Source organism: Aythya marila, assembly GCF_965140915.1.
Source record: "Aythya marila genome assembly, chromosome: 4".
NCBI classification, from domain to species: domain Eukaryota; kingdom Metazoa; phylum Chordata; class Aves; order Anseriformes; family Anatidae; genus Aythya; species Aythya marila.
Window position 1 is genome coordinate 68,799,431 of NC_139045.1, and position 144,179 is coordinate 68,943,609.

General features: G+C 45.8%; 1 protein-coding gene across 4 annotated transcripts; it reads right to left on the reverse strand.

Annotated features, from left to right (window-relative positions):
* Positions 1 to 23,036: 23,036 nt before the first annotated feature.
* On the reverse strand, positions 23,037 to 78,830 carry FGFR3 (fibroblast growth factor receptor 3). Of its 4 annotated transcripts, none has more exons than XM_082758536.1 (18): positions 78,698 to 78,830; positions 77,594 to 77,829; positions 58,268 to 58,531; positions 53,685 to 53,738; positions 47,723 to 47,892; positions 43,070 to 43,193; positions 42,368 to 42,558; positions 37,309 to 37,453; positions 34,539 to 34,726; positions 33,582 to 33,727; positions 33,374 to 33,495; positions 32,058 to 32,168; positions 31,392 to 31,582; positions 29,921 to 30,043; positions 28,517 to 28,587; positions 26,859 to 26,996; positions 26,148 to 26,253; positions 23,037 to 26,068 (listed from the first exon to the last, which is right to left on the reverse strand). In XM_082758536.1, exons 2-18 carry the CDS (start codon positions 77,778 to 77,780, stop codon positions 25,904 to 25,906), a joined length of 2,496 nt encoding a protein of 831 aa, XP_082614662.1. In that variant the 5' UTR covers positions 77,781 to 77,829; positions 78,698 to 78,830; the 3' UTR covers positions 23,037 to 25,903. The 4 variants fall into 4 exon arrangements, with proteins under 4 accessions (XP_082614662.1, XP_082614661.1, XP_082614660.1 ...); XM_082758535.1 differs by having other exon boundaries at positions 33,582 to 33,730; XM_082758534.1 differs by lacking the exon at positions 37,309 to 37,453 and adding an exon at positions 38,518 to 38,668.
* Between the last annotated feature and the right edge of the window lie 65,349 nt (positions 78,831 to 144,179).

Sequence of the window (144,179 nt, forward strand, 5' to 3'; positions counted from 1 at the left end):
ATCCCAGGAGGCTCGGCAGAAAGTCAAGGGGACAGTTTTTCTTTGGTTTACACCACTCCTGAAACCCCATTTTCTTGTCCTTCCCTCCAGACAGGAGTGTGTATACACTTAACGAAGCTCAGGAGACTGTAGTATGTGGCTGTGGGATAGCTTGTGAAAATGCTTGTCCTGACCAGACTTTGGGACACCATCATCTCTGTGGTTGGTGGGGTGTGCTCCTGGGGACACTTTGGAGAGCTGGGTTACATCTCCTATATCTTCGTGAAATCCTTTGCAAAACCTGTCAGTAATATTCTGACAGTGATGATTTCATGCTAAGGGATGGTCTCATGGCGGCCTGCAGCTCCCTCACGAGGGGAGCGGAGGGGCAGGGGCTGAGCTCTTCTCTCTGGGGACAGTGACAGGACCCAAGGGAATGGCATGGAGCTGGGACAGGGGAGGGTCAGGCTGGGGGTTAGGGAAAGGTTCTGCACCCAGAGGGTGGTCGAGCACTGGGACAGGCTCCACAGGACAGTGGTCACAGCACTGAGCCTGCTGGAGTTCAAGAAGCGTTTGGACAACGCTCTCAGACATAGGGTCTGATTGTTGGGTGGTCCTGTGTGGAGCCAGGAGTTGGACTCCATGATCCTGGTGGGTCTTTTCCAGTTCAGGATACTCTATGATTTTATGATTCTATAACTCGTAACTGGTTATTTATGGCTGTATCGATAACAGGGGCTGGCCCTGGTGCTGTGTCTGGCGGGCCGCGCGTTGTGTTGCCTACAAAGGCCCCCAGACAAAAGCAGAGATATGAATGAGGGCCAAGGATCATTACCTTGGGCAACAAAAGCCATCCGAGAGAACAAAAATATCACAGAAAGAGCCCACAAAAGGCAGAAAATCCTTCCTTCCTGCTGGCTCCTCTCCGGGCCTTGCCTCCAGCTCACAGGAGTGCAAGGGCAGGCGAGACCCTCGGAGCAGGAGCCCAACAAAGAGCACATCAGCACGGCCCCGGCCCGGGGCTACCTTCGCATCCCCGCCGTGCCCTTCCTTGAATGCCGCCCCATTGTGCCGGGACACAATGGCGGAGAACCCCACGGTGACACTGAATGAGTTACAATGCCAACATCTGTGTGACAGTTTCTTTGCCGGGTAATGGAGAAGAGGCAATAAATTCCTGATAGGCTGACTTGGGAGAGCAGTCACCCATGGCAGGGCTGGGGCACGCGGGGAAGAAGTCGCCTATTTAAGGTTGCCGCATGTGTCTCCAGCTCCCTCCCCGCGCCTGGGAACGGGGGTCAAATGCTGCAGCCCCCTCTGACAAGGCACTGGCGAAAGTCAACAGAGAATTAAGGACAGGCAGTGGCCACCGAGCCGCTCAGCTCATCTTCTTGTTTCAGTCAGCTCTTTGTTCAGCTTAATGTGAATTGACCCGGCGATTGTTAGACTGTCTAATTCTTCAAGCCGAAGCATAGATGCCAGCTTTTTGTTGTTTTTGCATTTATTTTTTTTAATGAAATGACTTTTCCAGCTGCCTCATCTCCTCGAAAGGGATGAAGCAGGCTGCAGGGCAGTAGGGTGCAATGACAGTTTGCAGTATGAGGAATGTGAGTTGAAACAAAATTGAATACAACTTTTGTCTGGCCAGTGTAAATGTTCATTCATTTGAATATAGAGCAACAATGGATGGATATTTTCTAATTAAAATCCAGCTATTTGTGATCTTCAAAACTGCTATTTCTCCTCTTAATATAACTTTGCTCTTTATCCAATGCAGGCTGTGTGATATCACCCAGTGCCTCTTGCAGCAAGCCCATCCTACTGGCTGCAGTACTGCAACTGTTTAATGAGAATGCAAAATTTCAGCTTTGGGCTGAGATCTTCTTTTCTTTTCCTGTCAACTGTCTATCTGTTAATTATCAAAAATGCGTTGCCTACGAGAAAGTAATTCCTGGCATTTACATTTACCATTTCCCAAGGATCTCCAAAGAACACAGAAGTGCTGATTAACAATCCTGCCACTGATTAATTATCAGAGTTTTAAGAGGCCATGTCTATCTGCACGGCAGCACGAGCCCATATATGTTTAAACATTCTTTCTGCTGCACTGTGCATCATACTCTTGGAGCTACTCCCCATCTGACTTGGGAAGCGTTACAACTTTCAGCTCTTGTTTTTCCCAAGGGCCAACCTCCTTCTCAGTGGTTGAACCTGTATAAACTTGTGGGTGAGCTAAAGCAAGCTTCCCTTCTAAATTCAAACGTCAGTATTTAGTGATGTGCAAAATTATATTTGGCAAAGTTCCTCTCCAGTCAACGTGCTATCTCAAGTTAATTATTATAATTTGACCTAAAACTGTTACATGTTCTGGAAACTCTCTGAGATTGTAGGGAATTCCTTTGAGTTTTTAATCCCTTAGCATGCCATCTCAAACCAACTAAAAGCTGATGCATTGATCTGTCTTTTGATCTTTTCTCTCTGAGACCATAATAAAACTGCTGATCCATGATACCCTCAATTTGTTAGCAAAAACACTGTGTATTTATTTATTTGTTGTTATATGTATCTTTAATTCAATTTGGTGTCCCTAAATCTCTTATCTCCTAGTGAAGATGTAAAAACAATTTGCATAGGACATGCAAAAAAAAAAAAAAAAAAAAGCGCAAATGACCAAAAAGTCATTCATCATTGAGTTACAGACAGTAGAACCAGAAGGGCCCATTAGATCATCTTGTCTCATCTCCTGAGAAATACAGAGGTCACAGAATTTCACCCATTTACTTTTGTGTTAAGCTCAGTACTTGGTGTTTCACTGAATTGTATCTTTCAGAGAAGTATGCAACCTTAATGTTAACATGTTAAGAGAGAGATAATCCCCTTGGGTAAAATGCTAAGCATGCACAGAAACTAGAGAAGAAAAAGATATAATTCCTCAACTCACTCCTATTACCATAGGATTGTATCTAAGATGTATATTCTCTTCTTTCATCCAGTATGCATAAAAACTTCTGAAATGTAATTTCCTTTGACAAATTATTCTGTTATTAATAGAACTCTGGAAAGCATGATTTTACTCAACCTAAAAGTACTATATTTCACTTATTTTCCTTGGGATGACAATACCTGTTGTTATGATTCTCATTTTGTTACACAATTGCTTGTATTTTACAGTCAAGAGTTGTGGTCTTTTGTACTGTAAAAAGTAAAGAAAAAAAAATGTCCTTGCTTTAAAAAACTCATGCTCCAGCATTTTTTCTCATTCAAACCCCCAGCTTCATTGCTGACCACATCTTCTCACGCCTGCTTTGGCTCTGTCTTGACGAGATAGATGGGGACCAAGCCACACATGGCATCTGAAGGGCTTGTTCAGTTGCACCCTACACAAGGCTCATCCTGCACCTGGGACACCTGGTAGCAGGCTTTGCCCCTCCTCATGTCCCAAGTGGAGGAGGACAAGCTGCTTTGCCTGGATGAACAGCCACAGAGATGATACACTGACTTTGTCTTACCTTGTCTTGCCTCCTCCATGCATCTAAACTTATCCCCAGATGTCTCAGAAGAACTGTTGGCCTTCAGGGAATGAAGATCCTTTCATCTGTTTGAGTCATTGGACTTCTGGAGGTACAGTGATCTCCTGGATGGGATTTGGTGTCTGAGACTGACATAACCTGCGACCATCAACATGCTGTTCAGGCATGAAGCTCACCCTTTATATGGTGCATCTGGGCAATGAATTTCTTAGAGACATACATTATCTCTTACTGAGAATATATTAAATAAATTGGAACTTCTGGAAAGGGTTAAATCCACAGCATAATCACTGCTCTTAGTAAACTCTGTTTCTCCACACCTCACCTTTACACAATATTTCAGTGGATTTCAGAGTCTGAGGCACTTAAAGCACCTGAGTCATTCAAGTAAAACCAATGGAGGTAGAGTTGAGGCTTTCTTACATTTCCTAAAGGGCTGATTTTGAAATGATTTTGATCTTCCATTTCTTCACAGCTGTGTGCTGCAGCCAGGAGGCTAAAGGCAGATTGCTTCTTGCCTGCTCTCATTTCTGACTGTCACTTAGGGCTTCCTGCCTGCAAAGGGGCCCCAGCTGCTGTGCTGGAGGTTTCTCTTGGGCTTTTCCTCAGCCTGGTGGTCCAGGCAGCCTCGTGGGAGCAGGGAACTGGAGACCCCTCACCCTGAGGGAGGTGCTGGATCCAAGTTTGCTGTTTCTTGGCCCCGTGCTGTTGCTGCCATGGTGCTGAGAGCTTCCACCTCCCCCTCGGGATGTGTTTTGGGTGAAGGTGCCAGTGGCTGCTGTGCTTTATTCTGGTACAACTCGTTCAATTCTCCTTGACAATATGTGGTGATGGAAGTGCCTGTTCAGGGGTACCTACTTTTTGTGTTTTCCAAGCAGAACTGGGCAGGAAATTGTTTTTTCTTGTTTTATCCAAGGGGGAGTCAGCTCAGGTCATGCGCAATAACAGAACTTTGATTGCTCCCTTGAATTGGGCGATGAAAATGCAGTTTTCAGCACCTACATCAAGTAGGAAATAAGAAACGTGATGTACCTTCAGAATCTCCACGTTGTTAATCCAATATTGTGGCAACACAATTACATTACAATTACAGCTGAGACAGCTGTAATTGGCACAGGGGTCGGCACAGGATCCAGACACCTGGGGCGCAGAGCACGGAGAGGAGGGCTGGGAGACCTGACAAGGCTCTGCAGCAAGGAAGGCCATGCCTTCACTCAGGAAGCTCTGAGCTAATCTACAGGCCCAGAGAAACAGGCTGGGCTGAAAGCTCAGGTGATAGTAATTAGTGCTAATGTTAATAGCCAGAGAACTCTCAGGATTAATGTTCTCAAAGTTCTGTTCTCTCTGTACATGGGTTAAGTGTTTCTTCTTCCAACTTGCAGTTGGGATACAGCTCTAGAAATCTGTTCTGGATACTGAGGCATTGGCACTGACGACCATTTATTTTCTGTAACTCCATTCAAGCCTCATGAACATTCTTAATAACCCTTCAGAGCCATTCAAGAGGAAAACTCCACTTGAAGTGTCATACTGGATTTGTTAGGATGGGAGCATGGTGTGCCCGGGAAGCAGGATGGAAATCTGAGCATCACCATTCACATTGTCTTTGCTGCTGTTGGATACCTCTGTGGTTTGGGTTTATACCGATTTCTTTGTGCCAACCGCAGATATGGCTCAAAATACGAAATGTGGTGGCAAATAGCAGATTGGGAGCTGGCTTCAAAACTGGTCATTTGGGCATGTCTGCACAGAGGGAGTTTGGATCCAAGGGATGAGAGCTGTTCTTGTCTCGGAATAGGAGCCTTGACAACACTGTCATGAACTTAAATATTTTTGTGCTCCTCGGGGATCAGATTAACTGGTCCCTCATTCCACATTAAATTGAATTTGTACATTCCCCCAGCCTTTTTATTGTGTCTCTTCGGGGCTGTATCAGCAGCTGCTTGGGGAAGTGCCAAGCGAATGGGACTGTGCAGCCACTCTGTGTGGAGAAAGACAAGCCAGGCAAAGCCTGCACTTGGAGCTCTGTTAGGGATGTTGATAGAGGGATGTGAAGATGTCTAGGCTGGGTTTTGCTGTGGATGTGCAGGATCCAGAAAACCATATTGCATGCCAAAGCACCTACAGCAGCAGCGACTAGCACAAAAAGAGCTTGAGCTCTTGAGAGATCACCCCTTTCCCTGCTGGATCCATCCTGCTGGATCTGCCTCCTGCAGTGGTCCCACCACTGCTGAACCTGGTTTAGCTCCCACAAAAGCACCGGCCTTGGGAATCCTAGTGCAGAAAAGGCTCTATATGGTCACAGCTGCCTCAAACACAATCCTCGGACATTGCTTGGAGCAGGTGTAAAATGCTGGCAGAAGCGGACTACTTTCCTAAACTCCTTGGCTTTAAAATATTCCCTGTTGGAGGAGAGCTGCTTTCTCTCCCCTACCCAAAGCACTGCAGCACCGGCCTGCCCACGGAGCAACTTCCCACTCTCTCTCCATGCTGTTCAGCCCTTCTCCTCCTCCAGGGCTTGTCCAGGCTCGGCGTGAAGGTGCTAACACACTTGTACTGACACATTTCTAAATGAAAGATGACATATTTTCAACCGAGCAGCTTTATCTTTTCCTGCTAACACCTGCTAAAAAGCAGCTCCTTCTGTCCACACTAGGATTTGAAAACCTGCTTGTGCAAATATTTCGGCTGACAAGTTTCAGAAATGTTCTTTTCACTGGAGTCGGGACAGGCAGGACACGTAGGGGTCTGTGTTCACTCCCCACCTGTGAACTTGGGACTAGTGACAAAGCCTGGCTGATCTGAATGGAGCAGGATCAGGTTCAAAACAAAAGAAAAGCCCTGTTTGTGCTCACTCAGCATCTGGGTTGGGGTGGGAGAGGAAAGGCTCGCAGGCTGTCAGCAGCAAACACAGCATCCTGCAATTTAACACCTCTTTTCAGCACGGCTCCCAAATGAGAACAATTTGCCCTCACACTTATTGTTCCTCTTCCATTCCTTTTTGACAGTGTCTTCAGCTTTGACTTATTTCTCCTAGGAGTATCTAAACTTAATCAGAAAGATGATTAATTCCACATTTTCAAAGGAACTGGCACAAGGTATCTCTGGCAAGATGAACTACCTCTGGAGCCAGCTGGAGCGAGTTCCTTCCTCCCCCCTCCTGAGTCAGGTCAGGTCAGGATTACCTGAGGTCTCATCCCCCAGATCCTCCAACCTCATCCACACGTGGAGCTGCTCGTGTAAGCTAAGGAAGAGTTGTGGGAGTGGTGATTGCAGGGCTGGGCTCATGGGCCTCTTGGGGAAGGCATTGTTCATGGTTTTCTTTATTCCATATGCGGGAGCAAAGCAGCAGAATGGCTCTGCTAATATAAGGGACAAGTTAAGGCTCAGTAATGATGTCCTGGGCCAAATCCTGTTCTCTGTGTGACGCCTTGCAATGCCTTGATCCTTAGGTACTTGTGTTGAATGCACCGGGATCCCTCTTGGGAATAAGAAATTGTTCAGTATGCACTTACCCTTAGTGAATGAATAAGACACCCACTACTTCTCCTAGTGCATAAAGGATGTAAGATGTAAAGCTGGTCCTTGGGGCTTATCAAAGCACAAAAAAAGTACTTTAAGCGGGGAAAAAAAAAAAAAAAAAAAACAACTTAGGGAGGAATAAGTAAAAATTTATTTCAGAGCAAAACCCAGGAGAACCTCAGTGAGCCCCCCATCCTGTGACCTCACCCGTTGAGCCTTGTGCAATCCCTGTGATTGAGCAACTCTGGCTCTCACCTCTTCCTCTTCCATGCCATGCCCCAACCTGCATCTGCCCAGGCTCTGCCTCCCCAGCCTGGAGCAACCTAGTACCTTGCTTCAGTGGGACCCCTGCTAAAGATGGGGGGCTGTGCTGGGAGGGGAGGACACAGGAAGCCCATGGGGATTTTCCTCCATCTCAGTGGGGTGATGGAAAGGCACTTTGGATGACAGAAACCTGGTGAATGTCCTTTAGGCCACCCCTAGGCTCCTGTATTGACTCATCCAGCATGACGTAGGATTGCACATGAAATCTGACTAACCTCAGTGGTGGCAAGAAAGACTTCATTGAGTATAACCTAGACGGTGGATTTTGCTTTTCAATGCATTTCCTTGAAGTTACTAAAGTTCAGTAACATTAATAAGGAAAGGAATGGGGAAAAACTATTTACAGCTAGAGTGAGACCTAACTTCCATTAACTGGGTTCGTTGTTCTAGGATGGGTTTTCTTAGGCCAAACACTGTCCACTACGGCTATTGGTGTAAACAGATAATTCTGTTTGTGGCAGCTTTCATAGCTGCCAAAATAGTTTTCATTTTCCATAGGAACAAGACAGATATTTTTTAGCATGGTTTCCTAAAATATAATTTGTTAATATTATCAGTTTGGGGTCAAAAAGCTCATTTAAAAGAAAATTCCACTCTATAACAAGATGTTTCTTTTGGTTAGGGATTCCTTTGACTTCCACTATCAAACCCAAATGCCTTCACAGGATAGCTGTGCTTTGATGTGATGACATGACTTGACAAAATGAAAATGTTCAGGTGCTTCCCTTGCTGCCGTGAAGGACCTTCTGTACATAATATTTCAAATCTCACTTCACAAATCTCTATGCCTCACAAACTTATCTGTGGTTCGGTTTTTCCAGTAAAGGTCCTTGGGTGCATCCCCTCACTGCCTTCAAACTGATTTCCTTGCTAAGGAACTGAACCTATTCCCCTAAATGTATCTGGAAGGCTGTAAATCCAGTTCAGGCATTAAAAGTGGTTCTAATTACAGAATATGAGCATTTTCCAAGCAGACAAATCTTAGGGGGCTGATTGTGCTCTAGTCAATGGAGCTAAGCCAGTTTGCCCCAGTTGTCCCTCTATTTTTATTTATTTATTTATTTATTTAATGAAGTGATGAAAATGGGTCACACAAACGGTAATTGCCTGATGATTTTCATTGCCCTGAGCTCTCCAGTTGCTCTGTGTGTTTTATGATCAAAGCATGGAGTGGATGGGAATGGTCCACTCTTCCTCAGGTACGTTCCTCTTCCAGTTGCATTGGCTGGTTCATTACAGATGCGTCTTTGACTATTCACACCTCATTTCAGATGCGGATATAACTAGCAGTTTTTATTTGATGTGAAAAAGAGAAGTAATCACGGCGCTTGGAAGCAAAAGGCGCAGTTTGTTTTCCAATGCACACAGGGATTCCTGTTTTGCAGCTATGATGTGCATATTTCATAGTGTTGCAGACAGCTTCTGTCAATTAACATGAATTATGGCTCCAGAAGCATTCGTTTACCATAAACCTGCAGCACATTAACTCCTGAGTTTCAGCCCCTGCCAGTGGCATATTCATTGCAATGCAAATAGAAATAATTTTGAAGCTTGTGACTGGAAAGATATTTCTCTCGCAGTGCTGCTGTTTCTGATGATGCGGGGGAACTGTCTTGGTATAGCTCATGTTGGGGACACTTTGCATATCATATCCAGGCTGCAAACCCCTGGAGCGTGGGGCTTCTTTCTCCCTTTCTGTCCTCAACTAGAGAGGCAAAACCCTTGCCCCTGGCATGGGGCTAGCAGCATGGGATGGTAAACCTGTCCCGTCCATTTGCATGGAGAACACCTGGAGGACAAAATGAGTCCTTCTGGGGAAAAAACAAGAGTCCTTATGAGGACAACACAAGATTCCCTCCTTGGGCAACCCAAAAGCCTCTCTAAGGACAACCCAAGAGTTCACCTACGACAAAACCCTCACTCGTTCTTCTCATTTCTCCCACCTCTGCCCCAGGCTGTCTGGTCCCATGGCCCTCTGGTGTAGCCAGCCTGCTCTCTGAGCTGCTCAATCCTAGCCCAGAAGTGAACAGCACCTTCTTTAAGAGGTAGAACAATCTTCTAATGGTTGAACACATAGAATTGACCCATGGAGATGTCCCTTAATAGGGAATAGAGCAAAGGTGTGTGGCCAGGAGAGGAGAGGGAGGGTAAGAGGTTGTTGTAGAGGAAAGGGCTTGCAGGTATAAGAAGGGTTAATTTTAGAGAGCAAAAGGAGATAATTGCCTGCAGGGGCTGTATCCATACAGCCAAGTCTTGTCTTTTAATAGCAAGGAATGCAGAGGTTACCTATTTTTATAGGCAGAAAGATTTGTAGAGGACTTTCTTTCTTTTTGGGTCCACAGATGGGATGTTGGTGCATGGGGAGGGCACAGAGGAGGAGTACACATGAGACAGCAGCAGCACCCCCTGCGTGTAGGTATTTAGACAGTGTACTCAGTCACTCCACTGTAGAGGAAAGATGGATTTGGGGTGATGGTCCTGAAGTGATGCTCAGCTGAGCTCCCATCTTCACTCCCGCATCTACAGGCCCTTTTAGAGTCCATGGTCCTCTATTTGGCTTAGCCTATGCTTTAATTTGCCATCTTTTCAATGAGGGCAAGAGAAAGCATTACACAGGGCTTCTGGTGAAGGGACCCATGCAAACACCTGGGGTGGCAGATAAGGCAAAGTTTGAAATCTCTTCTGACTGTGAGGGAAAGGTAACTTCTGCTCTGCGGACTTCTAAGGCTGCTGGCCAAGGCTCTCTGCCAGGGCAAATCTTTCTGAAACACTGAATTTCACGTCTGCTCCCATGGTAGAGTTTTCCTAGGAAGCTGGGTGGGAGTCAGTCGGTCAGAGCAGCCATACCAGCTGCTCTGCTCCACCATGGCTATGCAAAGCAAACCAGAAAAACTGGCTGAGCTGCCAAGAGAAAGAGTTCCCATGCACTGGGGAATCCTCTGGCAGGGCAGAGTCGGTGCAGGACAATTCCCACTGCCAACTCCGGGACTGGATTACAGCTGGGGAAAGTGTCAGCAGTGCCTGTGTCCTGAGTCTACATTGATCTAGCTCAGAGCAGCCTTCAGAGGCCTCTGAAGGTGGCCTGTGCATTGGTGGAGTTGGCTTTGCACATCTTATAGCTCACTGAGTGATGCCAAGAAGCTGTGATGCTCATCGGTTGGGTCTCCAATGCTGTGCTGATTGACCTATGCTGATCTCTGCCATGGCTGAAGATTTATTTTTTTTTTTTTAATTTATATTTTTTCTCTGTCATAATGCTCTTTTATCAGCTTTTACCCCTCTTTACATCTCCTGAATGGGTTACAGTGTATGTATGTGGGTATTTTTGACCTAGCAGACACTTTTCGCTTTTTTATGTGTAGAGCATTAACAGCAGTTGGAGGAAGCATCCTACAGGCACAGCAAGGTTTTCTAGCTTCATCAGACCAAGAAGCTGTTCCTGAGTATGTAAGATATTCAGCTAGAGCATTTACACCTCATCTACCACGTCCTTACATAGATAGAGTGCCAAGTAACCACTGGAGAGGGAGCATGTGAAAATAAGAAAGCATTCTAAGTGAATAATGTAAGACAACATTTTCAACTGAAACCTTCACAACATCAGCTCTGAGGAAGCATGACAGGAGTGGAAGGAGCGCAGTCTGATGGAAAGTGGGGTGCAGACAGCATCCCTGGGTCTGGGGAAGTCCACGGAGCAGAGGGACAGGTCCATGTCGGTCATGCTTGTGAGCATGGCTGTGGCCAGTGCACAAACACAGACTGATCTGGTGTCCTGTTGTAGTGGGTGTGAGTTGGTAGTTCAGCAGGAAACCAGCCTCCAAGAGCCCCCAAGACAGCTGAGAGCTCCCAGCACTGCCCAGTTCCTTATTCCAGACTTTTCTGGGAGGGTGCAGAGCTCCTGCTGGTGTGGGCGGTGTGGTGCTCCAGGGCTAGTTCCCGTGAGCTGCCATTTCACAGGACTGCCCCTGCTGTCAGAGGCTGCTGCTGGGGTGGGTGTTGACCCATCCCGTGTGTCTAACCTCAGAAAGACTTTCTTTCATTCGGTGACCACTGAAACTGGTTCCTTTGCTATGGCTTGTCTGTTGTGGGAGACTGCCTCGTGTTGGAAACTGTATTATCTGACATGCCTTAACTAGCACGATGTTAAACGCTGTTTTGCCCAGATGTCCTTGCTGCTGCCAAAGGCAAAGTAATATTGAATATTGTGGTGGTGTTGATCTAATCATGCTAACGAATATATACTCTAAGACGAACTTTTCCACCGTAGACATAATATGGGGTTCCAGACAAGTAAAAGGTACATAACTGATTCATCTCTGGTTGGTGTCTGTTCGTTACAGTTGTAATTACCATCCACTTTTATGAAGATTTTTGTTAGAGAGGAGAGCATTAACCCATTTATTACAACAATGTTTTTAATGGGAACACTGGGGAACCCAAAGAAAAACTTACTGATCCCTCTATTATTCCTCCAACATCAGTGCAGGTTGGATGCAGATGGCGAGAAGGTGGCAAAGGCCATCCTGAGCATCTCTTGTGAAGAGCTGGGAATTGCTGGCCCTCTTACTTTTGTTGACCTGACTCTGCAATTCATAGATATCTAAAGGACTAGGTAAATCTTCTATCTGGAGTCAGGAGAGTGGGCTTTGAAGGCTGTTCTGACAAACTCTTTCCCTATACAAAGCCAACAGGGTGTGATAGCCCCTAGATGCATCTACAGCCTGTACCTGGATAGCATTTATCAGTCGGTTAGCCCAGTTCATGGCTGAGATCCCAGTCTTACCACTGATAACAGGGAAGCCAGAGAGCACTGTGCATAACCATCTATTTAATCTTATAGAGGAATTAAGCAATTTATGGAGGCTATTAAATGTGGCAGAGAAGGAGCTGGAACCCAGTTCAAACAACTCGATAGCAGTTGTTCAGCCTTAATTTTCTCCTGCAGGCCAAGATCAGCACACGGCTTCCTACGGGAGTCACTTCTAGGAGTCACAGGGGAAAAGGATGGCTGATAAGGCACATGGATGATTTAACAGCGTTCGCCTGCATGTGGAGACGTTTCAGGGCAGTAGCCGTGTGATCGCAAAGGGCTTTTCACAAGCTGGTCTGGAATTTGAAGGAAAAAATGCTCAGCTTCTGGCAGCCACCCAAAGCATTTTAGGAGCTGAAGATGGTGAAACAAGTGAGCAAGGCAGTCTGGTGAGATCTGAGGCACTGCCATCACTTATGCATGGATGTGCTAATTGGTGGAAGACTGGAGGCAAATTTGAATAAAAACGCACTGCACAATTATGAAAGATTAAATCAAACCGGATTAATTGAAACTTCAGGAGCAGAGGGAAGAAACACAGTGCTGCAATTTGAACAGGTTTTTCAGAAACTTTGTCCACCAACTTCCCTGGCACCGAGCATCCAACCAGAGGCAGCTCTTGAGTAACCAGCTCTTTGAAGGTAGCTCCTACAAATGGCCCATTTTGCTTAACATTCAAACCAGCCAAGTAACTCTCTGAAGTACTAAGTAGAGGGATATTTCTTTTGGATTGGGTTTGCGGAGACCATACTGGAGGGTTCTGGAGTCAGAGCTGGGCTTTTTGGGTGCTGGAGGACCTGTACTTTTCTCCTGCCTTGTCTACAGCCTGGCTTTCTAGCTCAGCTCCCTGCCAGAGCAGTCATTTGGAGGGCAGGGGTTGGGTGCCAGGCTTTTGTGCAATGCTCAGTGCCATATCTCAGTCTTGTGAAACTTTACTGAAGTAGCGAGACTGAAAACAAGAAGCTCAGGAAAGGCTTTCTGCCTGTGTCTAGTCAGACAGAGAGTGTTGTTTGCATTCTGATGAGAAAAACACACAGACACTGCAAGCCCAAAATGAAGCTCCAAAGAAGAGCGCTGGGTCATCGGGGAGAAGATGTTTTAGCAACAAATCCAGCACAACTAGCCACAAAATATTAAAGTATTACTCACTTGCTTTCATATGGCTGAAGATCAAGTGTGAAGCACAGGAAAGACTGCAATATGAGCTTTCACAGAGGGTTTTAAAGGCCAGCCACCACCACGCGTTTAAAAGGTCATTCTACTCCCAGTAACACCAGCATCATCAGAGTGGAGGAAAGGGGGGACAAGTGCAGTCAGAACTGAACCATTATCTAGATTTTCAAAATTTACCAAGTATGGATTTAATTCAAATGGGAGGTATGGTTCCTGGGGTGTTGTACAGCCCCCCATGATGCTTAACCCAGTAGTGACCAGCGTTCAATATAGGACTTGGGTGCCTTGTCATAAATGCTTTTTGAAGTTATTATGGAGAGGAAATGGCAGGTATTTCACCTTAACTGACTCAGTCAGGATCCTTTCCTTTTGCAAACAGGTTTCCTAAAGTACAGGGCTGTTAGCTTGTGACTCTTCATCCTGCAGCGAGAATAATTTATGAGGAACGCATCCTCCCACCCACCCCCCATTAAATATTTTTTCTTAGCATGTCAAGTGTGTGTATTGCTGCTGGCAAGAAGCAACCAGATCTATAGAAAGAGAAATTTCTGAAGAATGTGTGGGGTGTTTGGGTGGAGCACAAACGAGCAGATGTTCCCACAGAACAACAGGGTTTTATGGTGAATGAGTACAGGTAAAGCCCTGGCTCCAGGGCAGCTGAATGTGTTCGGTGTGCTCCAGAGTAAGAGTCACAGAAGCAGCAGGACTGCAGAAAAAATAACTGCTGGGATGTGCCCAGAGCCTTGAGATGCTGTGTTTGGGGGTTTCCTGCTGCAGGAGCTGATGGGGATGGTTGTGCATGGGATAAATGGGATAATCTATGTCCAGATTTTAGCCTCCCTCAAACAATAGTGCTTGGCTTTCTGGGAAAAATGCTGAATAATGGGTTGTTTAATAAAAATCCTGAGCATCTGAAGATGAGGCAGCTAAAACCACATGTTAGTTGGCAATAGTCAAATGTCAAATGACAATTTTTTGTTTTGTTTTGTTTTTTCTTGTCTTATATTTTTTAAGGGAGAGGTGAGAGAAATTAAATACCTCTGCTGTCTGATCCAGGCAAGGGTAAGGCCGAGGATCCCAGAAGTTAATCCTCCTCCGGATGCCAGTGGTCCTCAGCTCCCAGGGTTACTGCTGCAATGTGTTAGATGACCTAATAGTTAATGAAGCTATTGCTTTAATTCACACCATACTGCGGAGCTGAGCTCTAGGCCCTTCTGAAAATGCCCACCTTTATTTCAGTGTCTGTAAACTACGTTAATTAGCTGTAGAAGCTCAGCTGTCAAGCTTGGCAGCTTTGGCACCAGTCTAAAAGAATTTGCAGAGATCTGAAAAGCCTTTTTTTTTTTTTTTTTTTTTAATCCCCCTTGTCACTTGACCCTCTCTATCTCTGCCTACCTGGGGGACATGCCACCAACTCACCCAGTTTCTCAGGCTTGCATTGCTCTTGTCGAATGGCTTTTCAAAAATCTTTCTCACTTCAGCAGCTTGGGGTGTTAAGATGTGAAAACAGAGAGGTTGATCTTTAATGCTTTATTTTACTACTTCTGTGCATTAGGTTTCTCACCCCAAATCTGCTTCATTGGTGCCTGAACTTCAAGGTATCTAAGACAAATGGAGCAGGTTATGCTCCTTGAGTGTCACTGAGAGGTTGGTGATATCTGATTTCCTGTGCCTTGGCTATATCTTGCTCATGCTTGAATTCTGCAGAGAAATCAGACAAATGCATAAATAGCCAGACCAAACTGAGATGTTTTGCCTTATCTGATATTTAGTGTGAGCCATTGGCTTCTTTGAGGCTGGAATTAAGCACTCTAATTAACAGTTGCTTGAAATGATAGTGAAATCCATTTTTGGAGCCAAATGAATCACTAAGACATTGAGGAAAGAAAAATAAACAAAGGTCAGATCAGCAGTAGATAGGATCACTTGAAACAATGCACAAAATGCACTGGGAAATTTGGAAGGCACCTGGATGTGGAAGACCTTTCTCTTTGTAGCCATGCATTCTCTTTCAATTGCTCAAAAAGCTCTCACTGTAAGCAATGGTGCTGTGCTTGCCTTGGCTGTATTGCACAGCCAAATCCTAAAAGATGATGTGGGCTTTGTAAGGGACTCCCTGCAAGCCAGTTGGCTTGGTATGTGTCAACCATGAGAAGCATTCTAGATCAAGAGCCAGAAATCAGCTAATTACTGGGAATAATGAAGAAATAAGTACTGCAATGTGAGGCACAGCTTCCAGAAGAGATGCTGCATGGGAAGGGTTCATCCCATAACCTGCTGTGTGCAGGGCTGTGTGTGCAGGGGCTGCCCATACTGTGGCATCTCAGAGCCCCCATCCAGGACACCCAGCTCCCCAACATACATCTGCAGGAGCTAAAATCTATGGTGATGGTTTCAGAGTCTTACTGGGCTGCTGGGCATCCAGACTGAGATGCTTTGTGGTCAGCTAAGTGATAGTCTTATTTCAGATACAATTCTCTGCTGCAGAGAGTGTGAAGTGACCCCTCCACCAAGGAACAGCTCGCAGGGATTGAGCTCAAAGTGTGGGGCCGTGATGGTGGTGAGGTCTCATTTTAAAACCTTGTGTTTTATTTTTATTTTTTGGCAGGATAATCAAAGGTTGTCTTGTCACTGAACAACCCTGGCATCTTTCACAGATCCTGCCCTGCCACGGGAAGCCTGCCTGTTGCATTTATCCGTAATGATGTACGAGCACCGCTGCTTAGCCCTTTGTACTGGGAGGCAACATTACAGCTGAGCATTCAGGCCTAACGCTGCATTTCTTGACTGCTTCATTTCTCAATTTTAATGTTGCATAAACAACTGTTTTTCTGCCCTCTTCTACATGCTCATGCATGCACAGAGGCCCTGCTTCTCAGGTCCCTCCCACACAAGCAAACCTCCTTTGGCTTTGCTGGAAATTTTGCCTAATAATTAAAATGTCACCTTTTACATGGTTTCTTCAGATTGACTTTGATGAGGAGGATGAGTGTACCCGTTTTGGAGAGCTGCCTGCTCTCCTTGGGCTCGTACTGCACTTAAATTCTTCCCCGTTAACAAAATCTATGCAATGTACTGATCCAGGGAAAGCAAATTTGAGCTGGTACCACCTACATGAGGACTGCGTCGCATTCAGGAAAATTAACCAGCTTTGGCCCAGCCAACCAAAATTACTTTGGATTCTGTAACCTCAAAACCTTTTGCCAATAATTTTTTGCCCTTCCTCAACCTTGTAAAAATTTCTTAAATTCTATATTTAAGCACAAGTCTGATGGAAAAGTCAAGAGCATTTCTCTGCCAACATAACATTGTAGTGCTGTAATGAATACAGCGCTTACCTTTCTGTTTTCTGGATATCCAATAACAGCCTTGCTTTTGGAAACCTAATTCCTGAAAATGTCATTAAAATCACTCTCAAAGACTGAAAGTCGATAGCGGGGCATCGTGTGAAGTGGCTATCATCAGTGGTATCAGAGGGCTGCCACTGGCTCAGGTTACTTACCTCCTGTTTATTTTTCAAAAAGAGAAAAAACAAACATGAACCTCACAAATAAATAGTAATTCCTAATAAAAGTAAGATGTGGTGCGAATGTGCACGTATCTCCTGTGCTCTGAGACCTTTGTGAGAAAAAAATCTTATCATAATTTAATTAGAAGAGGCTTAAATGGAGGTGGAAGAGGTGTATCTAGCACATTTCAGCCCACCTGAGACTTCCCTCAGTTTAAGGCAGAGTTCTGACCTTAGTAGTGAAAGTCAGTAAAAGTGGTAGGCAGTTTTAAAAACCTCCATTTTACCAGCAAAACTCTTCATGTGCTGAAATTGTAAATTGCAAGCATATGGTTATAATGGTATATTAATAATAAAAAGGGAGGGATGCCCACCTGGCATAGCTCCAGGTACATTGGCCTCTCCACAGGCTTTGATCTTAGCTGAAAAACCATTTTTTGCCATTCTTGGACTGGAGGAAGTCCAGAGCTTGGTCAGCTCTGCTCACACCATGAACATCTCTGCTCAGCCCGTACAAAAAGCTGGGAGCTCTTTCTCATCCCTTGCTTACAGCCAGGGACCTGCACCCCTGTCTGGATCTCTGTGCTCACCGTCAGCCTCACAACCTGTGTTGTGTTTATCTGCACTTTTTATCTAGCAGTCACCGTGCTGTTCAGGAGCCAAGTCTGATGGTTTCAGACCTCGGTGTTTGCTTTGCCAGACAAAATTCCCCGGTCATTAAGGGTGTATAGCATGGCCTCTCCTTTTCTCTCCTGGGCTATTTGGAAGGCGATAACGCTTGCAAAAGCATGATCTAAATTTTCAGGAGTTTCTGCCACTTCTCCAATCGGGGCAGAAACATTTCATTGGGTAGTTTGAAGGGCTGTTTGACAGATGACTTTTATTAGTTGGGTGTTTATACACCCCAGGCTGAAGCAGTGAGGGCTGTTCTGAATGGGACGGTCTTTTTGAAGAGGGAGACTGCAGGGTCTCATTAAGACGGTCCAATTCTGGATTTTCCAGGTGTTTGCCGAGATTTTGACCATAAATGCCTTTGGGAGGTATTCGCAGAAGTTTTTCATGTGCAAGCCATAAACCTCCAACAGAAGCATTAGATAGGAATGTACATACCGACAAGGGTGCTTCCACAAATGCATTTTATAATGCCCAGATCAATCAGCCCTAAAATCCTCCTCCATCTCCTTTGTGGGGTAGAGTTGGCTGCATGGTTTCTGTCCAAGGGAGAATAAACACCAGAGATCTGCATTTCTTATATAACAAGAATGCTGAGACTCAGACTGCCACAATTTTGGACACTTCACATGCATGTTATATACGATTTCCCCTTTCTGACAGTAGGATCATAGCAGCAGAGAATATCCTGAGTTGGAAGGGACCCAGTAGCACATTCCCAGTGTGTGAACTTGTAAGCACCTGGAAAGGGATTGTATCCGCCTTGGTAAACCACCTGGTCCTTTCCCTCCCTGTAAGAAAGTGACTCAGCTTTCACCATACTTGTGCCCATCTCCCCTCTTCTCCTTTGGTTTCTTACTGCCCTCACCAGCCAAACATCTCCGTGCCTTTCTTGTGGTGCATGGTCACATTCAATTCTCTGCTCTGCTTCCCTTCAAAGTGTGTAACAGAGGCCAGATTGCTGTCTGAAAAGACAAGGCAAACTCCTCACTGACCTCAAATGAGAGAAAACGTCCCTAAAAGACAGTATTAGGCAAAAAAAGAGTAAAAGAGAACTGGCAATCCTCTGAAGCCACTGGCCACAGTGAGCTACCTACACACTTCAAGAGCTGGTCCTGTCCAGCTGCCCAGCCCTCCCAGTGAAGATGTGAGCATCTTCCCCATGACATCAGTACCTGAGAGTGTCTTCCCGTGGGGAAGATGCATACAGGTTGCACTGGGACAGGAAGGCAAAAGGTTGTTTTTGGACCCTGTAACGAAGGTGTGCAACAAACAGGAGTGACTGCCTACCACAGCTTGTTGAGTCTGCTCCTCCTCAAGGGCCTCAAACACCAAAATGTGTGGTTCTGTGATCTTCTCCAGGACAGAAATGGCTGAAGGAGCCAAATGTTGTAGGGAGGCATAAGAGAATAACAGGTCTCTCTCTCCTCTGATGATTAAAAACAAGGGATTACATGCTGGTACAACTACAGCAGATTTAATACCAGGGGCTGCTTGAAAACAACTTCCACAAAGATTAGCCATATTTTGCTTTTGGAGAATATTGCATTTTCCTGCCTCCTCCATATTGATGGTGTGGAAGGGGGAAAATTGACATTGACTGATTGGAACCAATAAGTAGATTTTCTGCTTTACTGAACAGACTAGCTAAGTGCCTTATGGAAGGTCAGCACAAAGAATCATTTCCTGAACAGTTATTGTCTATATTAGGAAAAAAATATACACATACCCATGGTGCTACCCAGGAAAGACATGGAGTGATTTCTCTTGGATTGGGTTCAGGATCTTTTGGTAGGACCAGAACTATCTGATAGAGCAAATGTTGGCTCCCAGGAAAGCACAAGCTGCTGGCTATCAGGGCAGCCTTTCTGGATGTGCCCAAATGTACCGCTTGGGGCACGATTGTGATTCTCCACAGAGCTTCATGCTCAGATCTGAGCAGGCTGTGATCACTGGGGCTGTTACTCTCAGATCTGGATGCTTCCCTGAGGCAGCCTCAGTGAGGGCTCATAGGAAGACATTTGTTATTTTTGCCCAGCTCCACAAGTCTGGAAGAGGCTTCAGGGCATGTGCTATGTTTTATATTGCCTTTCTCAGCCTGGATTTTCTCTCATCGGCACGTCCAGTTCTTCTCCTCTCATATTAAGGAGAATGAGTCAAAAGCTAACGCTCACCACCCCTGCTTGCAACCTGTAATCCCCCTCTGCTGTCTGGAAGGCTCTGATTAGCATCCACACTGACTTTAGCAGGGCAGACTGAGCCCAAACACAGTGCCTGCCTGAGCTGGGTTTGATGTCAGGCAGTGCTGCCATGCCCCAGGGGGATGCAGAGGGTGGTGAGGGAGCACCAGGGGCAAATGTGCATGGCATTTGGCTAAATGTCTGTAATAACAACTAGTCAGGGTGTGTTACCACCAGAGGGTTTATCCATGGCATATCTTGTGATGCTCAGCATCAGTTTTAGTTTGTGCTACCTGCTTTTCTGACCTGACACATAGGGCCATAGGACGCACGCATCCATCTGCTGCTGCCAAACTTCCCCCTGCTTTCACTGCTTGACTCTGGTGCCCAGTGCCTGCTTGAATGAAGCCCTTGGTTGGAAATGTGAAGCTGCACGTAAGCCCAGCCCCATCTGAAAGCAGCAATCTCCCTTCTTCTGGTGTTTTCATTTTCCTTGGGGCAGATGCACTTGCTTATATTCCCTCATTGGTGGGGCAGGAGCTGGACCACCCTCACCCAAGGGGCTTCTTCCAGCTCTTGGCATTGCTGCCAGAGCTGGGGATGGGCTCAGCAGAAAGCAGAGTGTCAGTGGCTCTGCCAGCCTGGTGGTTCTCCATCTTCAGAGCAATGGCATTTGATTCTTCTGCCTTGTGTTGGGCTTGTATTTAGGAAGGGACACCGAAAAAACGTAATTTCATGTTATTCAGTTCCCTAGCCATGCCCAAACCAGAGGCCAAGCAGTGGCACTTCTCACAGGCAGAGAACTGCCGCAGAGACTGCCAAATTATCTGATTTTCTTGCCTGCTTTGCCTATGCCAAGGTGGGGGAAGAAGGCAGATTGTGGCCTTTAGCAAAATCATTCCTGGACCAGTTCCACTCACACATTCAGTAAGATATCTTTCTTCTCCTTGCATGCCTTCTTTTCCCATCCCATGCTCCTGTGTGATGCTGGCCTCAAAAAAAGACCTGGGACAGGCACAGTGATTATGGTCTGCTCCTCGGTGGGCACCAGAAAGTTGAGCTGATCCCACACTGAGCAGTGTGTGTGGGTACGAATATTCCTACAGGGCCTCAGAGCTGATGGGATTGCTGTCTGCTGGACACAGACTTCTCTCCTGGTTTTAGATAGCGATCTTGGGGCAGGGCATGGTGCTGCTTCTGCTTGATGTGTTGGCCTACACCCAAGATGCTGCTTGTGAAAACCAACATGATGGTGATGAAACAGAGAAATGAAATCAGAGGTATGAGAAGGTGAAACTGTGATCAGAAAGGTACAGGCAAATGTGACAAATCCCTTCCCTCTCTTCATGGTCCTGGGTCCAGATCCAGCACTCACCTTTTCTATTCCCTTTTCATATCAACACAACCCATGTCTCCATCTTCCCTTTCTGCGGGTTGGGTACCCTCTGGGAGGAACTAACTTGGAGTCCACCAGCAGGAGACACCACCTGCAAGGGTTTTAGGTGGCTCCAGGAAACTTTGCTATTTCAGTTCTAGCTGCCTCCATCTCCTACTGACACCTGCAGGGCTTCGGACTTTTTCGTCCTTTTGCCAAACCCTTCCTGGCTCACCATGGAACCGTGACCAACAAGAACACATAAAATATGACAATATTAGTCATTTGTTTGAACGTTGCTATGAAACAGGTCACAGGGGCCAGCGTGAGGCCCTATTTGTGTAGTCACCCACAGGGGGAAAAAAAAGACATTTGTTCTGTTTTGAAAAATACCTCTTTCATGTGGAAGGGGAGTATGGCTTGGGTGGAAAGCTGTGGCCACCGACGGGGAGGATGAGCCGTGATGGCTCAGCCATGCAGCTGGGGCAGCTTCACAAATGGTCCTTCAGCTTGTTTTGCCCATGGCTAACTTCACCTCGCCCGCTGAAGCCAGCCAAAAATTCATCCTCGTCTAAGGGCTGGCTGCATCGCAGGGCAGTTGAAGTAAAATATTACCCCCCTCCCTAACCCACAAGCAAATAGCGCTGCGCACAGAGGCCGGCAGAGGAAGAATGACATCATGAAACCCAAGAGGGAAAGCAAACATCCCGCCAGCTCCATGCACAGGGCAGTCACAGACGGACTTTGTCTCTGCTGTGTGCTCCGAGGACTTTTCTCGGCAGCTATAAAGCATGGGTGTGCTGCACACCGCAGCCTGCCCCGATCCTGCTTCTCCCATCCTGGTGGCCAGGGGTGCACAATACACTCAGCACCGTGCCATGATGAATGAGCAGAGAGCATCCCTCAGCCCGTGGTGCTCCTGCAGGGCTCGGGGCTGACCATCATCAGCGTGTGTCCGGGAAGCATGGAAACGATCCATGGCAAGGAGCAAGGCTTCTCCTCCCACAGCGCAGTGCTAAAAAAAAAAAGTTTTTTCCTACAACAGCAAGGAAATGACCTAAATGCCATACAATCTATCTTCAGTAAATAAATAAATAAATAAAATGTAAATTCTAGGAAGCAACAGGAGTAACAATGCTTCCAGTGCTGCAGATGTAACCTGCAGAGATGCATGAATCCCCCCACACCACTTTCTTAAAATTAGGCAGGCTACACACAGTTGGATAAACTTGCATCCAAAAATTGAGGTTTCTGGGAAGCAGTTCAACAGGATCACTCGTAGGAGTATGTTAATTTTATATGGCCATGCTGGTAGGATTGGCCTAGTGCTCCCCAAGTTGCAACACCCCATCTGCTGCTGGCAAAGCAAGGATTTACGGAGCTTCCTTACATGTTCCTCCAGAGCCAAAGGAACCGAATGTGGGTCTGCTCCTTGGATGCTGGGCAGGATGAGGTCCCTTGTACCCATCCTGCGAGGCTCTGGCTGCCTGCTCTGGATAAATCCCCATTCTCTCTCCTATCAGGGGCTCCCCTTGCGCACAGCAGGATTGAACACAGTGTTTGCACCACACCATGCTGGGAGACTTCCAGGTCTGAACAAAATCCAGGGCTGAGGTTTCATCAGAAAATCCTGCCCTTGTGCTAGGGGCATATACTTGGTCCTGTATGGGAGAAGGAGCAAAACATCCCTGATCCTGCATGCACACAATGGCCTGTGTGGACATAAATACACCCACTACTAAAGAAATAATCCTGCCTTGCTAATCCATGACTGCTTACAAATATAAAACCTGTGCTGGCCAGGATTTGTGAAGCACTGTAAAATATACCCTCCTGGCGCAGGTTTGGTCACTACAGACCCCACAGACTTTTTTTTTTTTTTTTTTAAAGGACCCTCACAACTAGGAATAAACCCCCAAATTTAACAACTTGTTTATCTTTATTATTATTATTTTTCTGTTGGTAAAAGTAAGTTTGCCATGTTAACAAAAGCAGAATAGTTTTATTTAGTGTTCATCTCACACCTTCGACAGCTGCAGCTGTCAGGCACAGAAATACAGTATTAAAATAAACTGAACAGAGTTGCTCATTGAAAAATCATGCTATGCAAACCTGTGGATTGTAACATCAACAGTATAAAATGTAACAAAATTGGAATTTTTTAATTTTTTAAGCTTTTAAAGATAATAGTCCAGGCTATAAAACTATATAAGCATTGAATAAGAAATGTTAAGTCAACAAGTCTACAACAGATACATCTTGTAAAAACTCAATAAATTATATATATATTTATAATATCTAGTAACATTTGAAATCATGCACAGTTTTGTACATTTTCTTTTTTCAGTACATGAAACTCAACGCTTCGAGTACTTGGAATGTACACAATTAGCAGACATTTGTAAGAAAATACCAAAAAATTCTTTTTTTTTTTTTTATTCCAACAAAACAAAACAAAAATCTATAGAAATCTACCTTCTCAAACTTCCATCGAAGTAACCTCCAACTATAAATTATTTATTTTAGGATAAGGATTTTGTGGCTCTAAGAAGGAAACAAACAAACAAACAAAAAACTTAAAATGAGATGCTGCCATCCTGCTATTCTGAAACATTGATATGTAATATGCACCAGAGAAAAATGTAAAGAAAATTCAGGATGCAATTACCCTTGCCTCTTTGTGGTGGTAGATAAAGTCTTCTGGACAAAAACAAACAAACAAACAACAAAAAAGCCAACCCAAACCTCCCCCTTTGTCACCTTGAGCCACAGTAAGATTCTCTAGTTCACTTGCGTGCTTTTAAACTGCAATCTGACGTACAGGAACAAAATAGCACAGCACTCTGAACACAGAAAATTAGGCATCACTGGCATTTTTCAGTGTGTTAGATGCAAAAGAAATATGCAGTCATTGCATCTCCCCTGCAAACAGTGTCACTTCTCTTGCTGTTTTGCCCACATGGGTATTTCTTAAGCCCAAAATACAACGGTACTGGCAAAGGGGGGAAAAAAAAATTAACGCGCGTCATCCAAAGTCAACATTTCGCTTTGCTGCGTACTTGTTATTAACTCAACCACAAAGAATACCTTCATTCGAAAATAGAAAAATAAACACCCACACCCCCCTTAATGCACAGTGGTTAAACTGATGGAAGAATTCTTGGCCCTGTTTTTCTGAAATATGTAAAAATCATCTCTCTGCTGCTATTTGTTTGGTTTTAACCACTGGTGATGTATTGAAAAATAAACTTACCTTTGCTCACTGCAATCCAGGATAAACTAATATTTTTTTAACGAATACATATATATATATATATTTATAACATTAAATGTAATTTGTTAAAGGACTGTACATCTATACATTCTTTCAATATTTCCCATAAACACAAAAGAAAAACTTGATTAATATATTTTTTCTCCATTTTTAATAAGTTAAAAAAACACCCTTAAACTCAGTGAAATTTAAAGTTTACAGTAACGCTACGCTATTTAAACCGATGAACAGATATGTTAATGTCTATAAATAACTTTACAAATATACATGTTAAGGTACAATTTTTAAAACAAAACTGTGAAGATATAAAACAAACAAAAAAATCTTCTCTTTCACCCAGATCAGTATATCCTAGATTGCAATGCTCATATTTTGAGACTCTCTCTCAGTACTGCTTTATGTTGCATTAGTATTATACATTCTTTTTTTTTCCATATATTTATTTATATATATACAGGATATATTTATAGATATATACACAGATTCTCTGGAATAAACCTTTTTGATATAAGTTAAAGGCTCTTGCCTACAGGTACCCGTAACTTCTTTCTCCAAGTCACTGCACGTAGATGGAGCCAAACCGCTGGCGCCAAGGGCCGGAGGAGCAGCTCCCCTCCAACTCGCCCTTTGCAAGAAAAAGTATGCAAACCCCCATCTCCAGAAAGTGAGGTTTTCCCCAAAACGGCTGCTCCCGCAGGTTGGGACAGGGCTTGAGAAGCAGCATGGGTGCTCGGTCCCTGTGGGACCTGGCCAGCGGCAGGGTGATGCTCTCCTCCAATTAGGATGACTTGACTGTCTCTTTTTTTTTTTTTTTCTTTTCCTTTCTCCATGACGATTTGCATTTTACTTTTTTTTTTCTTCTTCGTCTTCCAGAAAAGATTCCTTCTATGTAGCTGGGTAATAAGATCATGAAGCTATAAAAACGACGACAACAAAAATATAGATATTTTTATAAATATATGAATCCCTGCAGGCAACGTGGCTTTTCAGCTCCACCAAAAAGGTTCATGTACAGATTGCATAAGCAAAGAATTTCTACATTCTTTACACTTTTTTTTTTCCCGTTAGCTTTTTTTTTTTTAATTAAAAAAAAAGGAAGATTTTTTTTTTTTCTCTTCTTCGTATTGCAGGCACAGATCGGCTACTCTGGCACTCGGCACGTGACCGTGGAGGCTGGAGGTCAGCACCCCCACGTTTAACATTCTACTTAGGAAAAAATAAAATAAAAAATACCAAAAAAAATATCATACAAGATAGATCATCTTGGCAAGAGATTAGTTCCTTCAGGCCAAACAGTGCTTCTTGACTTTTTATACAGCAAATGGGAAAATAAAAAATAAAGATTTTTCTTTCTCTCTCTCTCTTTTTTTTTTTTTTTTTTTTTTTACCCTGAACAGCTCAACAACACAAATCCTCCAGCGTCGCCGAGCAGTTTCACGGAAACATCCTTCACTACGGGTTTGTCCTCGGCACCCCACGCTCACGCCGGGGTGGGCGCGCTGCCTGTCCGTCCGTCCATCCGTATGTCCGTCCGTCTGACCGGGGGGGGGGGGCCGTCACGTCCGGATGACACCGTTACAGGGCGGGTGCTTGGGCAGGCAGGGCTCATCGGGCAGCAGGTCATGTGCAAAAACCGAGTCGTCCCCCGAGGAGCAGGTGCTGTGGGTGTCCTGGCCAGCTGGCGAGTACTGCTCGAAGGGCACCGAGAGGTCCAGGTACTCCTGAGGGGGTGACAGACCCGTCAGCACCCTTGGGGATGAACCAGCCCTCCCCATGTCCCCCCACCAACACCAAACTCACGTCAGTGGACGTCACGGTGAGGACCCTGTCCAGGTCTTCCACCAGCTGCTTGAAGGTGGGTCGCTGCGAGGGGACGGCATGCCAGCATTCACGCATGATCATGTACCTGTGGGGTATGACAGGGAAAGGGAGATCATCACCTGTGGTAAAGCTCGCCCCAAAACCATGTATGCCTGAGAGAAAAGCTACAGGAGAGGGAAGCAGCATGGCTCAGCCCCAGCCACCATGTCAGGAAGCAGCGGGGACAAAGCCCAGTGCTGAGGGGACGGCAGCAGGTCCCTGCTGAGCATGGGTAGGAGAAGCCTCTTCTGCTCACATTGGCTTGGGGAGTCACTGGAGATGAAGTAATGAGGAGGAACTGAATGTAATTGCATCATTTTCTGGGAGGCAAAGCAGGCTGCGGCCCCAGCTTCTAGGACAGTATCCCTTAGGTGCGGGGTGAGGAGGGTGGTGTTGCCTCGGGGAGGGGAAGAGGAGGGTTTTGTGGGGCCAAGCCCTCATTACTGATCACCTCACACCTATACGCACTCTCAAAGCCAGGTGAGGACCTGTGCTAAAGACGAGCTGTGTCCCGAATTGCCACCCATCGAACGAGGCAGGTACGTGATGCCCCAGCAGCCCGAAGCAGGCCATTTGTGGTTGTGGCCACAGAGGGAATGGGGAACGGGAGAGGAGAGGTGAAAGCTGCTGGGTCACCCTCCTTCTACTCACAGGTCATGGGTGCAGTTGGCAGGTTTATCCATCCGATGGCCTTCTTTCAAGAGTTTGAAGAGTTCCTCGACAGGAATTCCCGGGTACGGAGACCCTCCCAAAGTGAAGATCTCCCATAGTAGCACTCCAAAGGACCAGCTGGAAACCAAAGAAAGATCTTTAAAATTCAATGAGTTTGTTTTTTTTTTTTCCACCCCCCATATCCCCTCCCCCCTGCTCTGCTTTATTTCTGTGCAGCCATGCATAGCTAACAAAGTCATCAATAGCATGACTAATTGCCTAGGCCATTTTTACTAGTTACTTGGAGATCTCTGCTGATCCAACTCAATAGCAAAGAAATCCCAGGCACCAAGTCTGAAATTGAAATGAGCATTTAATCAGATAGGTGACAGCCCATCTATTACCCCCAGCTCTTTGTTAGGTCTTCCACCAGCTCCACTGAATGGAACAAATCAAATTATTCATGCACAGCTTCACTGAATTGCAGGCTTGGAACCACAGGCCACTAATTGTGCAAGCTGATACCAAAACTTGCTTGTTACAACACTCATTTCACTGGCCAAGCTGGGAGAAAAATACCCCAACAAAAATCAGCAGAGCACTAATGTTACACACTCCAGTCCTGCAGCTGTGCTCTGGTTAAAAGTCCTCTTTTCAAAAATATCTTTTGCCTTCTTCATTTTCTTTTTAAAAACAGGGATTATCTGTCTCTGTTTCTCTTTCATGCATGCTCTCTCTCCTGTTCTCTAGCTTTGATTTATCTGTCATGCCCAATGCAGCATTACCTAAGCATGGAAACTATGATTTAAGATCAATAAAGCCAAAGTATGTGAAATTTACAGAAATAGAAATGATTCATTTGTCCAACTGCAAGCAGCGAGCCTTGGGGAGCCGGCAGCCTGTCTGCTAAATTACTGTAAAAAGCTATTATCATCCAAATATTGAAATAAAAAAGCCGGTGTGCATATTGAGCTACTTCAGTCCTTGCAAAGTTTAGATGTGATCTGAAACTGCTTCCCAGACTGCTCTACTTTCCATTCAAGTCAGGAATAAAGAAAGAGCAACCTTTAAGGCAGCACCCTGATAGATTTACATTTTACATAGGCTCTGCTGTTTGCTTACAGTACACCGAGACTAAAACCGACAAGATGGGATAAGGAAAAATAAAGGTAAATAAATGAAGCAGCAAAATTAATCTGAGAATGTATCTGTTGAATATTCTCCAATCACCTCTACTAATGCTGGGCAGAATATTTCAAGCTCATCCCATGTACTCAACTGAAGTCTGCCTGGGTCAAAGTCTGGAAGAAGTCAAGGGTAACTTTTTAATGGTTTTTCTCTTCATGATTTTTTTTGACTGCAGGATGAATCTCCTCATCTAAAAACTGCACAAGAAATACCTGCCTGCCTCCCAGTAATTCTTCAGCAGCCTACTGGAGATTTATCCTTAGTTAAAAGCAACTAGATAACAGAAAAGCAAAACCACGTGTGCAAAGCTGCAGCTTAGAATTGAATCATTTGTGTTTTCATCCCCAGGCGCCCCAGCACTGAGCAAGCCCTGCTTGAGTTTAGCAGTACATATGTTTTGGGGATAGTATGGGTGTTTATTTTACTGTTATTTTATTTTATTTTTTAAAAAAAGTGTGGGTAATGCTTACACATCACTCTGGTGAGTATAGACCCGGTCAAACAATGCTTCTGGAGCCATCCATTTCACAGGCAGCCGACCCTGTAATTAGGAAGACAATGGGAACATCCCATCAGCATATTCCCCCAGCCACAACGGCACCATCTGAATCTTCTTTTCTAATCCAGTTTGAAACATTTTCATTAACAACCACATCTGCCTTCCCGGTCACTGGGCAAAGCAGTAGTGGACACATATAAACAGATTACAGCATTTGATCCCTGGATCTTCGCTAACAATCTTTGCAGTAAATGCTCTCTGTGAACTGTGTTTCTCTGCCAAGGCAGGTTTAACATATCAGAGCATCTAAATCTTTGTGTGGGAACAGTTTCTATTGCTCATAAATGCAGCTAGCTTTGAGGCAGAGAACATAGGACAACAGTTCCATCTCTTTGGTTGGAAGAATCAGTTTGATGCTCAGACCAAATCCTGCTTAGGCTGAACCAGAGGGGAAATTTCCTAGAGTGAAATCAAGGGCCAGATCCTCTGAGAATCAAACCCTAATCCCACTGAAGTCTGAAGGAGGCCTGAACCCAGGTTTCCAGGGGGCTATTCTACATCAGGGTCATAAACATGCACAAATGGGATTAGGTTGTCAGCTGTCCAACGCAGCTCAAATGGGAAATCCATCTGAGCTGTAATTGAAATTCACAATATATTTTTTAAAATATATTCTTTTCATATTGCATGGGATCATCATGGGCTTTGTAGGACTGCCTGAGCACTGAAACCCCTTGCAGTTGCAAAGCGGTTGAGCTCTGCAATACACTCAGCTCTTCCACTGCTGTCCTCTGCACCACGTTGTAGTTGTGGCTTTTTCTCTTCTGCTGCAGAGCACTGGGAAGTGCTGTGTGCCCTGCAGCATGGCAGAAATCTGAACTGCTTTGGGACTCAGCCCTTGGCTAGGGCTGTTTTCTCACCCTTGGTAGCAGACACACGGAGTTCAGTTGTAAAAAAGAGAGAAAAGTGCATGAAAGCCAGGTAGCTCCAGGTATATAAAAGGTGATATTCCTCGCTCAAGAGCTCTGGTAGGGCCAGAGGTTGGCTCCTTGGGACCTTTATGAACAGTAGTGCAACAGGCTCAGAAAGGCTCCTTTGGTAAAAGCCTTAGTTTCTTAGTCTAGAGCCTTCTTGGCAGAGCTGAGACCTCTCAACCAGCTGCTAGCACCAGCAGCATCTGTCAGAAAGAAAATGGATGGTGGGTGGACTCCTGGGATCAGCCTATCTATGGTCCATCACCAGGTGAGGCCAACAGCAGATCTCTTCCTCCTAAGCCCCTCTAAAAAGGGAGATGTGGAGCGAGGGCCTCTTGTTGCAGGGAGAGCAGTTCCCTGCCAGAAAGAAAGCTGCAAGTTCTTGGCAGTTCTGTACTTACATTGGTGGTTTTCTTGTAATAGTCGATGTTGTGAACGTCTCTTGCAAGGCCAAAATCAGCTATTTTCATCACATTGTCTTCAGTGACTAACACGTTCCTGGCTGCCAAGTCGCGATGAATGCACTGTGAAAGGTGAGCAAGTCAATAAATAAGGGCTTGTTAGCTGCTTGCGCCTGCAACTAACAGCAACGTGTGGTTTACGAGCTGCTGTTTCATTGACTCCCAAGCTCATAAAGCTGTGAGCACCGCTTAATTCCTCGCTCTCTGTGTCATTGCTGCATCATGCATGCTCAGTGGGAGCCACCTCTTAGCAACACCTAATCGGCAGACCCAGCGCTGACACGGCCGTGCAGCTTTTCCTTCTCCAAAGTGGATGCATGGATGGGTGAGAAGTCAAACTTTCCTATTCTATGGGTGCCTACTGGGACATGAAACTGTTCTTATCCCCCTTCCTCCACAAAGAGGAGTGAAAGTTGATGTCCGGAGTAAAAAAAATTCTCAAATTAAGACTTTGCCAACACACCCAAATATCTAATAGCTGTCAGCAGAGGAACAAGCTAAACTAGCCTGCACTGTGCAGAGAGGGAGTTGAAAGCCACCACGAAGCATCCACTCTGAACTGCACTCACAGGGCCAACACACCTGAAATCAGAAGCTGAATTTGTTCTTGACTTCATGTGCCCTACCCCCAGAAAGAGGTCACACCAGCTGGTGCACAGCTTAGCTAACTCAAAGGCCTGATCGTCCACTTGCTGGTGTCAGGGTAAATCAGGACTAATCCCCGGGGTGTGATGTAAGCAAGCACAGCAGCCGGCTCAACGCCAACAAAGTACTCCCCAGGGAGCATCCTGGGCATGGCCATGCCAAATCCACTGCCAGCTCTGCTCCAAACGAGCCTCCACGTGCTGGTGACAGCTGCAAACACGTGCACTGCAAAAGCAGGATCTCAGCTTCCTTTTAGCTGCCTCTATCTTCAGCAATCTCAAAAGAGAGATGGGGGAAAAGACAGGGGCACACAGAGCTCCTGACTCTGTCGTTTAAGGTAATGCCTCCCAGGGTGGAAGCTCACAACTTTGTGTGATGTCCACCCAGACCACTGCAGGACAAGCCCCAGGATCATACATCTGGAAACCAATTACTTCTGCAAGTGGTAGAGGCTGAACAGCTGAGGACACACACCAGGGTCTGGGCTGCTTGTGCTTTTGCATGCCCTTTGGAGATGCTAACAGGCCTGCAGGGGACAGCCAGGGCTGTTCAGCTGCACAGCTCACGAACACAGCCTGCACGTGGGTAACAGGCTTCTACAGCTTCAGCCTTCTGCAAAAATACTAAGGTCCTTTGTACTGAAAAATCTGGTCTCTAAAGGGAGAAACCTGCATAGGCAAATTTGCCTGAATTTGCTTACACACACACACGTCTCTGAACACTGCACTGACCAGCATTTTTACCAAACGAGACTTCTCAAACTCACTTTCTGAGATGCCAAGTACTCCATGCCCCGAGCCACCTGGTAGGCGCAGGAAACCAGGTCTTTAAATGTCAGCTGCTCCTCAGGCAGCTTGCAGGTGTCGAAGGAATAGTCCATGCCAGGTGGGCGACGTGCCCTGAGGTATTCCCGCAAGTTCCCCTTCGATGCATATTCCACCAGCACGTAGAGTGGTCCTGCAAGCAAGAACACCGTCAGCATACAGAAGAAAAAGAGAAGCGTGTGCAGGCTGACCCCTGAAATCTTATTTTTTGAGACATTTTGGACAGTTAGTTAATAAAGAGGCCAGTCACAAACCTTGCCTCTGTCCAGGACATGGTTTTATACTGATGAGAAAAGGAGAAAGACGTACAGGAAGACCTCAGGGAAAGGTGCAACCCAAGCCAAACCACATCAGACACAGGCAGGAGTCTGCTACTGATGCCAGCTATATGGCTGTCAGCAGGGCCTGGCCAGGTCTCACACAGTCAATGTGTGAGTGAGCCAGAGGAAGGAGGAAAAATGCCTTGGTACTGATCAAATACATCAGGCAGGTCCTATGTGGGGTGAGATTAGCTCCACAAACCCTTGCTGAGCACTAAAAGCAATGCTGTGGATGCAGGAGTGTGAAACACACCACCCTGAGCCTCCCGTCACCCTGCGAGCTCGTACCATCCTGCGTGCAGGCACCAAGGAGGTTAATGATGTTTTTGTGTTTCCCAATCATCTTCATCATTTCCATCTCAGAGACCAGGTCTGAAAGGTCCTTGTCTGTGGCATCATCTGGAGAAAGCAAGGGAGGAAGAGAAAGAAAATGTCAGGATGAAAATAAGTGTTTTGTAAAATATTGCTGCACAACGATGCGGGGTTTTAATGGGGAAAAAGTATGCAAAAACTGTCAGTATTTGTTTTTCTTCTACTGTGGGAAGAAGAATCAAAATAAAAACAAAAGCTATTATCCAAAAAAGAGAGTATTTGTTCAAAAATAAAAATTGAATAAATGGAAATAAATATTCCTATGAAAATCAGTAATACCTTTCATCTTCTCTTTCACCCTGATGAACATTAAAGTAAAAAAAGACAGTTTGGGTACTTGGCATCATTTTCCTGTACTGATTGTTTCTCTCTCTTATCTCCCGGGGAAAAGGGTAAAGTTAAGGAAGGGGAAAGGTTAGATATGGGATACTGGACAGAAGAAGGAATGTAGTTTTTGCATGGAAACCTGTAATTTTTCTACAACAGTAGAAAAATGAGGGAAGAGCTCCCCAGACGAATGCTTTGGTTTGGAGAGATGAGAATGTTCCTGCTTCCAAAAATAACCCCAGACAGACTGAAGGAAATCTAAAGAATCCTTTTCTGATAAGAAATAGTTTTGTTTAAAAAATGTCACCCCGTGTAACCTCAGACCTGGGCTGCTCACTGACAGAGCATCTGCCCTGCCTGTTCCAGCTGAACTCTGCAGGGGGATTTCACTTGTGGTTACCAGAAGATTGCATGGGAGCAGGATGGGAAACAGGGACTCCTCCAGAGGTGCCCCGTGCATCCCCCATTTTGGCTTCCCTTCCATCTCTCATCAGTTTTGGATTGATTTTTTTAAGTGAAAGGTCAGGAGTTTGGCAGATGAATTTCTGCAAACTTCACCTGAATTTGTTGCACAAGCTTTTGGTAAAACAGCCACCATTGGTTATGGGGGGAGTACAGAGCAGACTGCTTCACTGGGCTGGCTAGAAGTGAAGGTGTTTTCCCTTCTCCTCAGTGATCATATTACCCCTTGGCAGAGAACCGGGTTGCCTGTTCTTGATGGGACTTACACCTTAACATCCTCTCCAAGGAGACAGCCCTCACCCCCAGGCTATGTGGGTGAAGCGGAAGAAAGGCCCCTGTTGCTTTCTTCTATTGGATCTGTTTGTACAAAAGACTTAAAAGAGAAGGAAAGAGAGGAAACCCCAGCACAAGATGCTGCTCCGCCCTCTGTGGGCTCCCCATACCTTTCAGCATCTTGACAGCCACCGTGATGGCCTTGTTTGGCTTGTCCTTATCAATCCCGATTGCTTCTGCCATCACCACTTGGCCAAAACACCCCTCACCGAGCGGCTTCCCCAAGGTCAGGCTGGAGGGAGGAATAACAGGCGTGTTAGTGGGTATCAGGATGGTGATCTGGGAAATGTGGGGACCCTGCCTGTGGGTTTGACTGACCGAGAGCGTGCCAATTCCCACTTGGGATCTGGAGGCAGTTCCAGCTCGGAGACGTTGGCCAGCATCGGCCCGTCGCTGGAGGAGAGACGCGTGATCCGGACCAGGGGTGTGTTGGAATTCATGGAAGAGTTGGACTCCAACGACACCTGCTTGGGTAGAGCAAATGAAGTGTTATTGCCAACTGTATTCCCAGCGGGAAAGCGGGTGGGAACGTGCCCTAGGTGGGTCACTGAGGGGTTTTGAGCTATCTCTGACATCTCACTGGTAATTTTGAAATGGGAAATCCCTCCTACCCCCCATCTCTTATCCGCCCCATCCTTGCAGAAATGAGCTGATTTAGGCACACGTGGTCACCATCTTCGCTGGTGGGAAGGAGGAATGGGTCAGCCAGTGCTCTCCAGGAGGAAAGAGTCCTGGCAGCAGTGATACAAGCCCTTCCTTTGCTCTGTGTGCTTCTGCACACGTGTACATGTGCACGTACAAGCTGTGGTTCCATCCTGGCACTGTAACTGCCCACCACGAGCTCTGAAATCCACGTACTTTACCATGTGGCTCTATGTGGTGCCTTTTGCCCCTCTGCAATGGCAGAGCATCTCTAACTGCATGGAGAAAGATGACTCCCTTACATCTCCATGAGAACGCAAGGAAGAGGCACATTTACTGTGCTCTTGCTCCCCAAATTACCCCTCTGCCAGGTTTATACTGCTCCCCGGCAAGACCTGCTTTCTGTGCAAGCACTGGGAGCTTGAACCCAAGGCAGATGCCACCAGCTACTGCTCCACTGGAACAGAAACAGATGAATAAAAGGGCGTTAGACTTTTAGACTGCAGACAACTTATGTCTTGGGCAACATCTTTCTGGTAGTTTTGCACCTAGAAAGGAAATTTTGAGGGGAAAAAAAAAAAAAAAGGAATGACCATAGGGGGGAATAGGAATCTTGTATCTACTTTCTGTTACCTGTCTCTTAAGTGGAAATTTGGAGACTTTCTGTACAGTGGTGGTGTTCATGGCCTTTTTGTTTGGCATCTTCATCCTGCAGATAATCACAATGACCAGCACCAGGATGAAGAGAACTAAGCCAGTGCCGTAACTGAGAATGCCAGCATACACCGAGCCTGAATCGTCCATTTCCATTAGCTCCTCTGCTGCAGGGTGACAAGAGACAGCAGTCAGGATGGGGCCAGCGGCTGCCCGCACGCAACCGCACACACGCAGCATGAAGGATTTGGGGAGGACCTGCTCATCCACACCAATTTTCTGACTGACTTCAGCGAGGGGACCCTCCTAGGCCAGTTGTTTTCCACCTGTGGCTGTAGCTAAAATGTTTGCTTGGTTTGCTTTTTTTTTGGGGGGGATGATTTTACTGCCCTTCGATGTGATGCTGGAGGGCCTTCAGCCACAGGTTGAAAACCACTGCTCTAGACTGAAGGCATCTCCACGTGTCTGTGCTGTTCCTCTGAACCACATCGTGCTCTCTCTGCACATCCAAACCACGGAACTGGGTGTGCCCAGAGCTCCAGTGAAGATCTCCACCGGACCAGTGCCTGCCCTGACGGACAAAGGGGCTTGAAGGGCTCCCAGGGGTAAGGCATCACAACGGGAAAATGTCTCACGATAGAGATCTACATAATTATTTTGTGAAAACTTAAGTTTTATTGGGAGCAGGCTGGAAGGTCTGGCCTGGAGAGGTGGCTGAGCCAGGAAGGCAATGGCATGAGCCCAGCAGCAGTGGCCACCTGAGAGCAAGGTGTTTTTGGGGCCAACAAGGCTCAGTTGCAATTCTCCCCTTGTTCCCTTCAGGACAGGCACTTGGACCAGAGGAAGGAGCCATGGTGGGACTGGTTTTCTGTCCCCCAGAGGTGAACCAGCATCAGAGGAACAGTCAGCAGCAGGAAACTTTACAGTGAAGTCATGCCAGTGTGGGCAGCTTGCTAACATCCCATGTCCATCAGCGGCTTTGGCAGGCAGCAGGAGCCTTTCTGCTGGCAGCAGCAGGCTCCAAATCAGGTCTTTGGTGGCTGTTTCCAGGATGCACATGGAGAAATGGTCATGGGTGACTACGGGGGCTGATCCAGAGCATGTGAGCCTATGTACCAGCTGTGCCGGGCCTGATCCTGCCAGGGGGTGATCTTTTCCTGCAGGGAAAGGTTACCAGATCTTTTGGGATCAGGCACTAGGTCGGTGCCAAAGCTCACAGCACGTCGTTCTCTGCTCCACAAGGACAGGTTCACAAAGTGAGGTTCCCCATCAGGGTTGGATCCCGCACCTCCCTCCCTTTGGGCAGCACTTTGGAGCCTGCTGCTGCACTGCCAGCTGTCCTCTGCTGCATCTGACTTCAATATAAAGTTCCACTTCAGGTGGTTTTCTTTTTTCCCGTTTGTTCTTTGCTTAAATTGGAGGTGTGAGTTCATACATGATGAAAACAGCGTAATGGTTGAATGAGACAGGATCAGGAGATTCTTAAATAACAGGGATATTAGTGCTCTAACCAAAGGAAGTGATTTGTCATCCAGTGGATGGCAGAAGCAGAAACAGGATAGGATCAGCTATTTTAGAGCTGGCAAATAAACAGAGAAAAGACCAGCAGATCCCACCGGCAGCAGGGTCAGGCATGGAGGAAACCCTCTTGAGCCCCAGGAGAAGTGTTTATGACCAAATCACCCACACAGATAAAGTCAAGCTTAGAAATGCCAAAGTTCCTGGTTCCTAAACATATCCCAAGACGTTTGTGAGATAGAAACAAATGTGGTCTATGACTCGGTGAGCCAAAGCTGTGGGTATGGGATGCTTACAAGGGCCTATTGAACACACTGCAGGTCTGTTCCTGCACCCTCTACAAGGCACAACACCCACTTAGATTTCATGTAAGACATTGCTGGTACTTTTCTGGGCTGTGCTCATGCTGCCTCCATAGCTGGAGGCAGAATTTGCAGGTGAAGGCACAGCACAGCCTCGGCCCCTTCTTTTGGAGGGCAGACCCCTCCTGTTGCATATTCTGTGCTGGCTTCATTGTCAGTGAGAGCTTTGCACATGAAAGGACCACAAAATTGAGGTCACTCTGGCCTTGGGTTTGAAACCCGTGGCAGCTTTCATCGGTTTCAGCTGGAGCAAGCAGCATTCAGTGCCCCTGGGAGCCAGCACTCCTGGGCTCTGTCCACAGATGACTCCAGTCGACCTCCCGTCCGAGATCGCTCTCTCCGCCTGTTCATCCATGAAGCGGAAATAATGCTACAGGCAGGGACGGGGGTACTCACACCGACTACGTGTGCATCTCATTTTTGGTTGAGATATGAGGTTGGACAGAAAGGTTTCTCCTTGATGATCCGCTGTACACGACCAGTATAGGTGTCCTGGATCATCTGATGGGGAGTTTCTTTCTCCCACTAGGTACGCTTGCAGCATAAGGAGACAAAGCGACTAATTTTGGCACCTAGAGACAGTCTCCTAATGCAGAGGCTGTGAGCACCTCTGAGTTATCCATGTTTAAAAGGATCCTGGGCAATTTGTATCATTGCTGCAATAGTAATTTAAATCCCGAGACGAAATGCAAAATCTGCCAGCTGTGAATATGCAACAGGGGTCTTCTGCTGCACTGGTTCGTCACTGGCATGGCAAATCCCAGAGGGGAGCCCTCCCTGGGGAACGTGTCAGCAGGAACCTGACATTTCTACAGCAAACATCAAAGCACCCTGGAGAAGGAAGGAGAGGCCAGCACAGAAGGAAATACCTGGTAGCACCGTCAGCCAAGCAGAGTGATGTGAGAAACCAATAGAATTCCCTGCGAGACAAGTATATTCCCCAGCATCCTCAAAAGTAACATTTCTCAAGTACAGAATCTCTAGCTCCTTATCCGTTGTGTTAACACCTGCCGTCTACGGGGAAAAAAAACACACACATATAGAAAGAGGGAAAACAGAGAATAAGCCACATTCCCAGCAAGTGTGAGGACACCACAGGCAAATTTCAAAAGCAGATTAAAGTTTTTCTTTTTTTTTTTTTTTTTTTTTTCCAATGGCCCATCTTCCACATTTATTCATTCATTCCCCTCTGCAACCTGTAGTCAAAAGCAAAAAAGTTCCCTTCACCAGGTTCTTACTCTGTCCCACTAAAGAAGCATGCAAGCAAAAGCATCCAAACGAAAAATTGCCCCCACAATATGACTGACCTTCAGTTAGTAGGGTGAGTACAGGGGGGAAGAGAGAGAAAGTGAAAGGAAAAAGGAAAGAAGGAAAGAAACGAGAAAGGAGGTGAGAGGTAGTGGGGAAAGACTCAAGTGCTGACCAGATGAACATAAAAATATTGAGTTCATTGAAGAATATTCAGAATTGTCAAATTTTTTAGACTTATTTTCAGAATGGCCATTTCTAAGCCAAATATTTATCATACAGCCCTTGATACTGCAGCGTGACTCTGGCTGATCCCAAGAAGGTGCTGAACCCTCCAGGAGTGAAACAGCTGGAGTCACACCAGAGAGCTCACAACTTTGCACTGCTCTCTGCTTAACGTGCTTGCTCATACAAGTCAACGTTGATATTTATTTCCCAATTACGCATCAAACGGACAGAAGTCAGTCCGTAACGACTGTATCAGTTTTAGGGGCAAAAATCTTGGTTTTCCATAGCACCGAACGTCACAGGTCATTAGCATGCAATTCTGTTATCAGCACTCAATTGTAAGGAAGGGAAAGGAATAAAAGCGTGAAGAGTTGATAGCAAAATTTGACAGTCATTTTATTGTGGGAATTTTTCCATGGCAATTGCTGTATAGGCGTTACATTCTTGTAAAAAAAAATTAGCAAGAAAATAAGATAAAGCCATTCAGTGTCAGTTGACAGGGTGTAATACAAAATGAATAGTAATTTTAATCACTAGCTTCTTAAAATGTTATAGCTCATTCTTGCAGTTGCCAGGGCCTTGGGACAGAGTCTGTGGTTTACCTGGTTTTGGTTTGCGAATGTGGAGCCAAAATGGTTTTTCGGCTATGCCTACGAAATTGTTGGCTCTACACAGATATTCTCCTTCATCTTGTTCTGTCACATTGAACAGATTTAGGTTAGCATCGGCTTCAGCGTTTTTACTGATCCAAGACTGCAGGAATAGACAGAAACCTGAACTTCAGTAAACCAAACAATACCTCCATCGAACCTATATCAGCTAGGATTGACTGTTCATGCCTATTTTCTTTCCGGCTGTAGCACCATCCCCAGCTCGCCCTGTGGTGAGAGACCTACCCATGACCTGGGCGAAGAAGAGGAGTCCCCAAACCACACATAGGTGACCTCCCACCCCTTCGATGGTGTTCCTGCTGCTGGAGGCACGTGTGCCATTTCTTTCTTAGAACAATTTCCCACTTCTCCATCTGACAGCAGTCAATGGCCCTACAGTTCCCTAATAACTCTGCAGACAGGAGCACCAGAGAAAGGGCTTAAGCAGAGATTTGTGTTTGCAACCCGGCTCGGCAAATACTGTTTCAATTATCAGATTCCAAAATAGAATTTGGAAACAAAATATAAGCAGCGGCGGTCTGAAACGTGCTGCTGACTTTGCCTTTCAGAAATTAGCTGTAATTTTTTCCACTGCTTATAGGAGCCTCTTCTTTACTAAATAAATCAAACAAACTTCAGGCTGTTAAGCAGGGGTTTATTTCTCTTCTTCCAAGCTGCCACAACTGCGTATCAGTTTGTTCCTAAACAGTTGTTTTTATTTTGGTTGAAAATGCACGCACACAAAAAAAAGCACAACTGTTTTGGGTGGCCTCAGAAGTAGCCTAGGGAAGGCCCATAAAAATATCAGCTTCAGTCCTGGAAATGAAAATAAAATGATCGCATTTCTCAGTTTTGTTCTTATGTCCTCCAGCTCCATCTCAATGCTTTTGATTTCAGGGCCTGAGCCTGCCAATGTGACTCTCAGCCCATGAAAATCAGCAGGGCTGCCAGATCTCATAGGTTATTGGAAGTCAAACCCAGAGGTGGCATCAGCAAGGAGCCCTGGTGTCCACATCTGATGGCAAACGCTGCTGGCTTTGACCTGATCTCGTCTCTGAGGCTCACACGCTGCAAGGTCTGTCTGTCCTGACCAGGGGGGAAATGTGCCTGCCTGCTGCTGCTGCCTTGTTTATAATTAAAGCGGGCATGTTTCAATGCCGAACGTACAATTTAGCCTTTGACAAAGCTCGGGCACCGTGCTGCCAGCCCCCCTCCAAAACTGGAATGCATTTAGTGCTCCTCTGCAAAGAACAAGGACTTTCCTTTGATCACAAATGAGCCCGGCTTTCAGGAGCTGACGCAGGTGATGGCTTGGTTTTGTCAGGCTGCTTAAAAAATAGGTTGAAAGTACAGCATTCAGTTTATCCATCTGGCCTGGGGTGGGTTTTGTCCCTGTGATTTAGATGTGAGGGGGAATTTCACATGCTGGGCTCCTCTCCTTCCCCCTTGCTCTGATGGAGACTGGTCTGCTCCCCATATACAAACTGCCCCGCAGCAGGTCCTAGGCTCCACAAAATCTCCTGAAGGCAGGAGGGAAGGACAGGCTGATAAAAAAGCCTTATCTCCCTGCAGACACCAAAGTACTAGGCAGTGGGGAGCCCCTTCTAAAGCAGCAGAGGTCAAAAGGGCTGCTAGCAGGACCCTGCTCCAGCAACATGGCCAGAATCCTGGCTCAAAGCAACAGCACCGCATGGCACAAGAGCAACGAGTCCATACAGCCAAACGACTGGCCCTGAGATGACAGCGAGATCATCTTTATTTTTGAAAAAGCAAACAAGCACGTACACCCAAAAAAAAAAAAAAAAAAAAATCCCTGCAAAGCTGGGCCTGATACAGCTCTGCGGAGGCCCAGTACTGGTGCACAAAAGATGCATCCCAAAATGGAAATGCTCCGTGCCCCAGTGCTGATGCCGGCATTAATACAATTCAAAGCATTCCTGATTAACCAGAAGTAGTAAATAGACGTGTGCTGGTCCTATTCAGCAAAAATAAAACCAAACAAAACTTCTGCTTTCAAACGCCTGCCTGTGCTCCCCTTCGAGGAATGCAGAGCCTTTGCCGTCCACAGAAGAGAAGGTATTTGGCAATTCTAATTACCTAGCCACCCCGGTGCCGCTCAAACGTAATTTTAAAACACTATTTATACGGACTATTTATATGTTCTTTGCCACAGCAAAATGGGAGCTTGTGCTTGTGACACAAGCCACTGTTCGCAGCGGCTCTGCAAACTTCCCAAAGGTAGCACTTTATCCCATGGGGACCACACACGGAGCTCGGAGACTATACGAGATGGCATGTGACACAGCCAGCTATTCAGAGCGTGGTACTGGGCTGTGAAACCAGGGGGAAATTCAAATATGCATAATTCAAACATATTTGGAGACACAGACAGAAAATAAAAGTTTTATCAACTCGCAAGAAGCGCCTGCTGCCAATCCTGGAGAACTGTCTCCAGCCATTTCTTCCAACTGATCTGTTATTTCAATCTATGTAATTATTTCCAGGGTCTCTGGCTTTTATTATCATGTATCTGGCTGAGTTACAGTTTTGTAGATGCTGTCTGATAAGTTTGGTGTTTTTTTTTTAATTTCATACAAAGAGATAAAAGGGTGTGTGCAGCAGGATGTGCACAGCGAATGCCCATGCAGAGGACAACCTCTGCTCAAAACTGCAGGGACAAAATCTGGTTTCAGAGACAGAAAAACTGGATTTGGCACTACATATTTTAATGAATACAATACAAACACAGGATGCCTTTAATTATTTAAAAAAGGGGGGGGGGGGGGGGGGGGGCGGTGCTTAAAAGTTCAATTTGTTTTTCATTCTCTGTTCCTAACTTTTATTATCTGCACTAGTTCAGGAGAAACCAGACCTGCTGGCTCTGCTCTGTCTGCAAGCTGGAAGATCCCTTTCTAGAAAGCATTTTAACCAAGTGAAGTTTTACTAAGTGAGCTTTTGCTCAATAAAAAATAAGCTTTCCTGAGCATGGATAATAGCAATGCTCACAAATGTTAGTGGCTGGAACAACAAGACTGTCTTGGCTCTCAGGTGCTGGTCGTTGAGCATTATTTAGCACATGTGTGCTGCAGTATGTTTACTTGGAAAGGGAAAGAATGTGTTTTAGTTGGGAGCCTTTTATTTTAGTAAGCCCTGAAAATACCTCTTTTGAAGCTGTAAAAGAGAGTTATTTTTACAATTTTAGGTCAAATTCAATCTGACAGCTTCTCTTTTATTATGCTGCTTTTCTCACAGTTGCCTCAGCCCTTACAACTACTTTGCTTATCTATGCCACTACAGTAGTTGTGTTATCTCTGGCAAGCAGAAGAGTCTGGAACATCAACTTCAGGACATTTTTGCTGTACCCCCTCCAAAAGTAGAATATTCTACTGCGCAGGCTTTAAAGGAAAGAACAACCCCAACAGGGGCTTACTCTCAATGTTTTTTTTTCTTATAGACGTGAAACAATTACATAAAATGAAACCTGGAGCTCCCAAAAATCTGATTTAAATAATAACCACCCTTCCAGGAGCTGGAAGCACCCTTCCAGGGCATTTAGCATATTTTGATGGGAGTTTCTGGTTTGCATGGCAGGGCTAGTCTAGGGCTCATTAACAAACATCAAAATAAAAGTTTATGGCTTCCATTGACGGCGAGCACCTCTATACAGTGCTGATCTCTTTTGCCACAAGACAGTGGGTTTCTTTGAGAAGCATCCCCACAATGTAGCTGCTGTCTCTGTAACACTGAGACCAAGGCAGAGGAAAGACTGCCCTGAGGGTGAAAAGAAGGAGCGAGTACCAACCTTCAGCACCGTGACATAGGGTGTCCCATCGGGCCCATATTTGCTGCCGTTGACTTCCACATGTTTCAGCCACTGAATGTGAGGCTGGGCATCGCTGTAGACCTTGCAGTGAAACTCCACATTGCTCCCAACCACCACAGTCTGGTTGGCAGGGAGCCCTGCTTGCAGGATCGGTCGGTGGGGTGACCGTTCTGAAACACAGAGGAGAAGGAAATCTTAATTTACCCGTCCTTCTTCCAGCAAGGTCTCCCCTCTGCACCCTTCAGCGCTCTTGATGGGAAGGGACAACACTGCTCAGTGGTGTCAGCTCACGGCGATCTGGCAGGAGCTGTTTCAGATGGGGAATCTCCTTGCTTTTCAGCAGAAAGGGTACAAACTGGGATTGTCATCCCTTCCAGGTGTCCCAGCCACCTCGCCAGACAATGCTTCTCAAGCCAAAAGAGGGAGAACCACCCGAGATCAGAGGATCTCAGCCCCACTCATGCCATTCCTTCTCTGGCTCCTCTCTAGACCAGCTAGGTAATTTATTGATCGCAGATCCGAGGCTGAAGTGCTGGTCAAAAGGAGGCTTCCTGTTGGCTTCAGAAGATGCATGATTCAGCCATTTGGGAAAGAAACCAAGTTCCTGCTTCCTTTATCCCGTCATGTGCCTGTTCAACATCACCACAGATTAGTTGTTGAGGGAAAACAGGGAAATCTCACCTAATACATCAAGCTGGTACGTGTGCCTAATATTGCCGTATTTGTTCTCCACAACGCAAGTGTAGTTTCCTCTATCTGACGGCACAACACTCTCCATCACCAAGCTCCACTGCTGGTGTCGCAACTAGAAGAAGAAATCAAACCATCAGGCCCATGGTCAAGCACGGTCATCACCAGAGCCTTCAAATCAGTGAACAGTCAGGGACCTTCTACACACACAGCCAGCATGAACGGATCCCCGAGCTGGCCTGAACATCACAAGCACCCATTTCAAGGGTCATTAAAGGCTTAATTTGAAGATGAATTAAGACCAGTGCATAAACAGTGCCATGCTGAGATTGTAACGGGGACCTGTAGATGCTTCCACAATAATAACACGAATAAAATCAGCTGACAGTTGCACTGATTATGGCACCTCTCATTAGAATAACGAGTTTAGAAGACATCAGCTAAGGTAGCCCCAATCCACTTGTCCTCTTTGTGAGACCACTCTGGTCCACAGACTGTCAGCCCAAAATATTGGACTCTTGTCTGCAGATCTTTACCAACTGCTACATATAACACGTAAAGATAACTAGAAACAATAAAGATAATACTTCTTACCCTATCTATAAGGTATTTTGAACAACTATGCTATGGGGACAACATGGCATGGCATCTGTCTGAACAGAAATGGTTATCTACAACTGAGTGAACCCCCTAAATTGTCTGTCAAGAACAGAGGAGAAAATATGCCCAGCCTCAAGTCCGGTCCCTAGGATGCTTGGTCAGCCCTTCTCTTTCTGCACTAAGCCTCATGCTACTTATTTTTCTGGATAGGGCTTATATCTAGAGGTATCCAGCCTGACCCACTGCCCTGCGCTCCCCGCTGGAACGTTTACTTCTAATGAGTGCAGAGGAAATAACGGATATGGGAAGTAAATCTTGAATTAATACAGAAAGCAACCAACCCAAACAAAGATGACTTCAGGATGCATAGAGTACAAAAGCTCTGCAGATCTCTGGATATTCGTTTGATGCCTTCTGCTGCCCAGAGCAGCACATTTAACTTTATTAAACATGGTGAAGGTGACTCCAAGGACACAGAAGCAGGAGATTACAATAATGCTGTGCTACGGAATGTCAAGGGCTGATGGAAAAAAACAAGGGTGTAATTGCTCCTGGAGGTTTCTTGCTGCAGCAGGTGAACTCCAATATGAAGTCATTTAACCTCTTTTGCTACACATAAATTGCATCCACATGCTTCCCTTTAAAGGGCCAAGTCGCAATTAAAGCCAGAATTTTGGAAAGAGAAGGTTTGAAGTCATAGGACCAGACAGCTTAAACAACTTGCTTAGTTTCAACCCAAGCAAGCAAAAGCCATCTGACAAAGCCCCCTGCTTTGTACATCCCTGGGAGAGCAGTGCTGAGTACCCCACTTTTCCTTTCATTTCAGGAGGCCATGGCTGTTTTAAACAGCCTGCAAAGCAGTCCCCGTTGCTGCAGGTGTCTGGCCGGGTCTGACTGTGCTCATTGCCCACTCAGGGCACAGATGGAGCTCTGTGCATAGCCAACATTTCACCTTTTGTAATGCAACATCCCACTTGGTGCAGCTCTTCAACAGTGCTGCAATTACAGGGTAACAGAAGCAGTGAGAGCTGAGGGCCTGAACCCCTGGGTTCACATCTGAACATACCAGACTGTCAAGGAAGTTTGAATGCAAATTTGTGGCTGCTCAGTGGCTCATTTCCATACTGGCTTGTCTCGTAGTTTTGTTTAAAGACTTCTTTTAATTCATTCTTCAGCATTGCAAAGCATTTTCCTGTGGAACCCCAAGGAGCTATTCCAAGGAAATGGGACTCCAGACACCCGATCAACTCCCTAGTCTGAACTGTATTATAAAATCAGCTCCAAATTAGGTATTTTACTTAGCATGTCTTGTATTTACTTTCAAGTAATGTCTCATCATTGGGCTTGTGACAGGGACTTTGGACCCTGAACAAAGACATGATACTGCGGAACCACGGGCATAAACTTGGGGAAAACTTGTTTGGGAACTTTTCTAGCAGGAACAGGGCTCTTTTTTTAGGTTGACACTGGGTCTAGACTTAAAGGATAATAAAAAGGGATGTTCCCAAGTTCGGATAATTGCTGTACTTGATAAAACACTAGAAAAAAGAGGTGACTTAGTGCAGACATTAATCAAGTTGGTGAGATACTGGAAGTCCCTCTGGTTTATTTGGTGTTGTCATTCTTGGCTTCTTGTGAAACAAACATTTGCAGACACACTTGGAAACTCAGTCGGTGTTTGCCAGACTGGTATGTGCAATGGTCTGGGGAAGGGATAATCCCCTATCTCCCCTCCCCCTCGATCTTCCCTTCTAGGGTCATTTAACACACACAGGCTTACGATATTAGGGATTCCAACACGGATTTAACCATTAATGCTCTTTGGGAAATTTCATATGATAAGTCATATGAATTTCTTCTCTCTACCAGTTAAGGATGAACTGTAAGAAGATCAGTTTAGCCCGGGCCTTCTCTTTAGCCTGCCCTTCTCTCTTGCAGACTTTACAAAGGGCTCTGACAATCACACAGGATCTAAATGCCATTTGCGAGAGGCAGAAGTGGAACAGTGGTCAGCTTTCATCTGCTGACCACACTCCTTTCACAATCAATGTTTAAACTCTTCCGCACACTGAGAACAAATGAGAAAATTCCCAGCTCAAGGATTTCTGGGTTAAGACCAGATCTTGAGATGAAGAAAGCCAACCAAACTCTGCCAGATCTGGATCTTGCCCATTCTTTTCAAGCTACCTAATCCTGTTATGAAGCTAAGTTGTAACTGGGAATTTAAATCTTAAATACATGAAATACTGAAGAGGTTTTCACTTTCTTTTTCTGGTTCAAATCTTGGTTGATATCTATCAGTATTATTTATATTGGATGAGATTTACATTAGACTACTTATATCTAACCGTGGCTCAAGAGCAAAAACAAGCAAATAAGAGAAGGAAAATTACAGAGCGAGAAAGATGTCTTTATATCAGGAAAGGGACAAAGAACTATACCTAGACAGATAGAGAGTTTAAACCAATCTTGCTGTAATTGGCCTGACGTTGCCTTCAACAGCACTTTAAGCATTGGCTTGTTGCTGGAAGGTGCCCCTAGAGAAACAAAGCACAGCGATGCCAAAGACTCACTACCGTGTTGCAGAGGATGAAATGTGTCAATTTAAACTCAAGGATAGATTAAAACCACCGGGAAGTGGGTAGGAGAATTGCTTTCAGCTTTAGATTTTATTCTGCAAGCATAATTTAGTGCAGCTGATGTCACACAGTCTTGTAAAAAGCAGTTCAAACAGCGCACGCAAGCCTGAAAACACTTCATGATGATCCTTACAGCGTGCAATTAGTAAAAGATGCTTGTGCTTTGTAACTGTTATCTGCTGTAAGACTGTTTACAGACAGGAGTCTTTTCTCTCCTTAAATTTTCAGATCTAAAAGCAAGTGTGTCCTCAGCCTCATCCAGGCTGGAACGGGGACAGGGCTGAGGAGGGACCTTCAAAGGCTTCTCTGAAACAACCACAATAGGCTCTTTCAGGAACGGGCCTGAGCTAACAGGAAAGCAACAGCCCAAAAGCAGTGTGGGGAGGGAAGACTTTTTCGAATCCTTTTCTGGTTTCTGGAGCCCTGCACACTCCGCATGCCTAGCCCCCTTTCACGGCGTTACAGATGTGGTAGGCATCAGCACAGAGCTATTTAAGGTACTGATGAAGGTGCCTTTTGAAAAACCACCTTCCTTCCTCACCAGCAGCCCAGGGAGACGCCAGGCCTGGCAGGGTATAGGCTGAAAATGTCTGCTCAGGAGTCCTTCCTTCTGCTCTGGTATTGTCCTAACCAGCTACTGCCAGCTTTATGCTCCCCAGATATGTTTGATCGTGACCTCAAGGGGACAAAGGAACAACAACAACAAAATCAGAGCAGCAGATTTTCTTTAGTTACAAGTCCTCTCATTTGTTATGTACAGTAGCACAGAAACTTCTAGATAATTTGGTCATTTGAGTGCACTTTTGGTGTCCACTTGAGCGAGAACATTTTCCAGAACACCTTATGGTAGAAAGGGAAGAAGGAGAAGGAAGAAGCCAAGGAGCAGATGCTATTACTCTGAAATAGGGTAATCTAACACTTGACCGAGGGTCAATGATTTATACCACAAGAATGTTAATGACCACCAACACAGCAGTCCAGCTCTTTGGTGAGGACCTTCCCACACCTTCAAACAACACAGAGTCATTTTTCCTTAAAAGCTATGAGTAGCTATGGCTTGGTCATGCACATCTGAATGCACTGGGCTGATCTCCAGAAATTAGGAGTATTATTACCTTCTCATTGCTGTCTACAACGCACCCATAAACTCAGCCTCATTTCTACCTAAACCCTGAATGGCCAGTATAGACAAACTCAGAGGGGATTAAGCCTTGAATCCTGATGGACAGCAGCCCTATCTAACACTTTGGTGTCAAACAATTGCTAGGACTGCCAGAAACATCCCCATTCCTGTGCAGTTGGGACCATGCTCTTACATGTACCGACATTAATTACAGTGAAACACAATTTCTTACAGTCGGTAGAAAAATTTTGACAAAACCAGAGATCCAAACCGAGGCCTTACCTTGATGCCCCCAATTCTATGCTCTCCCTTGAACTCTTTGCCGTTCTTCAGCCAGTAGATGGAGGGAGTTGGGTTGCCACCCGCCGGACATCGGAAGCGAACGGTGTTGGCGGCGGGAACTGCCAGCAGCTTCTTCTCCATCTTATCTGGCCGGGTCCAGAAGGGGACACCTGAGAAAAAGAAGACAAGCTGAACAGTCCCGTTTCTGCTGCAGAGGATATCAGCTGGTGAGCAGATGCATTTGAGGAGGCTTTGGCATGTGCGGAGTGACAGTTAAATTGCTACCTGCTGCAGTTAAGATAAATGACACAGAAATGCTTTCCAGCTAAATGACTCTTATAGATGTAGACAGGGTGTTTGCATTTTAGGTTTGTGATGAAAAGTTCATGACCAGGTTCTTGTCTTGGTAATGCCGGTGTAAGTCTAGAGTAGCTGCTTTTAAATCAACGGGGAGAGCTATCCCAGATCAGGGTGAGAGTTTGGCTTCAGTGTGTAAAAAGATACAGATGTACCTTCGGGACAATAGTAGTCAAGAAGCATGAAGAGCAGAATGATGTTGGAATTGTAAAAAAATGCTGATGGGCCAGCAAGGGAGCAGAGAAAAAGTATTAGCTGAGTGCTTTGGAAACTTTTGCTCCTCTGTGAGCATAAACATAGTGCAGCCTCCTTAAGGGAAGGAAAGGGAAAAAAAGACAGTGCCAAACTGGTTTATCATGTTTATGTTCTTAAAGTTCAAGTGATTTTAGTTTTAAAGATTCATGTTACCTTTGAACAGGGATAAGTTTTAAAATACCAGTGTTAGCATGAGATACTTTTTATAATCTGCCTTAAGTACAGCAATGTTTCTTGGCATCGTTACAAACATTACATATTAACTCCAAATTAAGGCAGCAGCGGCAGCAAACTTATTATTCTGGAAAGAAAGAAAGAGAAAGTTCTAAAAACAAGCCTCCCAAGCTTTCGTTTCTGCTTAAGGAAACACTGCAGAGCTGCACTCAGGGTGCTCGCCCTGCCAGCTCCATGCCCTGCTCCGAGACTGAAGGGAGACAAATGGGGGCACACTGTGTGTGCCTACCAAAATAGCAAAGAGGAGGCCAAGGAGTGTAACCAGTGCATGGGAAGGAAGCACCCACCAGCACACAGTACCCAACCCCACTGGCTGCAGAGCCCTGTGTGTTTCTGGCCAAGACAAACCGAAGGTGCTGGTCCTGCAAGACCTGTCTTGGAAAACATGGTGGCCACCAAAGCTGCTGGGAGAGCATCACTGCCAGCCTCTCCTGCAGTGGTGAAGATCACAGAATCACAGAATGGTTTGGGTTGGAAGGGACCCTAAAGCACATCCAGTTCCAACCCTTTTCCATGGGCACAGACACCTCCCACCAGCCCAGGTTGCCCAAAGCTCCATCCAGCCTGGCCTTGAGCACTGCCAAGGATGATACACTCACAAACACCACACAGGATCATAGCTCCACCTCAGTGAAGCCTCTGTAGCCCCTTCCTCTTCAATACAAGGGTGTACAAGGTTTTCCCTCTCCTTTCAAGCCTCTCTGAGCTGCACCCAAGCTGTTCCCTCTCTCCAGCACTTCCCAGCACAGTCGGCCCTGACATGTCAGGTTCCCTGAGCCCCATCCTGCTCCAGGTAGGGCAGTGGTGACCCCACCTTCCTTTAAAAACCACAGACCAGACACGAAAGTGCAACACAAACATTGCTCAGACAGAAACACGTCACAGCACTCTGCATTCCCAGGGGTGCACGAGGATTATGGGTTTTGAAGGCATGCAATAAGCACAACCTAGCAGGCCTAGCACAACTAAGTAGGCCTGACAAGAGTTTTACATCGTCTGCCTCTAATTTGGAGTGGCCTCCTCTCTTCCCAGCTGGAAATTCAATACTCAATTTTAACGTCAGCCTCACTGGACACATCCTGGGCAGGAGGGAGCCAAGGGGGCGTTTGCCTGTTTGCTTCTGCAGAACCAGGATTTCCCTCATTTCTCATAAGCATGGGTTTAGAGAAGAGCTGAGAGGATGCTGGCAAGCACCAACACCCGGCCCTTCCAGCAGATTCCCCCCTGCCCTGCAAGTATTACAAGGACAATTACAGCAAACACTGAGCAAAATATTGCCTTGGCTCCACCCGCACAAAGAGGGGAGTTTTTTTTGACAGTCCTTGGGGAGGTGTCACAGAGGGGGCTGCTTCTGCTGGGATAAATCCCGTAGGTGTTCGGTGGTAAAGCTCACTGCTGTGCAACCCACCTCCACAGCTCAAAGGGCTCAAGGGCTCTTCAATTCATGGCATTTGAGCTCCAGAGACTCTGCAGGCAGGCTCACAGGGCTCAGCTAAAGCATACACCATTTTAGCACCTGCATCTCATGCTTTCACACTTCTGCAGCTGGATGGCTGGACACAGGTGCCTCGGTAGTGTCACAACCTTTCCAGGGGGCAAAATTCAGTATTAAGGACTTGCATCTGCCCTCAGACTGCCTTGCACAACACGCCTCGACTCCTGTAAGTCAGCTCCATTTATCAGAGGAATGTGGTGTTCACCCGTGGAGTGCATACCTGTGCAGCAAAACTCGCTGTGAACAAACATCTGGGGAGGCCTCAAATGCTGCATGATAACATGGGCTAGATGGAAGCAGCCATTCACTTTCCAATATCTTAGAAAAACAGCAAAGAACTGCATGGCTCACACACCCGGACTTCCCAAGGAATTCATGCACTTTTCTTGGTGCTGCAGGGAGGGCTCAGGGAGAGGCCAGGCACTGCCAGCAAAGTCCCCACATGCTGCTGCAGAGAAGGGCAGCTCTATAACCTGCTGCTTGTTATTCTTCTGAGTATCCAGGGATATTCTCCACATGGAGCAAAGGCAGGATGCGCTCCTCCCTCCTGCTGTTAGACAGGGCTTCTTCCCGGAGGGCATCCCCTCTGTTTGGGTGCTCTCCCATACGATTTGAGGCTTGGCACCCTGGGCTAACATCCCAAGCTTCCAACAACCAGGGCATCATGCACGGTGAACTGGAACTGGAAAAAAAGTGTCCGTGCATTCAACAAAGTGAGAACAAAGTGCCTTTGTTCTCACGCTCAGGAGTGGCGAACAAAAACATCAGTGCTTTTGGTTTACTGTGCCCTCTAAGTCCTTTCATTACTCCTTTTTAAAGGGGGTGAAATTTTTTGCTCAACTCTTCTGTTCACACAAAGCTTGCAAAGCTCCGGAGAATTTTGGGAGTGAGGAAGGATGAAAGACAGCAAAAAAAAATAATAATTCAGAGCCACTCTCTCTAAATTAATTACGAGCAATGATTCTGTATGTGCAGGTGTGAAAAAAAGGGATCCACAAACACTGTCGCCGTCCCTTTCCCATCATCAAGCACTAAGCCCGACCATCCGTTTTGTTTGTCAAAGACACTGGCCACCCATCCGCCTGGAATGACCAATTAAAAAACTGAGAGCGGTACTGGAATAATTAATACAGCCAAGCGCTCATTTAGCAATTAGGAGCTGCCACAAAATTCTGCAGCAGACAGAATCAACTCTAATTGTGTAATTTCCCCAGCTGACACCTCCGAGTACACAGTCAGATTTAATTGGAGATTATAGGGGCTCTTTGAAGGTGCTGGGGCAATGCAGCAGGGGCTCCAAACAAACAGATACAGAGGAGTAGGGAGCACTGGGGCAGAAGAGCACTGTGTGAAAAGGGAGTTTGGTTTCTGTTCCAGGGCCAGGAAAAACAGCTGTAGAGAACAGAGGTACTGGAAAGCCTCTTTTTGCAAAGGCGGATCGCAGTTCGTGACAAGGCTGCAACAAACGGGATGATGATTTGAAGTTGCTGAGGTTCCTCTTTCTTCTCTTTGGCCACCCATCTCTAAGTGATGCTGTCTCCACACTCTCCAAGCGTTTCTGGGCCAGATACTTCATTTCCGCTAGGTGAAACTTCTCATCCCCCAGCTTTGCTATTTCCAGCTTGGATTTCAACCGTCTTGGGTGAAATCTCCAAAATTAATGAGATTGGCTTCAAACTCATACCACTACTACTGTCATCTCTCCAAGCCCCTCTCTGTAAATATGAGGCTTAAAAACTCTTGAACAACACAAGCAAGCCAGAAAATGCACATAGCATCAGAAGGGGCCTGGAGAAATTATTACTCAGTGATGTGCAAAACGTGGCAACACGCAGTAAGAGAGTCCTGGACACATTATCTCCCTCTGCATAAGAACAACTCTTGGTTATATTTTGCTTTTGCGTGAGAAGCATTTATTGCCCTCAGTGCTCTAACTCCTGATGTCTGATGACCAGGCAGTAGCTCACACACCTCATTAGAGTACTTTTTGCCACAAGGGATGGAGGACATGGGATTTGAGCAGTCCACAGGACATGGCAGCTGGTATACCCACGCATCCTGCTCGGGATGGTCGAGCAGTCCCTGTGAGATGTCCCAGTGGCAGTGCTGCTGGGGTTAACACACAGCTCCCCACACTCAACAGAAGATCTGCCAATGTTAACTTGGGGGGTCTGACATTAAACAAAGCAACATAAAGTACATTCATGTCACCGCACACCACAAGGCTTCATCGCTCTGGCACTTGAAGCTAATCAACTGTTTTTAAAGCAAAAGAGAATCCAACTTTTTATAGCAAGACCTTTAAGCAAAGCCAGTGGTTACCTTCGGGTCTAAAAAAAGAGACAGCCTTGAAGTCAAGATGACCCAGAATACAGGCTATAAATACATGTGGCAAAACGTGTGTTTTCCCTCACCATGAAGAAAAACGTGTCTTTCTGTACCATAAAACAGCCCATGTTTTGTGATACCTGTTGCTAAGAGATGAAGTTTACTACAAACCACATTTAAAAAAGCACAGAGCGATTAATTGTGCTCATCAGAAGTTGCTCTGTAGCAAGAGCAAACCCTGACCAAAACTGACCCTTCCCATGTCTCCAGCAGGCTTCAACAGGCACTGGGAGCGCTGAGCACCTCTGCAAAGGTGCTCTTCAATGTGCGGGATCCAGCCCATAATTAGAAGCTATCAGAAAACCACTAACTGCTGCCGATGGGTTGCCTGGCACCGTAGCTCACAATTACTGTCCACATACTGCACGACACAGCGGCACAAATTTATTACAGTGGGAGACCTGTTTTAAAGAGTCCTCCAACGCTATGGGCAGGAGAAATTTTCCAGTCATGTTGAACTTCTGCCAACATACATAGCTGATTTGGAGTTCAAATGCAAGACATTTATTTATTAAAAACACATATGCACAGGCAGCTCGCTTTGCAGAAATATAAAGAGCATAATAAAACACAACACTAACGCCTATGAAGCATGTAATGATCCTGATTAATGATGTTGCACTTAAAGAAACAAGCACTGGGATTGAAAGAGATTCAGTGTAAAAAGCACTGAGGCTCTGTTCTGGGGCTCCCTTCCCCATGCGAGTCAAAGAAAAAGCCAGGAAAGCCAAAGGGGTTGCTCCTGCTTACGGCAGCAGTAAATTTGGCGCTTGGCTAGCGTGAATTTTATTCTCCGAGCTGCCTCTGCCTCCAGCCAAGATGCTTGTAAGGACCAGAATTAAACCCGCTAAAAATAAAGTAGACTAAGGTTTGTGATGTGTAACTGCAAGGTGTAACTTCAGCACAGTGAAAAAAGCAATGGCAGAGAGGCTTTGGCTGGATTTTAAGTGCAAGGAGAAATTATAACTTGAGTTCATCAAGTCAAACGCATAGAATCAAGCAGCTGAAAAAATCAAATATCAGTAAGATAACAGAGCAGCTGTACCACTCTGGCATCTATTTCTAAATTTCTGCTGCCAGGTCCAAAGAGTTTGCACTCCTGTCCTAAGGACACCAATTTCAACGTGACGAAGAGCTGCTGTCAGTCTAGGCATATATCCAGGTGAGCTACTCCACATGGCAGCCACATCTCTTGTAAAGGAAAGATCTCTGTATCTCATAAAAACAAATTACCTGTATCTTCTGACTCATCGTCGTCATCTTCATCATCACCCGACGAAGGCGAATCTAGGAAGAGAAGGGGAAAGAAATGAAGCAGAAAGAAGATGGCACATGGGGATGCTGTGTTGGATGAGCCTGCTGGTGTCAGTCCTCCAGCGAGAGAGGACATCTGAGTGATGTGTCTCCCTCCCCTGTACCTCCACCAGCCCAGGACGACCAGCCAGGAGCTTTCTAAACTAGGAGAGGGGGGCATGAACTTGCCAGTGCTCTGCCACTGGAGAGCAGGGCTCCAGTGCCAACTACTGCTCCATGTGCAAAGTGCTCTCCTCCTAAACACAAAAGCAATTCCAAAAGGGGAGATTTATTTTTGCAGAACAAGCTATCCCTGCTTTTTTTTTTTTTTTCCCCTGCATTCACACTGAAGACTTTTTATCTCACCAAGTCTCAGAACGACAGGTCAGCATTTCTAATTCACTTTCTCTGTACTGTTCTTTTAGCTCAGCATATCCCTGCTACATCTCCCTGTGTTAACTCCTTGCTAAACTACTCAGACCAAGGCTTTTAAAACTTCCCCTTGTAATCAAACCTCTCTCCAGATAGACATTTTGCTGGCTACTCCTTGACCCAGCTGCCTTCAGTTATATTCCTTCTATAGAGGCACCTCGAGGCTGTAACTGAATACAGGTTAACAGGTGGGAATTTTCCATCAGTATCTCTCTGAAGCTTTCTGTACCCATTCTCTTGATGTGGTCTAACACCTCACCTTCTCCAAGCTGTCCACAATGAAGCCTCCATCCCCCTCCCTGCCCGTGAACAACTGCTGTAAATGTAAATCCCATGATAAAATAGCAGCTTAGTGTTTGATTTAGTTTTATGCAATTTAGTACAATTCAGTGTCTGGAAGATTTAGTGTCTCTGACTTTATATAATCTCCAGGAATTTCTTTTTAAAATAAAGGCAAAATGCTAACAATGCAGCAGCCTTTATATTCTGAGACAGAGGTAAAAGCACTTGGCACTAAGCACAAGAAAACAGGAAACTTTATGAGTGTACGACATGTGGCCAGAAAAGCAAAACACCAATTCAGACCAAGACTCCTTCCTAGGAAGATGCACTCGAGTTTTCTGCCATTCTCTAACTGGCCCAGCGACAAAAAGCTTGGAGGTAAAAATCAAAAGGGATGGAAAAGGTAGTAACAAACGTCACTTCTCTGCAGAATTTGAAAGGAACTTCCAAAGATACTCACTGCACACAGCAGCAAGTAACCCAGGAACCAGCTCCCTGCACCAGCTTGCAGTCGTGCATCATGCTTTGCACCTCTCTTTGGCACAGACTCAGGGCAGACATGAAGCACGTATCTCACTGCAGATCCACAGCTAGGGTCCTGCTGGCAGCAGATCCAGGGAAATGCCACGGGGCTTGCTGAAAGTCAAGTGCCTCTTTAGGTGTTTCAGCAGAACCAGCAGGTTTACTCAAGTCCTGGTGAAGGCAGAAATCTTGCCAAATACCCACCAGCATCGACAGATGAACGAGTACATTCTCAGCCCTGCACTCTGAGATTCGGTTACCCATATATTAACATGTGATCGCAGTTTACATCTGGTTTCAAATGAACCAATCGTGACCAGAGCAGCAGAATCAATTTTTAAACCAATTCAAAATGTTTGCACAAGAATGAGGAGAGTTTTTGACCTTGCTTATGTTTCATACGGGATCTCTGCAGGGAAGCTTCAGCGTGAGTTAAGACGAACTATCCCATGCTCAAAGCTACGCTCCTATTCAGGTTACTAAAAACCACCTTCAAAAAATGACCAAAAATGTGTCAGCTATTTGTTAATCATTCACTGAACCTGTAATCCTTTCCACAAGACAACACCTATCGACATCAGCAAAAACGGCTAGATGCTACTCTGAAAGGGCTTTCTTTATGAGCAAGAAGGGCTTAATAATTTTAGTCACTCGGCTTGAGGAGCTTGGTCTTGGGTACTTTGAAAGCTCTTTTCGCTGATACCAGCCTGCAGCCCATGCTGCTCATCCCAGGGGTGCCGCTCGGCCACTAAATCCAGAGGGCGTGCATGAAATGGCTGCAGAAGCAGAGCTTCTGCCAACAGGCCTGGAGATCAGTTTGGGCATGCAGTCTTCAGTTGTGATTCACATCAAGTGTTTGTGTTTTAAGAGGGCAGTACATTTCTTCTTGTGAACTAGTAAAGCAATCAAGCCCATGTCTGTCACTGGAGGCATTTTAAATAAATCAAAGCCTCTTACTAATCAGACTGGTTTTCAGTTTAGAGTAGCAGCTTCTCCCTTCTCAGGTACCTGATGCTTCCTAATGCTGACACCAGCTTTGTGCAGTCCATAACTATCTTGGTTTGTACCCATCACCTGAGTGCCCTCCAAACCCCAGAAGGGTCTGCAGGGACAGAAGTGTGTCTTGCCAGCATGACTACACAGCATGCCCACCTGGAAAAGCCCTGAAATGCCAGCTCCAGCATCTCCTTGCTCTACCTTCAGCATCAGCCATCTCACTGGGCACACGACGTTGCTGCGGAAGAGCTGGTTTGCTGCGACCTCAGAACTCATGGTCCCAAACTGGAAAATCCTGGTACGATCTGGAAGTTGCTCTCAAAAAGGGACTTAGGTGCCTATCAGCTGCTTTGAGTATTACATCTTGTCAAGCCAGCCTCCTTTGCTCATTTACAGGTACAGATCAGAGCAGTTCCAGTTCATTAGTACGGATTTAACCCGGTTTAACAAAGAGAACAACTCCAGCCCCGTACATCAGATATCCACATAAACACCCAGCGAGACATCTGAGCTAATCGCTGGTGTTACCTTTAAGAAGTGGGAACGCAAACCACAGATCTCAGATAACAATCTCCTCTCCGCAGCGGAACACTGAGCAATCAATAACAATTATGAAGAAATATCTGAGCGTATGAGAGGCGCCACTATTGCCACACCGAGCAGGGCTTCAAAGTTTGGAACAAGTGCTGCTGACAACTAAAATGGAGACTCCCACATTACCAGCACTTTGGTGGTAATGACAGTGGGCTAATAGAATCAAAGACTTGTAATGCTGTCAGAAAGCAGGTTCAGGTTACTCGCTTGTTCTTAAGCTGTTATTAGCTATTATTAGTGAAGAGGAAAAACACAGGGGCTTAAACTTTCTAAAAGCAGAGGATTATCAGCCCTTCCACTATTAAAACAATTTCTCACTTTACAAACTTTTGGGGCTGGCAGCTGTTTCATTTGAATGTGTAACCAGCTGCCCTCTTCTGCTTCCCTGCTGCCCCTTGAACTCAAAAGCATTTTAATGTCACTTAAAAAAAGAGAGAGTAACGTTTCTAACAACCTGCAGTTCCTTGGGTAGTCCCAATAATCGTACCTAGTTAAAGAAAGCCTTTCAAGGGCCAAATACTTCTTTAACCATTTAATTGATATGACCTTGAAGCATTCACAGCAATCTCCAGTAACGTTCAATGAAAAGCAGATGTTGGTGAAGGCTTGCTGAAACGAGCTTTTATTCTCACGATGGTTTGATTCTCTCACTTACACAAAATCCTGTTTCTGGCAAGAGAAAGACCTTTATGGAGTGGATGTGATTTGCTATCACAGACATCTCTGTGTTTGGTTTTCAAATGGAGCCCCTTGCTTTTTGAGGAAACACAACCTTTGGAGGCAAGGACCTACTGTGTTGGGAATACTTGAGAAGGCTCCAACAGCACATAGGGGAAGAAAAGTTTTCAAAACCTTAGATCTACAAGAGGTTAATTCTTCTGAAAATTCAGGCCTCTAGTCTGTGTGATTAGGAGGCTTTTTATCAGCTCTCAGTGACAGATATTCTCCTACCAATGCAGCAATGTGAAATCATGAAGATGAGCTTAACGTTATTTGTTAGCTATCTGGGAACAACATTTTTTTCTGGCACCCTCTGTTGAACAATCCAAGCTTAGACAGCTTGTAGCTGTTCTGTCCCACTGTCCCCATCATGGAAAATATGGCCAAGCAAATGACAGCATGTGCTTTGCTAACGCACCACTTGTTTGCAATATATGGTTTGCAGCAAGTACCTCTCATGAAGCACATATTCTAGATATGCAGTCTGCAGATAAGCTAGTTCTGAAACGAACTAGTCATTTGCAATAACTGGGGTGGAGGGAAGAGATATTTATCAGCTAAAATAGGGATACATTGTTCAGGAACCTCCAGCTTTGACATCCAATTCTGCCACTGATTTGCCACATAAGGTAAAAAAAGTCACTGAACCTCCCTGAGCCACAGTTCACTCACTAAAGACTTCAAAGGCCCATGTAGCACTGCATCTATTTGAGTGTTAAGCAGAATTTGAGGTTTAATCTGACCAGTACTGTTTCCAAGTCTCTATCTTAACATCAAGTTTTAACATTTGGTACAGACATGCAAGCATTCTTTGATTGTTTTTTTGTTTTATAGACTAATTACTGCCAGGGGTTGCTGGGGAGGTAAAGACCTACCAAGTATGGAAAAACACTGCAAAGCACCAGCTATGTTGAGCATGTGAAGGGGCAAAAATACAAAAAAAAAAATCAGTGAAGCAGCCGTGTTTCTGCACATACCTGTAACTCTGACTGTAAAGTTTCCCAGGACTTCGTTGGAATGCCTTGGCTTGCAACTGTAGAGCCCCGAGTCATCATAAGACACATTGATTATCTTCAACAGTTTTTGTCCAATATGAGTTCTGTTGGTAGGTGCAATCCCAATACCATCTTTAAACCAGAAAACTGACACAGAAGAGCCTTGGGTGTTGCAAGAAAGTTCAATGGTATCTCCACTTCCAAACACCAACTCTTCCAGAAAGGCGGTTTCACTCCTCAAGTATTCTGCAAAAGGAAAAAGACATGGGAATGAGTAAGAGCAGGTATCAGAGAACAGAACAGCAAGCCAAAACAAAACATATCTTCTATTTGCCCTACAGATGCTTCTATGTACCCAGACCTTCTTGATGGAGGTGAGACTTGTGCACCCCCCCAGGTAGGCACTAATGCAGAAATGCAGCTCTGCACAAAACAGCCAGGTCTCTGGCTGATCTGTAGAGATTGCTTCAATGCTGGAGGGACCAGAACATGAAAACCCCACCAGGTGCATCACAAAATACAGCACAGATCTCTTTGCAGGGTCATTGCAACACACAACATTGCATGTGGGTGGTGGTCTGGCAGAAGTAAGTGTGCGAGAAGAATAGTTTGGTCTCTGGATCTCGACTTCTTTATTCCTATGAGGCTGTCCACAAGTGCTGTAGGACTCAGCAAGGAGCAGGAATAGGGATTAACCCAATTTTTCAAGTGACTCTGGGTGGCCCAAAGGCAGCCTCTGCAGGCTGAAGGAAACAAGGAAGAAGGCTGGACAGCAGACAGACTGGAATAGCTAAAATGTTCCCACTTACTAGCCCTCTGCTCTGTGCAACGAAGGTGTGCAGAACCAAAGACCACACATGAAAGGTGAAATTCCTCAGATCAGTCCACCTACCAGCTGCAGAGGCCTGTTACACCAGTGAAGACAGGGAAACCTGCTGTGGGCTGGGGAGTTTTTTAGGGTTACAACAAAAGGAAAGGTTCAGACTCAGAAGTCTTTCCAAGAAGGAACACGAGACATGCTAAAAGTGTGATTCCTTGGTCTCATGGTCCTCTGACTCATTTTGCAGTGACATGTAAACTCACTTTAGACATGTAATAATTTCTTCCTCTTTTACACCACTTAAAAAAGAAGACTCATCCCTCCCCAGCTGCCCTCAACCCCCCTATATGAACAGCATGAGCACAGTTTCCCTGCCTTGTCTATGCTAAACAACATTTCACTTTGCAATGCCCCATCTGTTTCTTTCTGGCTTCTACCAGCTCTGAGATGTGCTCCACCATACACAAGTCTTCTTGGTTTTGTACACTATGTATTGCACAGGATCCTAATCTGCAGAGAAGACTCTCTGGTGCTAAGATTACACAATTAACAAATAAGAAGTAATGCAAAACAGACCAGTCTGAACCGACTCCCATGATCTAAATCCAGGCAGCCCACAGGTGGCCCAACTTTACCTCTGATAGTAATCAGATATGGATAGAGATCCTAATTCTGCAGCTCAAGCACGTGCATAATTAGAATTTAACTGTGAAACCACCATTTCAGCAGCTCAGCACACCTGTTTACGGGGCACTGTCTTCAACTTGCTCTTTGCTATTAAGTGAAAGAATTGGAACAGATTATACAATAAAAATATATTACTTTTCTCCTCTTGTCATGCAAGTTTTCATACTTGTGGAAATTTAAATATACAAAAATGCTTCAGTTGATAGTCTTACATGGTAAAATCGATGAATTCTAGGGGCCTAAAAATGTAGTATTTCATGGGAGGTATCATTCTGTGATCCCGCAGTAGGCAAAGCCCACACACATTGGGGTCACAAAGCACCTTTCCCTAATTCCCTGGCAGCAATTCCAACTCAATTATTTTTGGTTTTGGCCAGAATGCTGTGGTCTTCATACAGTTAAGGGTTTCTTTTTAATATATATTATTTTTAATGAGAAAATTTTCCCTTGGAAATATACACTTTTAGTAAAAAGAGAAAGATGAAGGAGTACCAGCATCCCCATCATTCCTGCTATGATGCCAAGTGCTTGCCCACGGTCTCTTCCCAGCTGGGGGGAGATCCTTGGGGAAATATGGTTGAGAAAAAGAAATGTTCAGCACCAGGTAAACAGGAATTTTCTATTTTAAATGTTCATTTCAGGGTTTTGCCTCTCTTCTCTGGACTTTTTCATTGGTATCAACTTTGGCTTCCGATAAAAAAGCCCTGTATACAGCTCTGCACTTGCATGGCTGGCTACTGATCTTTCTTTATTGACTCGGATGGAAGCTGTTGCTAATTTAATCTACTGGAAAACAAACCCCATGCAGCTGCACCATTCCTCCATACAAAACACACAGTTTTACCTGAGCTGTTTGCCAAATGATCAAGACTTGTATATTTTGGCTTTTGTATCGTAAACCTATCAAACAGGAACAAGCCCAAACCAAACTGTACCATTCAACCATTTAAAAGGAAGTCATTCTTTTCTTAAAACCATAATGAACCCGTGTTAATGACAAAGTGACAACGTAGCTTCCTGTGGAAAGGAGCCTCATCTCTTGTTCCTGACACCTTCATTTTGACATCTCTGCCCTCAATCTCCCCCAGCTGGTCTCCAGCAGATATCTGATGCCCGTTAAATACACACTTCAGTCCTCCTGACTTTATTCCCATCGACTGCATGTAATATCTGGAAATTCGAAGGAGTGGTGACTTAAAAGGAGAACGTTACTGATGGTTTCAATCTTGATTCTTTAAACAGCTTTTCAAGTTTCAATTTATATGCCCATGGCTAAACAATAAACAGGACCTAAACTGAGGACCTCTACAAAGTACTCCAACGTGCACTGAAGTGCCTGAGCCCTTTGCCTAACTGGGATCTTGGACAGTGTTCTTTTACTGTTATTATTTCTCAACTGGCCATCAGGCTGGCGAGCAGAAACCTACATCTCCAACCACATCTTGGTACAGGGTTTAACACAGAGAGGCTGAGTCCTCCTGGGGACCTGGGGAGGGTTTGTCTTCCTTCTTCACACTGCATCTCCCACTGCTAGCTGATAAAGAAACCGGCAGGGGGAATGGGCACCGAGCTCTCCCAACACAGTTGCTTCTTGCATCTGAACACACACCTGACGTAGGCACTCACAAAATGTCCCGCTGCAAAGCAGCGCTGCTGGGAAGAAGCTTTCAGACTTCAGATGGGGTTACAACTCCCATCACCCGAGTATCAGTCCTGCATCCTAAGAAAACCATCCTCACTGCTGGCAAACAGCTATCCCCTTTGAACCTAAAGCGTTTCTGCTGCCAGTCAGGTTATGAAGGTCCCCCCACGCCACCCTCCCAAAGCAAACTCCTACTGGGATTAAGCCAACCTTAAGAGCATCTTTTCAAACCCCGCAGCAGAGAGCTGTAAGCACGGGCTTCCCCAGGTAGGAACGACGGGATCAGCTCATGTGAGGACTATGGGAGGCTGCTCTGCCTCTTGCTAGCAGCGCCAGGTTTAATGAGTTTGCAGCTTTAATGGGTTTGTAGTGAGAAGGAGGCAATTTAGGCTGTGGGCTCCCAAGATATGATTCAAATTCAACCATTTATTAGTTTAGCTGAAGCTGTAATGAGTCGAGAATTACCAAGAGACACTTCCGAGGAAAATCTGCACTTGCAGCGTTACTGCTGCTGCCCGTAGCACGCAGGCTGCAGAGGAAGAGGCAATTTTTGGACTTTTCAGCAGAGCAAAAAGGCAGCGAGTGACTCGCTGGGAAGCACCTTCCACAACCACCTTCCACAACAAGAAGCAGCTGGCCCAGCTATACCAAAATGCTTTTGTGTGGATTCACTTATAAGGATAAGATACTTCATCTCTGTAGCTGCTTGGCTCATCCCAGCGATAATTCACTTTCTGTGTGGTTCAGAGCTCTGCGTACTTAAATGTGTCAGTATTTCCATCAGATGTCTGCTCCTCTTAGACATCAATACTTGTTTCGGGCTGAGCCTGGAAGTGTTTTATTTGGGTTTGAACGCAGGCAGCTATCAAGAGCTGCAGGAGGATATATGGGGATTTACTTCTCCTGGGCTGATTGGTATTCCTGGACTGCCTATCGCTCCCCAAAATCTTCAAGCCAACCTGCACCCTGGCTGGTGCCCTCCCTGGTTTTGGGGACTATTTCCAGGTGCTGTGACACAAGGCACCACGGCTGCTCTGGACAGTGAAGGACGATGGTGCCTGGGGGATGCTCAGTGGGGTGGGATAGCCCCGGGACTTTGGACAGGCTTCAGGCCAAATATTCCTCACAACAATCCGGAGCCCTGAAAATCCCAGGGAGGTTCTTCCGTGATCGTTTCACAGCTCAGCGGTGACATCAACGAAGCGGCTCCAGTGGCTCACGTGTAAGTGGAAAGCATTTTCCTCTGTTCAAGCCGTATTTGCCGTGTTAATAAGCAGAAAGATACCAGCACTCCACTCGTTTCCCTCTGTTGGTTAATTCAAAACTCTTTTCTCGTTCTATGTATTTTATTGCTCTAAATCCACCGTGACAGGATATATTATAGGATCACGGGGTAACAACCACACCGAGCTTTCTCCTGCACAGACTGGTGTCCTGTTCCTAGGAAAAACTCATTACAGCCACTGAGCCCACGGCTCACTGCTGTAGGGACACAGAAACCTCCCCATGCCCTGCATCGCTGGGATGAACGAGGCCACAGTGCCAGAGAGGACACCGGTTATCCCCAGGCTCAGACCACTGCTGTCTCCTCCTTGTGGGGTCAGTCCCGGTCTCTACTAAACTGTCCTGTGCTGTTACTGGAGGCCATGGTATTATTATCCCCCCCCAGCTGTCTGATGGAAAAATGCAGGAATAAAATAAAGCACTTTCTGCTTTCAACTGTCCCACAGTAAAATCTGAGCAAAGAATCCTTTATTTTTTCTTTTTTCCCAAAACCTACAGCATGTTTTTCCCTTTCCCTCCATGCAGGCTGGCCAGTCTGCACCACGGCAAGAAGCCAGCTGTGTTGAGCCCAGTTTCCTCCGGCTGCAACCCAGTAAGTCCTAGTATGAAGTTTCATCAGCCTGATCCCTCTGAACAGAGGGCTCCAGCTTGCTAGCTACGCTGTGTCCCCCAATATATGTATGTCCTCCCCTCAGGGGCTTCTGTCATGGAAAGAGCAAGCCCCATGGATGAAAATGGGAATAAACCTCTCTTTTCTGGCTGCATGTTGTTCCTTTGGGATGTGCCATCATTTATAAGGGCAGCCAGGAGGGCTGGCAAGCAGTGACAAGCAGCCACCATGCCAAACCCCGTGCCAGCATCCTGCAATGTTCCCAAACCAGGATGTGCCACCCCCTTCCCAGAGCGGCACACAGGCCCCAGGGAACATTGAAACCCACCCAAAAAGCCCCAAACCTGCCACCAAGCAGCCCCCAAAGACTAGTCCTCCCAGTGAGACCACAGGGAGCAACAAGGAGCGGGGGCATGATAAGATGGTGGGGCTGCCTGCTCACCCCATCCCTGCCTCATAAGGGCAGAAAAGATTGGTGGAGCGGTAGGAAAGTGAGCCCATCTCTGGTCACCCTTACAGCACCGCAGTATATATCAATTGTTATATATTTATATTTAATAATATATTATTATTTTTGGCAACGTTTTATGCAAGGTAAAGCTTCGCCTTTTTCTGCAGCATGTGTGACGGTGTCAGTGCAGCATCCCTTCCCTGCCACAGCCCCACCAACCTGGGCAGAAGGGGCACCAGTGAGCACATCCCCAAGGGATGCGTGGCTGAAACAACATCATATCCAGCAGTGAGGCACAGCCAAGTTATCTCCTCCACTCAACAAGGCTCCTGAGTGTTCACACCTCTGCAAAACCCCAAACCCTGTTCACTTCTGTAAGCAAAATGACTCGGTCACTTCTGTAGAAGCCTAACCTGTTACTTAGATATTTGCCTTTAGGAAATGATGCCTGAAAACAGTTTGCTTCAGCCATTTCAAGGGGCTGCTTTATCTTTCACCTGCTGTCTTTGCTCCTGGGTGTGTGTGTGGGGGGGGGGGTTCTGGAAAAGCTTAAAATAGCTTTCCTAATAATAAAGAAAGGTAAACTGTTTATACAGTATTACCACTGCAGTGCCTGTGTGACTGCTACCAGACAGCCTTAACAAGTGTGCTATGTTCTACTACCACCCAGGGATTTATTTTATTTATTTATTTATTTATTTTTAGATTTGTGTATTAGGAGGAAAGCAAACTTTCTTCCTAGAGAATCTCCAGAATGATAACCAGGTTTAATTCGCAAGTCATATGCATTTTTTTCATAAACAAGAGATTATGGGAAAAAAAACTCTCTAGTGTTTAGCTTGGCTATCCCCAACAGCGACTTTGGAAGGGCTTCTCAAATGGAAAAGCAGATGTTGCAAATCTGCCTTATCTACGGAGCAACTGTTGACTCTGTTGTGCAAATCCTAATTTACATCTGCATGAAAGGTTTCAGAGATTAAATGGCATTCAAGAAGGAATATTAGCTTTTCTCCCTCCCTCCAGCCCTCCTTTGAATGGATTTACTACTGGCAATTAGCTTTCTGTTCCACCGGCCAAGTAGAAAACAGGATTCATCAGGACTCTACAGTATCCTCCTTTTAATGGACTGTTTTCTCAAATCACCCAATTCAGATGCTGAGAGTTAGAAGAAGAAATAAATCGTCACAAAGCTAAAATAGTTACAAAAACACTTTGGCTGGGAGGATTTCCCTGTGGCACTTGGAAAGCCCTAAGGAGTAAAAAAAAAAAAAAAAGGAGAACAAATCAAAGGGGTCTCCTGGCTACACCCAGGAAAAATGGGAATGCAAAACCCCAGGAACACAAAGCTTTGGTTGCTGCTGAGAGCAGAGTGCCTGTCCCAAGGACAGCCTTCAGCTGGGAGTTTGCTGGCTTAAAGGAACAGACACTGATGGGTATTTTCCTTAAAGTTTGGCCAGATTTTCATTTGTTCCTCTAATGAAAAAAAAAAAAAAAAAAAAAAAAAAGAAGAAGAACAAAAAGCAGCTACCATCCATATCTGTCTCACAGTTCTGTGCTTTTTTTTTTTTTTTTTTTCTGAAGTAAAGAAAACCTAATGAAATGTCCTCCGCTTCAACATCAGTGGTTCCTGAAGATGGGGAGTGGGGATGCTGATGTCCCCGGGCATCCCGTGGGAGCTCTTTGATTGTGCTGAAGCACCTCAAGGATGCCCACACAGATGGTTCCTGTTCTCCCAGGTGCCAAAGGCTTCGTGTTGGACCTGCTTTACTCAAGAGGAGGCCAGCAACGAGCTCTCAGCAGCCCACACACAGTCATACCCAGCCCACCTCACCCAACCATGGTGGCCAAACACGGTCAACTTGGACCTCTTCCTACACATGGTAGAGGAATGGGACGCTTGATGGGCTGATCCTAGGGGAAGCACAACCATGGGTTCTCCGTTTGGTGTCTGCCTCCTGTTGCCTCAGGAGTGGTGGCCAACTCAGCCCCAACTTTCAGATCCATAGAGTGACAAGCTGGTTTGGGAGAAGTGAGGCCAAAATCACTGGCTGCACAGAGTAGCACCAGTGTCCTAGCTTGGTCTCAATAGGCCGATCCTGTCACAAAATGGTTGAGGTTTTATATTTGTGCTCCTCATGCCCAAGGAAATTAAAAAAAAATCATCACTGTAGTGTGTAAATGACAACCACAACTGGATGAAACCAGTGGAGGTAGTTACAGAAACTGAGGCCTAGACTGAGGCTTCCCAGCTTCCTAAAGGCCTGAGCAAAGCTCATCCCCAGCCTCCACTGAAGGAGGACTGGGTCCCAGAACCATGCCAAAATGCACAAAACCCAGCACAGAGAGGTCCTGAGCAAACCCAAGCTCTTCAGGCATCAGCACACCATGCTGGCCTTCCTGGACCAGGCCACTCGGCTGGGTCCTCCTCTACACTCGTGTCCTTCCTAAAATCCTTCAAAAACTCATCACATTGAGAGTTCTCGACCTCAGGGCAGGTTTTCAGCTATCTGGTGCATGCTAGCAGAACATGCAGCACCTTTTCAGTGCCCTTGCAGACATTTTTTTTAAACGATACGTAGTCACCAGGCCCAACAGTTGAGGTTCACCTCAGAGGAAGTTTCTATGAGATGCAGACCTGGAATAGTGGGAATACAATTCCCAGGCTGGTCCAGACGGGTGCCTGTGATGCCTTCCTGAAGTGGGTTTTGAGATCACATGGTGCTAGAAAAAATTTGCCATAAGGCCCCAACCTTTCCCCTTCGGTTCACAGCTATGCAGCCACCAAATCCCAGCGCCTCTGCGTTTCCCTTGCACTTCTCATGTGCGCTCCTCTAATCTTCATTTAATGCAGGCAGCTGGCTGTAAATACCCCAGAACAATGACTTTAATCCTAAGTATCCTGGAGCCCCCCTTCTTCCCTGCACCAAAACTGACAAAAAATAAAAAGAACAGCCTCATGACAGCAAGATGGAGAAATCCAAGCTAGCCACTGGGCCAAAAGAGCAGAAAGGCACAATGAGCTAAATTTTGCCTGGCCCGCTAATTAAAAACGGAAGCGACCATACTCTGGAGCCAGCGATGGGAGGTGGGGGGAGTTTTCATGCTATTCAAAACCCGGCTTCCAACTGGGACCATATTCACTCCACATTAATTGTCATTCCAACTACGAGTGTCCTAGTTTCAAAATGAAAACTACTCTCCAGCGTAGCTAGTGAAAACCAACACCAGTTTCAAGGCATTAAACAAAATTTATTGATTGCATTTTCCCACCCACTAAAACTTTAATAAGCATTAAACCTCAAACTCCTGGCCCTGTTTCCTCCCTCTACCCTCTCTCTCCATAAAAAGGGTCAGGCCCCTCTATATGGAGATTAGGGCTTAATGTTTGGTATTTGTTTATGAGCCTATCAATTGCCTCTATTTCAGGGGGGGAAAAAGCACATCTGAAAAAAAAAAAAAAACCCTCTGGTACACACGGATTAAGAGAGGGCAAAGGTTTAGGGTAGTTTCTTTTTTTTTTTTTTTCAACTGATTGTGGGTTTTAGATATATTACTGATCATGTTTACAATGAATGAAAATAAGTAAATATTCCCCTCTTTGCAAGCTTCCCTTGAGTTACATAAAATGGCATTTTTCAAAGATCCCTATTTCTCAGTAAAAAGACACAGAACTTCAAGGCCTCTCTGCTCGCTGTTTTCAGCTGTGTAAAAGGAAAAAAAAATAATTTGGGGGCCACTCTGTCTGCATTCTTAGCAAAGAAAACAAAGGCCAAACATTTGAAATGCAAAGGTCAGTGATTAAGCCCAGAAATCCATATCTAGGCATCAAAATGAATAGCCAGATTTTAAGAGTGCTTAAGTGCTTTAAATGCAGAGCCTGACCTGGCTCAGCATCTTTCAAAACCAAGCCTGTTATTTCAATGCCTCAAGCGAGATGGAGGTGCCAGGTACCCAAATTGCAGAAGTCTAATCTCCTTTTCGTGAAGGCTGAGCCGTTGTAATCTAAAGTCGCGAATGACAAACCAAGATTTTATTAGTTAGAAAGCACATCTCACTAAAGCTGCAACACTTTGCCCTTCTGCTAAACTCAACGCTTACCCTTCAGCGTTACGAGAAAGAGTTTTGAGAGATGGCAAAAGAAAAGCAGTTGTAGAGAATTCTTTTATTTCTCCTCTTTAAAGAAGGCTGCTGAAGGGATTAGACAGCTTGGAGTTCACTGCTCTGTTAAATCAACCTTACAGTATTTTTTCAGCTTGTTTGACTTGCTGTTTCTGTATACATTTTGTGTTTTCACCTTTCTGCATTCAAATCCCATGCTAGCGTTTGTTCTGGGCTTCTCACAGGAAACTTGGTCAGCTCTTTATTTGTATTAAGTCTATGGAGTTATAGAAAACAGACTTGGAAAACAATCCCTAAATTAGCAGGACTTACCAGCATACATGCCTAGGCGCACACACACGGAGCGCCGCATACCATCCTACCCGAACGCGGCGTTTTATCATTTCCAGCAGCAACAGCAGGGCATCGGGTTCAGCAGCACGGACCTTTTAATGGTCTCGTGCAACCGTATCTATTACAGCGGGTTTCTGACTGCACGTAATAAATTAAGAGAGAGTTCAAGGAAGTCATGCGTGTCTCAGTTCTCACTCCCTACAAACTGCTTTAATGCTCCCAAATAATCATCCGCTAGGAACTGAACCACGGTAGGCTCCAGAAATGCCAGCAGCAGGTTAGACAGCTCCACGTGCAGCTATTTTAATGCATCCATAAGGAAAGGCACTCTCTGCAGAGCGTCCTGCAGCAGGACACAGCTGGTCCTGCCTGCAGGAGCCTGGGACCTTCCACAGGCTCTCTCAGGCACCTGCCCCATCCTCTGTGGTCTGAGCTTCTCAGCTTTTCCCTTCCTTCCCCCCAAAAAAAACATGTCTAAAATCTCTTCTTTCTGCAAGAGAGCTCCCAGACATCCCTGTGCAACAGATGCCATTGCGACAGCAGGGTTGGTCATTGCAATGGGAAAGAGGAAGGAGGAAGCAAAGAGCCATTTCTCTTCTGCAGACAGACACCGTGGGACATAAATCTGAGGCCAGTGGCCACACACGGGCTGGATTTGTCTGAAAGTCAGGCACTGATGGCAAGCTCCAGTGGGGCTCCCTTGGGTGGGATGGGTGGATGAACTACCACAACCCAGCAACACAAGCCAAGACATGAAGTCGGACCCTCCCCACATATTTATACCTATTTCTTCACGAAGATGTATGTATCTGTACAAAGAGTGAGAGTTGCTTATAGCAGTGAGACCATTGAACAGTTCAGACCCACAAGTGACCCAAAACCTGGGCTCTGGCCCCTCTACTCCCTCTAGGAGGACTGGCATTTAATTCATCATCTTCTCCTCTTCCTCCCAGCCCCAAGACACTGCGTGCTGCTCCTACAGCTCCTCCTCACCCCAAAACCAGTCAGGCTCAAGCAGCAGCAGGTGCCATTCCTGCAAAGACTGCACTGCTTGTCCGTGCCTCATTTGCTATGCACTGGGAGCAGGGGGGTGGAGGGGACGAAAACCTCCACTTCAAACATTTACGCATATTTTGAAAGCACCTGAGAAGGCTTCAGGCGCCTTCTGCCAGGACTAGCACATTCCACTGACACGATTACCTTATCCAGAGGACTCCTAGCAGGAAGCATTTGCGTTGTGTGTGGGGTTGTGATAACCAGAATCAGGCTGGCAGACCAGTTTGCAGGGCTGCAACCCACCAAAGAAGTTGGAGCAGCAGGGACAAAGCTGTCCCTTTTTCCTGCACCAATGGAGAGAAGGGTACAGGGGAACCCTGCTGTGCCCCCCAGCTGCCTGTGTGGTTCCTCTCCCTCCATGAATACATCCCAAGGAAGATGCCCACTGCTTTCTCAAATCCCCCGCTGCCAGCAATGAGGGAGAAATCTCATTTCTCCACTAAATATCACACAGTTTGGAGTCCCTGTACAACTCAACAAATGCGTGTGAGGACTGGTTTTCCTTTTTTTTTTTTTTTTTTTTTTTTTTGTCTGGGCTGCAAGCAGGTGGTTAAACCAGGGGCAGATCCCAAAGCATTTCTGGGGCAGGATGCTTCAGATTTGGGTTTCCTTTGCCTCTATGTCTAAATGACAGCAACACTAATTGAACCACTGGCCAAAAGAAACTGAGATACGACCCTTTCGCCCACACTCTGGGGGCTCCCATTTGCTGGAGCCTCTTGCTCTCCTCTAACAAGGGGTAGAAGAAATGATGGCAAGAGAAGGTGCCACGGTCAAGGCACCTCTCTCTGAGATACCCAAGGCTGAATGAAAGATCTAGGATTTGTAACGTAGTATCTACACTGAAATTCTATGGTATTTACTGTATTTATATGGTATTTCGGCTGGGCTGGGAGCTGGGGATGCAGCTGTGTGAGGACAAGAACATGGTTTTACTGGGGATCTCCAAAGCAAACATCAGCATGCCCAAATAGCATTTTATACTCTTGCTCCCTAGGCAGGGAAATCAGGAGGCTGGAAAGCCTGAAACTTATTTTTATGCTTAATTACAGTTCTTGAGTGCTTGACACCAGGCACTCACTCATTACGCTTTTGACACTGATGCCTTTGGGCTCACGGGGAAGGAACGCTTCACGCTCGGCCATCACTCACTACATTTGCAAGTGCTTAATGCAGAAGAAGGTGGCTGATGGATTTGTAGCAATTTCAGGAAAGGATGCAGAGAGGACACCATCTGCTCTTTCTTACTTTTTTTGCCTTCCTTTCTGCAATTTATCAGTTTGCGGACTGGGAGGCTGAGGCTCCTCTTCCCCCAGCCCTGGAAAGGAGAGGCAAGGACGAGGGGCACGATGGGCAGGGGGAGCTCTGGGCTGCCCGCTCACCAGGCACCCAACCCACCACACACTGCAAGAAAGAGGCTCTCTGAGTTTTCCCTGAAAAAACAACAACAAAAAAACTCTTTCATGTAAAGCTGCAGGAGCGTGCGTAACACGCTGGCTGTAAAATGAATATACTTTTTATTTTATTTTGCAAGTGTTCCCCCCTGTTCCAACTGCATTCATTCGTGCCTTGCGCAGGAAATACCAGCTAATTTATGCACCTCCATTTACTGCCCCCCCTACTTCTGCACGAATCCCCAGCTATTAACATAACTATTTAAACTGGACATGTTTTCTTAAACATTCCTTCTCTTTCATAAACTGCCAAGTGACAGTTGTTTACTGTCAACAAGCCTGGGTACTCCAAGACAGGGAGAAATATGCCCTTTCAAAAGGCAGACATATCGGCTACCAAAAGAAGATTAAAATCTGGTGTTTTTCTCTTCTCCCTCCCCAAAAATGCTTTATTCGTGCGGGCTCCACGTGATACAGATCAGCAGAGATAACGCTATGTTTAATTCCGATCATTCTTTTAATTAAAGATTGGCTTATGGAGGATTTATCTTTGGTTGCACATGCTAGTTGTCAGTGCACACTCCAAACTCCCTAATCTTCCCACTGCAAATGTTCCCCCCCCCCCTCTTTTTTAGCTCCGATACCCCGAGCACATCTCGGGGAACCAGCGTGCTAATCTTGCACAGACCCTGCTATCGGCCACAAATAAAACGCTCACCCTGGGGATCTATACAGAGAAGTTAAAAAATTTAGGAGGGAAAAAAAAAAAAAAATCAAATCACTGTTTACTTCAAGACCTACAGTCTCCTAATAAGCTGCTGAAATATTTTGCTGGGAGGGAATTTCTTGCATTTGAGTCTTGCACATGAAAGCAGGGAATAGGAAAAAAATACAACGCAGTTCTCTGAGAAAACCATTTTTCCATGCCTGCAAAGTGCTGGGGAAGCTCCTCCAGGGTTTCTGTGCTGTACTATGGTGGTTCCTCGCCGAGTGCTGCTGCTGTAACCCACATCACGCCAACTCTTGGTGGGGACACCACAGTGACGCCCCAGAGCACCATGCAGAGGGGTTCGGGCAGTTCTGGTCGCTCAGATGCCACCAATTTGCATCCAGGCTGGATAGGGGGCATAAAAACCTGCAATGGCTCGGTGCAAAGGCAGCTGCTGGCCAAAAGTGAGATGGAAAAAGAAGGTCCCGGGACAGCTTGTTCCCAGGGGGACGGGAGGTCTGGGGATGGCCCTGAAGCAGCAGAGGCAGGCACCTCCCCACCTCCCTAAAGTTTCCTCTGCTTGTTAAAATGTTTGGGTCATTAGAAAACTTTGTGAACAATCCCCGCTTATGCTAAACAGTCGCTCCCACCACGATCTGTTCAGGGCTCCAGCCTGCTCCCTTGGAAATCAATGGGGGCTTTTTTGCTTAGGATTCAATAGGCACAGGATCAGGACCTCATTATGATTTTTACAGGACTACAAGCAGCAGCGAACGGTGAAACCCCCGAAACAAAGCAACGAACCCTCTGAACCGGGAGCCAAAGTCACCCCTTAAGGGCCTTTACAAACTCTGCCAAGCATCCAGATAAAGTGAAAAATCCCAATTCTCGGGAGCTTTCAGTTGTTTGACAGGGAGAGCAGGAGGTTGATGAGGGCTGGTCGCATCATCTGGACCCAGGAGCATCTCCCGTACCTCCTTGCCCTCAAAAGAAAAGCCTGGATAGGTGTCTCTTTTGCTTTCCCCTGGGAAAACACCCATCTCCCTCCAAAACCCACACACATCAGCACATTGCCATGGAGTAGCCTGATGTTTTAAGGCACTCCAGCAGCTCGTGGGATGACCACCGCTGGTCCTGGTGGCGCAGTGCTCCCAGGGCGCGCTGCCTCGGGCACGCAGGGCAGCCTGCACGGTTTTCCAGCCGCAGATCGCAGCCCCAGACTGTGTCCTTCCCTCACCCGAGAACTTGGAAGCCTTCTCCCTTCTGAGTCATTAATACTTTTAACCCCTCACAACCTGCGGAGATGGCACGGCCCCAAAATCCCACAGATGCTCGACGTGTAAGCACATGGTAATTGTTTTGCATACGGCTCGGCGCGATAAAGAGACTACAGCACGCTTCCAAGGTTTAATATAACCTTCCTATTGAACCGAGTCTTTATCTTCCCCTCCTCTCTGGGCTTTGAGGAAGCAAGGCCAGCTCAGTGAAGCTAGCTCCCCCTCTGCTACAAATACCACACCTTTTTTAGATGAATACATCTGAAACTGAAGCAGTTACTGAAGAAGTGCTTTCTCGCTTTGCTGCGCTGCAATTCTTCAAAAATAAAAGCTTCGCTAAGTTGTGTAATCTGAGCGTCACAGCAAAAAAAAAAAAAAAAAAAAACAAAAACAAGGAAAAAAAACAGTTTAGCTGCTGGGCTTGTCCCTATCCACCTGAACGCTGCAACCCCCCTCAGATAGCCTATCAGAACGATAGGGCAGGTTTAAGTCTGATTACCTTTCACATTTTAACTACTAAGTTTACCAAAGGTTTTACTCTGCTCGTATCTCACAGTTCTTGTTTGCTTTTGATATTACAGAAACTTCCTGGTCATTCAAGCCAAGGAGCTGATACTTTAGGGGGAAGCAACATCAGGAATACCGCATTCGCCGCAGGAATAAAAGCCCTTCTTCACACATCCAGAGCTTTAAATCATATCTACGGCACTTAGCAACCTGAGCTGCGAGCTATCGGGAAGGGGGCACTGGGGCTGTCAGCTCCAATTCAGGGAAAAAGCACATTTTTTTACGAGGTCACCAGATAAACATGCCAAAGAAGGGCAGACAGCAAACTATGTTTAGCTATGATAAGCTACGTAGGAGGCCTAGGTAAAAAAGCCCAGGTATCACAAGGTAATTTAAGGTGCTTTCAGCATCGAATGTGTCTTCAGACATGGCTTTAGCCTGCATTTTGCCCAGGGGGTGCTATGGGATTTACTCTTCCAGCAGCCCGGGCTGCCCGCTTGCAGGGACCAGGCATAGCTTTGCCCAGCTCCAGCCCCGTTTGCTGAAAAAAAAAAAAAAAAGAAAAAACGTGGGTGTATGGAGAATTTGTAACGAGCCACTGTCCCCTGGCACCCGGCCTGGTACGTGGAGGGGAATTAAGTTTATAAACCAAACAGTGTTCAGAGGGATGAAACAGCAAACGCTGAAAGCCATCCACCAAACCGCGCTGCCGAACGGCTCGGAGGGTGCTGAGTCAGCAGGCTGTTTCAGGCTGCTTTTCTTTTCTGAAAAAAGCAGAAAAAGGTATGCAGAGCCAGACAAACTGACTCCTGGGGCATAGGGAAAGTTACAAGCATGTAGAAAGCTACAAAAAAGAGGTAAGTCCTTTCAAATGAGGAAACAGAATGAAATTAACATCGGTTTAATCAATCCCTGTGCATCAGGTCCAGCCCAGCTGGGAAAAAGTTGCCCAGCTAGGAAGGGAATTTCACCTGCCTTCCTACTAGAAATATCTGAACTCGTAGCATTCCTGATTAGCATCCACGTACACTAAGAACTGCCAAAAGCTAAACTCTTGGGGACAACACGTCCACTTCTTCACCTCTTCTGAAGCCTCAGGGCTCATGCCCAAGCTCCGGCACTGCATCCTGCCCCCTCTCCAATGACCGCCAGCAAAACGTCCCAGCCGGCACAGACACTGAGCTTCAGCTACAGCCCTGCCACGGCTCTGCCTGCCAGCTGACAGGGCACTGTCAGGAAGGTGTTGGTCTAACGCTGCTGTGAACTGGAAATTTTTTTAACTGGTCAGAAATCAGCGTCACCCCCCTGCCTTTTTGGGTCCCTGACTGAAAGAGCAGACGCACGCAGTGAGCGTGCCGAGAGGACAGCTCTCTGAGCACACAGTCCAGAATCAAAGTTCACTTTTACTGACTATATATGAAGGGGGAAAAAATTGTTTCCCAGCCTTATGGAGGCGGAAAAAGCCCTTCCCAAAATTTCACATGAAATTTCGCTTTGTCCAGGCTGCAGGACTGGGTCCCTCTGGATGGGAACTGTCCTGGCGCAGCAGGGATGCTGCACCAAAACTTCAAAACCCATGCTGGAGCAGGCTGCTGGACAGGTACGCTTTCTCCAACAGCCCTGAAAATTTGTTGGAGAGAGTCATAAAAGTTAACGTGCTGGTCAGAGTGGCTTAGTTTAATTGCATGATTTAATTAGCAGATCAACACTTCGCTAACACAATCTTCAGATTTACTTTCATCACGTTCCCTACCCCTTGGTTGTTAATGAAGCCTTAATTAAAAGAAAAAAAAACACCCTCGGATTTAATTGGAGTGACCCTTGCCAATACGTGTAGAAGATGTGGGGTTACACAGCCACTGGCGAGCATGTTGGTGAGTCAGCCTCTGCCCTGGAACAGACTTTTTTTGCCAGGTAAGGGATAGACAACCAAAAAAAGCCATATTTCATCATCCTTCACTCGTGTCCTCTTATTTTATTACTCAATAAAACATGCCAGTCTCAACTTTAAAGGCTTAATTGCCTTTTTTAGCTGCTATTATTAGAGGACAACTTTTTATCTCTTAACTGCCCACTGAATCTAAAGGGTTTCAGGTCTCGGACATGAAGTCAGAAGCACCACCAATTTGTACAGGGGTTCTTTTAGAGGGTTTAAAAACACTTCCCTGAAGGGACCACGTGAACCCCGAGCCCTGCTCCAGTGCCGTGTGGTGAGGGCAATTTCAGGGTGACCTTTGGAATATTTAGGTACACAGAGCCAGGCCGTCTGCAGCGTGCACCTCGTACCCACCACCGGGCACAAGCTGGCTGCATAAAGCAAACCGTCCAAACCCAGAGCATCTCCTGCCACTTCCAAACAGAGAAGTGACAGGAATCCATACGTGTCCCGGCTCGGCTAAATCCCATATTGGCACCTTTTCCACCCTTTTGGCTCTCTGTACAACTCTTTCAATGCGCGTACACATCTCCGGTTGCTAACTCCCGAATGCTAAGGAGCCCCGAAATTCCCCTTTTTTTCACGTATATTGTAGGCAGACAGACACTTACAAACCAGCTACAGGAGACAGGCCAGTTATCAGGAGCTTTTAAAAGTGAAACGCTGCTGTTTCAGTCGGTCTGCTCTCTAAGAAAACAGCCAGCGTTACTTGACATTCACAAATCGTACGGAGTAATATCTTTATCTGAATACTAATGCAAATTGGACGGGCTTTTTTATATTGATGTCTATTCTGTGGCTGCTGAATAGAGTGACCGCATGCTCAAGGCTGCAAAGGAGTTCACTGACCTCCCTAATCATCTCTGTCATAGCCCCTGAATGACATACACATTCAATCCTGCCTCGCCTCTCTACTTTCATTCATAAAAAAAGAAGGGGGGGGTGGAAAAAAATTGACATTGTTCTTCCTGCAGCAGCCCCGAGAAAGGGAGAGAAGAGAAACTCGGCCCAGATGAGGCCCCTGGTGTTTTTAGTTTAGCTTCTATTCAGCAACAGCCCCGCCATCTGCCTCCTTCCTGCCAACAGCCGAACACCTCCCTGCGGAGATGTTAAAACCTGCACCCCCTCCACCTCCGCTAATAGCGAGTATTCATATTAGCAAACATACACATACCTCGAGAATGCCTCCCTTCAATGTGTGTTTTATGTAGCTGAGTATAGGCACAAAGCAGTAGCTGTTATAGCCTTCACAGCCCCGTGTGGAGAATTAGATCACTGGGGAAAAATCCTTCCAAGCCCCTTTATGGAAAATAAGGCCTTAGACTGTAAATGCAAAGCCCAGCGAACAACAACCCTCAGTAATGAGCCAATACCCCATGGCCCATTTGACCAGGAGAAAGAATTTGCTTTTTTACCATGCCGTTCAAAGGCTGAAAAGCAAAACGTGTTTTTGCTCGGCGCGGAAGGTTTATATCCTTTACAGTTGCTTTTGCACAACCTCTCTCCCACCCCGGGTCGGATGCTGCTGCCCGGCTGAGGCGCCGGGCGATGCTCGGCTGCTGCTTCCCCGCGCACGTGGCATTGCAGTGCCTGCCCTCACAGCCCCCGTTGCAAGCCCCCAGTGCTTCACGTTGATGGGACAGCCTTGGGACATCGCTAGGTGGCATGGGGACCCTGGAGCCCTCCGCTCGGGGGCCCGATCCTGGCTCCTGGGGGGGCTTTCCCAGCAACTCTGCAGCGAATGAGCCTCATCAGAAGGATTTCCGCGGGAAATCCCAACGCATGGCCAAGCTCCCTGCTGTCCCAAATAGGATGTTGTCCCCCTGGCCCTCTGGTACAGCCCCACTGCTGAGACCCGCAGCAGGCTGTGACACCTGGGTGCTGACACGGGGCTGCTGCTGGCTGCCCGCACCCACCTCAGCCGCCCTGACACGGCGGTGGCGATGTTTGCCCCGTAAATCATTTCTTTTGGCTGTGAAAAATGAGCCAAACGAGTTACACTAAGAATCTGGTGTTTTATTAGGACTTTCTTGAAAACAAAACCAACCCCCGGTGTGATTTATAGCTTTAACCAAAAGGGGTATGAAAGTAATGCCCCCACCCCCAGCCTCCACGAAGCCCATTTATTCCCCTGTCACTTTTTTGGCAACCAGGCTTCAGACCCTTTCGTGAACAATGGAAACTTTTCTGCCGGGTACATGCAAGCTGGAAGACGGGGGGCTGCGAGGGGGCTCCCGTCCATTAAACAGCTTCGAAAAATAAACAGCGACTCAGGTAGCAGCTGAGGCGTATCAGCGAGAGGCGGCGTTTCAAACCGGGGGTGATGCGTATAAATTTTTTTAAGACTCGGTGACTTTTTTTCCCTCCTTTTAGGCCACTCGACGGGGTGTGGGGGGGACAACCACCCCCTGAGCCACCTCCTCGCCTCCCTCAGCCCCCTTATCCAACCTCTGCCCACCGACCAAAGGAGGCAAAGCCCTTACCTGCCGGCTGCCCGCCGCTCCTCTCCGCCGCTCCTCCGCCTCTCCGCCGAGCCGATGGCAGCCCTCCGACGGCCGCTGCCAGGCAGAGGCACCAGACGGAGCCCCAGGCCGCCCCCATGCCTCCGGCACGGCGCCGGGGGAGCGGGGCCGCCGCTGCCTCCCCTCGGCCGCCTCCCGTTTCAGACATCCCCCGGCCGCATGCTGGGCGCCGCTCAGCGCTCCGCTCCGCCGCCGCGCTGCGGGGACAGGCAGGGAGGGAGCTCAGGGGGGGCACGGGACCCCCCCCGGCACACGCACCCCAATATGCACACCCCAACAGCCCCAGCCCCGGGCACACGCACCCCAGTGCACGCACACCCCGATGCATAACCCCCTCCGGGCATACACACCCCGACACGCCACCCCCCTAGGGGAGAAAAGGGGTGGGGGAAGGTGAAATAGTGAAATAAGTAGGAATGGTATAAATAAGGGGAATGGGGTAAGTAAAAGTAATGAGAGTAATGGGATAGTATGGGTAATGAAATAAATGAGAATGATGAAATAAGAGCAATGAAATAAAGGAGGATAGTGGAACGAGAGTAATGAAGTAAGTAAAAATGATGAAGTAAGTAATGAAATAAATAATAATGGAATAAATAAATACTAATGAAATAAATAATAATGGCATAAGTAATGAAATAAATAAGGATGATGAAATAAGTAAGAGTATATGAAGCGTGTAAGAGCATATGAAGTATGTAACAGTATATGAAGTATGTAAGAGTGAGAGTAACTAAGAGTATATAAAGTATACAAGAGTAAATAAATAAGAATAATGAACTAAGCGCAAGAAAATAAATAAGAATAATGAAATAAATAAGAGTGATAAAGTAAGTGAGAATAATGAAATAAGAGTAAGAAAATAACTAACGAAGTATGTAAGAATAACAAAGTAAGGATGTAATAAATAGTAAAAGAAAGAACGCCAAAATAACCGATAAGAAAGACAAATAGTGACAAAATGCGGGACCCTAAGACAAAGAATCGGGAGATCGCGAAGCACCGCTCCCGCAGCGGCGGCGGGCAGGGCGCTGAGCGCGGCGCGCAGCACGGAGCGGCGCCTACCTGCGCAAGCCCCGCGGCCGGCCGCGCACCGCGCATGGAGCCGCTGCTGCCTTCTCCTCCTCTTCCTCCCCTTCCTCCTCCTCCTCCTTCTCGTCCTCCGGGTCCCGGCCGCGGTGCCGGCCGCCCTCCCTCCCTCCTCCGCCGCGGCGCTCCGGCGTCTGCCCGCCGCTGCTCGGGCGCGGAGCGGGGCGGCCGCGCTGTCCCCGCCCGCCGGGCCCCGCCGCCCGCCCCCGGCCGCCCCCGCTCCGCCCCGCAGCCGCGGGGGGCCGCGCCCGCCGCCCGCGCTCCCCTCCCTCCGAGCCCGGCCCCAAAAAGGGAGAGGGACAGGGACAGGGAGAGGGACAGGGAGGGGGGGGCCCGGCCCCAGAAGGGAGCCCGGCCCCAGAAGGGAGCCCGGCCCCAAAAAGGAGCCCTGCCCCAGAAAGCAGCCCGGCCCCAAAAGGGAGCCCGGCCCCAAAAAGAAGGGAGTCCGGCCCCAAAAAGATGCTCCCCCCCTTCCCCGTCCCCCACCGCCCTGGGATGTGAGACTGGGGGAGGTCGTCTCTTAGGGAAGGGGGGTTTGTTAACGTGGGGAGGGCAGTGGGGTGCGTGTGGGACCCGGCGCTGTGTCGCGGCACTCTTATTTATTTATTTATTTTTAATTTTTACTATTTGGGGATTTTCTCCTGGAGAGGCAAGAGTGCGTTTTGGGAGCTGCTGCAGTTTGGGTGAACGGGGGTGGTGGTAGCGGGGGTAATGGGGGGGCCCAGGTGGGACAGGGCTTTGGTTCAGCCCCAGGATGGGTGCTGGAGAAAGGCACCGTGCCCACAGGGCTGTCCTGCTGTGCCCCATGGCAAAGCCCCTGGTGTGCTGCCCGCGCTCCCAGGGACTCCCTCCAAACACCCAGCATCGCTGGTTTCGAGTGGATGGGAGTAATCGCATCCCCCTTGGGCTCTGCGTGCCTGCTGTCGCTAACCCGACCAGCTACTCCAGTAAAACCTGGTTCGATGTCTCCTGTGTCTGAGCAGCTGTGATTTCGGGTGCTGCAGTCATCTCAGGCACCCCCAGCCACAGCGACGCGCACCAGCCACTGCCAGCGAGCCACCCGAGCTGCTTCGCGCCGAGAAGTCACAGCTCTGCTTTAATCCCCTTGAAGTAGCAGCTCGTTCACCAAAAATAGATGCAAATATTATCAGAGCTGAAAACGCTTGGCTTCAGGGGCCCAAAAAGACTGAGAGCTCGTGTTAGAGCTGAGCCAGGGTTTTTTGGGTCCCAGCGCTGTGCTGAAATCCAGGGGAGCGGGGAGGTTTCGCTCCCAGCGCCGTGGAGAGGTTTGGGGTTGGCACTGTTGTTGCTGAGACCGGGATCCATCCTGACACCTTTATCAGGGGCAGGGAGACTCTGACATCTCAATACTGCCGCATTGTGTGGGGAGGCATTGAGACGGGGCCGCCGCGAGGAAATCCTACATGTCAGCGGAGACCCTCGCCGGTGACACCGGCAGTTCAAATGAAAACAATGGAGGGAAAAGCAGACGGAGAAAGGAGAGTGTGGTGGTTTCACCGTCACAGAGATGCCTTGGCAGCGTGTCAAGCTGCACGATGTTTGCTCTCGCAACTGCTGCGCTGGAGGTGCCAGAAAATCGATAAAAATAAAAACAGCGGCAGCGGCGTAATTATAGTGGGGACAACACCGCACCGTCATTGCCGTCATTGTTTTGAAGATGACTTTTTGGAAAAGCAGGGCCAGATTCTGATCTCATGTGAAGTCAGCAGGGGAAGAGCGACACCCGTTATTGTGACTAATATGAGCCCCATTCTCCAAGAGCAGAGCTGCAAAGAGGATCAGGAGCTTCCTAAGCCCGCAGCTAAAGCCAAAATGTTATAATTTGGGGTGGTTTTTATATGCTGTGACCATGCCACTATGTCAGGTGAAGCCAAAGGCATTCATGATTGTCCTAGAGCGGGGTAATAGGATGGAAATGGCCGATCCCAACCAGGCAAGTCTTAATATTGTGGGGAGATGAAGGTCCGCATCTCAGATCAAGTCCTTTAATGGTTTTGAACTGTTTTTCATTTGGAGGAAAACTAAAGGCTTATAACATTTGGAAGCCCTTTACAACAGGAAATCAAAGAGGGATTGGGATAGTCCTGCATGAAGGACTTCAAGGTTCACAGTTTTCCCCAGAGTGGGATATTTTTAGGTTTCCCGTTGGGTAACCTCCGGGGCAGCACGCGCAGACCCGATTAAGCGCAGATTTCCTGGTGTTGCTTTGTCACCGTGTGGCCACCGCAGCGGAGCCCAGGCTGCAGTGCCGTGTGCTAGAAACGACGGCTCTGGACTGCATCTCAGCCACTTTCTTACTATAAAAAATCCCATGTACTAGTAAATCCTGCACAACACAATTGCATTGTTTTAGGACTACTACGTTATAAGCCATATATTTAGCCCCAATGTTTTCCTTCCACCTCAAGCTAGGAGCGTGTACTCCCCTGCATGCTGGGGTACTCTCACTGCTGATGTTTGTTCTCCTTTTACCCTTTATAAGCTTTCCCTGCCCAGAACTTTATATTCGGTTAGCCTCTTAATATCCAGAGCTGTCAGTGATGAAAATCAACCCCCTTTCAGCAGCTCAGGGATGGCGAGCGGCTGCTCTCTTCCAAGCGAGCAGCTGAAATACGATGTGATCAGTGATGCTCTCGGTGTCTGAGCTGATCACCATCGCCTCCGCCTGCCCAGATCCCACCAAGGTGGCTCTCTTGGGAAGGGGCTTGGGGAGCTTTGCATGCTCTGAGGGCACAAACAGGGCTAAAACCCCTCTTTGTACCTTTCCAGAGCCCTGCCCAGAAGGAGGCTGCTAATCCCTCCGAAAGTGCGACCCGTTGATGATCTCAAAACAAGTTAAATGCAGACTGCTGTCAGCAAAATCAACTGCAGGTGTGAGTGCTGTGAGCAGTCCCTTCTGCCTCTCCGTCCAGAAGGTGGGGATGGGACAGGCTGTGAGATGCCTGTCCAAAAGCCCTTGGCGCCAGGGCTCCTCATGAGTCACCTTTGGTGACGTTGCTGGATGAGAGCACGGGATGATGTGGGTTGGGATGGCATGAGCATGCTGAGGGCACGCTGCAGGAAACAGTTTCTGCATTAATACTGAAGGCAGAGCAAAGAAGAAGGCTGAGCTTTGCTACAAGTTTTAATATGCTGGGCGAGATTGACCAGAATTACAGCGAAACGTGGTCACACGAGCCTGAATCATATCGGGTTAGGTACACAGAATAAACATCACCAAATATTTCTTATCACAGCTAGGACCCGTGAGCCAGGCTGAGTGCTGCAGCCCTGCTTTAGCAGCTCTTTAACAAGCTGCTCCTTCAGCCTGATGGACTGCTGTGAGGTTACAGGAGACTGGATTGAAATATTGGTTAAAGTGTGTGTGGGTAGAAGCCCAAATTGCCCACCCCTTAGCACCAAAGGGTTAAGAGCTGCAGCGGAGGCAGACCCCGGGATATGTTTCCAGAGCTTACGTCACTATCCATTTATATCAGTCAGGTGCATTGGAATGGCTAAACCAGTTTTTATTAGCTAGCCAGCCCAAAGGACTGCGTTTCTGAGTGGGTTTATTGAATTTCCAGCCCATCATCCTTGTTGCTAAGATTAACGGTCCAAATGATTGTCAGGGCAAACGCAGCACGGGGTTAAGCCACCCCATGAAGGCTTTCTCTGTGCCTGCACATGGATCCCCTGCAAGGTGGCTGCAGCACAGCCTCACCCCATACAAGTTTTGCCCCATGGAGCAGCGTGGAGAGATGAGAAATAGATGGTCCCAGCAGGGGCTGAGCAATTTGAAGTGAAAAAGGAAGGAGTGATCCACAGAGACGCACAATGCCTCTTCTGCAGGAGCTGCGTACAGGGAGGTGCTGGCAGAGGTAAGATCATTTGGCAGCCTGGTGAGCGAACGATTGGAGGAAGCAGGGAGGAAAAAAAAAATGGAGAGAGCCTGTGGAGGGTGTGAGAAGCACAGATTTCAAACCGATCTTGAAATACTGTTGACTCAGCAGAACTGCTGCACGTGCAGCGTGGGGCTGCTGCGGGGTCCCCTTGACAAATACCTCTCTGAGGTGCCATTCGCCGCCAGCACAGGCTGGGTTTTCCTGGTCCTTGGAGTCAATAATGCCAAAGCTCTGGAGCCTGGAGAGGAGGAGGCAATGATCAGTTCTGCTTGCCAGATCTGCTTGTGCCATCACTGCACAGGATGGTTCAAGCAAGCGTGGGGCTGGAGCATTGCACACATGGGCTAGCAGGACACTCTTCTTTTGGGGGGCATTAAAATGAAGCCACAACCTCTTTATTCCTCTGCCACCCACAGAACGATGCTTGTGGGGCAATATTAGGGCATTACCACCCCAGCTCTCAGGTGAGTTCTCTCTCAGTGGCACGTTGTCCTGCTGCAGGCAGAGGCTGGAGTACGGGGACAAATCGGGCATTCTTCGCGCTGCGTTAATACCGCCTGTGTGCTCCGCAAGCAGTGCTGACACAGTGCCCTGCCTGCCTCCTGCCTCGCCACATCGAGAGGTGACTTGTACATCCATCTCCTTGCAATCCCTGTGGCGGCTTTGTTTTCCCAGGGAGTGCGGTGCAAGCTCTGCTCTGGGTGTATTTCCCTGCAGAGATAGCATGTATCGGGCGTGTATTGCTGTATGAAATAAATATTCTGTGCTAGGCTGTGCTGCAGAACTGAGCAGCTCCCTAACTTTCTCATATCCCTTTGATATAAGAAGCAACATGCACATGCATTCCAGATCCTTCATGCAGCTTCGGGGTGGAAAAGCGACTCAGGATACTTTATAAACAGGGATAACTCCTGCAGGAGCTATCTTCAAGGAGAGCTTTGTCATTATCTCCACATCACACACAATCATTGCAGAGCCCAGGAAGGCAAACAGCCTTCCCAAATGCCACCCCCCTGTCCGCATCTTTCAGTTGTGGAACCACATCCAGCTTCATCCGAGCAAAGTGATAGCTGGCTCAGGGATCCTGTGCTGCTGCAGAAACGTGATTCCCCTCGCGCAGCACGCTGGATGTCCAGATCAAACGCGATGAAGAATGCAACCCGTGGTCGGGGAGGTTTGGCCTCCACCATCCCCGCATAGTAATTGTGGCATAAATCGTTTCATTCATCATTAGGAGAAAAACATTTGCGGTGTGGAAAATGGCAGTTACATAAGAAATTGGATAGGAGGCAGGTAGGTATTGACTTTAAGATGTTGCGTGGAGCCAATGCCTTTAATCAACAAGGGAAATGTTTGCATGTTAATAGAACTAACAATGAAACTGGAGTCGTGTTTTGACAAGTATTTCCAAACATTCCAGGAACACTGCGATGCTCTAGCAGCGGCTTTCCCGGGGAGGTAATTGATTGCTTGAGTTATAGCAGGGTTTGCAATGTGTGAGCAGCCTTGCCGGCGTGTGCCAAGCCACGAGGCTGGGGTGGGTGTCCTGGTGACACTGCTGGAGATGGGAAGATGGCTGTGTTTAGTAAAAAAAGAGTGCTTTCTTCCCTGCAAAATAGCCAGCAGGCTTCTTAAAGAGAGGTGAGGTCAATGCTGGGAGCTCTTCCCAAGAAAGAAATTCTCTTCTGGATTACGCTTTCATCGTAAGAAATTGCTCATCTTTCATTCATCGAGAATTTGGTGGCCAGGCCCCCTCACCAGCTGGATTTTGCCCCATTTTTTCACCTGTAGTGCTGACACATCTGAGCTCTATCTGTTCTGAAAGTAATCCCCAAGTCACATAAAATGTGACCATAGAAGTGCTAGGGGACAGATGTATTGTAGAGATCAGTCCTGCAAGGCCGGCATGGTTTGCCATGCTTTTCTCACTGATTTTGTTTTAGGTCAATAGATCGGATGAATCATTTATGAGCGTTTAGAAACACTGGATGCCAGGTACCGCTCATCTCGAGAACCTTGTAAACGATTGACCAGCTGGTCAAAGGTGTGTGTTTCTTTTTTTATGGAGAAGACCCACGGTTTACTCCCAGATTTGCCATTAACTGCCTGACTCTGGAATCTTCCCACCCTCCTTGAGCATCTCCTGGCTTTGCAACAGTTTGCCACCCTTGTCTGCAAAAACTGAAAAATCCACAAAAGTTCAAGTAAAGTCAGCCAAGCACCTGAGGTAGGAATCTGATGGACCTGGGCTGTCCCTATGGCCAATAGAGAGAGACAGATGCTTCCAAAACATGGGGTTTTGAACTTAAACTGCTTCTCGTGGTGCCTGTCTATGAGGATAACAGAGGGATCCTGGATGTTCAGCAGCCAAAGAGAGGGAGTTTTCACCCCATTTTAGCAGGTGTGGCTCTCTGGGTGGAGGTGGGCTTCAAGGCTTCACTGTGGGGCTGGTAAGAGAGGCAGCATCCCTCTGAGTCCATGGGGAGCAGCTGGTGGGAGACCCATGGTGGAGAGCTGTGTCCTTGCCATGCTGAGTACTGCAGGATCTGGCCATGAGCAAGGGGAAGAGCTGGGAACAGCAGAGGCAGATTTCACCTTTGTTCTCTCCGATTCTGAGCTGTCGTCACTGAAGGCTTCATTTCTCCAAACCACTGCCCTGCCTGAGGTCAGGCTCGGCACCCGATGCTGTTTCACATCATCACAGCAGCTTTAAATCTGAAAGATCTCAATTTCTATCGAAATGGATATAGGTAGTTCTGAAGGCATTTTTACAGCATAACCCTAGTCTTTCTTAAAAAAAAAAAAAAAAGGCAGCCAGAATAACCAGTGGTTTTCAGTCAGTGGTTTTTCATCTTTTTCATTTGCAGACATCCACATTTTTTTCCAGCAGAGGTTCAGACCCTTGTATACTTAAATTGAAGACTACTGACAATAGGCTCATTTTTCTTGTTAAGTTTTGTAGACCATTCAGAAGAAGTCAGAGTACCCCAGAGACCAACAGACTACAGTGAAAATGATTGAAAACTGCTATGTATTTATTCTTCTGTAACTAAATATGATTTTTTTTTGGCCATATATTTATACAGACTGTCTACTTCGGCCTCTATAGTGTCTGGAATCTGTGGGTCTGGTGGTGAGGGGGGACAAGCGTTTGCTCCAAGGCTGAATCTAAATATAATTTAGGTATTTGCAATTGTTTTAGCGATATCCCTACGTGGACAGTGACTACAACATTAGCTGGAAACATAAATGGATAAATCAAGTTACTCCTCTTAATCATTAGTTGCCAAACTTGATGCAAAGTGTAGAGAAAAGAGTTCAAATGAATCAGGAAAATAGCAATAATTGCCAAAAGGCTTAATGTAGTTTACAGAGAAATGGCTTCTTAATTGCTTCTTAATTGCTCTTGATGGGCTCATGGGAGGCAGGATGCAAACACTGCAGATCGTACAAATGTCTCCAGCCCAGCACAGGAGTGCAAGCCTTGTTTTTTTGGGAGGAAGAAGGAAAAGTGTATGAAGCTGGGTACTTGAGAAACAACAATGAGTGGGCAGCTGCAGTATCCACTGTGGTTCATCCAAGTCACTTGGTTGGGACAGCGAATTTGTGTTGTTTTCCGAAATTCAGGCATAGTATTAATAATATGCCATGGTAAAACAAAAGGCTGCATATTGCCAGGAATATATTAGCTCCCTTTTCAATTGAGAACACAAGTAAGAACTTGGTTGAAAAGGGCATATTTTCTCTGTGGCTGTTGATGCCTCAAACCATAGAAATATGAAAATATTTGCAATAGTTTCTATCTGACTATGCAGTGCAAGGGGGATAATCCACCGTCAGCTTGATTTCTCTAGGGGCAGTTGTGCAGCCAGGCTAAAAGGGATATCTGCAAATGGAAAAAAAAATACCCAAATCAAACAATCTGAACTTTGAAAATATCTTCCTCCCTGCAGCTGACAGTGCTGGAGTTAACCTGGGAGCGCCCTGTCTGCAAGCCAACAGAAAATGAGAATGACGCTGTGCTTCCAGCAAACTGAGCCGCTCGCAGGGTAATAAGGAAGACAAGGACACTACAGAGAAGTTATCATTTTTTCTTGAAGGCTGTGTGACAAATTTCCAGTCACTTCTTTGCCAAAATCGTTCCATAAATACTGGAGATACTTGATTTTATCCGCCCTGAATTCGTAGAAATGTCGAGCGTGTTCTCACAGGTAGCCGCAGTTAATCTGAGCAATCTTGAAATGGCTTCCAGCTTTCTGAAGTTTACATTAAGTAAAGATTATCCAATTATAGTTTTCTTTAAAGATAAGGTCGATGGAGAGACATGCTAGATGACTAAAGTATGCTACTTCTACTTCATACATTTCTTTCATGGCACATTGTGAGACAGCTCTAAAATTAAAACACAGGTTTTGACTATGCAGAAGTAAATGACATAACAATATAATTGAGGGATAAGCACGGCAAATGATGACAATTGTTGGTGAAAAGTATTACTACTATCTAAAAACACACCATGTAACTATGGATTTCATCCAGATTTGTACATTAGCTTTCAAAATACCTGATTTCATATTTTGATTTCAGCCAATAAATTACCTGTAGCCTGACTCAAACAGTTGAAAATAAATGTTGACTTTTCAGGAAACTGTAAGCATTGCCAAAAGGTTTGAAGTCAGACCAATGGCTGGTGATGGATTATTTTGCCAGAGGAATATTGTGTTCAGAATAAGGATAAGAGGAATATGTGAGTTTTGTGTTAGGAAATGGAGTCATATTCTAACTTTAAATTCTGTTTCTCTTACAAAGTGTGAAATATATCATATTTGTTCCTACCTCACTGCAGCCTTGGAAAAATATGTTTTTCTTGTGTAAATAGGCTCAGGCAGATTTCAGAAACCTAGTGAATATTGGTCCTGTTAAGGCCAACCATGAAGTTAATATTGTTTCAGCATGTATCAGCGTATCAGTGAAAGGTTTCATGGAAAAATTTGTAATTAAATATTAGTGTAATGTGTCAAATTGCTAATAAACACAATTTAAAATAAGATGCTGTGGCTTATCGTAATGGAGCTGGGTGTACCTTCTCAGGGCATCCAGGAGGAAAGCTACATGGATTCTGTCCTGAGCCCACCCTCTGCTCTGAGAAGCAGTATGGGTGACCACAGCAAATATGTACCCGAACTACATGAAGGACACAGCTTCTCCACGTCATCAACAGTTAAATGAGTTGGAAGCCATGGTGTATGTTCATGACCTCAGGCCAATGGTGGTCTAAAAGGGAACAAATAATTTCTTGCCATTGGATTCCTTCCTCTTTCCTCTTCTTTTTTCTTTTCCAGTTCTCTGGCTTTCCTTTCCAACAATGCCAAATTGAGGAAGGCCTTTCCTTTTGCCATGTATTTTGCAGGTGGAAGAGTTTTTGTGTTGAGACACAGCTGCCCCGTTGTTTGCAACCTCAGCTCATTGCACACCAGCACAGCCAGGACAATCCCACCTCCAGCCGTGGGCGGACGTCAAAATGCTAACCATATGGTTGGGCCAGAGAGTGAATGAGGAAAATTCCCCAAATCAAACAGCCTCTTGCGGCGCTTTTAACATTGTGAGTGTTTATTTTTTTACTTGGTGATGTTGGAAAACTTTAAAAGATCTGTGAATTTAACTGAACAGGGTTGGTGAAATTTTCAGGGAAAAATTCAAACTGTGACAGTTATTAGGTCAAAAATGAGAAAGGTTTGGGCTTTAACTGTTGCCCTGTCAAAGGTGCCTGATGGAGGAAGACTAAAAAATATTAATGCTCCTTTGGGTAGTGTGTGCAATAATTACTTGTCCTTATTCCAGTGCTTTATATGTCCTTATTCCAGTGCCTTTTATTCTGTTGCACTCCATCTTTTTTCCCAGCCTGTGTTTGAAATGTCTCCCACTCACGTTGCCTTTGCAATGACCCACATGAAAGGGAACCAAACGCTGCACCAGCATCATGCCTGCAGACCTATCTCTATTTCTATAAAGCCCCTGTATTTTGGGAGCTGGCTGTGCTCTGGCACCATGAGTTACTGTTGGTGAATCCAAGTCAGAAGACACGGTGTTGTTTGGGTGAAAAAAATGCTGGAGGGTATTATGGGGAGCACGAGGGTGTCCTGAGAGCTGTTATGAGAGAGGACCTGGGGTAGGAGAGAGAGGAGGTCCAACTCTGAAAAGGTGATGTCTTGTCTTGCCAAAATCACCTGTTGTTAATTTTTGGGTGCTTGCCATTTTCTGTGTTTTCCACCTTGGTCTGTGATATTATTTTTTGCTCCCCCAGGATGCCAAAACCTTAAAGGGCAGAACCCGAGGACTTTGTGGCTAAGCAATGAAGCTAACCCTTCTCTTCACCAAATATATTTGCACAGCCTGTTCACACAGGCAGAAAATACAAGAAGTGGGATCCTTGCAATCTGGGCCAGAATTGGTGGAAAACTAGATTTCACTTCTCACCTCTTCATATTCACACTGAGTTTAGGAATTGCCGGCAACCAAAACCAACCCCATTTTTACTTCCAGAAGAAAAACATCACAGATGGAGGGACCAGGCCTGGGGCAGGTTTCTCAGAAATGGGAGAAGGTGCAAGAAAGCAGAGAGAAGCTGAGTGGGCAGAGGGAAAGGGGGAGAAGAAACAAATTCCTAACGAGGGCTCATTGCCACCCACCAACACGATGCTATGCTCCGATGCTGCAATGTGCCATGGGAGCACCAGCACTTAGCGGAAAGGCCAGGATTGCATGAAGGTGAGGGGAAAACAACACTGGCATCAAAATGTCACAGCACAACACCTTCACCTTGGGCTGGAGCCAGTGTGGGCGTTTGGCAGGTTGGGGGCTGACAAAGCAGCTAGCGATCACCCCTGTGGCACCAGCTGCCTTGTGCCTACGGATTTTCCTCCTAAAGCAGTGAGGTGGATTCAAACCCTGTCTCTGCCTCCCTGCTGTGATCTCCTTGGGATGCTGTGAAATTTCTAAGTGAGGAGAGGGTTTGGCCTTGTGTGTTTGCAGTTAGTTTTCTCCACCGCCCATCCTCAGGATTTTGTTAGCATTGCAAATTCCCATTTCACAATCAGCTTTCTTCCAGTGCAATGGACAAAGGCATTTGAAATGGGCTGCATTTATCACTAATGCTCAAGCTGGATGAAAGACAGGGCTGGATCTTCCACAGGGGAGTTACGCCATAACTCCATTGACACTTAGGGGAGCCGCACTGATCCACTGCATCTGAGGATCCGCCTGGTGGAGTTTAGTCTGGCAAGGCTTCGGTGATGCTCTGATCAAAGGCAGCCTCTGCAGAGGCCAGATTCAAAAGGCTGAGGACGGAAGCACCGTGCTCTTGGGGTGTGCTCTTTCTTCGGAGATGGCTAGAGAGCCCCGGCTCAGCCTGTTGCACAGCAATGCTGTTGCAGATAACAACCATCTGCATACTTGGCAGGCGCTCTCCAGTTGCATGTCCACCCCTGAGGCAATCGCTGTCCCCTGGATGGCCTGTTAGACCAGGTTTAGGCTGCACTGATAAGATTAAAGAAGTGAAAGAAAAGATACAGCATTTGCCCTTGAAAGCACGTTTGCTCAAGGGCCATCACGCAGAGCAGTGCTGTCCCCCTGGCCCTCTGAGCTCCAGCTGCTGGGGAAGCCCTTTGCTCCCAGCTCAGCGTGGCTCCATCCACACAGACGTGTCCTTGGGTGTCCAGCAAGTTTTAAATTCTCACAGCGTAGGCTAGGGCATTGAAATAGTTGCAAATGAGCAGCTAGTGGAGATATTTTCAAATAGCAGACTGGTTTTTGGTTTGGTTTGTGTTTACACAGCTGAGCTTCAGGCACTTAGTTTTAGCTCTGAAGGCACTGAAGGATGGTAGTGGAAACAAGCTGAAAAATGAATTATTTCCTTTTGTCTTCAGTGCTTCTGCTTACCCACTTACAAGGCTTTGAAGAATCTGAGTTTGAATGCTTCCCTCACCATCACAGGCTTAAGGCAACTTCTTGGTCACCCCTGTCTGGCTTGAGCAGCTTGTTGCACGTCCTCTGAGTTGCTTAAGTCCCATAAATGTTCTCTTCCAGCTTTCTTTGATGAGTGGCTTGTAGCTGTCTCCATCTGGGTTTCCTTCCAGTTGTCTGGCGGCAGGACGGCCTCTGCAGTTGCTTTGCTTTCATTTTTAACACATATTGTCTGTGTGTTTTTCCCTTACTGGGTGATGCTGGGCATTCAGATCTGATGAGGTCTTTGGGATCACTCTGCCATCACAGCTGTGGCTGTAATGCCAAGCAGACACTTCTACCTTGGATTCAAACCAGGTATCTGTAGCTGCAGGTGCAGAGCAAAATAGTAGCAAAACCCACCCAAAGAACATTATAAGTATGTAGGTAGTCACTCCACTGTGCTGCTGGGTTAGTCTGCTGTCGATGCAGTGATTAGCAGGTTTAAAGATGCTTCAAGGTATGTCTGTAAGTTATCTCCACTGCAGAAGAGCCTTTGATCAAGTTCTGCACTTTCTGCAATAAATTCATTTAATCAGGTACATCATTCTTCTCAAGGCATTTGCACCTGAAGTCGTCTGTCTGTCTGGAGCTTTGGAGGGTTTTTCTGGTTTTCTACCTATTTGTTAACGTGGGAATAACATACAAAGTGGAGCCTGAATGATATGACTTTAAGCAGTGGATCTTTAAGGCTCAAATTTTGGTTAACACTGCTGTGCTGACTACAGATGTGATTTCCTTCCAGACATTCCTACTGAGCTGCACATTGCTGCCAAGATATGTAAATTGCCTCACTGAGTTTCCTTTGCTTTCTAATATCACATTGAGTTAGGCATTACCTGGCTTCTCATTAGGTTTGCTTTTTTAAATTTTATTTATTTATTTATTTTACAGCTAATTACTTAACCTCTTTTTGCTGATCTGGACAAGATTTTGAGCTCTACTTATATGTCAGTACTGCTTTCATCTAAAAAACTGCACTGCTAGTAAAATCTAAATGATGGAGGGTACTGCTGGTGAGCCACACAAGGCCTGTGTTGCATCTTTGCACACTTTTTCTCCAAGTGAAGTCCTGGGCAATGCCAAGGAGGAGAGGCGAAGAAAAACATCCCCACATGACGTCAGTGCCTGCATGAAAGCGTTCACCCAACTTCACATTTAACTATGCACTCTGCACCTTCATTTAAAACATTAATGATGCTCATTCATTTTGCTGGCATGAAGAAACACTGTGAGATGTTCCAGGGTGAATCACCACCCTGACATTAGCTGAGATAAATAAAGCGTATTTAACAAGGTCTTCAAAGCCAAGTGACCTCTGTAGGTACGCTAAAGTAAGCACTGCTGGTCATGTTTTACTAACATCGGTCATTAGGAGAAGCACCTCTTGCCTTAAATAGACCAGATGACTTTGAGGAGAGCAATTGGAAGAGCAAAGCCCAGGTAATGGTTTGAGAATGAAGCTCCCTCCCACTGAAACAACTGAGCTGAGCACCTCAAAGTCTCAAATGGGAATCTGTTTAAGCAATCTGTCTAAAGCTGGCCCTGTGCTGCAGACATGTTAGCTTTCCCTAACAAGTGGAAGGTGGACATTTGATGACAAAGCTTTTTCTCAGTTGTTTAATTAAGACAATTAATGATTAATTTCATCAGCAGTTTCTATTTTCTTTGTCAGTGGCCTGTGGCTGAAGGACAGCAAAGCTCCTGCTAGTTCAAAGTGTCCCAGTACTGGGCACATATGTAGTTTATTTTGCATTTAGCTTTTGTCAGCATTTCCAATAATTTGGTCAATTTCTGAAAGAAATTATTCATTCTCATTCTCCTCCTGATATTCAAAGCAGTCTCTTTTTCCTTTGGGTGAGCTGGAACTCTGGTTCATTTGGGTGCCTGTGGACTATGGTGGGGCCACCGTGGTTTGGTCCTCATAAGGAAATCAGATTGCACATCCCAGGATGGACAGATCCATTTAAAAGCCTTTGGGACTCTCTAGTCTCCAAAAGCCATGGATTTGCTTAGAAGATTTGTCCATCTGCCACTTTTTCTTCCTTTTAGAAGTTATATGCCTAGCTTCCGGGCTTCCAATCTCTATTTTACTTTAAGTTAAGTGTTATGTCCAGCTTTCAGTACTTTCAGTACTCCTCATTGAGTAAAAAGTGAAGGTAAAACATTCCCGTAGGAAAAGGTACTCGGGAACTCAATATCCATCAGTTCACGGCTTTGTCAAACCCCATATCGAAGACGTGTTTATAACAACAAGCCGTACCCCGTCATGGCTGCAGGTTTGTTTTCATCTGGGGGTGAAATGGATTAATTTGGCTCTAAGTACGTAAACTACAGAGTTGTACTCCCAAAAAAATGCATTTGAAGTGTGGGATGTATCTCAGTCAATCTTGAGTAACAACAAGTTCATCTTCCAGTAATCACTTTGTGCTTGATGGGGGCAGGCAACCCCACCAAGGGGAGCAGAACTGGTGCCTCCAACAGGCTGAGCCACAGAGCCCGGGGACCTGCTGAGGGGGATTTTCAGACTCCATGGATACATCCAGGAACGTCCTTGACGGAAACATTGTTGGCTTGAGGTCAAAAACTTGATTTCAGTAGAAGTCTGAACTTCTGTCCTTATGGTGTTTGGGAAACATCCTGATTTACTTAATTTAAACAAAGGCAGATATCCGGTTAAAATCCCTGGAGCTGCAGCCAATAAGTGCCTCATTTCAGCACTGTGCTTGCAGTGACGGCTATCCACCATAAAAACACGGTTCAGGGAATAAAAGTATTAAGAAAATAAATGGATTCAGTACTTGGATTAGATACAGATTTAAAATATGTGAGGAAAGATGGAGCTGATAGAAAGTAGAAAGAGCTGATAAAGAATAAATAGACAGACCCCAGTGACAACATGCTTAAACCAGGCTGCTGCACAGGATGCGTTTTTACGTTGTATATTTGACTTCTTCCCTCCTACCAAGTAGGTGAGAAAGAGACTTGCACTGCCAGCTGCCCCTGAAAGTGGTTGTGAAAGGGTGATGCTGGCACCGAGCAGAGAGAGCACAAGGAGCTGCTGGAAAGGACCTTGCTGATTAGGGACAACGATGAGGTGTGTTTAAGACATTAATGTCATCTCAGGTTACTCCTGCAAATTTTCAGTGCTTGCTGGCCAGCCAGATACTTCAGTCTCCAGCACAGTTATCCAACTGTATCAGTAGCAGAAATGGGTCTGTCAGTGTGCATTACCCTGCCTTTGTAAAGGTGGGGAGAGGTTAGACATCTTGTCTGGGCTCATACAGGAAATCTGGCATAAACCCCAAATCTCCCCACAGCCATGTCTTGATGAAATAGGTTCATAAAACTGTTAAAAATCAGGTTGTAAAAGACCTTGAGAAGTCACTGAGTCCTTCCCCCAGTCCCTCTATCGCCTAATGGAAATCATCTAGCTTGCTCCTCTCCTTTACCTGGCTCTGGGTGAGGAAGGTAATGGGTATTGATTCCTGCAGCCTTTCTTTCTGTATGCCAAGTATACTCTTAAGCCTGCAGCTGGACATCTACCTACCTGGGGAGAAATGAATCTCCTTTAGCTGAGTTAGAGCAGAGCAGCAAGAAGATGCGACTTCTGTGGTGGGGCTGGAGTTGTCACAGCTTCAATGAGAGATGCTGGCGCTTCGAAAGGTCTCGTGTCTCTAGGCCTCCTCTTCAGCTACAGACCGGGCTTTGCCTTTAGCCTGGTGTTAGCAGAGAGGGCAATCATCCTTGGAACAACTCCTTCGTGTTTTCAGAGCTGTGGACATGGTTTGGTAGTGGGGTAGATGGAAGATGGAAGTCTTGTTTTTTTTTTGTCAGTATTTTCTAGCACCTGGGGGTTTCCAGAGCACTATCCTAGCTTGAAAATCTGCATGTGTGAGCAAAGCAGTCTGACTACAGCCCAGAATCACACCCTTTGTTGTTGCTGTTGTTGGGACTAAGCAGAATGACAGAGAGACGATGGGTCTGGATGGATGGCAGGATCAGACTTGGTGTCCCCTGCTTGGGCGCTTTGTAGTGACTCTAGTGTGTAGACTTGACTCATGTTCTTTTCTTCGCTTTGGGGTAATGATACTTGCTGGAGTCATCCTGACTCTGAGGTTAGACTCATCTGGTATAAAAAAAGGCGAGTTCAGAACAGGCCACCCTCAGACTCTAAACAAGAATGCTGTCGCTTGGTTTATGAATTCAAGATGTCAGTTTTTACATCCCAAGATCTATTTTCTGCTATGGTTTCTATTCAAGAAGGGCTGTGCCTGAGTAATGAATAGCAGCTGATGAGGTCTTACAGCGCAGCATTACGCAACCAAAATGAATAACATGTACGCAGGAGTCCCCGGCATGGCACAGCAAGGAGTGCAACCTGGGGCTAGGTCTCATTTCTGGGGCTTCTACATCATCCCAGTGCCTGCCTGACATCTCCCAAGGGGCTCAACAGGGATGTTTTTTATTCCCTATTTTCCCAAGCAGAGGGCAAGCCAAGAAACTTGGACCTGCTGATTTTTGTTCCAAAAAGTCCAAAATTTGTTGGTCAGGATGGTACAGTGACCCCTGGGAAAGAGCTGTGCTTCAGCAGAGGCCATGCCTCGTCCTCCAGGCAAAGTATGTCTTGTTGTTGTAGATAATATTTTTTATTAGATCTTTTATTTTGGTCTAATAAATAAAAGATCCCACCTCTCCCCACATCGGTTCATGTCCTGAGGGCACTGTGACTACCACAGCACCTAACCACCTTGACTGTGATCAAAAAGTCCAGACCCACAGCAACAACCTCTTCATAGCCAGCTCGATGTGGTCTTCTTTAACCCTCTTGATCTTCCTAATTCCCCCAAGAAAAAGGTGCCAGGGAGCTGATGTGTTGATCTAGGTAAACAATGGATTAATGGATTTTGGGTTCCAGGAACGATAAATAAATTGTTTTGGGTCAAACCAAAACAAATTATTTGAGTTTTCTTGGCAAACTGAAAAAAAAAAAAAAAAAAAAAAAAGGAAAAGATTCCTGTAGGGTCAACCCCAAATAGTTTCTTCAGTCCAAACCCCAAATATTTTATTGTATTTATTAACCTTTTCATTTAACCTTGTTTTCTTTTGATTTATATTCATTTTTAAAACAAAAAGCTGTTTTGAGATATGAATGTGAAAATGTTGAAATGAAACATTTTGGTATTTCAGAAAAAAAACAACCCATTTTGTTTAGAAGATGTTGAAACAATGTGTTTCGAAATTTTTTTTTCAGAATTCCCCTCCCACTGTTTTCTCTCTCTCTCTCTCTCTTTTTTTTTTTTTTTTTCCTCTAGCTGAAACTGTTAGCTCAGATGACCCTGAATTTGCAAGGAATTTTATGTTCCAAAATCATCGATTTCTGGCATACTTGGTGTTAGTCAAAAAAAAACAAAACATACTCACTTTTGGAGGTGAGTGTCAGATCAATGTTGTCTTCTTGTCCCTCTGCTCAGCACTCCAAGCCTCCAGCGAACCAGTGGGTGAAGAAGCTTGCTCATTATCTAGCCAGGACGTAGGAAGGGGGATGCAGTTGGTGAGATCATCGGTTGGTCTTATTGAGGAACAGCAAATCCATCGAGTTTGGTGGTGTGATGTATTTACACATAGAGTTTTGTTGGCCGTTGGCAGAAGCTGGGGTCATTCCAGCAGAGCCAGCTGCTACTCTGCAGCTGGTGCCTCGTGATTTGCAACCCAGCACAACGTGTGCTTCATCAATAGCAGCAATGGGCCCAGACACAGGTCAGAGGTATTTGTGGTTCAATAAAAATTCTAAATTGCAAGACGCATGCTGGTGGCAGATGTGGGACAAATAAGGGTACAATAATTATGGTTATGAACCCATTTCCACAAGCCTTGTGGCCCTCAGCCCCTGTGTTGCAAGTTGCTTGGAGATGATCCTGGACATGCTAATGTGCTGCTTTGCTATGTGGCCAAATGCATCTTTCCAGCAAGAGGCCCTGGGTTTTTACCACCTTGGAAATTGTTGTCCAGGATGCCCACGAGTATCATAGCAGGCTGAGGGGTGCAACAGCAGGCTGTATTTCTCCAAACAGGGCAGCTTCTCCTGGCAGGACCCAAAAATGGGAGAAGGAGAAAGAAGGAGAAGGAGAAGGAGAAGGAGAAGGAGAAGGAGAAGGAGAAGGAGAAGGAGAAGGAGAAGGAGAAGGAGAAGGAGAAGGAGAAGGAGAAGGAGAAGGAGAAGGAGAAGGAGAAGGAGAAGGAGGAGAAAGCGTAACTCTGGATGAGATCAGTCTTGTATCATATGGGCTTTGGGAAATGAAAGCCAGCTTTGAAGATTATTGCTTTCACTCATAACCAGCTGCTGCTCAGACCTTTCTCTCTTCTGCTCTATGCTGCTCTTGCCTCTGCTCTGTTCTTGCCACAAGAAAAATGAAATGAAAAATGAGGTATTTTTTTTTCTTTGAATTAAGCAACGAAGTAGCCAACAAATTGGTTCTTTGAAACTGGTGGGGTGGAAGGAGTCAATTTGGAAATAATTTTTGCTATATAGCCCTAAGACCTTTTCCCTGGCAAATGAATTATGTGTTCTCTTTTGTATTTATAAACACCAAGTTGCCTTTTCATTTCAGTAAGTTTGAGCAAGTAAGAACGGATTAGTCTCTGGGGCAAAGGGTGGTGGCAGTGGGGGCTGTAAGCATCGCTAGTATTTTTGACTGGTGTGAGTGAGAGCTCAGTAAATGACAGCAGTTCATACGTGTGTCTGATGGGAAGGGGATGCAGTTGCTGATATGTGTGGCTGGTGCTGTATGCCCCTCATACAGGTGGAAACCCAAGATGTGCAGGGAAACCTCAACAGCCTGCAACTCCCCTGGGGAAATTTTGGGGCTGCACCTTTGCTGCTGCCAGATTTTCACTTTCCTGGCCACAGCATGGGCTGCAAGCCCTGAGCACCCGTCCTTCACCAGTGATGTGGAGCTCCGGACCCCTGCCAGAGCCCTGCCAGCCCACCTTTAGCCAGAACGAGGTGACTCAACCAGGATCATTCAGGCAGTTTGTGGCCAGAGGGTGATTCCAGAATCTCCCTCCTTCTTTCTCCCTCCTTTCCTATCCACAGTCCTGGTACTTTTGCTTTAATCTGCTGATTTGCATTTAGAACAGTTATGCAGGCATGCATACAAGAGGGAAAGAATATGACCACAGGAGGATACAAGGAAGAAGTCCAGTTTCAGTAGCATTTTACACTCACTTCTCACCACTTGGAATAACTGTATGCAGTGCAGAACCATGGAGAAATAGGCTCCCTTACCCTGGGACTATTACGTTACACTTCCCATAAAACAAGCCCTTCATTTTGCTCATTAAAATCAGGCACGCTTGTTTGTTGGAGTTTGAGTGTACAGTATTTCTTCTATTTGTGGGCTTAGCTATAAAACCGAAAGAAAACTTTTCTTATAGTTAATTTTCCTTTTAATTGCTCGTAGTGGAGTCCTTCTGACTCCAGACCATTTCTATAATTACTGGACCACATTCTTCCCCCCTGTACCTCTTTTATAGGGTAGGAATACTGTTTGCTTCCCCTGCACCCTGAGTCTTTACTGAGATGAAGCTGTAGAAATGTAACCGCAAATTAAGGCTGTCAGCTCTTGTACTCATGTGTTTGTTATTCTTGTTGCCAAGTTGAGAATGGACTTTTCTTTTCTTTTCTTTTCTTCTTTCTTTTCTTTTTTTTTTTTTTGAAATAAAATAAAAAATCAAACCAACTTTCTCAACTTTCTTGTGATCTGGATCTGCAGTTGAACACAAAGGTTGTGCTGTGGTTGCATAAGTAGTAGGGTGAAAGTCTTACCTTGGCCACCAAATTATGGTCCATGGTCCTTGGCAGCAAAGAGAAGCAATAACCAGATCAGCCTTCCCAGGCTCTCCATCCCAGCAGAGCCCCTGCTCGAGGCCATAAACCCCGGCTGCATTGTCAAAATATCTGGGCAGTGTTTCACAGTCGTCTGTAGTTCAATAAACCCAAGCTGGTTTCCAGGGTGGTTGGAGGAGCTGGTTTCTCTTTGGGGCAGTCATAGGAAGCCAGAATTTGTGAGGGTTTCAGCCTGCACCCCCATTACAAATGGAGAGGAGCACCTGAGCTGGCTGTGCCTCAGTCTCTCATCCACCTCCTTTTTCACTTTGGGCTGTTGGTGCCTCATGTTATTTTTCCCACACCCCATGTACCAGAGGCAATCCTCTGAAAGCTGGGCTCACTGCAGCTATGCAGGGAGTAAGCAAAAACTGCATTTCACTCTCCACCCAGTGCCTTCATGCATTCTCAAGGTATGACTTGAGGCTGGCCCGCAGGACCTGCACCCTCACTATGATCTGTCCAAACTCCAGTGAACCAAATTCCCCTTAGTTTAGATGAAGGTCATGCTCTGCTGGAAGCAAGGTGGCAGAGGACTGCCCAGGATGGACACATTCCAGTCAGGTCTTAGATCAGCCATGAGCAAGCATCACTGACAATAACTTGGGTGATATGACTTGGAAAGTCCGGATCTCTGTATTGATCTGCACCCATAATTACCAGAAATGAGCAGATCTGCCACCATGACATAGCAGCGGGGCTGTTAATGAAAGGACAAGATGTGTGAGGGGTGGCTGAGGGTCCTTGGTTTGTTCAGCCCAGAGCAGAGCAGGCTGAAGGGAGGCCTCACAGCATGCAGCTCCCTCATGAGGGGAGCAGAGGGGTGGGCGCTGAGCTCTGCTCTCTGGGGACAGCAACAGGACCCAAGGGAACGGCATGGAGCTGGGACAGGGGAGGGTCAGGCTAGGGGTTAGGGAAAGGTTCTGCACCCAGAGGTGGTCGAGCACTGGGACAGGCTCCACAGGACAGTGGTCACAGCACCAAGCCTGATGGAGTTCAAGGAGCATTTGGACAACACTCTCAGACGTAGGGTCTGATTGTTGGGTGGCCCTGTGTGGAGCCAGGAGCTGGACTTCATGAACCTGGTGGGTCCCTTTCAACTCAGGATATTCTATCATTCTGTGAAATGTCACGAGGAGCCACAGTGGGGCCTTGACATTTACTCAAGTTATGACTGCATCTAGAGACAGTAGTCACAGTTTGGATCTCTGTAGGATTAAGCCCTGGAGGAACCACAGACAATGGCTTTGCAAGAAAGCACAGCAAGCCTGCATGGGCAATTTACTGCAGAGAAGGATCTGATGGGGCATGCACATTACAGCTGAGCATTTCACATGTCTGCCCCAGCGAGATGGAGCCTAGATGTGGCTGATTCTGGTGAAAAGGAGAGGAACATAGTAGCCATGCTGGCTGTGCTGGAGGTGGGCAGCCCCATGTCTTTGGGCAGCAGTGGCTACAAAACCCTGCTCGCACCCAGCCAGGGTGGGGACTGGGTTTTGACACCAGGAGATGTCTCTGAGGGTTTCCATTTATCACTTCAGTCGCCTGCATGTCTGGTCTCAGCAGGGGATCCCCAACCTCTTTGCTTGTGCTTTCGCCATATGTCTCCAAGCTTGCGACAGCTTGCTTCGTGCTCCAAGGTAATGCTTATTTACTGGCAGTAGGTTCAGTAATTGCCTGGGTCGGCAAGTTATTTACAGAGTTCCTATTTCCTAATAGTCTTATAATGCAGTCCACTGTTGACAGTTTGTTTGAAAAGTCACTTTTCATATATAAACATGTTCCAGTCAGTTATTATTTGCTTTTCTAACTCCTGTTATCAATAGAATTTATTATTAACACCCCTCCCCACTTCATTAGAAAATGTTGTTCTGGAATATTTGTGTGTCTGCAAATGATAAATATTGAGATTTCTGCTTTTTATATATTTGTGAAAGGGCAATTCATTTATTCAAGCACTCAACTTTTGACCTGATCTTTGGAGTAGTCACTTCTGCTTGAATTATTCATTGTGAATAAATTATCCCATGAATTTATCCCCCCTGCTCTTTTTTTTCTTGTTTGTGAGGCGTATGTTGAGTGATCCTTATTTCTGAGAACAGAACCATCATTTGCGAGAATTCACTGAATAGTTGCATGGCCAATGCTTCCTGCAGCAGCTGTGGTCTAGTTGCTTCCTTCCCTGGCTGCTCAACATGGAGATCTCCACATGTCTCTTTAGACCTGTGATGGAGGGAGAAGGTTAAATAAAAAACTTTTTTTTACTGGGGGAATAAAACTATGTTACCTGCACACATAGAATCATCTAAGTTAGAAAAGATCTTCAAGATCACGAAGTCCAACCATCAACTTGACCTACCAAGTCCCATCTCTAATCCATGTCTCTTAGTGCCACATCCACACATATCTTAAATACCCCCAGGAATGGGGACTCCGCTGCTTCCCTGGTCTGCCTTTTCCAGTGTTTCCCTCTCCATGAAGAAATTCTTCCTGACATCCACTCCACTCTAAACCTCCCTTGGCACAACTTGTGTCCATTTCCTTGAGTTCTATCACTTGTCACCTGAGAAAAGAAACTGACACCGCTCTCGCTACAATCTCCTTTCAGGTAGTTCTGGAGAGCAATGAGGTCTCCCTTCAGCCTCCACTTCTTCATACTAAACAACCCCAGTTCCCTCAGTTGCTCCTCATAAGTCTTGTTTTCTAGTCCCTTGCTCTTCTCTGCAAAAATTTGGGACACTCAATGTCCTTCTTGTAGTGAGAGGCCCAACACTGAAAACAGTGCTCGAGGTACAACATGTCCGGTTGAAGGGGATTGCAACCCTCGGCTGGTGGAGAAGGACATGGGTATGTCCTAGTGCTGCAGAGGGGAGCATGAAGCCACCTTTGCCTGCAGCTGACCTACCTCTGCATTTGTCCCGGCATGTATAACAAATCCTATGGGTGTTAGGGGGGAACAAGAAAAGAGCAAACCCCAAAATATAAATCCATTCTCCAGACAGCCATGCTTTCAAGCGAGGTCCTAAGGAATGTTTTTCGTCACTCCCAGTGAAACTCTAGGACTTTCATCTTTAAACGCTTGCAGAGCTGCAGATGAAAGGCTCCTGACTGGAAGCACTTGCAGCTTGGCTTTTGATCTCTGCTGTACCTGTGTGCTTGGCCCAGGAGCGCTGCTGCAGCACCGCTTCCCTCTGCCGAAAGACATCAAGTGTTTTCTTTCCTGCTCCCTGTTTGATATTATTGCAGCCAGTTTACCCAGGGGATGGATGTTCCTATTTTCTGAGGGTCAAATATTATGACAGCTTTGGATATCAACGGTCTCGCAATACCTCCGGTAGTTGTCTTCCAAAATAACTTCATCGGTCCCTTTTAAGAAATAAGCTTTCCCGGATAGCTAAGCTCTTTGATTCTCACTGGGTTTTGGGAAGGGTTTTTCTCTGAGGGGTGGGGAGAGGAGCCTTATTTATTTTTTCAGAGGAAAAACTTGGCTATTGAGAGAGGGTTCTTGTAACACAGAGCATTACCAATCTCCATTGAAGACAAACAACCTGGGAGATGTTCAGCTATCACCCAGTGTTGGAAACACGGAGTTAAAAAAGTGAGGTGGCGAGGGTTTGCAAGGAAAATCATGTGTGGGCACATGAGCTACACTGCTGAGGACAGGCTGGGAAATGGGAACTGCTCCCTGTGTTAGGGGTCCTGTGGGCAATGTTAGGGAAGGAGGAGCTGATTTTCCACTTCGTAGGGTATCCTTTACAGCTAGAGAAAATGTATGGAAAAGCTGCCATGCCAGAAGTCTCAGCTCAAGGGTTGGTATTGATTTACACCCACTTAGCACTCAATTTGTGCTGGTATAAACCTCTGTGAAAGGCAGTGGCAAATCAGGATAATTTTCTGACAGTCCGGAATCGAGTAGTAGTGCAATTAAGAGTAATGACTAGGAAGGACTGGCTAGTTTCGGGCATGAACTCACTCCTCCTGCTCAGTGGGATGCGAGTGAGGCGGTGTCACCCAGTGGGTGCTGAGACCCCCAGCATGACACATGTCTCCTGCACAGCGGTGCTCCCAGCCCCAATGCCAGACAGATCTGTCATGCGATGTTCTGCCATGAATTAAATCCCTTACTAAAACTGACTCTCTGCCTGTAAAAACTCTGACTCCAAAGCAACTGGCTGCAGTGAGCTGGTTTAAATTAGAAGGAAAAGTGTATTTTTAAAACAGTTTGGCTAATGCGTCCTAAAGCCTCCTGGAGAGAGGACAAGTTGTGTTTTTGCACTTGCTATGAGGCGAAACTCCCAGGGGCTACTCTGCCCAGTTGATGTTAATATACAGTGTTACCTGTCTTAATTAGGGTTTTTGGCAGTCCTCACTATTAAATGCATTTTTAGGCCCTGTTTAGTGACACCCTATGCCTACTGCTCGCTGGGTTTTAAAGAGTGGTTATAGGCGAGCTTGGACAAGAGATAAAATACTGCAGCACTGTGACATGAATCCCTTTGCTAGGAAACATTGTGCAGAGTGGTTAAATTAAAAAGGGATAATTCCAGTCTTGCATTGGTTGGGACATTTTGAGATCATGCTGGGAGCAAGTCTGCTTGCTCCTTCAGGGCTCCCATCTGACCCTCACTTGTTGGCAATGGTCATGGGTTGTGTCTGTCCTCCTCAGCATCAGCAGCTTTTCTCTTTATTTTCACATTGGGGCTCCCAGGGGTTTCTCCCAGGCTTCCCAAAAGCCCCTGTAAAGGCCTGGGACATTCAGTAATCTCCAGAAGAGCCAATGAAATAGCATAGTCAGTAGGTCACCCTTGCACCACTCCAGCCCCAAGCAGCTGGGTGCAGGAACCAGGCTGCATCCATCTCATGTCATCCCACATCGAAACCAAACCCCAGCCCACCTTTGGTTCCCCTCTTTAATGCAGGAGTCTCAGCAAAACCTTGGGCAGCAGTAAGGACACTTGGGGGCTGCAAGAATGCCCCAGGATCTCTTAAATGCTGCTGTCATGGCACCCATGTAACTTCTTGCTCCCTCTGTGCGCTAGAGGCCCTGGATAGTTTCACAGAGAAAATACAGCTCCAGAAATTAATCACATCAGGTGCTGTTGAGGTTTGCTTGAGCTCTCCTTTCAGATTTGCAAGCCTGACAGATATTATTATTTTTTTTAACAGCTTGCTGGCCATCTGCTGATTCTCTATAAATATAGCTGATTTAGTGCTTTGTCTTATAAAAGGAAGAAGATACACATATCTGCACACAACCCAGAAGAGCGTGATGCCAATGGAAGGTATTGGTGAATATTTCAGTTGGCCAGGAGCCATGAATCATACAGAAAAAGAGGAGTACGGCCAGGGGTGTGTGTTTAATTTACTCTGCCAGGGGCTGAGCAGTCTTCCATGACTGCCCATCTTACCCATCAAAGGCCACACTGGTGACACTGACTAGGTGTTTCTCCTGGTGGGATCTAGCATCACTAACTAAAAGAGAGTGGTTTCACCCATCCTCACTTTCACCTTTCCTACAGGACAGAGAGGTTCCGTATAGCTGAGTATCTTGTACTCCAGGTTAGAAAAAAGGAGAAGGAGGTGAGGAAGTAAGGAAGTAAGTAAAGAAGGAAGTAAGGAATGAAGGAAGGAAGGGAAGGAAGAAAGGAAGCCCTCATCTTATCAAGGGGTGACTCCTATGAAACAGGACAAGAAGGTATCACATACATTCTTCTGAAGGTTGCTACGTGCTTTAGCAATTTATGCATGCATGGGAGATGTCTTATCTCTGCAGAGATGAATATTCAAACATCCTAGGTTTTTAAAATGGCCCATTAGCTGGGAACAACCCTATCACCACACAGACATCCCATAGCCCTGCTTCACCCAACTCCAGGCTCCCAGTAGAGTGCATTTTCCCCAGGCAGGATGCAAGCCCTTAACATACAGATGCATATTCCTTTTACATGGCTTACAACTGGGAGCTGCAACTTTTGGATGTGGACATCCCCTCCCCTTCTTCTGGCCATTGGACCTTTGAGTGTATTTGCACTTGTTCTTGCAATAAAGGAAGTTCCTGGAGTTTTCTTCTTCCTTGTGACTCAGCCTGTTGGCTTCTGGGGAGTCCCTGCAGGTGGGCACATGCAGGTGAAGGGCACAGCACACCAAGGGGGTCATCTCCCCAGGGGATGGAGATGTGTCCCTTGGCTGGTTTTATACCTAGGGAGCAGGGACCAGATCTGACCAGAGGATGAGAAGGCTAAGACAGATGTTTGTGTCTTTTCCACTCATGTTCCCTTCCAGTCATGCCCTCTGGGGAGCCAAGGCTGTGAACACAGCCTGGTTGTGCAGCTCCTCTCCCCGGGACTTGCCTGAGCCAAGTGGGCTTGGTGACAGATTCCTCTTCCAAGGGCAAGTGAGGAAAAATCCTCCATTGCTGCAAAGCAGCTTCAGAAGAGAAGCTCCCCGGCTGCTCCTCCAGGCCTTTGACTGGGAACCTCAGAAGATTTTTCATGCCTCTGTGTGAAGGTCAACGCCGGCATCTCTGAGCGGGGAGGATCCCTCGCCCCTGACCTGTCTTCTCCCCTCGCCTTCCCTCTCTGCATAAGCCCCTAAAGCACGCGAGGTGCTGGTGGCTCTGACGGCACTCTGCAGCATCCCAAAACCCTGCGGGCAGGGCCCTGAATGCTGGTGGAGGGGGAGACGTGGCCCATTGTGCATTGACAAGGACTGGAAGACAGTAAACAAATAAATCAAGAATAATTGAAATGACACCATGGGAAATAACTCCCCGGGGCTTGCAAGCAGACAACTTCTTCCCAAGGAAAGTTACTGGCGATGCTGCCTTGGAGATGTCAATGTAATGAAAACAAAAACAAAACCCACCCCAAACCGGGGAGTGTTTTACTTTAACTAACGGGTCCCTTTCAAGTGTAGGATATTGACATTGTGTTTGAATGGGGGCACTGTAGGAGCCCAAACTTGCCATACATGTATTTCCAAACCTACCACCTTCTGCAGAAACATCAAGGGAATACATTTGAATGGAAATAAATTCAGCTAACGCCTATTGATGCAAATGGGTAATTTCAAGTGCATTAAAGAATGCGGTCAGAGACGCTTCAGCAAACAATCCAGATCATGTCTTAATTAAGGTGTTTTCTTTCTTCTTCTTTCTTTTTCTTTCTTCCTTTTTTTTTTTTTTTTTTTTTTTTTTTTTTCCTCCCCTTCATTTGTGGGCACAATAGCAAGGAATCCTTGTGGTCCCTGAGAAGACAAAATTACACCTAAAAACCAATGCAGCCTAAAAACACGTGCTTTGATAAACATAGATGGACATGCATTTAATTGTGTCCATGCGCTTTCACTCTGCAAAGGTGACAGCTGAACCAATCAGCTAACTAATTAACATACACTGCAAACAAGATTCCTCTTTTCTCAGGACCGGGACAGATGGCCTATGCCACTCAGCCAGCTTCCTGCGCCTAATCCCCTGCTCCTATTTGCTCCAGTGGCTGCAGATATTTGCATTCACTCAACAATAACCCATTGAAACAAATCACTCCCTTTTTTCTTGCCACCTCCAAGAAAGCATTACACACCACTGCCAATATGGAACCATTGCCACAAAGGAGCTGATTATTATTTACAGAAATATATCAGGAAAAAAAAAATTAAAAAAAAAAAAACAGGATTGCTGCTAAAAATAAGACAAAACCCTTAAAAAATTAACAGGAAAGGAATAAAACAACATCCCTGCAAAGGGGCTCGTTCATAAGGGCTGCATTCAGAGTGCTTGGGGCAAGTTGTCATAATTTTCTGCCTGCTCCTGTTGCCATTAAATCCAATAGTGCACTTGCTTGTTAACAAGTTTTATGCTTGATTTTGGACAATAGTTTTACCCCTTGGACAACAATACAGATTCTGATTTGTTTTCTAACTGTCCCCTTTCCAACAACCCATGTATTGCCAACAACAACAACAACAACAAAAAGGTTGTAAAACAAGATTGATTTTCAACAATATCTTTTATCTAAACACGTCCCTGGATGCTCTGTAGAGAAGTCCTGGGTGTGAGCGGGCAGCCCGAGGCTGCGTTTGCTATATTGGAATATGCTGGTGCTACCACATCCCCAGCTGCCTTCCTGCATCTCCTGCTCTCCTGAGGGGTCCAGGGTGGGCTCTCAGAGTGGTTTTCCAAGGATCTACAGCCTGGAGAAGGGGGTAATGGACTCTTTGCTCATAATGATGGTCTTGGGTATCCCAGCACTGAAGAGGTCTTCCCGGGTTTCTCAGAGATCAGGCTGCAATATTTTATTTTATTTTATTGGATTCCATGGAAAGAGAGGTTTTAAAAATACTGCCTGTTGTGTGATGCTCTGCGATGCGTTTGCCAAGATGCAAAGGCTGTGCCATGACTGAGAGCTGAGCCCTCATCCCTGGCCAAGTGCTGGAAGGAGGCAGCTCCCAGAGCGAGGAGGGAGCAGCAGTGGGGAGGAAAAAATAAACCAACCAGGGATTTCAGAGATCAAGGAGGAAATCTTCTGGGAAAATTCTCCAAACTTCTTTGGGACAGTTTAAAGGAAAGACTGTGAGATTAATTTTTGATGATGTGTCCGGAGGATTTTTTCAGTCACTCATTGCCACTTGGGCCCAAACCAATGCTACAGCTAGCAAATGTATGACTGAGAGGTCCTGACAAGACACCTGCAACGTGCCTCATTGTAGGTAAGATGCATTAGTAGCTGCTTGGATCAGGTATGGAAGAATTGCCTTGTAGTTCTCTTTAGCAAATACAGAGAAGATTCAAGATACTTGACATCTAAAACCATTCCCTATGTGCATTATTTTTTGCTGTAACATTAATCAGTTCCATTACATTCCTGCTGCACTTAATTTCATCTGACTGAGATGATCCCAGCCACTGGTTCAAGAGTTGCTTGATATGACCAAGTAATTGAGTCTTCTTTCCTGTGCTGTGAGAAATGACTAGGTAAGAAAATGTCTGCTCTTGGGGATGACACAGTTGGCTACTTGGCTTCATGTTTGGTTATCGGTGTCCCAACTCAGCCTTTCTGGGAAAGGAGCTAGCTTTCCAATTCCTATCTGCTCTGATCCAGCAGTTCTCATACTGGGGTCTCAGTCCATGATGGTTAAAACCAGCATTAAAACAGTAGTAATCACACTCAGGAAGGAGTGCTCAGTGACAAACTGCAGATGAAAATGCCTTCTGTCCTTCTTGCTGCCACCGTTCAGTGGGAACACTTGCATTAGTTCTGGGGGGGGGGGGGGGGGGGGTGTTAGAAAACTCAGAACTTACTAAATCAACAGGAAAACATAATTCCAGATGCAAATCCAGACCAAGGACTTGCAGGGAAACTCCCCAGCAAATAATTACAGATCCATCAAAAGAACTGAATGCATGAAATTTTCATTCTAGCCTGAGAAAATCTTTTACAAAAGCCTTGTGGCCAGGCTTTCAATACTTAGTATTGAGCAGCAGAGCCCAAGGAATGAGGGAGGTCTGGGATGGACTTGCCAGAGGCCATGGGATGTTCTGCACTGCAATTCACAGCATGCCCTTCCCCATGTGGATGAGAAGAGGTAAAACTTGGGACTGAGCAACCTTCACCAGGTGAACCAGAAGTGCATTTGTAACACAAACCAGAGCTTCCCAGACATCCAAAAACCCAGCTATTTCTACTTGATTTCCCGAGATTTATATTTTCTCTCTGTCTGTTGCCAGATTCATATGAAGATGCCAAAGTAAAATAGGAGAGACTCTTCTCCATATATCTACATTTCCACCGGAGCAATGACAAGCAGCCAACAAACATCTGAGTGGGCTGACAAAACTTTCTCCTCAGCTGTGCAGCCTTTCTACTTTCACATCAACAACCTTGCTACAGGGTCCTCATTTGACCTGCAGCTCCACAACCTTGATCCTCAAACGTTGGGAAGCCGTAATTAAAACCAGCAGAGAACAGGAATGCAATTTTGCATGCTACACCTCAGCCTGCAAACTGGTTCAACCACTACTGATCCCTTCTCCCCATCCATCCAGCACAGGAATGGCTGCAGGAACATTGCTACAGAGCCTGTTTTGGCAATGATGAGCCCACTTGCTATTCCCACCGTTTTCCTCTTATCTTTTCACCAGATCCAGCCCTTTTACAGAGGCAGGAATCTGGCTGCTTTTTGCCCCTGGAGCAGTCTCCTTATCCAGGCATTGAAATGAATATGCAAGGTGGAAAGATTGCAGCCTGGTCAAAGGCTGTGCTCTCTTTTGCCTCTTAAATAACCACTGATGTCTCTGCAAAAGAGACTTCTCAAAGAACACAAGCTGACTAGCTGGTTTGCTGGCAGTTAAAAGAAACCCAACAGCAACCACCAAATCCCCTGTATTTTCGAGACAAAGTTATTTTTCATAGCAGAGCCTTAAAAGTCCTTATAAATGTAAGATGCCAGTGGTTTCTCATGCAAACAAAAGATCCTGGGGCTTAGCTCTCCGCTGAGAGCGGAGGAAGCGCCAGGGTAGGAACGAGGGAACATTCACCCGGGCTCTCCTCTGACAGCTTTATAGCCCAGATACAATGGGCAGAGCCTCTATACTGATGAGTCTAATTTCGGCAGCTCTGGCACCCGCCCCCCATGGCTCTGCTGCACACTGGTGCTGTCTTCTTCAATTCTTCTCCCCAGCCCTACCGAACAAATCGGCGTATCGGTCACAGCGGCCCCACGCACCAGGCCCCTGCACACCTTTGTGATGCTCTGTGCAGAAAAGCTGCTGTTTAGCAAAACAAAGGCGGTCTCATAATCTACTTATTGTGCCTCATTAAGATTGTGGGCGCCCTCTTCTAATGGGAAAGTTATAGGATCAAGCAGCCGCTGCACTTCAAGGTTACCATTCTGGGTAATAAAGACATTTTTTTCCCCGTTCATGTCCAAGCATGACAAGACACAGCAGCTCGCTCCCAAGAAGCTTGACATCTTCATTGTTCTACCTTCACCGCCAAACATTTTTACGTGTTGCTTGAGATGGGCATCGCGAAACCAAGGCTGGGGAAAGAGAAGTGTTTTGCCACTTTTTTTTTTTTAATTACTATTATATTTTTTTTCTTTTCCAGTTTTGACTTGATTTTCATTCTGCAGGCTCCAGCATGGAGCTGGGCAGGATCTCTGCACATTTTCAAAGGAGGGTCCTGGGCAGATGTTATCACGGGCAGTTTATATAAATCCGAGCCTGGGCTAAGTCAGAAAATATGTAGTTCCCGGAGCAGCTGTGAACCACACAATGTTATCGTGCTCCTGATATGCGGGAGCTTAGATAACATGACAGTCCCTAGATGATAGGGTCGGATCCACCTTTGATGCTAAAACACATGTAAATTCCCTTTAGAGTTGGAAATGCGGTGCTTCGGGGCTGCTTAGAGGAGACATTGTTCAGATAGCCTCTCTCCCTGAAGCTGCAGTTTTCTTATTTCCAAAGGAGAGCAGCCAGCTCTGTTGGATATTACAGAAGTTACTTAAAAACGTTTGAGAGATAGCTTAAAAATAACTATTATAGCTCGGTTTAAATGGATTTATGGAGCATAAACAAAACCAAACAAAAACTTGGCTAGTTTAAGGAACCGTAGAGTCAGAGATCTGATGTGCTCAGTAAATACAGCAGCCAGCGTCGTTCTGCAGAACACATTTGGGATATACTGAGCATTTGACTTCTACTTCATGTGTAATTTAACTCTAATGTGTCATCAGTTTCGAAGTGAGAGTCCCCGATAATGCCTTTCAGGGAAAGAGCATAAAACAACAGAGAGGAGACGAGGATTTCAAAGCCCTTCAGCAGCCTGGGGAGGTCTCAGTCTCCAGCACTTTACTTAGGCTAAACACAGACGTTTTCAGCATCACAATTCAGCTTAATTACACGGATAGTTTCAACCAACATTAAAAATCAGAGCTCCCTCATATGAAGCACATTTATTATTTAACGGTTCATAACAAAGCTGTGTTTCAATTTAATATCAGATTTAAGAACTATCACAGTCAGGGGAAGCTGGAAGGGAATTTTGGGAGGAAACTGTGAAGAGAATTTTGGGAGGTGCAACATCATTCCCTGTTTTGCCTGAAATAATCCTCCCCCTTCCAATTCCCTAGTCTTTTCCTTAGACGCCAGTGCTTACAGAGAATCTCTATGGCCTCTTTAAGTCAAGGAACAGTCAATATGTGGGCTTTACATGTCACCAAAGATAAATCCAAGTCTATAACTTCATCTGATGGTAACATATTAAGGTATCTTTATGGAGGCAAAATAAAATTATTAGATCATGATGCTGTTGATATTGCCAGTATGGTAATATCAGCGTATGCATGTGGGACTTCACTTTTTTTTTTTTTTTTTTTTTTTCCATGCCCCTCCAAACCATCCCTTGCACCCACAGCTGCTGGAAATAGGTGTGATGTGGTTTCCAGGAGGAGTTACAGTACCACAAAGTCTTGCTGTGGGTGACAAAGAGCCCAGATCTCTGCCAGGTGAAGGTGACACACTCCCTGGTTCTCCTAATGCTGGCTAATTTTCCTCCTGCCAACTTTTCTTCTCCTCCAAGTCTAATTTCAAACACAGACAGTGATTAAATGCGTAAGATGTGTCAAGCCATAGAACAAAATAGTGTAGCCAGCAGTACAGCAAGGAGGCAGTCACTGGTTTTTGGAAGCAGTTGCTGAAACAGCCCAGCTAGGAGAGAAATAGCCGGTGAGGAATTGCCAGGCAGTACAACCTGGGAAGGCGCTGCCCTTTAGGACAAAGCAGATGTATTTCACAGGGCTCTAGGCAATGACAAGTCTTGGAAACTCATAGCTAATGTTTCACCCAGTAGCCTGCAAGGAGACCAAATTTCTTGGAAATAAAACGTTTCTCATGGGTGTCTCATAAACAAATTATTCTGGCTCTGCTCGCAGAGCTGTCCCTTTCTAGGAAAGCAAATACACGACGAAGCCCAACCCAAAACGAAGCCAAGCTACCCTGGCACTGAAAGAGCAACGCATGGGCTGAACCTGGACCCCTGCCATTTTCCTTAATCTGTTTGTAGGGAGGTAACAAATATCCAGTTTCTCTCGTGTATCAGCGGCTTTGAGGCCTCTTTGTCAACAGCCCTGAAGTCAAGTGCATCTGTAATGCCTGGTATTGTGGCAGGCACCACAGAGAGAGCATTAGGAGCGCTCTCTCCTCACCCCCGAACACAGACCAGGGTGTGTTTATAGCCCAATAATTGCTTGTTTGTGTAAAGTAATGATGTCCCTGTTTGGCTTTTAGGCCAATTAGTAGAATAAAGGTGGTAAAAACACCGACATAATTAGTCTAATGACTATAAAACGCTGACACGAAGTGTAAAATCTCTAGCCTTTTTGACACCTCGGTTTTATAGTGCAATATAAGGGGGGCAGTAACATTTGGATGCGGAGGAGTCCCTCTGCTTTTGTGGCTGACTTTTAAATGTCCCTGCACGATCTGATGTGCTTGGGTCGCCTGGGGTAGCCGACTGTGGTCTCCTATTAAAAGAAAGTTGCCTCCACTAATTACTTCTTGCACTGCTTTTTCCCCTTGCCAATTAAGAATGGCAAAGAGACTCGATTATCATTTTTCCCTGGTAGTTAAAAAAAAAAAGGCAAAACCCCAAGTAGCTTGGCTGAGGACCTTTCTCCCACGGCTGGGGTTTCATTGCTTTATCAATACGCTTCCAGCCGAGATTGCTGGGGACTGGCTGCGAGAAGCAGCTGAAGGCACCAGAAATCAGCCTTTTAGTGTCAGCCACAATGCCAAGGCTGTGCTTGGTGGGCGAACAGAAGGGGAGTTATCTGGACACGCAGCTCTGCCTGCAAACATGAACAGCATCATTGTGGTCTTGCTGCTCCCCTCCCGGTGCGGTTAAAAAGGGACCATCAAGGCTAGGAAGGCCAAGATGCAACCTTAGGGTAATTATTCACCCAGAGGCTCCCTTTGAAACAGCAAGGCAATCCCTTTGGAGGGTTTCTGCTGCTGGCGTGAAAGCCCCCTCAGTTAGCTGATAGTTGCTCTTTCATGCAGAAGTCCAGCCTGTGCTGGGAGGGCTGAGCTGTTGTATGGTATCGATGTGCATCATGCTTACAGCTGCAAAGCTGCTACAGTGAAATCCATCCCTGTCTAGTGAGCTACTTACTGCTGGAAAAATCTACTTCTCAGTGCACGAGAACAGCACTACAGGGAGGCCTTATGCATCCCCTGATGGCATTACGTGCTTAAAGCAGTGAGGTTGTCCCATGTACCTGTCACAGGAGTCTGGTCCAGGGGCTGAGCCTGGGCAGACTTCACCACAGCACAGGGGGATTTTCTGATGTGTTTTCCAATGCAGGCTGTGACAGTCTTCAGTTATTTCAGTTTTATCCTCACCAGTGGGAGGAATAGAGAGGCACTACAACTCCAACTTCTCTCTCAAAGTCACTAATTTTTCCCCTACCGTCCTTGAAGACAGATGAGGTAGGCAGTGACTGCCCTTGCACAGGAGGAGACTAACGGGTGTCCTTTGGCTCATGGGAGTCAAGGGCACTGAGGATAAGAGAATCCTAAACTGCTCAGGTAAGGTGTCCTCCATTATGCCCCCGCACTGAGAGTCCTTAGAAATGTACAGGCAGATCAATAGGGACCTGTCTTGTGGCAAATGACATTGTCTGATGGGCTGAGTGTGATGCTTGAGAGATTTTTTTAGTGGTTTTTTTTTTTTTCTTTCTTTCTTTCTTTTTTTTTCCTAAGGACACAGTTAATAAAAATGAATTAGGGGTGGTAGCACTTTGACCTTAAGTTTGAACTTCTTCCTGATGCTTGAGACTCCAGGCAGAGCTCTACAATCCCCCAAATTCACCTTGTTCTATTGTGTTATGGTTATTTTTATTTTTATTTTTCGGCATTTTAAAATTGTTTCAACATACGTAAAAATAATATCTTGTTGAATTAAAAATGTGGATAGAGAAGATATCTCCTGCCAGGGGAGCTCAGCTTTGGGGTTTTGGAGCATTTACCTTTTCAAAAGAGATTCCTCTTTCTTCCAGCCTCTGCTGAAGCTCAGCCTTCATGCTCTGAACTGCTTTCTTTCCACGGGTTATCTGGAAAAGGTTCTGCCTTCCCTCACTTTTCTCAGATCAAAGGGAACACTATCAGTTTACAAAGCATCCTGTCTCCTACCATCTCTGACTGGTGTTAACCTTTTCTTCAGGGGTAGGGGACTGGGACCCGTGCTGCTGGGTCTCTGGTGGCTATGGAGGTCTTCTGCTATGTGAATCTGAAAATCATGTCTAAGTTTCCTATTCCCAGAAAAAAAAAAGAAAAAGAAAAAAAAAAAAAAAACCACTCTGATGATTTGGGCCACCAAACATTTCTGGTAGAGCACTACTGAATGCAGGGAGTTCCCGAAGGGATCAATTTGACCCCCTGTCCTTGATTTGCACTGTGGGGAAGAAAGGAATAAAAGGCATAAAAATGTAAGTTAAAGATAGAGTGTCACCCTTTGCTTTGAATTTCCTGCCTTTTGTCAAGCTAAGTGCTCAATGCTATTTAAATGCAAGCTTTCTATAGGAGAATCCTCCCCCAGCCAGGCTTTCATGGAAAAGTTTGCAATGCCCACTGCTTCCAAGGCTGCAGGTTTGGGGAGAGTTCATACAAAATCTGCCATCAGAGAGCTCTCCCCATCTCCTCGTTGTATTATAGCTGGGTGATGCTTCCTTCACCATCAGAGCAAAGAGATGGGAAGGGTCTGTGCCTTTACCACTGACAGATTTCGTCCTATGCTCATGTTACTCAAACAACCTTTTACCTCAGTTTACCTGTCAATTCAATGGTTATAGCAGTGCTGATATATCTATAACATTTCCAAATGCCTACATTCGCCTTGTGGGTTGCATTTCAGTTGGAACAACTTCTTCAGAAAGAGCCTTTTGCTAATGGTGCATCTTTTCTCCTTGCCAAGATGGCCAGATGGCTCTTAGTTAAAAAAAAATAATAAAAAAAAAATCTTTTTTTTTTTTTTTTTGCTAGACTCTCATTACAGTATGCTGCTGATAGAGCACTTGCTTCTTAAATATTTCCTCCTTTTTATCTATCCCACCCTTATCTTGCCCCTAAACAGACACTCAATTAACCATGGGAACAGATTCTCAATTAGGCGTGGGTAAACCTCACAAGTTCATTTCCACATATTTATACGGTTGGTCAATGTTTTTCTGTCTCAGCTGATATTTCTGATTGGTTTTCAATTAAATAAAAGCATCTGTTCACTGGAAAAAATGTTTCAGCAGAACTGAAGCTACAAGCCACTCTTGTTCTTTGGTAAAATATGTGTTAAGGAAAAGTCATTTTCTGTTGGTGGTGAAAATAACAAATTTCTGACCTTAATTTCTGCAGAGGTATCAAGCCCTGAAAATTTCCTGCTGATTTAGTAATGCGTGAGATTAGAAGCCTCTAAAAATGAAGATGAAAATGAGTTGAAACAAAGTGAGGATGCAGTTATTTAAGTAAAGGCATGCCTACTCCAAATGCTACATTAATCAGCTATGCCCCAGCGTTGCACCTGATGAATAGGGGGGTTCTCCTTCAGCTTCTGTGCTTTGGTGGAGATCCAGACCAACTCCACCAGGCCAATGGCAAGGTACACGAGGGTGGCCATGTGGCTGTGTAGTTCAAACACTTGTCTGAGCAAATACACTGTGAATGGTGCCGTGACTCAGAAATCTGGTGGTAAAGTCAGATGTGTTCAGGTTATCCCAGAAATACCCTATATTGTCTCCATTTCAGATGCTGGTTTGTTCTAGTAGTGACCCTGAACACATTCTGGGAAGCACAAAGAGAGATGGATTCATCCTCAACATTGCTGAGCTCATGCAAACCCCAGGAGAAGCTTGGTTCCTTCACAGGTTTAGGCAAAAAAAATTATATTTATCTGCCTGGCCAGGTCAGGCCATCCTTCCTGTACTATTTTTGCAGGTGAAAACAGGACCCTGGCCTACAGCCTTGTTTTGGAGTCTCGGCAGCAAAACCCAAGGCACCCCTGGAGCATCAGGAAGGCAGGGCAGCCTCCTGCTTGGTGCAGGGACCCACGGCTGGGCTTAAGCACCGGATTAGCCACAGAATAGCTAAGCTCCTATAAGGCTTGGGAAAACATGCTGCCCTTCCATGCTTAGTGGGTTTGCCAGGCTCTCCTGTCACTAGGAATGAATGGGGAGAGAAATCATTATTTAATTATCTGGGAAGGCCTTTAAAAGACTAATCAGCAAGGAATTTCACTCCAGTAGTAACAGCTGGCTCTCACACTATGAGTCACAAAGAGAGATATTAAAAGGCTGTGTTTTTCTCAGTTAGTGAACTTATTAGCTGTGCTCTCCTCTTTTATAAAAATGCTGCATTGTTCTCTAACAATGGACCCCAGCCCTTGAGAAACATGACAGTAGTGGCTGGGGGGCTGTTTTACTGTAAAGTTGGGGTTTACCCCATTCAGCATCTCAGGCTTCAAGTCCCTGGTTTGCTTTTTTGGGGGGTTCAGGTGAGGATCTTCTCTGCTGCCTGGTGAAAAGGGGTCTGCAATGAGTGGAGGAGTCCTTGAGGAAGGCAGTGAGAGCACAGTCAGCGATTTGCTTCCTCACTGCCCTTGCAGGTAGAGAAAAGCACATCCCAGCTGTTCTCCTGGTGCTGCAGAAACAGCAAAGCTGAGCCAGGCTCAAAGCACGGTGATTTTAAGAAGGGTTGGGCAGGACGTGCTGCAACAGGTCTTCCTGAAGGGGATCAGGAGGTCAAGGACAGAAAGGGAAAGGTCTCCCTCAGAGAGCTGGGACAATCATCATCCTCTGTGGTTGCTGCATGGGGCTTTGAGTTGTCACCAGGTCCAGAAGTCCAGAAGTCCAGACCTGGCTCTCCTGCTCCTTCTTCATGAGCACGGCTTCAAGCCCAATCTTTGTGAGCATAGGAGTAGCTTGAAAAGCGCTTTGCCATCAGTTTGGGCACTGACCTTTCCTACCAGCTGTGCCATAGAATAGAATAGGAGCCACAATTCAGGATAGGTACCCCAGAGACAGCCCACTTCCACAGCCTCAGCCCCTCTCTGCTCACCTCCATGTGAGCTCAGTGGCTGCCAAAATGCTGCTGAAGCAACTTGGCTGGGTGGACGTGGTGGCAGGACCACTGGGAACAAGCAAAGCCCTAAGCCAGCCAGTCCCTGAGGTCAGATGGAGCCGCTGCATGTCCCCCATGAGCATCTGCACCAGTCCTCTGGTTCCAGCAGCCAGCAGTGGACTGGGGAGTGTCAGCAGCCACAGTGCAGACCAAAACCCAAACATAAGAGCACCAGTTTTGCTTTCTTCTGAAACCTGCCATCATGTAAGGAACACTTTGAACCCCAGCCAGTCTGCTGGCTCTGGTGGGGACTGGGATGCTGGTGTGTGTGTGGGAAGGAGGGGAAGAAGGGCAGAAGGGGTAAGGGATTACAGCATCTGAAAAGCTATTATCCACATACACAGTGCTGTGACATTTTCAATTTTTCTTTAAAAAAAAATAATTTTTGTGTGTGCGTGCATGAGCCTATAAACTCCCCTCTCCCCCTCAAAATCCCACCCAGACCAAACATTTAATTGTGAAAGTCATTTACGGGGTCAAATTGAATTCCTAGCATCTTAGCACAGCAGAGCGGAGGCATCTCCATCCAGAAAGCTCAATAATATTTACCTTGCAGACAAAAGTGGCCCAAACACAACCGTTCCCTCCTCTCCTGGGGCCCTCTCTGAAGACAGACAGCTCAGCAATCTGGCAGCCATGGCCAAATCTCACAGGGCAATATTTCAGCTTATATAAGGGGATGGGGCTCCCTGCCAAGAGAGCTCCTACAATTTACATCAGGGAGGATTTGGCTGGAGATAAATCAGGCAGTCCTTCCCCCGGAGGAGCCGCGGTACCAGCAGCGCTCACCTGTCTGCCCGCTGTGGGAGCCAAGCCTGTCTCGCCTCAGGCATCCCCAGGTACAAGCTACACATTTGGGGTGCCCTAGGAGAGGCAGAGGCTGATGGTGGTGAGGAGCAATGGCAGATTTGTGCTTGCATAAGCACTGGCAAAATGGGTGCTGAGTGAGAGTGTTTTCCCTTATGGGGCGGGGGTCTCCTTCCCAGTGGGGTGAACTGGATTCATTCCCAGGGATGCAAGCTGAGCTCCCTGCTTTGTCACCGTCCTTTTGTGCTGTTGTCCTCTTAGTCTTGGTCTCCTGCCACCACATTGAGCATCCTGGGCTGTAGGTCCAGGGGTAGGTATGAGCAGGACCCCCTGTGCTTGTCCTCTGTATGCAACGGGTGGGATGGAAAGGATGAGGAGCAGCGATGTGGTTCCATCTCCCCATGGTCACATCCTCATGCAGCTGCCGTGGGGGAGAACACACAATCATTTTGGGGCTGGTGTGGGCTTGCTCTCCACTCCTGCTCCAGGAGGAGGCTGGGAGAACTGGTGAGTCAGAGCTGTCTGAACCAGGGCTTCCCAACCCCTCTGGGTTGTCAGAGGGGATGGGAACAAGATGAAGCACCACAGAGCTGTAGGTAGGGCAGGCTCCACCTGATACCCATGGGGAAGTCTTCGGCAGCCTGACCTGGGGCTTGCCTTGCTCCCACGCCACATGCCCATCAGCTTTATTGAGTAAAGACAACGCAATTTGCTCCTGGTTGTTTGTATTTGGTTTTGCTAGTCAGTGGGCTCACTGCAGAAGGAGCATGCACAGGAGCTCACCAGCCTCCCGAGGAAGACCAACAAACCTTTAACTGGTGCGCCAGGACAGGGCTCCCCTGTAAGGACACTGAACATTGAAGTAAGGACACTGAACTAAGGACACTGAAGGCCAAGCCCAACAGCACTAGATGCCCAAGCATAAATAACAGAATAGAGCCATGATAGGACCTCTTAAGTCACTGTCAGAGGGAAGGGCTGAGCCAAGATATCCTGTAGCTCATGCCTGTTTCTGTAAAGAGCTCTCCCGTTACTGGATACTGTGCAATATCACAGGGTTTCTGGCCTAGGCTGCTATGAAAGCTCCTTAACAGATAAGAAAATATGCCTTTATATTATATTTGTCATTTGATTGTGAAAGGAGACATTTTAATCAGCATTTGTCAGCCTGTCTGATATATAAATAGTATTTTTATTCTGTTACACTGCTCTTATCAGGGTCCTACAGTCTGTTCACTCACAAACAACAGTGATTATCTTTTCTGTAGGGAAATGATGGCTTTCTTCTTCTTAATTGGTCAAAACTTCTACTAAAGTGAAGTTCTGTCAAAACTGAGCTGAATGTCCTGAACAAAAAGAGAAAAAGGAGGCAGAGAATTTTGCCAGAACCTAAATTCAGAAAAGGGAGGACAGGGTTGCCCATGCAAGGAGCCCAGTGAACAGTCACCATATAGGAATTTCCCTAGGGGCTGGTGACCCCAAGTCCAGCCAAGCAATCCTGGTGCAGCTGAAAGGGGAAGAAAAGAGATTGCAGATGATGGTATTTATGAGATATACAGGGAAGAAACAGACATGGAACGTTGTTTCCAGCAAGTCTTTCTTCTCCCTCCATCTTCTTTTGAATTGCACAGTGCGTCTCTGCATCTCCCCATCCTGTCTCTGCCCCCGTGCTCACCTCCTGCCACTGGCACCTACAAACCCTTTTTCCATCAGTTTGTGCAAGAAATCCCTGCACATCCTTCAAGTGGGACACACAAAGTCTGTGACACCTCAAATTAAAACCAAGTGAGCCCCAAGTAGTGCTGCGGTTTGCACTCCTGTGCTATCACAAATAGAGACTTATGGTGTTCAGCTGCATTGGTGCTGCCTGAAGATTCCCTTCTGCTTTTCCTTCTGAAGTTTTCAGTGTGCCCGGGGCCCTTCCTATGCTGCTGATGCTGAGGATGAATCTGCCTTGTGCTATGAAGTGCCATAAGCAATGGGCACTTGCACATCAGTGCTTCACCACAGAGATATAAAACTAACCCCAGTTTGAGGGATTTTCAAATTCTGAATCAGAGTATGAGCCTGGTAGCTCTGTTTTCTGGTGGGAAAAAAAAAAAAAAAAAGGAAAACAAACAAAAAAATGAGACCCAAAGACACCTGTTTAGGAGCATTCAAAGCACAAAACAAAATCTAGGGCCGTGGCTTGATGCTATTTCTACTCCTTCTGCAACAGCTCAGTTAAAAGGCTTTTTTTTTTTTTTCTTCAGAGGAAAATGTGACACTTAAAAGGTAACATATTCTTTTCACCTTCCAGTTTCCAATTCAGTTTGTAACTTAGCCCCAAGAAGTGATCGGGGGCAGCTTTCCTTTCAGCCCAAAATCTCTTTTTCATGCACTGGATGTCAGCGCTCCCGAAAAGATTAAATAAGGCAGAGGTAATGTAGATTTAAAGGATTTTCCAGATGAAGTGCCAGGGCACTTTGAACTGAAGAAGAAAGGGGTTGCTGTGTGGGGAACTGCTTGGTATGGGGGGAAGGCGCCGTGCGGGTGAACGTGCCGTGTCCGCAGGGCCGCGAGGGTTGGAAGAGCACTGCTGGCTCTGCTCCGTGGGGCACAGTGCAACAAAAAAATACATAAAGGTCCCGCTATGGGCCTGGGGAACAGTCCTCAGGGCCTCACCAGGGGGTACCAGGACCTCGTTTCAGGATTAGAGAGGTGAAGGGACTCGCCCAGCCGCCCTGGTGCTACCACGTTTGTTGTGATGGGTGTGCAACCATGAGCAGCACTGGTGGGGCAGAGGAGACCTCCACCTCCCTTAGGCTTTGCCCAGGTATTCAGCTATGCATCAACAGCAAAATCACTCCAAAAGGGATGCCAGCGTGGAAGGAAGAGTTGTGAGGATGGTCCCTGTGCTCCCTGTGTTTGTTCAGAGGCCATCTCAGCTAGGGAAGGGACATCAGATGTCACCGGGGTCAAATGTTTCTGACACCACCAGGAAAAGAGGCACTGGGGCAATTTTTCTTGCTTGTCCTCCAAGAGGTAGACTCCTCCCTGCCTCAGCACTGGGAATGTCTGGGCAAGAGCATGAACTGCTGTAAAGTATAAATTATTCCTGTTATCTCCAGATGGATCAGATCTCCAACAGAATCTGATACCAGCCGTTCAGGAGGAAAGTTCAAGGGAGATCTGTGGAATCGCTCACTCTGTAAGGAGCAGAGCTACCTTCTGGCCACAGGCAGCGTGGGGAGAGAGAGGCAGGGGGAGGAACAAGGTTTAATAATAATAAATATATATAAATATATATTAAAAAAAAATCCCCTTCACATTTCAGTAGCAGCTCTTCCACGCATCCCAAACCAAATTAACTCATGAAAAATTCCTGGCAGATCGGCATGAATTCCACAGATAGGTGAAAAGAGATTTGGAGGCAGAGTGAATAAACAGCTTCGAGTCATGCAAAAGGGCAGTGGAGTGCACAGAAAGAGAAGCCAAGAGTCCAGCTCTGTGTCTCCTCTCTGGCTGGCTTTTCTCTGTGCCACTTGACCTTCGGGAGCACCGCTTGTGCCGTGAGTTTTTATCTCTACTCAGGGGCATCTTTGCCTAAAGAGCTGCATGGGGAGCAGTCAGGAGGCTGAAGCAGTTCAGGTATCTGCTGCCATTGAGCTGATACTCATCTCTGCCTGTTCAGGCTTGTTCACCCTTTGGGATATGTGGGTGTGTAGGTGTGGGGCAGTGTGGGATTATTTGGGAGCAGCAGGCAGCATCAGAAATACAAGTCTTGACAGCAAATCAAGGGCTGATTTTTGGGTGCTGTGTGCCTGCAGCAGTCCTGCTTCTTCTTCCAGAGCCCTTCATCAGCCTTCTGGGCAAACTTTCAGTGGTTGCTGACCTGGGGAGCTCTGGTGAAAAACATTTATTTTGAAATCTGACCATGGTTTGAATGGTGAGTTCTTCAGAAAATTGAAATTTGATGCACAGCCAGATCAAATAAAAAGCCACGGGGCGAATGACAGCAGACATCCATAGTCTGCTTCAGTAGACATGCATAACACGATTGTTGAAATATCTTTGGATTCCTCTTGTCTGTTTTGGGCATCAATTTATTTTCTCTGTTATTAAAGGATCATTCTGTACTATTTATTTGTTAGCAGCACACTGGGTCAGCAGGTATAAGCCTTTGCAGCGTGCTTGTGTGGCTCCTAGCACGTTGGTCCCGGTCCTTAGTGGGGTAAATGGGATGGAGGCAGGGCTGGCAATAAGTGCCCTGATGCTGAGCCCAGTCCTCCACCCCAGGCAGCTCTGCAACACATGTTCAGTCCCAAAGCCACCACTGAGTAGCTATTCCACATGCCTTCAGTAGCTGTGCTCGCATACCATAGGCATCTCCCCTGCTCCCCATAACAAACTTTCAGTAAAAGACCCAAAGTTGTGCTATAAGCTGTGGGAGAACTCCCAGGTGTCCTCAGCCATGCAAGAGGAGGAAATTCATTAAGTAAAATTCCCCCTCAACTTTATGAAAATGGTTACAGCCCTTACTGCAGACAAAGGTAAAGAACCCCACTGCTCCTGCGCGTCTGAGTCGGGGGACTCTCATTCCTGGTCTCTAATCTGGTGCTAAGTGCAGCCCCAAATGGGTGATCCCAGGCCACCGTCAGTTAACACCTCTGGGAGGACCAGACCACACATCCTTCCCTGCCTCCCCTTTCCAGTGTCAGGTTCCTCCAAGGAAGATAAGGAAACCCCAGAAAAAAAAAAAAAAAAAAAAAAAGTGGGGAAAGAAAACTTTCTCCCAGGGCCTGCAGGCCCCCAGGAACAGCCCTATGTCCTGTGCGCACAAGGGCATGGTCCTGCCTGCTCGTAAAAACCCAAAAAGCATCCCCAATGAGTGAGATGCTTGTGGATTTTTTCATCATTTTGAAGCTTGATTTTTAGAGTGCTGAGCATCAGCACCTTGCCCAGACCTCTGAAACTTCGGCCTCAAACCCTCTGGGGATCATCTACCCCTATACAAGTGCACAGCAGGGAGCCTCAGGCAGGCAAAGGCAGGGTCCTTTTCAACTACAGCCTTAAAAATTGCAGTGCAGGTTGCTCTTTACAACTCACGTGAGGTGTTGCACATGCTCTTGGGCACCCAGGACCGGTCGGTCACATCCTGCCTTGTCTGTGTCACACCCCCCCCCCCCCCACCGGATCCTTCATAAACACAGATGTTCCTTCTCCTCTGACAAAAATCATTCATGAAAAATTCAATGGGACGTTTCTTCCCCTCTCTTTCTCCCCCTCGTTTTTGTTGTATTCTTGACAAGCTTGAACTCCATAGGGGGGGAAAAGAAAAGAGCAGCCCAGCCCCTGGTTCTCCCGCATCCTGCAGCAGTGCCCATTTTACATGGTACAAAGGTCATTTAGCATAGCATGAAGCCCTCAGCGACTTGCACAAGGCAATTTCATCTGATCCGTGATGGAATTCCACTCAGCCAAAGTCCTTATTATTATGCATTTTTTACACATTAGGATTTTCCTTTTGTTGGCAGCCAGATCTCTTCATGAGGTGTTAAAAAGTGCAGAGGGGCTCTCTGCTCCACTTCGGGGAGCTAATCCTGCCTTTAAGGCTGGGATAACTGTTTCATTGCGGGTCGGGCTCAGCTTTAGAGCCTCTGACGTTTGCTGACAAGGATCTCAGAAACCAGCACAAAACCTGTGGTGGAAGAAAAACCATCCCCACTTCTCGCAGGACAGCCACATCCCAGTGAGGGCCATGAGACTGTAGTTTCTTCCCTCTCTCTCCTTTATTTTATTTTTTATTTTATTTTTTTTTTTTAGCCCTAGCCCCTAGTTTTTTGAATGCTTTCCAAGCTGGAAAACATGTGATGACTCATTTGCACCTGTGAAAAGCAATCCTCCCGGTTTGATGGATGATACAGAAAACCTTAAAAAATAAAGGTTAACCAGTAGAGTTAAATAAATAGATTCTCCCCCAGCAGTGAATGGAGCAATGTCGTAGGCAGAGCCAGCATCTGCTTCGTGCCAATCACAGCCACACATCTCCTGGGTAGCCAGAATAGCCACTTTATTAAGCATTTTGGTCCTTCAAGTACTAATTAGATTATATCTGAATCTGAAAAAAAAAATTGGCTGCTTTTGTTTATAGCTCTTATAATATAATATCAAGGCCTATTGTAATGTTTCTGGCTGAAAACTAATCAAGCCCAGTGCTTCAGTCAGGGGGATGTTTCGGTGATTTTAAACTGTTTTGACTTTATCAGAAGAGATGAATTCAAACAAGAACAGGTGCAGAGAAAAGCAACAAGGATGTCGCATAATCAGGGCCTGGAAAGCCTGTTTTATGAGAAGGGACTAAAAGAGATTGGCTTGTTAAGCCTAGCAAAATGAGGGGAGTGTGATTGCTGTCTATAAATACATCAGGGAAGTAAATACGAAGGAGGGAAAAGAGCAAAAGGCAGGGCTGGCAGAAGAACAAATGCATATAAGCTGGTCACTAATAAACATAGTCAGGAAATTAGAAGATGTTTTCCAGCCACCTGAGCAGCATGGCTCTGAAACAGGCTTCCAGAAGGAGCCAAGGGAGGTAAGGCTGGGCATAGCCTGAACAGTGCTTGGGCAGTTTCTGGCAGGGATGGCACATCCTGAGATGTGGAACTGAGTGCAGGGAGATGCCTGCTGGTCCCACCTTCATCTGTCAGCACAAATATCTTGTAATGAGGTAAGGTAGGGGGAGGAAAGATGGAAAATTGTCACAGTGCTGGCAATTTGTTGGGAAAAGGCGACTTCTGGGGAAATCGCTTCTCAGGATACAGAAATAAGCAGTGAGAAAATTTCAGCCAGCAAGATAAGGGCTGATAATGAAATGTGTAGTGGCAGTGAAATGGTTTTCCTGGTTAATACAGGAAGCAGATAAAAGAACTGGGAATAACCCTAAGCCTGTTTTCTTCAGGACAATACATGCTTTCTTCCCTGAAAGGTAGGGAATCACAGAAAAGCTAGATGGGACCAGATCCTGTAAGCCCCAAAAGAGGCTACTCCAGCTGCTAGCAATGAGCAGTGTTTGGTAAGTTATGACAGGATGAATTGAATTTTGGCTTAGTATGTTCTCCATGACCAAAATTGTAAACATGGGAAAAGACTTCCCTTCGGCACACTGCCTAAGGAACACGGGGTAAATTAGCACAGCTATTTAAGTCCCTTGCTGAAAGTGGCTTTTTTTCCCCTTCTGATTTAGACAAACTGAAGTGTTTAAGAGAATTCACCAGTCTGGCACAGTCCCTCTGTCTGAAGCTGGTCTGCTGCATATGAAATCCTTAAACAGTCTTGGCTCAGCAGAAACATTAGCTGGTTTTGTTTTGTGACTAGAACCCAAGTGTTATTTGGAGTCATCCCCTGACAAACGCAGGCGCAGAGCACAATGTTTTGGTCAAGCTGATCCTGCTCCTGCCTGAGTGAAAGGCTTTTGGCTAATTGGTTTTTAAGTGATCTGATGTTCGGCCATCATCCTGTGAAAGATAAGAGAGAAGAAGCTTTCTGGTTTTGCTTATAAACCAGGAAAATACAGAGCAATAAAAAGCCAAGTGTCTGGGGGGGAGGTCTAGGTCTCAATCTCAGCAGCACCTCTACTGGGTCACTGGTGGCTTTGTGAGAGCAGGATGATTTCCTCAAGATATTGTTCCTATTTTTATTTTATTTTAAACCAATTAAGAATGTACTGGTCCCCCTTCACTAATAATAAAGGCAAAGAAAGGCAAAGCAAATAGTTACCAAACAACCGAAGGGACTAAACAAAGAGTGACGCCTCTACACAGACAGGTAACCCCTGGTACTGTGGCTGTAGCATATCAACGCAAGCATACATCAATATCAGTCGATACTCAACCGTAACCCAATACCATATGCACTTCAGCCACCCAAAAACGTCCCAGGCATCCACCCTGCTCAACACGTGCTGCACCTTGCTCTCCTTTTCCTCTGCAATTCTCCTTTTTTTTTTTTTTTTTTTCCCTGCAATGCTCCTTTTCCCCCTGATTCAGTTGTTAACTCAGGACAGGTTACTCAGTCCCAAGGTTAGTAACCAGGTAATAAGCTGGCCCTTGTGGTTCAGATGCAAGGTCAAATGTGGTTGGAAGGGCTTGGACAAGGAAGCTGCTGTGTTAAAGCATGATTACAGGTGCATGACAACCAATTGCTCCAAAGAGACGCTCACTGCCAATATTAGCCAGGATAATGCAGAGGGAATACATTCATTACTTGGGTAATGATTTTACTTGCTTTACTTGGAGTTTGCCTTCAGTGGATTCACTCCAGAAATGATTTGTGCACTGTCCATATGCACATGCATATTATTTGTCTCTGCATTTCTGAAGCACTGAGACTTGAGAAAAACCTGACAAGAGTATGGAGATTCAGAGATGGCCTTCAACTCTCTATTTGTTAAAAAGACAGATGAAAAAGTACTCTAACATGCTTATAGATTGGTTAGCTATGAGGACATCAATGTTATAGATTTGTAGGCTGGGCACAACCTCATTGAAGTTTTAAGGGTAAGGGGCTCAATGACAGTGGTGCAATGAGAGTGGCGTAATCCTTGCTTTTTCCCATTGCTCTCCCAGACAATTCCTTCAAATGAAAAACATTGTCCATGGTGTATACTGCAGAGAGAAGAATAACTGCCTAGCTCATGAGTTTCTTGTTGAATGTGTGCACTGAAACAATGCCATATGAATAATTAGGCAGTTGCAGAAATACTTACTGATTGGTTTTGTAAAATACGTTTTCTTTCTATCCCAGAAATGCCCTTGCTACTTTTGTTCTTCCTTTAAAGTGAGAATGGAAGCTCTCAAACTAAATCATCAGCTAGTCTTGAACTTAGGCTGGTAACTTCATGTTACTTAGACTTTCTGCAACAATTGTCTTCCAAAGTAGAATGAAGGCATAGCCTAGACAAGTGGTGGGTTGTGCAGTTTCATTTAGAAAGATGGACAGAAGAAGGACAAGATGGAAAGAAAGAACCTCTGCAGACCTTGCTCTGAACTCCTGGAGAAGGTTGCTTTCCTCCTGAGAAATGGAAGTGAGAAACACTTCTCTTCCCAGACTGTGCTTTGAATTCAAATCCTGCTGAATGCTATCTTCACTACTGCCCCATGCCTATATGGACTTCCTTTCTCCCAGCCTCTTTGCTTTCCCATACTGAAGAAAAAGGAGGATCTTCCTCTTCTAGCCTTTATCCTGTAGGCATTCGTTTGGCTTGTGCTGAAAGTCAGAGTGAGCTGATTGCAAAGGAAGACGTGTTACTAATTCCAGCTTGACTAAGCACCCATCAATGAACAGATGATACAACACACATATACATGTGTATACCAAGAGATAGTTGTCTTCTGGTTTCTTCTGATCCCAAAGCAAAACCTGTTTTTGTGTTTGCATCATCATAACTCAGAGGTCTTTAGGTCTGAGACTCGGTCTTTTTATTTTGTATTTATTCTTCATATGCACTTAATAATTTCTAACAGATATTAAAGATCCTTCATGTCATATGAAAGTTGCTGAATACAAACTGAAACATGGCTAATAAATAAATATATGCGTATTCCTGAATCATGGCTGCCTGCTTCTGGATGGTTATTGCAGGGATCCCAAATTTCATGCTGGTGAAATGTATTTAAACACGAATATCAATTTGAGACTTCAGTTCTGATCACTCTAGATGACTCTTAACAACCATGACCAACCTCTCCTCAAATCATTACCATTCGTATAGCCACAAAAGGCAAACTTGATGAGAGAATGAGAAGCTAGTAGGGTCTCAGGCTAAGCATACAACGGTGGGATAGCTATAAATGAACCTTTTCAACCATAAATTACATGTGGCCAGTAATTCCCTTTTCTCCCTCTCGCCCTCCCTCCCCATTCCCCCCTTCCACTCTGAAAACCCTGGGACAAAGGCTTGCCTCTCTGAAGGATGCCTTTCTGGAGGATTAAGCAGCTTTTGTTGACAAAATACAAATTACAACTCCTTTGCTTGGTGTCCCGCCTTCTCAGCTGGGCTCCAGTCCCTGAGGGACAAGGCTCTATTACCCCTGCGTAGATGAAGAGCTCAGAATAGGCAGATGTAATTATTAACACCATTCAATGGGGTGTCTTTCTGAATTATCAATTAAAAATCTCTACTGTTTTTCCTCACAGTAAATAGAAAGCTGATGGCAGTTAATCTATTGTGCAGCAGAGCTTTATATGCATGTTTAAGCAGTGTGCTTCTCTGCTTTTTTATTCCAAGGGCAGTGTGGGGTGAGAGGGACTCCCATGAGGTAGCACAAAGACCCCTGTCATTTGACTGAGAGAAGATTCTTTGGAGAAATATTGTCGCCTTCCACCCTTGCAAACAGGTCCTGTAGAGATGACCAAACAGGCGAGAGATGTCTGATATTGTGGAAGATGACAAATGAGCCTTCCCTGCTCAGATGCCAAAGTGCATCTAAACAGCTCTTTTGATGCGCTGCTATTAAAATGCAGAGTTCACGGGCAACAGACACACAAACATGAAGTGAAAACAGAAATTAAGCAACATGATTAAAACCAACAGCCACACTGAGCCAGGTTGCCAAGAGCTGTCAGTTTTTGGCAGAGGGAGAAGACTGGCAAGGCAGGTTTTGGGGAAGGGGCTGTGAGGATGGCTCAGGAGCAGGAGTCCACGGGTAGAGATGTGTCAAATCACTTGCTGATCTGTCAGTATGTCGGCAGCTCTCACAGGAACAAAATTCACTGCAAACTTCCTGAGACGGGTTGTTTCAAGTTAAAGCTCTCCACTGAGAGATTTAAAATTTCCAATGGAAGTTTTGGAATTACGGTGTGGTGTGGAGCTACCACTTCCATTTGACCTCTCCAAAGCCCAGTCCCAATATTCCTAAAAGGGCTAATGTTGCTCTCCGATCCTTCTCCACTTTTGTGGATGGTCATTTTCTTCTTGTAAGCAGCTTCTGTCCAGTCATACAGTTTGGTCTATTGCATGCATAGAGCAAAGTCTTGATTCATAGGTAAGTAAAATCCAATTTTTTTCCATCTTGTATGTACTGTATATGTTGTCTTTTGTCATAGCTGCTATTTCCACTGAATTCACAGCAGACTGAGAGAGGCTTTTAATATTGGAAAAGTAGCGTTATGCACAACAGGAATGGCTGTTCAGTAACTTCAATTTCCAAAGCGCAGTCAATTAAAAGAGCACCCGAAGAAAGACAAAACAAGAAAGATTTGGGACTATCTCTGTGCTTGGTAAGTAGAGCTAAAAATGCCATATCAAACAATAAAAATAATAGCTGTTAAGGAACTGGAAAGCATTCGGGGCTGGACATGTGCCTTCAGCAGTTTAGGAGCTTATTTTATTGGCACTTAAGACCTCGAAGTAGCATTGAACTCTTGACATGTTGGACCACTTCCATCTATTGCCTAATACAAACCCTATTCTTTTTTCCTAGCTCTTCAGAGTCATGCTTACCTAAGAGCATGCAATACCTGGCTGCAGTCACTCCCAATCTTTCTCTCTCTCTCTCGCTCTCTCTCTTTTTTTCTTTTTCTTTTTCATTTTAATAATACAATTCTTCATGCCCCTAAAGCTGGCAGACCATAATGGACCAAAATGCACATGCAAGTGTTCCAAGCTGCACCGCTCTGCTCAAAAGCCTTTCTCCAAGATGAATAGCATTTGAACTTTGTCCAATTTTTCTTATGTGGTATGTGCCCTTTATTTACTCTGTCATGTATATCTCACTCCATTTAAAATATTCACAGTTTGTTTTCAGTGCTATCTGGCTGGCCTTCAGTCTGGGTTTAACAAATGTTAGACGTTACATTCACTTGCGTATTTCAGGTTTTGTCATGAACCAGAAGGGAAAAAAAAGGAATAAAAAAAAATTGCCTGCACCGTGATTTAAATAACATGTTCAGATCCTTTATTTTTTTGTTTTAAATGCCTTCATCTCTTGGCCTTATAAGGTGTAGACTGTCTCATGCTGAACTCTAGCTGGGTGGCCTCAGTCAGCCAACAGCCCCGCAAGCTCATCCCATTAAAGTCATTATGTTTACTTCTTATTTCAACAAACCAACCTGGATTTTGAGACAAGAAAAATTGAGGGAAGGAATTCTAGGTCCATTTCAGAGTGAAAGGGTGCAAAAATTTGTTGCCAATAGGCTGCAAAATGGGATCTTTTTGCGTTTGCTGTTAATTTTTTTTTTTTCCACTGCAAGAATGGTCTATTTCTTTCCCTATGAAATTTGAGGAAGCCCTCAGTTCATGGACAAGAAATCAAGAAGAGGCAATTGCTGGCAACCAGAGCAATTTCTTATCAGAGTAACACTGCTTAGATCCAGGAACACCTTTTTACCATACCCCTGGTCCCACTTCCAACAGGAGTGCGTGTGCCCCCATGGATAACACCGATTATCTTCCTGGAGTGCTCTCAGTGGTTGAGGAAACTGAGTCATGGAGCCTTGCTTCAGCTTGCACAGAATATTACTGGACATGCCAGGAAGCAAATATGTGTGAAGTATACACCAGAAAAAGATTTGATGCCTATGCCCACCGAAACGTAGCATATCTTATGCTGGGAATGCAACTTCTTCATGTGCCTCTGGTGCTGTGCAAAGGTAGCGAGACCATGATCTTTCTCCCAGGAATGTGTGGTCTGTGATGCAGAGAGAAAGGACAGAAAATGGAAGGCAGTCACCTTAAGGCCAGATGTACCAATGTGAATGATGGAGGATGATCAGCCATGTAAAGGGGAGTGAAGCTCCCCTTTATTTGTTTCAGGAAAAAACAAATAAACACGGGTTCCTGGGTGAATACTTTGGATTCTGTGCTGGGATCACGGTCCTCCCTCTTTCACTGAGAGGCCATACCATCATGGCCCTTTGTTTTTTCATAACACAGCCCACATGCTCTCAGGGCAGGGATGTGTTCCCAGAGGATCCTGGGGTTGCTGAAGAAAGAAGCCCTCACTAGGGTGGTTCCCAGGATCTCCTGGCTTCCAAAAAAATACAGAAAAAAAAAAGATGAGTGAACCCTTGCAATGTGCTGGGGCTATCCCTCCAGAGCTGGACACAGCCCCAGGTACCTATGATTTCCCCAGGGCAGTCACCCTGTGCTTGATTTCCCTCCAATCCTCAGATAAATAGGACAATAAAAGGAAGACTGAAGGATGAGTTGCCTTGATTAAGTGTCCAAGTACATTCCAGAGATACCGGGCACTATGAGGACTTTTCAGATTCAGCCAGATTGCAGCAGAACAAGAACCAGTAAGAAGAAGCTCAGCCTGGAAGTTAAAGGCAGTCAAATTCACAAGGCATGCAAAAAAATAATTAAAACAGCAAGACTGATTAACACATAGCACAAACTATGGAGGGGAAGCAAGACATTTCCAAATCAACACTGAATGCCTTTCTGGAAGTCGTGCTTTGATGAAAATAAAAATGATTTGGCTCAACGGAAGGAAAATAGGGTGAACCCGGTTCCTTAGGGAGATTTCCAAAAGACTCCTCCAGCTGAGCAAAATGCTCTTCTCTAGTTTAACAATCTTCTGAGCTTTTTATTGTGGAGTTTTATTTTTATAAACTTAGTCCTATCAGTTGTGCGACAAGAAGTGTCAGCACTCGCCCAGCAGTTCACAGGAGGACTTTTATCCTTTTGTGTCTCACAAATGTCTCTGCTCACAAGGGAGAAAGAAAAGAGGGGAGGAGAGCGTGCTGCACTGACTCACTGCAGAACTGGAGAAAAGTCCCAGCAACTGTCTGGTGGAAGGCTGCGCCGTGCCAATGCTCACAGCCCCAGAGAATTGCTTAGCAAGCTCTTGTGAGACGAAACAGCAAAGCAGCAAATGCAAATGGTTGAGCTGGATAAACAAAAACACCCCGCGAATAAAAATCTGGGAAAATGGATTCAGGCTGCTCCATCACGGGGCTGTTGACTGCATTCTTTCTCAGCAGCAGGATTTGGCCTTGCTGCTGGTGGGCCTGTGGCCACGCGGGGAGCTCCAGCCTGCATTTGAAGAGGCTTCGAAGCCACGCTGCAGCTCGGGGGAATGTGTGAATGCACCAGCTCTAAGAAAGAACAAGTCCCAGCACTTCTGCAGCCTGGAGTAAATATCGATGTGCTGTTCATAGCTGTATTAAAAGCCATGACCTCAAGCCTCTGCCCTGTGGAGGGGCTGCCCATCATTCACCCGTGTGCAGTCTAAGTTAACAGATAGTTTGTTTGAGGTCCTTGTGGGCAGAGGTAGGAGCTGAGCAATGGTTTGACCTTCCGTAGGAAAAGTGATCCACTTTGTCCTACGGCTTTCAGAAAGCACAGGCTGAACTTTCTGCCTCTGGAACCTGGTTATAGACTTTTCTTTTGGAGCCAGGCTACTTAGATACATCCAGGCTCCATACAGATTGATGAAACTCTTTGATTGTGAGAGAAGAGCTTTCACTTGTGTTTGTAGCTGAGGTGATGCGGTGCTCTCTGGTACAGGGAAACACTCCCCAGATCGCAGTGCTCGGTACCCTATTGCATCCTGCAGGTACTTGTGCATGTGCCTATGCCATCCTGTGCTGCTGGGAATGATGGGGACAGATATGACCCGCACCATAACTCAAGGAACAGGCACTCAGAGTGGAGGAAGTGAAAGGCTGCAGCTTTAATCCTGGTCAGTGACTCATATGAGTGGTAAATGGAAACAGACGTCAGAGATCTCAAAGCATGTGTTGTGACTGTTGAATACACATCACAGAACCTCAGCTATCCTGCCCAAGAATGCTACACTACCTCTATTAATTGTTGCCTTTACAGTGTGAACTATTCTTTAAAGACCTGGAGTCAAGAATCAGCTGCGATATATACGTGCATGAGAAGTGATTTTGTCTGCATGCCCCTGGATGCACCAGATTATTTTTTTTTGTCTGGAAAGTGCCAGAACTTGGCTTCCCATGGCCACCTTCCTAACAGCAAGGCTCAAAAGTGTATGACTTTGATCTTCCTCTTCAAGAGCAGGATGGCTTTGAGGGAGGCCCCATGAACAGATAAACTTTTAGCTTGGGAGGACCAGTGTGAGTCCAGACTGCTTTACTTGGGATTCAATCCTATCTGCTGGAGCCTGGGGACCCTTTCTTTGGTGGGAAGGAGAGTTTGCTGAAGCTCCAGTCCTGCTGGGAAATTGCTCTGTGTGGTGGCTTTTAAGTGGCAGCTTTAAGGTTAACCTCACAGGTGCCTGAGATGAATCCAGGTTGTGATGCCTCCCAGGTTTGGGACAGCTTCACGGTGGAAAACCTTGCTCAGAATTAGAGAAATCAAACAATTCTCAGTGCTCCTAGTACTTGCTGCTGTTAACAGTCAGGGTTTTGTAACAAGCATGGGCAGGCCTGTGTTTATACACATAAACCTGTAACAGGAGCATGTGTATAAGCAGGGGTGTTGCCTGTGCACCTACCTACAGACCAGGTTTTCCCCAGGTCAGCTGAATGTTTTGGAGTCCAGCTAATGTCCCAACCCAAAGGACTTCATTTCCAAGGGACTTGCTCATAAATTTCGGCATCTCGCTGTAAAAGTCATGCATTTAAGATCTGAATCACCATTTGATTCTCCACTTCATACGTATGAGTATCTCTCTGCAATGTCAATGCCGAGAAATTTTTTATTTTTGACTGAAAGTTGACTTTGTTCATACATATCTCCTTATTCTAGCCAATGGACCTTTAGCAAAACAGACCATTGCAAGACCTGTAATGAGACCACAGCATCTTAGTCTGCACGTATCTGTGTAAGCATCTGACTAAAGAGAAATTACTAGTCTCTATGAATTTTTATGACTGTTTTCCTATGGGCAACTACACAAGAATTCACCTTTCGTGAAAGCAAAAATACAAACTGTTGTTGCAAAAAAAGATTCTGATAAATATGAACCCTGATGCTCAAATCATTGGAATTCAAATTAGTAAAAATCTGTTGTTAATTTTTCAACCATCTTGTGATTTTTAAGGTGGTCTCAGGATTTTGAAGGTCTTAGTATACAGGTTTTCAACTATGAAGCTGGCAGCTCACACATCTCAAAAATACCAAGGTTATGACAGCACCCAAATGAGCATATTAAACATGTTTTCTTGCTATTGGATTCAATGGGTTCCTTTGCATACACACACACATATATATATTTACAAAGTCAGACCATTCATATAAAAGAGATTGGAGACAGAAAACAACTTCCATTAGGGGTGATGGAAAAATGACTATGCTAGTACAGCCAGCATTTGCCACTTCTGTTTCCAAGTGACTGAGAATTTCCAGAGGCAGAGAGTACCCTTGTACTGCACAGAAATAACTTATTTATACAGGCAGCTTATGTGGTAAATTGAAAAGAACAGTTGCATTGCCTAGAAGGCTGCAGATCAAGAGATGCAGGCCTTGACTATACCGCTCCTCTCCCATCTATACTCCCATCCAGGACCTGAAATGATTTTTTTACTTCCTTGTAAATCGTTTACTATTTCCCTGGCATTTGTGTGTGTACAACCAAACACAGGCAGCCTTGTGGTCGTGGAGTGTCACATTCAGGAACTATACTCTTCCATCACCTTGGCTTTTAATTCAGAGGGAAGGCTGTTTTATATACAACTCATACGCAATTCCCAAACTCTTCGGTGTCCTAAATTCTTCCTAGGAGACATTTTGCATGATATTTACTGAAACCAATTGGAAAAGGTCATGAAAATATTGTTAGTATAGACACATATATTTTTCATTAGAAAAGAAAAAATTATTATTTCTTTTCCTATTGTTATATAGATCTCGCATTATTACATGTTGGTAATCTCTCAGCTGGAGGGAACATTTGTCATGTGTCACTTTGTGCTAGTCTTTAATAGTTTGTGCAGGGCAAAACAGAGGACTTTTGCCAACCCTCCACTGTCAGACTGGGGAAAGAATGGGCTAAGGGTTGCTTCAGTCTCTTGTGACTCCTCAAAGACATCTTGGTGTCATGAAGGATTGAGGGTTTTTCAAACTTCATTGCTAAATGTTGCAGTCCTATACTAATGAAGCTGTACAGCTTCAGCAGGATTTCAGTCTTTCCAGTGTCTGTAGACTGAAGTTTACACCCAAGAGACAAACTTGTGTATAGAAGTGCAGAACATCTTTTGTCATTGAGATGCTTTTAGCTTAGGCTCACACTGGGCATCCTGCTTGGGAAAGCAGGATACTTTACACCAAATTATGGAGTAAATTGCAGTAGTGGCAAGGACCCCATACGAACTCCCCGAGACCATTATTCCTGGTGTGATTGCTAAAGCCAGTGTCACTGTCTTGTCTCTGCTGTTGTTAACAACCTGATTAGACTGAGCTATTGCGATTGCAATCACACTTTGTGCTGAGAAGACAGTTCCAAATTCACTTCCTTTATAAATAAGACACAAAGGATAGCTTATAAAGACAGATGGATCAGTGCTCCACCTAAAAGAAGAAACACCCTTCCTGAAAATATACAGTCTTATCACTTGTGCAGACCTACAATTAATGTAGGATAGAGCAAATGATGCACTGTAAGAGTGCAAGAACATGAACATGATTGTACAAAGGTCCTGTTAGCCTAATGTCTTGTTTCTGAGCCTCATGTAATAGCAGATGCCTAAGAAAGAGTGTAGGAGAGAGTAAGCATAGAACAGGATTTAACAATTTGTGGTCCAGGGACTTCCTCAGCCAGGCTGCGTGTTTCCAATATGTTATACCCAAATAGTTACAAAAGAACAGTTGGGGGGTAGGGAAACTGACTTACAACTGCTAAAAATGTCAAAAGGAGCTTGTCCCTCATGAGGTGAAGAAAATAAGCTTAATGTTAATGAAACTCAAGGTGGGTGTGAGGGTGGCTGTGGACCTTCAGCGGAGGCAGGATGTTGTCTGCTCTGATGGGAAGGAGAGGCAGCACCAGGGGAAGAGCTGCAGCCCAGCAGGACTTCAGCTCCCACAGCCTTGCGACATGGCTCTGCAAGGGAGGAAGGCCAAAGTGAATCAGTGGAAAAATTGTGTTGCATTTAATTTGGGTTTAACTGTCCTCCCCCTTTCTAAATCACCATAGAGTACCATATGGGGAACCTCGTCCAATTAGACAAATCTAATTTAGTTGCTTCTTGGACTCAGTGATCTTTCTTGTTAAGATTTTCAGCTTTAAACTGAAGCATGTTGGCCCATTTTGTTAATTGCGCCTGTTGGGCCAGGCCTCCTGTCCTTGTCTCTAAACAACATTACTAAGAGCTGGTGAAAAGCATTGATCCTCCCTGGTCTAGCCATACACGATCAGATGAGCCAAAATAAACACAAACTGGGCAACTTCTCCAAGAGAGAAAACACCTCATTTGTTGAACCTCCAGGTCTCAAAGGCACCTTGTCCATTTTTACTTCAAACTTTCCAGAAAGAAAGGCCTGTTCTTCCAGAAGATCATGGATGTAAAATTCCAGATGGATTGTTGCAGACTTTGAAATTTAGGGAAAAAAATTGTTGGAGACTGGGAAACTACTGTAACATGAATACTGTTTTGGACTACTGTCTCTCCACAAAATACTCCCGAATATAGCAGCGGAGGGCAATATGATGTATTGGGTAGCTTGAACAAACCTCCAAAGTGATGGTATTTTCAGGGTTTAAACCATCCAAATTGCATTTGAATGTAATAGAAACACTGAGCACATTATGGTACATTTAAATAAAACATTTTACCAAGTATTAAATGAGGAAGCATTCAGCTGGTTTTGGCTGAAGATTGAGAGGCATGCATTAAGAAAACCTGAGCTTTTTCACACACTGTAATATTAGTTACTTGGCAAGAGACTCTCTAAACCCTCATTAACAGGGTTGACACTTTGGCAGCGAAGAAAAGCATCTGTTTGTGAGTAAACCCTCACATTATCTTCCTCAACTCTTTTTTTTTTTTTTTTTTTTTTTTTTTTTTCCCCATCAAGGACGTTTCTCTGAAGCCATCCCACCACTGGTTTCCTCTGATAACATATTAGCCTGTCCATATGCAGGACTTCCTACAGGTGATGAATGGCTCCTTCCAAAGGTCATTAGCTACACAAAGCTTTGGAACCAGTCATACTAAACCAGATGTCTCCTTTCCTTATTTAGTGATTTAGCATTTCAGGGAATACTCAAACCAAGACTGGTATCTGGCACTCTGTGAGGAGATTTTCCCTTTACAAAACCGTGTAAAATTTCCCTGTATAAAAATGTATAAAATTTACTTGGTTTCATTTCACAGTGTTCCCTGTTGTGATGAATATTTCTGTCAAAGTTCAACATTTTACTTCTGTGTTCAGGAATACAAAATGAGCTATTATTTGCTTCTGTCCACCTCTGAGAGTGCTGCCTCAGGAAACTGGGGCAGCCACATGTGAAATCTGGACCTCTTACATGGCTGCTTGCTGTGGGCTCAGTCGTCTACCCACTTCTCTCCATTCAGGTCCCTTGAGTGGAAAGCTGGTAGAGGTGAAGCATATCCATCAAAACCCTTTGAGAGGTATGTTCCCACTTCTAGAGCAAAGTTCTGTGATTCAAATGTGTGCAGTTTAGGAGCACTGTTTACTCTCCCACTCTGTCTGAAAACTATAAGAATAATTGATCTAAAAATTAAGTCTAGGCCATGCCAGCTAATGTGAATTGCCATTCCCTAATGTATGAATGTGAGAAGGGGGAGAAAGCAAAGGTCATCTTGACCCACTCTACACCAAAAGCTTGGAGTCTGTTCAGAAAACTCCTGCCTACTAAGCCCCACTAAAAACAGTGCTTTGATCTTTGTACAATGCACTCAATTAGAGGGAGGGAATTCTCAAACAAAAGCTTTTTTAAATTTCCTTTAGAATGAATATTTTTGAGGGTGGTGGAGGATGGCAGCGACAATTGAAGGAAATCATCGCTCACTATTTGACCAGACATTTTGCTAAAACATAAAAAGCCACGAGGAAACACACTTTGGAGGGTGGGTACAGGTATGAAACTGCTCACAGCGTGCTGCATGCAGTGCAGAAGATGATAGATGGCCATAAACATATAGCTTTATATGGTTCTTTTCTCAAAGCATTTCACCCCATGGACCTCACTTTATTCAGTGAAGCTAAGGCATGCAAGGGGCGACCTCAGCTAGAAACCAGAGTGTTTCCTCCTCTAAATGCTTTCCTCTACCATAGGTTTCACATTAACTACAAAGAGAGTCAGAGCTGGAAATACAGATCCCATCCCTGATTGTGGCATCATTTACACCAGGACAACAGAGCAGAGCTCAGCCTGTCCTGGTCCCCAGAGCCCCAGGTCTCAGGCTCATCACATTCGTTCCTAACAGTGTGAGGAGCTATGCCTTGCATCCTGGACTGTGGGATACATGGCAGACTTAGACTATCCACACAGCTCCTCCTCTCTTTTCTTAAATCCTATTTAAATACTGCCTGCTACTCTTCCTCATTTCATCATCTCTGGTTGACCATTGAGCCAAGACATGTAGGTTTAACTGCATTTTCCATATCAGAGAATAAAATCAATATGTTGAAGAGGGGGGAAACTCTTTAGAAACAGAGTTCAGATTAAGGTTTTGGCTGAGAAGTTGTGCATGCAGCTCAAATGACGTTGTAGCTGATTACTGGAAAAAAAAAAAGTCTGGGACAGGAGCAAGGCTGTGGAGATACGTGGCATCCATGTCAAGTCTTCTTAGAGAGTGTGTTACAGATAGGCCTGTGAAAAATGTTATTTATGAGTGATGAAAATGCACTCAGGGAAATATGTGTCTTAGAAATCCACCTACAGCTCATGCAAGGCCTTGGATTTCTGTGAGAAAATCCATGTGTGAGGACCAGGCTGGTGTTGGTGTTAATGGGGAACAGCAAATGACAGCTCTTCTTCCACTCAGCAACTTGGAAAGAGAAAGACATGATCTGGCACTTGCTGCATTTCAGGACATGAGAATGCAAAACTCAGCTGGTATTACTTGCTAAGATGTGTAAAGTTTTAAAAGTGTACTTGAATGCAATCTGTAACTGGTTTACTGTATGTTTGTAAGGGCTCTTTTTAAGAAGTCACCTTTTGAAAGGTACCTGCTCTCAGAGTGTGTTTAGATATGGTGTTTCCACCCAGTCAAGACATGAAGCAAGAGAGGACATGCATCGAATTGCAGGTAGGGGCAGTTGCACCAATCATGAAGAACATGCCTTGATCCCCTGACTCAGGGCACTTGGCACTGAGAACCTTAACTCTCCCTCCAGCCATGGAGAAAGTATGGCTCTTCTAGGGTCATGCCCGTGACATTTCAATTGACCTCTGGGGCCGTATCCTTGGGTCAGTTTGCTGAGACACTTTAAGTTAGCTGAGATGCATATGAGCCTGTGCTGCTGGGAGGGGTGCTGATACAGGCAAAGCTCCTCAAGCTGTAGGTGCCCAGGTAAGAGGTTGTGCACAAGAAATGAGATAAATATGAGAAAATGTGATAGAAATAAGCTACTGGGGGTCATACGAAGTTGTTACTCCAAACTCACAGCACAAAAGCACCATGGCTTTCTGAGGAACTGGCAAAGGCATAAAAGGAAATGCCGTCTCCTGATACCACACACGAAGGGTTGAGGCAGTCACTGCTGCAGGAAGCTGTTTAGACCTATTCCAAAATGCATGTTCCTAGGAACAACAAGGACACCGATGTGTAAAAAACTTATTATAAGAGCATGTTTGAAGGAGTAGTACACCTCCTGGTTCAGAGCTGAAGTCATTCCTTAACTATTGCAGTGCAGGACGAGTACTATAAGAGAGAAGTTTATTTCAAATTTGCCTGCAGTCATGATTTAATACAGTTATCTCAAGTATTTGCCACTGGCTACTGTCAGAGTTGGGACACTGGATTAGATCAACTTTGGGTCTTTTCTAAAATGTCAGCTTCTGTATCCTGAGGATGGGGGATGATAAACTGTAGATTTGTAGATGTGATATACAGAAGGTCATTACAATTTTCTTGTCTTTCTCTTATGCCTCACTGACTTCTTTAATGAGGCACGAAGAACAAGAGGTATCCAAACCTAAATGCAGTGTTTCAAAGTCCTGCTGCCTTTGTTTTTTAAAATGGCTAAAGAAACCTGTAGGAAGTATTTGGATCTTGTTCAGTTGAGAGACAATTTTACCAAAATGATGTATTTCCAAGCCAGGCACCAATTTGCTTCAAGTGAAATTCCATCCACCCCCAAATGAGGTGCTCCAACCTTCCCACTCACTTCTGTCACACTGAGGGAGGTGGGATTCTGACACCTTTATACAAAGCCCTAATAGCTACACACTGTTTTCCCCAGGGACTTCAGCCATTTAAGTTTTGTCCTTCCATGAAAGGGACCCAGATCACCAACTTTTGTTCCTGTTCTCAGAGCAGCTACTCACCACTCCAAGAGAGACAAATGAAAGGTCTCTGCTCCACTGGGCTTACTGCAGCTTCTTTAATGATTTCCATAGGCTTTGGATGGGGGCATGATCAGCATCAAAATAGGAAGTTAAAGAAACAAATACTAACAGGTTAAAACAACAACAACCCACAAGAACACAAACAGAACCCGACTCTGTTTTTTTTTTTGAAGTGCAAGAGACTCAAATAATTTATAATGGATGGATTTCTTTTGATCTCTGTTCTATCCACTTAAACTTTTCCATACAGTTGCTCAACCATGCAGGGCATAAGGTTAAAGGAAGAAGATTTCCATGGTCAGATGGAGCAACAACTTTTTTTTCGTTTGAGCCTTAATTCTTTTTACGCAAATGTGATGACAGCAAGTATACAAAAATGCACCAGCTCATGCATTTCCCTCTCCAATCTTTGATAGATGACATATGTGCACATATCCCAGCTGTTACTTAAATAAAACTGCATGTATACAGTATGTCAGAGACAACACAGGCCAATTCTATGATAGACTATTTAAAATACATAGGCTAAAATCCATATTTTTTTTTCTGGAAAATATTAAAACAAATGAAACAGATCCAACTACAAATAAACAGAGAGCAGCCTCCTTCCAAAACGTAGGAAGATTAAGGTTCAAATGCTGCAGCTGATCCTTCAATTTATTTATTTATTTATTTTAATAGGGCATTTTCTTCCCTAGTCCATTCCCAGTATGTTCTGGCTTCCTGACTGGGAAGTGAGCTTTATGACTCCCTTTTATCCCCAGGGGAAATCTAGCCCTTGTGGTATTACTGTTTGCATGTACATATGCTGGATTTGGGACCTGCCTTTACAGTGGGACAAAGCAGAGTTATGGATATTGAATCACCTGTAACTGAGACAGGCTAGAGCAAGCCAAGACTGTTCTTGGAGAACGAGATACTGAGCAGCACAATGTTTACCCTCTTACAGATATTGGGTTTAGCAGCCAGCCAGGGAACTTTACGGCTCAGTGGGCATCCCTGAGTTCTGCCTGATTAGAAATGAGACTGTCCATTATTTTTATTTACCAAGATAAAAAGATAAGCCAGCAGTCTACACACAGCTCACATACCTAACAAGGTATGTCCATCTAAGCTGACATGCCTGACTTTGTGGCTGAGACTTAAGTTCATTTTTAGGTGTCCCACTGCCTTCTTATATGATCTTAGACAAGTCACTGTTTATTTCCCACCCTCATTTCCATTACCTTCTGCCTCCTCCCTTGCTTTAAAGGGGTAAAATGTTATCTTGCAATTCTTGCTATTTAGCACAGAATAGCAAGAATCTGGCACAAAAGATTTTCAGGGCACTACCTTTTCCTCCTTGCGTGCCAGTCCCCTGCATTCACCCCAGACCTTCAGTGATGATCATAGTGGTATCTCCTTTAAATCAAGATGCCCTTTCTTCCACAGATACCAGCAGCTCTACTTCATTAATCAATTAACCTGGGAGACCCAGGAATGTGGCAGCAAAGACATCATGAAGATCCTGGCCTTTTATAGATGAAACAGTTAATGAAGAAGAACAACATTTTTGAACATACCAAGCCATGATAAATGGATGTAGGAAAACAGGTCTTGACACTTACTGTCAGCATACAAAAAGGGCCTCAAAGTGTTTTCTGATTCACAGTCCTCGAGAACCCGTGACTCTGTGCTGACTCAGAGTACATGAAAATCTCGACTCACCCATCTGCTGTGAGAACATGTGTGTTTAGGGTTAGACAGGTGAAACATCTCGTATCAGTCAGTTATGCTTGCCAGCTGGGAGGGGAGGATTTTGTGAGTGATTTGCACAGAGCCTCTGGCTCATATAATGTTAAGCTGCAATCGTCTGTAAGCAAATCTTTGCTGCTGAAGAAAAAAAAAAAAAAAAAGAGAGAGCAACAGAGCAACAGCAGGTAAGGGAAGAGAGTGGGAACCTCACATGGAACAGGTCTTGCATTGTGTCATGTCAAAACAAAAGCTGACATAATCCAGAAATAAACACCATCAACCTGGTAATGAGTCACCTGCAGGCAGAGCATCTCAGCTCCACTTAGCAGAGACTTCTGCAAAATGGGGCTGCTCCCAGTGCTGGGCAAAGATGAGCAAAATACAATGAGGGAGTCCTGTGCCAGTGATTTCAAATGCAGCAGTCCCAGTCAAACCCTCTCGGGGAGGAGTTTTTCACATTCATCATCTGGTTTATCAACGCTGTCTTGAGCAAAACATAGATGCAGGCTTTGTGAATACCAGAGCACATGAACAATGGTTAAAGCTGGGAGGGTGATGATAAGAAGCGGGTGCAAGGCACATGTTTCAAGTTCTACCTTTTTAAGCAAGTGTTGGGGCCGGGGAAGCTGAGCTTGGGCTGAGTGCCAGCACTCCCTGCAATTTAATCCCAACCCTCAGAGGAACAAGCTGTTATCCTCGCTCCATGACAGTGTCTACCCCTTATCTCACATTTGAAATTCTTTAACCACTTCAAAACAAAATATCTCCAAGGAACACTTCAGAAAATGTGTTTTCTTTTGTCTCCTGAAAACACTGATGAGAAGAAAAGCCCTTTTGTGTTTTGTGTAAGGAGCCTTTCAACGTCTCGGCTCTAAGTGCTCTCTTCTGTTCATTCACTTTCCCCGAAGTCTCACTCCGTGTAAGACCAATAGTCTTTTCCCCACGGAAGGCTGAAAACCTGAGAGCCCTGCATTGAAGAGGAGGAAGCTTAGGCAATGGGCAGAGCACCGGGCATAGAAAAAAAACAAACACAACCAACATTAAAGCAACACCAAGGGGCTAAGGAAGGCCCGAAAAGGCATTCAAGCGGAGTAGCGACACACCTCAAAACCCTTTCCTTACAACTTGCAACCACCACCTGGGGTGCTGAGGTGGCTGCTTGCTTTGCACATTGGTAGTGTCTCCTTGCTGTCTGCAATGACAGTGTCATCTCAGAGCAAATCTTTTTTTCTGCTTGTAAGAGTAAGGCATTCATGGGGATGGCACATCCCACCCTAAGACTGGTGTCCAAGAGGAAGCAAGACTGGCTGATGGGGTCTTATATGTAAAAGCAGGTTGTGGTATGTGGGCATGGTGCTATATACCAGCTGCCAGAATATCCGCCCTGAGTATGGGGAGTAGAAAATCAGCAGTGAGAGAAACAGGAGTTATTAAGGAGGTCAGTGTGCAGGAACACTCAGAAATCTGAAGGAGAATTGAGTCATGAGGGACTTGGGAAGTTGGAAAGGCTCAGGGAAGTAAGGACAGATAAGGGAAGTGAGATTTGGCTTGAAGAAGGTGTTGAGGAAAGGGACTGAAACCAGCCCCAGGAGGGTCTTGGAGCTGACCCCTGTTCTTTTTAAAGGCTTTCTCCTTGCAAAAACAATGAGGGATTCAGCCCCAAAACTGTCAGCAGGAACCTTTCACTGTCCTTCAGAGTAGGGATACATCCATTTCCTAACAATTCTGTATGCAGCCCATAGCAAGCACAGCCCTGCTAAGGATAATACGAGCAAAAAGAGAGAGGGCTGACCCATTGCTGCAGACTTGTTAAGTGCCATGCAGATGATGTAAGTCACAAAACCAAAAAAGCAAATACTACCAGTTAGCCCTACCACAACCTCATAATCCTCTTTGGGCAAGGAGCAGACTGCTGCAAGAAGACTTTGCTTTGGCTCTCTGTGCTCTTATGACAGCTACACCCAAACTGCCAGATCTTTGCTCTAACCACAGGGCTGTAGGCATATTCTTATACACGGGTGTGTGTACCTCCTTGGAGGCTTGGGGTTCTTTGTGGTCTGGCTTCCTTCAGTACTCTCGGTGTCCTTCTCTACCACACTGGGGACAACATGGAAGAGTAAGAGTGAATTCTTATTTGAGCAACTTCTCAGCAAATGCTTTTCTTAACCTTGTTCTCTCTTAATATGTTTGAAAGTAACAACTCACCTGCCTGCTGTTTTTTTTGTACTATATATTCCCACATAGCTTCAGTTGGCACCAGTGGACTACTCAGACTCCTTGTGTCTCTCTCCTTATCTGAGTTTTCCTACATGTGGCAATAATTTGGGTTCCTACCCAAAGATGTCACAGTGGAATCCTGCAATCCTGAAGACAAATGTAAATGTTGTGTTTCAAGCAGTTGGTCTGATTCAAAACAAAAAGACAAAATTGTTGCATAAATTATTAGGTGAGGGTGTCCAGCCTGTACATCTTGTTGAAGTCTGGAACATATTTGCAAAATCATTCTCTTTGAGAAATAATCACTGCCTGGTGGAAG

Coding starts and splice junctions, on each gene's coding strand:
- FGFR3 (XM_082758533.1), bottom strand. CDS start 77,780: ATGTCTGAAACGGGAGGCGGCCGAGGGGAGGCAGCGGCGGCCCCGCTC. Junction 47,893..53,684: donor CGATGAGTCAGAAGATACAG/GTAATTTGTTTT, acceptor TCTTTTTCTCAG/GTGTCCCCTTCTGGACCCGG. Junction 42,559..43,069: donor GTACCAGCTTGATGTATTAG/GTGAGATTTCCC, acceptor TCTGTGTTTCAG/AACGGTCACCCCACCGACCG.